Here is a 104868-nt window from a genome sequence, read left to right as displayed (position 1 = left end):
AATTAGGACATTTATTTATTTTATCCTAGAAATTTTATACTGGTTCTACCCCACAGCAGAAAAAGATCATATCCCATCATCCTTTGCAGTATTATATTGAGCTGCATCAAACACTGAACTTTGTTATATACAGAATAGTCATTAAAGATCAAGTAATTTGGCCCTGAGTAACTCTGTCACATTGGCAAAATATTTCGTGTCAATTCCCAAATTTGTTGTCAGCTGAGCCAGCAGAATGAGGCATGCTGGGTAGGGTTTTATCTGCTGTAGGGGTTACCACCCACCTGTGACATTTCACTTTGTTCATTTTGAGCAGTAGAATTTTTTATGATCAATTTGTAAATCTACAAAATTCCAGTTTGCTTTTTTTATCAGTTTGGTTTTTAGAAACAAATTCAATTGAAATGGGTAGGAGTTCAAACATTTGAAAAGGGAAATGATTTTCAGTGACTTGTAAAATGGTAATCAATGTACATTACAAATGCGGGCAATGTATTGAAGGAAAAATTGGTGTTTATTGTTTAAATGGTTCTGAAGTTGCTGTTAAAATTGAAATCAGAAAGTAACACAAATTTGTAAGTAAAAAAAGTTGGGCAATTGAAAAGTTTGTCTCGGTGTTGAAGCAAAAAGATTTTTAAAAAATGTTAAAAAGTAAACGATGTTTGTAATTCTAAACAGTTCAAATGTTTACTCTTGTTTGTTATACATTGGGAGTTGATAGTTGTCGTTAATTTTTTTGTCAATTGAACCAATTTGTCTTGTTTCTTGGTAATTCTTGTTCACTCCAAGCTAGTTTTATATTGATACAAACAAGCAGTTTTTGGTATTTGTTGAAAAGTTTGAATGTACGGCCTTTTTTATCTGATTAAAAAAAAGCATGTGATTTTAGTCTGTTTCCGAAATTTCTGTGGGTAGCTGTATTAATGTTGCTGATATAAATGGTGGGGATGGTGTAAAAGTAACAAGTTCAAAATAATTGCTGTACGAAAGTCAAGTACATCAAGGTGTCTTTACCTTTTGTTGTCGCATTGAGTTTGTTAGTAACCTGAAAATGCGTCTTCTGGATGTGAAAGAACCGCTTTTGCATGCAAGCGTACTAGACTGATTCCAAAAGCGGCTCGTGTGTTACAAGGCTATGCATCCCAGAGCACGCAGTTGTGGTCACTACCAGACTAGATACGACACAAGGTATAGGTGGTGTGATACAAAACTCATCGGGAGCCCAAGGTGGTGTGAAATCAAGTGTCTCTGTCCAATCAATGATAATTTCAAAACGTTAACAGTGAAAGGGACGAGTATGTTCTGTCACCCCTTGGCCCAATGAGACGGCACTTCCATGTTGCAGTGATTCATACTCAGCATGCCATGTGTAAACAAGCCCTTGACAGGGTCAGGAAGACTGACAAATGCCATGTTTTGATTCTTTTCTGAATCAAGTTCAAGTTTGTCATTGAATAGTAATTGTTTTGTGAAGCATTGGGCTATTCCAGTTTAAATCCATACACCCTATGGAAGGCATGACCTTAAATCTCCCACACAGGGAGTGTAAATTTCAAATGGGTTTACCTGAATGGGTGACTCCATTTGTAATTCACACTCCCTGTGTGGAAGATTAAGGTTATGTCTTCCATACAGAGTGTATGGATTTCAACTGAGTAATCCATTATATACCGGAAAAGAATAACCTAGCAGTTAATGTTGCTACCATTTCTATTCTGTATCAGTCCTACTCACACATTTGTAAACTATGTTTTTCATGTCTTAGCTCACAACACATACAGATTTCGACTTGTGAATGCCTGGAGATATGGTTCATACCATCCAGTTGTTAGATGATAAGCACAATTTGTTATACCAATTGCACAGGTTGTGACATAGCCATGGGAAATGCTCGGTGTGACATTATGTACTGCCAGTTATCTTATACCAATGTGCCTGTAATTGTTATTAACCAACATTAACCAGTTTAAGGTGCAGGACTAATCTTGTAATCTATTACTTGGTTGAAATCAAACACTACAAGTCACTAATCCAGGTTAGCAACACAAATAGGACTGACTAATCCTGGTTGAGCACTATTGAAAATAATTGCAGATCTGGGTTTTAGTGCTTAATTTAGTTTAGCAAGAGCTAAAACTATCATATTGTGACCAAGTTGCCTGGAATAGGTAACATTTTTTTTTTGAAATTGTATTTTTTCCTTATGTGATCAATATCAGTTTTATTGATTGATAGCAATTTATTGACAAATCGTATGTATAAAATTACTTGAAAATACTATAAAAATTGTACATAATAGAACCTAATTGAAAACAATTATTGTTTTTACTACTACATTAACAAAGCTGGTCGTCTGACAATGTTTGACAGATGGGCCAGTTTTCTAGTGGTGTTTTTTGATAATCTGGTTATATTGGGGTTGATCTTTCTGCCTCGTCTATTTAGTGTTTGCGTTGCTAAGCATGATGATGTGTAATAAAACGGGGCATTCTGATTGGGATGACTACTTGCTGTGTAATGGGTTTACTTGCTGAAAGCGAAAAAGTAAAATTTAGGTTACAAGAAGTTCTCCAAGCAGGTATCCCCTAAACATTCATTTGTTATGCAGGGGACCATATTCTTTCTGATGCTTTCAAAGCTGAAGATAAAATGTGATCCAAATGCTTCAAGAGCATTTTTTGACATGATCAATGTTTCTAGAGCATTTTTTGTGACATGATCAATGTTTTTAGAGCATTTTTTGTGACATGAGCCATGTTTCTGGAGCATTTCTTGTGACATGAATTTTTGTAATGCAATCAAACAAAATGAGATGGATGACATGACAATCGGGTTTTGAGAATGGCATAAACTAGCATGAGAGTTCCTTAATATTTGTTTTAAGGGCCACTGTTTACTGTACATACCTCATGAAATAACCAGTTCAATTTTGATGAAGTTTTCAATGAAATGTAGCGTTTGAATTTAATTTTGTTGAAACAAAATCTAAATTGAATAGGTTTGACATCCCATCTTAAACGTTGTTTGATTGCATAACATTTGTACTTTTATAGACTAAAAAGGTACCAGTGGTTTGATCCCATTTTGTGTCGTCGGCTGAAATTATCAGCGTCTACACAATTGGAGGACTCCATTTGATGTCTGCCATAACTCTGTGTAAGATTTAAGACAGATCTTCCACAGAGGGAGTATGTTTTTCAAATGGAATTGGCAAAGGTTCATTATTTTGGAACCCACACTCCCACTGGAGATACCTGTACCCATATCTTCCACAAATGGAGCGAGTATTTTGGAAGACTTTTGGCTATTAAAATCGCCCACAGGGGGAGTGTGGATTTCAAATTCAATACCCAAATGGGATCAGTTGAAGGTTAAAAAGATCAATAACTGACAATTAATTGTGGTAAAAATGTGTGAAATTTCTGATGCTGGGATTTTTTTTATTGTGGATTGATGTTCAGCACATTGTGGTTCCTTTTCTCCTGGTGTGTTGACCAAAGTTATACACTATGGACCACAATAGCCTCATCCCAATGGCATACTCCAATAACCTCAATTAAACACTCATAGTGCAAAATTTGACCTAAGTTGCAGAGTGTGAATTTTTGTACCCAAATTTTGAAAGGTCATTCAATGAATGTACAAATGTATTGGGGTTAAAGAACTGTGTCATGGTGAATGAGAATATTGTGGATCCTAGTGATAAGAAAGTTAACCCCCAAGTTTTCTTGTCTTAAATTTGGCTTGGAAACTTTCAAAATATGCTGGTGCTGCTTTGTGCAAGCATTAGCCTGCAACGCATGCAAGGTAATACATAGTATTTGGTGACATTGAGTATGCTGTAACATTTGTACAAGTTCTTCACAACAAATTATTGTTTTATGTATATTTCCATGGCACTATCTGTCATGTATAGCTTGTATACACATTTTGGTCCGACTATCTTGAATGCGTACAATATAGCATTCAATTATTTGTATATATGGTGGTTGTAGTATATGGATGGACACACAATTGTTTGCTGTAAGATGATGATGATGATGATTATGAAACTTTAAAAAAAAACTCAAAAAAATACAAAAAAATTCAATCTTACATGTCACTTTTTTTTTGTATTTGAATTACAACGTAGCATTATTTTATCATTTTTTGTATGTCTCTTCTAACGTTCTTAGCAGACTTGTTTTTTGTTTGTTTTAAAATTTGAATCACACTTAACATGAAATCCGACTTGATCGTCTGGATGAAAATCGCCCTTTTACCAAAGATGTTGTTATAAAGTTTTATCTGTTATTTTTTTGTTTTAATTTTAGCTGTGGATTGTTGTAAACCATGTACCCCAATTCCCATAAGCTTAGCCACATAGGTGAATTTGTTAACCACATAAAAGAATGATATCCCACAAAAAGAAAGACAATTGTATCCCAAGGATCCCCATCGTAAAAGGTCAGGTGCAATTGCTTTATTGTAAGGTATAACACATAAAAGCATAACATTATTTGGGTTAAGAGGATATTTTACTCCAATATATTGTACTTCTGGTTCCAAATAGGGGTTTTAGCATTACAAATTCAAAGAATTATTCAGACGTATGATAGCAGTTATGTGGTAATGCTTGTATTTGTATGAAGCGCAAGCCTCAAATTAAGTCGTTTCCGAGTGCAAGTTATATTTGTAACATGGCGCAACTTGAAATTATCAAAACTTCTATTATACTGCAATCACACAAGATATTCGCATATTTCAGTTTGAGTTTTTGAAGTTTAATGAAACTATATCCAGCAACTAAATTTGAGTCATTTTCTGTCATTGTCTACTCTTGCGTATTCAATGATATGCGGGAAGTTCCATAATAATTGGACTTGGCTTTACTACAAAATATCCCAGTAGAGTTCAGGAAAGAAAAGTTGTGTTTAGGGGAAAAAAAGTTGCAAGTCATTGATGTAAAAAACAATCTAGCTTTTGAACTGGAAGTCCGCTTCAAGTGGAAAATTGTGTTCTGGAGTGCTAGCAGAGAGCAGAGACACCAGAAGCCATTTTGTGTTTCCGTGGGAACCAAACAGCTTCCCATTTAATTTGAGGCTTGTTTATACATATATGATTGAAAGGAAACTAATTTAACCCCCTGAACACTACTGGTCATCTAACAGCATTTCTGATTGGTCGATAACTTGAAATGCTCATTTCAATTACCAATTATGACTAGGGTTTAAACTATTTATGGTCAAACTTGCATTTGCATATGATCTTATTAATATCCTCCTTGATTGGTTCAAAATTTGACACAATATTCATTTTGGCCAATCGGCAGGTAGTTCTCATGGGGTTAATGACCGGTAATCATCAGACATGTCAATGCCACAGACAACCACAAAGAATCTTTATTAACATTAGTATTACTCCTGTTTTAAGGAATCAAGACATTATCAGGTTTTTACAAGACCGAATTGCCCCGCTACTATATGAAGCACTGGTTCTTTTTGTAATTGATTGCAATTGGGTTCAAATTTACTACCAAGTTATAGCACAGATTTAATTTGTAATATGGGAATTAGAGACCGGAAATATTCGCAAACCCTTTGTGATAAAATAACTTGTATTATTATCATCGTAAAAACATGAATGTATTCACAAACATTAATATAATGGTAAACTGGAATTGTACTCGCATAATTTCATAACACCTAAATACCCAATATAATGTATTCTGTAAGAGATAGTTTCATATAATTTTTCATTGTTAAGTTGGAACTTTTTTAACAAACAAAAAGTTTCATTTTCTTTTCATGAATGTTAATGCTGTTGAAAGCAATTGTTGTCAAACTTATTTTTGTTTATTTTTTTTTTCTGTTTAGAAAACAGATTTGTGAACTTTTTGAAATTAAAAAGTGAACAGAATTGTTTAGAATAAAGCATCACTATCACTGGAAACTTATATTTTATTTGTCATTGTGTCTTATTTTCTGTAGAAAGCTTGATAAGGTGTTAAATTTGGTATAAAAAAGGAATTCCCACTGTCCTTATTTGTGAGAAATGGCATGGATGAACCTGGGAGAGGATTAGCCAAGCAGTTCAGTTCAGTCTTTTGCACCACTGCGATTCTAGGTGCGAACCAAAATGACTTGCCCTCTCAGGTGTTTCTGGGTACTCCCCAAATACACTAAATTAAAGAAATTAAAGACTAGTTTGTGTCTGATGTCAGGGCAGATGCGCGCCGTGATTGGTTGCTGACCTGCGCAGTACTGCATTTTCTGTCTAATTGTCAGACTTTCAGATGTGAACTAGTCTTTTTAATGGGCCATACAGACTCTGAATCAACCTGGAATATTTGTTATTCAATTCAATCTACCAATTCTATCTTCTAGCAAATGATGTTGATGAAAATCGAGCATCTTCCCAGCCCATGACGTCCACACTGACAATACTGGTGATATCATGTCTTTGACCACTCTTAAGGGACCCTTTTCCGCTACGTAGCTCATTTGGGAAGAGGGTTATTTCAGTTGAATCCATACACCCCTATGGAAGTCATAACTGACCTTAAATCTGCCACACAAGCAATGTGAATTTCAAATGGGCTACCTAACTGGGTAACTCCTTTTGAAGTTTTATGCTCTCTGTGTGAAAAATTAAGAATGATCTTCCATATGGGGTGTAAGGATTTCAACTGGAATAGCCCAAAGCCCTATCTAGAAAGATCCCTGGTTCAAATCTTGATAAAGCTAAAAAGGTTTTGTTTCCAAGAGGGAGATGGTATTGAGTTTGAGAGAAAACATTTTACTGGATTTTATCGAAAAATCCACACACAAAAAATACATTTCATGCATGAAATGTCAAATGAAATGTCCAAAAAATATATTTTCAATCATATCATTTGTTAACACGCAAGATGAAATCAATAACACAAAAATAATGGATTTCCTAATAGTTTAATTTTCACAATGACATCTAATCTACTTTGCTACTGATTTGAAAATAAATATTCGGGATTTGAAGCATAATTTTGCCATAAATCTGGCAACAAATCTGTCCACAAAAAACAGTCATTTGTTTTTACTGTTAAGGTAGAACGCAGGATCACTGAAAGTGCTAGTTGGATTCCTTGCATCATTTCCTTTCTGAAAATGTATACTTTTATGTACTTATCATCATTACTTTTAAATTGAGAAAACATTGTCTAAAATTTCCCACTTTGAGTGATCCTGCCTGCCACCTTAAACCATAAGGATATTTCTTTTATATTCCCTGCCCAACTTGCAGGAGAGCATACATTACTTGTACTACCATACATAACTTTTAAGGGTAGACGAGGTATTGTTGGTCGAAGCAGCCAAAAAAAATTTGATCTTCATTATCTGAATCAATATATTATTGAAAAATAACACTTTGATGTTTTGCAAAAGTTCATTTTACAAATCATATACTTTGAAAACTTGTTTGATTTATTGTTGTGAATGAGTTGTGTACGTTTTACAAAAGTGTTGTTGTTTCAGCGCTCTTTACAACATAACTCAAGAACCACAGGACCTACAAAAGTATATCTGTGATATCTAAATTCTTCTACACACTCGCTATTAAATGATCAATACAATTTTTGCCAAAGCTCACTACCATTCGCAAGATGCTGTGAACTACCAAATGGCAACAGTTTTAAAAACCTGCTAAACTTAAATACAAAGTAATTCTTAATAATAAGACTTAAACAGAGATAAAGGGCATATCATACTAGGCAATCATCGTAAGGAATGCAGCGTTTTTTGTGCCTTTACTTCTGTCACTTATCGGAAAAGCGATTGCCGATATATGATCAATAAGTCGCTAGCATGCCCAATGCCAAGTTGCAAGCAGTTAACTTGTAGGTAACTTTGTTGATAATCATGACTGGACACTGGTAGCGATTGTAAAAACACTACCAGTGTTTGATAAGCAATTTTAAATTGCTCATTATGGTACACAACTATGCGGCCCTTTGTGTTGGCGGGAACATTAAACTCTCAGTAGGTGCATGAGCGCATCATGTACTTCCAGGCTTTGTGCTTGCGGTTAAATTGGATTGATAAACAAGTATGATTGACAGTGTGTGTTAGGGACTTTGCCCAATCAAAGTCCCATTTAAAATGCAATGTACATAGTCGATTTTTAACTCGGGTTTTCGCGGTTAATAAACTGGTAGATTCTAAAATCAGAATTGTTCAGTATTGAAGTGCCATTATAATTATGCCATTATGATATGTTGCATTCATATAAGCCTACGTATACTTATCACTAATATAATTATATAAACTTTTTCACAACCATTTTACACTAGTATTTTGATGTAATAAATATCAGTATAATTTTGAATGCGTTTATCATGATTAATAACATGTCTTTATTTATCAAAAATCGACTATGGCATAGTCTAGTGGTGACAAGATCTCTTGCAGAATGTTCTAAAAATATGTATTAAAATGTTATTACTTGGACACAAGGTCAGATACAAAATTAACATGTAATTTTCTCAGTGGTCAACCCAGAACATCGGCAAATGACGGTGTCAGTCTAGATTTGACTTACACTAAAAAAATGCAATTCAAACTTTGGCAAGGCTATCAACAGATGATACACTGTTCACAATAGTACTGTCCCATCACAATATCAAAGTCAAAATCAAAATAAAGCAAGGCTTACAATTGGCAAAAACATATACTGCAGCAGTCACACATAATGCAAGCGCAACCAGCGTAGGTGCTGCACCCTCCTGTGAGAATGCCATTCTATATTAGTCCTTTGAGAAGGACCTCGGCTATCGGGGGCTTGGCGAAGATGAGCCGGCTCAGCGAAACTGAGCAGCAAAACCAAAGGCCAAACAGTAAGCCTGAAGGCGCTATATATTTTTTAACCTCAGCGGAGCGTCATTCTTGACCATTCTATATCAATCCACACTACATTTTTTTGCTAATTATAAGTCGAGAATAATAATATATTACAGTGTCAATGTGCACAATTCAACATTATACTACAAACCTATTTAGTTACAAAAATAATTTTCATATAAATTTTTATACTTTATAAAAAATAAAGTTTAATTTGTATAAAACATTTGTATATAGTACAAGATTTGCTTTGTTATTGCAAGTAGTATCTTTAAATACTTTCACCAACTACAAAATATTTCAGTATAAAAGTGACCTGTTCCCACTAAACCCAGAACATATAAAATTTCACTTTTTGAGATTTTAAAGAGGAAGCCCCACCAGAGCAGTTCTTCTGAGGTGAACCAAACCTGCCTGGTTATCAAATCAATCATTGACAATGTTTTCTCTGAATTTGACAGGTGCTACTTGATGTTTTAATGTCATTCCATCAATTAGCATCTGTCAAAATCCGAGATAACCTTGTCACTGATTAATTTGATAACCAGGCAGGTTTGGTTCACCTCAGAAGAACTGCTCTGGTGGGGCTTCCTCTTTAAGGCCTTTATCTCAAAATCAGGTTTGTCAACACGTTTCGGGTTTTGTGGGCACAGGTCACAAATGGCATAACAAATTTAACTACAATATTATTTTAAAAAAAGATTCTAATAGTACTGCTCTTTACAAATATATTACATAGTTCTACATGACATTTAATTTCAAGAAAACATAAGAAAATACTTGGCTACTTGAGTGCCTCTCATAAAAATCACTTACAATCACTTCTGGGGACTATTTGCGTGTCTTTATCAACCAACCGGGGACACCTTGGCAGAACTATGCATGTGTCTAATAATGCAAAGTTCTAGCTGGGAAACCTAGAGGTTTACACACAGCAATTTCAATTGGTTGATAATGTTTATTTCCAAGTTTGTGCAAGTTTTCATGAGACGGCCATTTTGTCACTGCTTGCCCAAGTAAAACACACACAGCACATATGTCTCTGGCAGTGTTGCCAAAACTTTTCAGCTCCAAGGTGCGGCACATAAGCTCGCCAAGCCGCGGTAAATGAGTCTCAAGTAGCCCAATTTTTAAACTTCCTAAAAAAGCGCCCAATACCAGCGGATTTACCCGAATTTAGAACGCAAATCCCCCAATTGGCGGAAAAGCACTTGACTTCAAAACTTCCGGTACTTAATGGGAAGTTAAGGACCGATCAATAAATGGTCACAAAACCCAATGTAATTGGAATTTCGAGCTTCAGAGACTCAAAACCTTTATAAATCGGCTAAATTGAGAGGGAATACTGAGACTGGCAAAAGTAGCCCAATTTTAGGCAAGTAGCGGCATGCTTTTTTGAGTAGCGGCAAGTAATCGCCAAGTAGCCCAATTGTGTGCCTAAGGCACAGCGTTGGCTTTACTGGTCTTCGGTTGACACACTATTTGGGTAGAGGTGATGAAGAAGTGATATGCTGATGTCAGTCATTGTTAACCAGTAACGGTCCATTTAAAGCACTGCTTGCAAGTTAAAAAACATGTTTGAAAGTTGATTGGCAAGTACAAACAGGATTGAACATAGTCAAAAATATTAAAACAAAACAGATCTTGTGAGACGACAAGATGAAAACAGCTGCGTTGATATTTGGGATGAATATAGCAGAGAGGAACAGAAAGCCCAATAATGCGGTTCATCAGTGCCATGGCCTCTATTTTGACAAATCTAGCATTTACTAAGCAAAATATAATAAATTTCCCAAATTAAATGTCCAAAGAACACATGCAAGTAGTTACATGAGTGCTATTATCATCATGTTTGTTGGACTATTTTGAGCAATAAGTTAAGTGGAAATGTTGTTGAATTTGGAAAACTTGTTCAGATTATTGAAAACATCTATGAGGTTTCAGTTGAAACTTGGAAGAGTGGAAGGGGTGGTAAAGTATAATCAAAGACGGAATTAAAAAACTGTGTTGCGTCTGACGTTACTGTCAACCAAACTCCCCTTGATTGATTAGTAGCGCGTAACAGGAAAGTTGATTCATCTGGTGCCGATCGGAGGAAAGGGATTGCAGAAAATGATGAAAAATTACGGTACTTTTACAAGGCTAAAAACAACTTTTCTAGGCATTGTTGACATGGTGCCTTCGGAAAGAAAGTTTCCTATTACTAAGACCTAACTTTTGAGATGGTTCTTACATTTGAATGTGCCATAAGGTACGCTGTGTTACCGCCTTGTTCAGAAACTGAGTCATCATGACATCCAGGGGGGTCACTCCCATTGTGGCCTGTACACCATCCCCGATAATAAAAACGCGTAAAAAGGGTCGTTTTTCGTGGGTTGACACAATACGCGCGTAACTTGTTTAGGGTGTCAAAAGGGTAGCAAAATTGCAATTGCTAAATATGCGGAAATGAAATTTAGGGTATGAAATTTGATGTAAGGAATAAAATCCCTGTTTAGGGTGTGAGCAGGCTCGTGTAACCTGTTTAGGGTATCGTTTTAGCCCAGGGTTAAATCCTTGTTTAGTGTGGTTTTCAAAAGTTGATTATCACAGGCCACAATGGGAGTGACCCCCAGGTCATGACACTTGTTTGATTGACAGAAGATGTCAGACGTAAACTATATCATCTTGGGCCTTTTTACATAGCGGATTAAGGGCTGGGGTATGAGCGTTTGGACAGTATTTATTTTGGGACATCAGAGCACATCAGACATATCGAATTGCATTCTGAATACGAAGAATGTCATTCTGATATCAAATAATTTTGATTTTTGAAATTCGCAATTTAATACACATTTTATGGCAAATCATTAAAATTGATATTTTTGATATTTAACAGTACTTGAAGTAAACTTGATAAATCTGATGATTTATACTTAAAGTGTATGTAGGTGGGATGAAAAGCCGACGATCAATTGAAAATGTTGACCTTTCGTATTGAAGATATGTATTTTTTTCCCAAAACACCAAAAAAAAAAAGGTCTTTTGGGAAAAAATCCATATCTTCAATATGAAAGGTCAAAATTTTCAATTGACCGTCGGCTTTTCCTCCCTGCTACATACACTTTAAGAATATATCATTAGATTTATATAATTTACTTGAGGACTGTTATATATCAAAATTTGAAAAATATCAAATTTTTATAATTTGTCATAAAATTTGTATTATATTGTGATTTTCAAAAATGAAAATTACTTGATATCAGAAAGACATGCTTCATATTCAGAATGCAATTCGATAGGTCTGAGGTGCTCTCATGTCTACAAAAAATACTGTCTAAAAGCATAATAAACGCTCATTTTAGATCCCTTAATGTCAATATATTTTATTTTGAGAATTGTCTTGCGACATCCCACAAGAAGCATCACAAATTAGTAATTCAAGTCCTACACTTTGTCTTCTGTTTTTAACATACAAAACATAGACCAGACAGTCAACCATAAGCACTCAAAATGTGAGTCTACCTTTTGGAGTAGTGGCAAGAGCCTAACAATTTCCGCAGATTACGAGCTGATCAAATTATAGTCTTTTTCTGTCTTTGATTATAATTTAGTTAGTTTGATCCACAAGTTTTGATTAGTATGGCATGGCACACATGAACTACATAAATTATGTAACACCAACCAAATAGGAAGCTTCCTATTTCCCTATGTTATATTCATTTCAGATCATATAAAACATAGCCATCGTTCCACTCAGGCACCAGTCTTTTAGTTGATAACCCGAACAATAAAATCACACACAGTCACTTCTGATCCACTTCTGAATATATATGTGACCAATGTATTACCAAGTTGAAATGTAGAACCAGGGTTTTGGCTACGAGATGAGTATGGTCCTGCCGAGCTTGTAGGATCTGCCCATGATACTGATATACTTTGAGTTCCTGTGGGTACTATTCTAGTTATGTCAGATGGACAGTTGAAGACATTTGGACCATTGGTTGCTAATAAAGGGAAGAAAAAGACAAGAAAATTGGAATTAGTCAAAGATGTTTGGGTAATTTGTGTCACTCATCTTACCTGATGGATTTGCACAAACTGACACACTCATCATTTGTATATGAATAATAACATTGAAAAAGAAATCAAACAAATGCGAGGGCACGGTGGCTCAGTGGTAAGAGCCTTGAACTCATAATCTGAGAGCTTGCTCAGTTGACGTGCATGGGTTCAATTCCCCGTCCCACCACCGTGTTGCACCCTTGGGCAAGGTGCTTTGCCTTGCTTACCTCACCCCACCCAGGTGCAATGGGAAGCTGTTAGGGGTAGTCACAGTCGTTGTACTGATGGACCCTGCGCCACTTGTAGGCTGCAAACGTGGTTCCGACATATTCTAATGAGGGCGGAATAAATTTAAAGCGCTTTGAGGCTGTTTACGGCATAAAGCGCTAAATAAATAGCTACATTTTATTTGGTTTATTTTAAAACCATGTACTGTAATCTATGCCTATGGATCCAGTCATGATCCTACCGGTAAGGCATATGCAAATACCCACGTGGGGTCCTGATTGGTATTTAATTTTAAACTGTTATCATAATAATGTGTAAATATGTGCATAAACTAATCATTCATTTTGGTGCAGTAATGCACCCTTATATTGGTGACTTCACTCAAAAGCTATCAACTTTAGCTATAAAATAAATTTGTTTACAAGCATAAAAGCAAAACAAAAAACCCCACTGCAAAATCTGGGTGGGTCAGGTCCATGTAAAAGGGTGTGTAACTGGCTTTACCATTTGAGGCGAGCGATTGCTCTTGCTCTCCACCGCTCACCTAAACTCATTACTAGCGAGCTATTTTCCCCTCCCCATAGACACTAAATATTGCTCGCTGCGAATCACCATGATTAGCCAAAATTGTATCCAATTCAAGTTTCAGCATTTTCAATGAGTTAATCTGATAAACACATCCAAATTAAAAAGTCTCCACTAGTTCCATCCCCATTTAATCAGAGTCTGATGAGTTTATGGTAAAATAAAATAATTTATATAATAATTTTCTATACACTTTCCTTCGAAGGTTGATACCAAATTTAATATCAAAAGTTTAATCATCGTGAGCATAGGGCCGTTGTTTGGAAATTCGTGCAATTTTTAAAATGACAAATTACGAATTGACCACGCAAAAGCCAATGCATAGTATCAGCTTATCATATGTGGCCTGAAGCAACCCGTACAGGAATCAGTGTACACTTGCCTGCACACAATTGAAAGAGCGGGGTATCTGATTTGCATTTTGACATGCATGGGTAAACCTTTAATTCCCGGCCTATTCAGGCGACGTAATTCGAGGCACTCACGCTACCTCCGCTATGTGATACAATTCCCTATGTCATTTTTGAAATTGCACAAATTTCCAAACAACGGTTCCTGTGCTCACAATGATTAAACTTTTGATATCAAATTTGGTACCAACCTTTGAAGGAAAGTGTATAGAAAATAGTTATATGAATTATTTTGCCATAAACTCATCAGACTCTGATCAAATGGGGATGGAACTAGTGGAGACTTTTTATTTTGGCTGTGTTTATATTGTAATAAATTAGCCTTAATTCCTGAAAATGAAAGAGAATGTATTAACAGTGCAGAAGTATTTCATATTGGTACGAATGATCTTTCAGACCTACAGAGTGATTTCACCACTACATATTATTAGAGAGTGATTCAACCACTCATCTAGTATCATGCTAGCAAGCAATATTATTGACCACTTGCCTTTCAAATCTAGATGGCAAGGCCTGGTGTAAATTGACACCATGCATACTTGTCAAAACAGTGGGTATTTTTTCTCACTTAAACCAAACTTAAAATGTGTTACATATTGGTGAAATGGACAAAATTTTCATCTTGCAAAAACCTTTATGATTGAAAAGCATTTTGATTATGAATTTTGAAATAGAGAAAAAAGTAACTTACTGGAAACACTGACAGAAAAGGCACAATACGCCGTATTGCCAACTGCATCCTCGAAAATGTACTCCACAAGAAAAGAGCTTCCCATGGCAACGGTTCTCTGGGTTTCATAGTTTTGATTGTTTAGAGACGAACGGACACCAGATGGGTCGCTAGCGGTAGGAGTCCTCCATGATATAAACTGATCTGGTGAGCCCAGGGGTACTCTGCGTTCTATGTCTGATGCACAATTTGTGACGGTCGGTGGAGTTGTGTCTACCGGGCGACTGTTAACTATTTGAAGAGAAAATAAGCAAGATGAATTATTATGTGAAAGACATCACTACTGTAACATGCAATGCAGTTAAAAAATAATAATATGTGACCTACTCCCACAAAATGGCCATTAAGTCGCAAATTGGTAGTTTCGAGACCTCCTGACTGCTGAGTTGATGTTCTTTATTTGATGCACAACTGTTACATTTCGTCATTGGCCCCTGAACATGTTTAAAGCAAAACCTCCTATATAACCTCTTGGCAGTTTTGTTTTAAACATGTTCAAGGGCCACAAGTACATTTCCGGCCCAACAACGACTTGCAATATGTCTTTGTGAATGGGGCAGAATTCTACAAGCAAGTAGTACACTGCATATGTCCTTTGTGAAGGGGCCACAACATACACAATGAGGAATTTCCTAGACATACTACTGGCTTATACATGTGTGCATCACATAAAGAACATCAACTCAGCAGCCAGGAGGTCTCAAAACTACCAATTTGAGACTTGAGGCTCATTTTGTTGGAGCAGGCCACATACACTGAAATCAGGACCACTCTTCTTCTTCTTGATTCTAGTTCTGCCAAGTCATACATGTAGCATCCCATAGAAGCTCATATATTAATGGGGTCCATTATTATTATAGCTCAACAGCAGGCAAAGTCTTCAAGCTTTGTATGCAATGGCAGTTTTTGCAAATTCATAAGGGCAGATCTAATAACTCGAAATCTGTATTGCATGCCTTTCTATAAATGCAAAAATATAAAGACGGTGCATTCAAATATAATGCTGTAATGGGCGCCGAGTGGACAAATCTGTTGCACTACAAGGAACAATTGACCCTCATTAACAGGCGTTGCTGGACCTTACCAGTTGGTGTCCCATCTGTTTAATAGTAGTCATATAGCACCTGACATTTGGAAAGTAATTATGGGCAATGGCCAATGTTTTTTCAGGGTATATAATGAAAGACAGAGATACAAAGACTTTATCGCGTCTGACGTCACTGTCAATCAAATTCCCTACGATCCTTGATTGGTTAATAGTGCGTAAAAGGAAGGTCAATTTATCTGGTGGCGATCGGAGAAAAGGAATAGCAGAAAATGGTGAAAAATTACGTACTTTTGCAAGGCAAAAAGCAACTTTTCTGGGCATTGTTGACATGGTGCCTTCAGAAAAGAAAGTTTCCTATTATAAAGACCTAACTTTTGAGATGGTTTGTATGTTTGAAGGTGCAAAATAAACAATATGGCGCCCGAATATACCGCCGTGTTCAGCAAGTCATCATCATGACACTTGTAAACAAACCCTGCTCGAGTTTGATGATGTCAGATGCGATAAAGTCTTTTTATCTCTGTCTTTCAATGGAGTATGTCTAGTCTGAAGTTAAGAGTAACGCCATGTTGGATTTCACATAGGCAGATTCAAATCAGTGCGTTTATACAGTTGCATCACCAATGTAAGGACAAATCACTCTTCTACGCGTGTATATGCCCTGCTGGATTAGGTTAGCATGTGGTGATTCAAATCTGCCACTGCAAAATCCAATGTGGCATTGCTCTCAACTTGAGACGAGACAGATTATATAGTACGGCAAAGTTAAATTCTGAAAACCTAAAATTCACACAAAATGGGAATGTAAGTTCAAGCAGTATTGGGCATAGGCGTAGATCCTGGGGGATAGGGGATTTTGCCAGGGGGGATGGTCCATACAATCATCCCCCAATGTTGATGCATGTTTGTGGGTTTTTGACCAAATTAACCTCATATTTGGCCATTTTGTTAACACCCAGCAACCGTTAACCGTTGTGTTTCCGCTGACAGAAATACCGGGTGTCACACCACATGAGGTGGATCATGGTTGCTGGGTGTCCACACCTTATCACTCTGAACCGATCTGTTTCCACTGAGCACATTAACCGGTAACACTCTAAACTAAACCACATTATCCGCCAATCGCTCCCCAGTAGAAACACGCAGATAGATTCTGTGCTGTCATCTTACCTGGAATCACATTTACTTGAAATGAACACTCCCGACATACGGCCTCATTATTGCAGTAATTGATTCTCACATTATGGATTCTGTTGACCTCAAATAGATCACGCATTGTATTATGTGTTTGAGACTCTAACATGCCGTCACTTGTGATGGGTCCATATTGAACCAGCGCTGCCGTAAATCCAAATGAATCAGCTGGTACGATTAGGGGTGCACCACTGGGACAGTTGCGTATTGTAGGAGGTTCTGCATACGTAAAAATAAACAAACAAACCATCATAAACACAAAACTATACAGCATATCACAATAACAAGTTAGAAGTTGATTGGTTTTTCAACAACTCTTTCTATACTTTTGTAGAGTAGCCAACCTTTGTTAATCCGTGATGAATCCACACTTTTGCAGTAAGCGTATATGCCAACGCCAGCGCACATCCGTGTTACGTGTGAGCGCGTAAAATTTGTCACGTCTAGAATCTGTGTGCGTATCACGCTCACAAGTTGAATTCAGTATTTTGGAAGTCTGATAAAGATTGCCGTTATATTCAGTTTTATTGCTGATATCAACAGAAATCACTGATCTTTTTGTAAGGCGCGTCTACGTGGTTTACTTCACTCGGGCAGCTAGAACTGCCCTCGCGAAGTAAACCACGCAGACGACGCGGACGCATCATTGTTAATCAGTGATGAACAAAGGTGAAACATGATTGAATCCCTAATGCAGCTCCGACGCAATAACTGATCGACTTCAAACTTGGTATAGTGATAGGATATGGTGGCCTGATGTGCTGTATAGTTTTGTGTCATGTCATTTGCATATTTATGAACATTAATGAACTTATTTGCATATTTTGCCTACATTTTCATCAAGCTGCAGAGTGGATTAATGTAAATGTAAGCAAAATATGCAAATAAGTTCATTAATATCTATAAACATGCAAATAATATGACACAAAACTATACAGCACATCAGGCCATCATATCCTATCACTATACCAAATTTGATCAGTTATTGCGTTGGAGCTGCACTGTGGATTAATGAATTTGCTTCCACCAGGCCAGCCAAAGAAATATACAAAAAAACAACCAGGGGGGGCAAAATTTAAAAGTGAAAATAATGAAATATCCTCTGTAAATGTAATTGCCCTGGCTTGAAATTCCCCTGGTCAAGGAACCAGCTGCCCAATTATCTCAGTTTACCTGTATATGTTACCCACGGAGCTAATTCTTGTATTATGTAGGGAGCCTTAAAATCAGGAGATAGGTGAGGTCTGCTTGTTCTCTGTTGACAAGGGGCAGTCAGGGGCGGTGTACATGTCTCATTCTTAGGTACTTTGTCCTGAAGAAGTCAGAGCTACTCCTGACGAAAGCTTGACAGTTCTAAACTTGTCCGACGGCGAACCCGATAAAAACCCACTAATTGTTATGAATTCCCGGTCGTAAAAGCCTATCCCAAAATTTGAGCTGTGTCCTTGATGTTGTGTTGTAAAATGGTTGGCAAGTGGTCTCTTTGGCCACAGTGGTCAGCAAAAATATGTCACATGTGCAGAGGCCTGTGGGTTGGCATCATATGCTATAAATTCCTGAATTTATCAGCTTCTGCACTGTCAAGACCAAAAGAAAATCGCATGAAAATCTTCTGGCTTTCTCCATGTGTCAAAAACCTAATCTATTCATTTGGTCTTGACAAATGAACTCAAAAATAGCCGATTACTGTAAAAAAGGTAATTTTTGTGTGTGTAATTTTTCACGCAACACCAATTTTGAACTACATTGCTTGTTTTTAATTTCACAATTTTGAGTTTTCTTACATAGACCTATACATTAAAAGAACATATTTGTATGTTTTTATTTTCGTGGTAGCTGTGTTGCGCGCAAAAATTAATGTACCACAAAAACTTTCAGTTTTACAGTAATCAACAGACCTGATGAATCTCTTCAACCCCTTTAATTTATTACGACTTGAAATTCTTACTCTGAACTTACCTTCTTGTAAAAAGACGTTAAAGCTACACATCCTATTACAGTTGCCAGTTGAATCACAAAATGTGTAGATAACTTCAGTGTTGCCTAGTTGAAATAGGTCCCCGCTATTATGTGTAGCCATTCGTGTAGGCACCTCATTAGAGTTATCTGTGGCTCTGGGAAGTTCCCAAGTGACGCTTTGCGGTGCTGAGTTAATGTCAATCACCTGAACCACACCAGATGGGCAGGTACCCTGGACTACCACAGGTGCAGTAGTATCAACTGAAATATGCAAATGATCATCAAATGTGTTAACACTGCTGATTGGCTCAAAACCCTGCTAATTTGTTAATTGAGCCAATCAGCAACATGGTAAGAAAGGCAACTCAATTTGGGCAAAAATCTGGCTTTTCAATAATTTTTTTGCAAAATTTGCAACCATCTTTGGTAAATATTTCTCCAATTTGGTAAAAACCAAAAATAATGTTTTCAAGATATGAAAATGTTTTGACGTCATCTGCTTCTAGTGTGACGTCATCAAAGGTTGTCAACAAGCCATAAATCATCAGAGCCATAACATCCGGCTGAGGACGCAGTTGGTACTGTGAAAGCGCTCCCGGTAAGCGATCAAATTTTAAGTAGTGTTGAAGTCAAAAAATTCTTCTAATTTTATTTATATCTGGTCTTTAAAAAAGAATGACATATTTTTTACTAAAGAATACTTTTGTTAATGTTTACTAAAAAATGTGGGTTAAAAAATGTTGGGGGGGATTTGTGTTGTTCTTTTATACATATGATAGGCCTATGTATATGGTCAATTCCAGCGAAAGCAGGACAAAATTCTCTCTATGTTAACTTTCCACTTTAAAATGTCATTAATAAAGGAAATCACGTTATTGATGGAGCATATCATGTCACGTCCAATGTGCTCTCTTTGTGCATATAGGCCTTTACTAGCAAGTCATACCAGGGGACAAGTTATGATGACTTAAATGAATTGGCGTTACCCACTAATTCAAAGATAAAGCACCATATATGTCATTGAAGATCCTTCAATCAAAATGAAATTATTACCGGTAGAAAGACGTTTGCATGATCTCTCATCATATGTAAAACGATTGAATTCCACCAAAGTTTGTGGACTCTAGAGGCCATTAAGTCAATTTGGCTAATAATTTTGTTACCCACGTATCAAAAATAAAATGATCGTTCTGAAAATGTTAAGTGAATATGCCATAAATGACAATATCATGAAACGTAAGTTTCGTTCTATAATTCTGAGGTCCAAGTGATTATTTTATGCAAATACGTTTTACCCATAAAATTCCATAAAATCAAATTTGACGTTACCCACGTATCAACTGTTACCCACGAGTCCAGCAAATATAATTGCCATAACTTAAATTAACATTTAATGACTATGGACACTGAATTTAGTTTGACAAGCGCTTAAAATTGTAAATCGTAAAAATACCTTCACCGCTTTAAAAAAGAATCTCTGACGGTTTAAACTTTTGTTACCCACTTAATCCCGAATAGATGCTAACCTTGAAAACAAGGAGATTGTTTATTTTAAGTTTAAATCAGCACATATTCAAGCCATGGGTATGCTATAATTTTTACAGTACTTACAGTTTATGCACCTAAGAAACATAAACTCCAAACGGTACTATAGTACTTATAGCTTTACCCATTTAATTGGCGTTACCCACTTAATCCAAGGATTTACTCAGTAAATTATATGTTTCTTATGCATCTTAACATTTTGAAAACATGCGAAATAGGTTCCAAAACAGCCCTGTTTAATAGCGTCCTCTTGAAGGTATACTGAAGCTGTATCATGAAGTTTTGATTGATTATCCTAAATTACCATTTTTTGGGTAAATGCAATTGGTTAGAGAAACGGGAATCATTGAAACACAATGGAGGAATAACCGCATGATGGTTTCCAACCTTCTGTAATATTTTCTATTTTGCCGCTTACCAATACATACCTTCAAATATGTGTTACCCACGAAAATTTTGGTTACCCACGAATCCCTACTTAAATTATAGTTAACAATGTATTGATAGTGTTTTAGTTCATAGGAACTGTCAAACACGAGTTAATAGAATATTGCTGCATGAAAATATGGAATGATTTTACTAAAATAATAATATAAAACTGTTTGCTCTGTCTAGTTGAATTTGGCAACTTCATTGTTCTCAAAATGTTTATACCCAAAATGCCATAATGATCCATTCTAAATATTCCATGTAGTTTGTATTTTGATTAAAATTCATTTTAGTGCTATTGCAGCCTGAATTATTGACATACGGAAAAGTATTTTTTATTTTTATAAAAAAAAATAATAGGAATTGCTATTTTCCAGACGCTGTTACCCACTTAATCCATCCGAGATCCTCATCCTCAAGCATTTAGATACAAAATCTAACTTTATATTTATATGAAGTATTTGTTATAATCTTTCAAATAATACAGTAATGTTAAATGACAGCCACTTTGGAAAGAGTTCAAGAATTGACACAATCTTAACTGTACACCTGGTTCTTTCTTAAAATTTGTAATAACCAAAATATTTCTTTGTAGATATATGTAATAAAATTCTATTTTACGTTCAAAGTCTTCACCGATTTCTAGTGTATATGAGTCACACATAAAATATTGAAAGATATTAAAGAAAGTGAAATTGTATGGCGTACAACAGGTGAAAAATGCTTGAATTGTGGGTAACATGCATATGCATTTAACACTTTATTTGGTCTAGCAAGAAAAGTTATTTTTCAATCCGATGGCACTTCCACCTGATGATTCACTAGATATGATCGTCTCATTTGATAAGTCTAGAATTGAAAAGGAAAACATTTTCAAAATGGCCCCCAGAGAGAATTTTGGCCTGCTTTGGCTGGAATTGACCATATAAGCAACCATTTCCCATGCTTAACTCAATTTGGCCAAAGTTTTGACTTGGGTGGGTTTTGTATTCAGGTATGCAATTACTTACTTCCCATGCCAATGGAAACTAAAAAACTGCATCTACCCTGGTTACCAGACATGTCTGCGTATATATACACAACTGACACAGGACTGCCTCCTGCAAACACATCGCCAGATGTGTGTGTTCTGGAGATAAGAATGGTCTGCTGTCCAGAGGTATCGGTTACTGTTGGTTCATCCCATCGAACGACAGTTTCTGTTGTACCAAATGAGATGGACTGGAAGATGTCCGGTGGGCATTGCACATCTGGTGGAGTATCATCCACTGTGGGATCAAAGAAAAAAAAATCAATATAGAAATTTTTTGTACATATGTGACATGATCAAGGGGAATGAGTCGGATGTCGTTAATATTGTTTTTGAGATATTGGCAAAAACGGTGTTCAAATTCTTTTGTTTTATATTGTTTTCAGTCATTGATAAATTGTTCATAACACGGTAACCAGATGTCCGATTTTGATGGGGTTTGCATCAAAATGTAGCATTTGTAAACTGCCAGAAAATTCTGCAAAAAACTTCTAGTTGAAAATGGCCGACATGTGACTCATTCCCCTTGATCATGTCACATATGTGTAATTGTTGTATGTTTACTTGAAAGCATGTGGAGAAATAAATTGGTTGCATTCATCATAATAGGTATTCCAGTTGAAATCCATACATTTCTATGGAAGACATGACCTTAATCTCCCACACAGGGAGTGTGAATTTCAAATGGGGTCACCTGAATGGGTGACTCCATTTGAAATCTTCACCCCCTGTGTGGGAGATTAAAGTCATGCCTTCCATATGGGGTGTATGTTTTTAAACTATAACAGCCCAATGTTTACCTCCAGTGACAGTTAATTCAAATGTGCACGACGCCATGTTGTTTGCAGTATCTGTTGCTGTAACAGTCACTGTTGTCATGCCAACGTTAACATTAGTTGCTAGCACCGTGTTGCCTGTACTTTCAAAGAACATTATTCCAGGTGGAGTACTGGCATATTCCAAGGTAGGGAGTCCGCCATCATCGGTAGCTGAAGGTCGGGGGAACGAGACAGCTGTTGTTGTGCCCGTACTTGACCGCAGTTCTACTGTAGCTGGATCTGACGGACATAGTAGCTGAGGTGGTGAGTTGACTGAAAATGAAATACATAAAATAAGATTTAGTACAAAATGATGACGACAATTAAGATGGATATTCATGAACAGGTGACCCCATTTGAAATTCACACTCCCTGTGTGAGAGATTAAGGTCATGTCTTCCATAGGGGTGTATGGATTTAAACTGGAATAGCCCAATTTGGAGCAGACGACACTGATTAGTTAACATTTGTTTACACAAAATCTTCCCATTTTACACAAAAGATATTCAATTTATTTATTCTATGAGAACAAGCTTCTTCTTTTTAAATTTTGTTACTTGAAAAATGTGAAAAAGTGGCGATATATGGTTTCCCATTTGAAAACCTGTTTCTAAATAAATAATACTTAGCACTCAAAATAATATAGTTTCGCACTTTGAACCTTGGGTGTCCTTTCAGTCCCAAAATTATATCTTTGATTTGTAACACAGATTCGACTCTGTAACCTTCCATTTAAAGCAGGGCCGTAGCAAGTGGCCGGCCGGGGGTGCCATGGCCGCCCCACGTTTTGAGAAATTTGTTATGTTTTTCTTTTTTATCTCTATTTTAATTTGGGCATATCTGTAATTTGGCCACCCTACATTTGTGATGGCCGCCCCACATTTTTCAACCTTGCTACGGCCCTGATTTAAAGATTAGTTAACCTTGCATGCAGATAATTAAATATTCATTACACGAGGAAACAAAAATTACATGCACCTGTAACCGTCACAGTGAATGAGCAAGATGCCATGGTGTTTCCTGCATCTGTGGCCGTAGCAGTCACGGTAGTCCTACCAATACCGACATTAGATGCAAATATATCGCCTGTGTCACTATCAAAAAATGACACTCCAGGTGGAATGCTGGTATATTCAATTGTAGGTGTGACGAAGCTGTCATCCGTAGCCGTTGCACCTGGGAATGTCAAGAAGGCAGTCGTTCCTCCTCGGAGGGTGATGACAGGCTGATCTGGTGGGCAGTTTATCATAGGTGGTGCATCCACTATTGGAGAGAAACAGAATCATAAATTGTTAAATTTCTGGACAAGATTTTAGAAATTACCATCTGTGTGTGGGTAGAAATCCTGTAACCAGTGGGTAGTGTCATATGAGCATGGGGGATGTGTCCCCCCCCCCAATTGATTGCAAAAATTAGAAAATCCCATAGAAAAATTGCTGAAAAACAGCTTGTGCCCCCCCTCAATCAGACCGGGTGCCCCCCTAGTCAGGGTCGGTGCCCCCCCCCCATGTGATGACCCACGCTACGCCACTGCCTGTAACCATGGTAACCATTCAATACATCACACTATTTACAGGAGAATGTGAACAATGGCAGCCTAATCAACACATTATTACCATAATTTTTCCCCATCAAAATTGTTACTGGAATATTCTCCTATTGTTAAAAGAAAAACATAACATTAACAGAGTTGTACATTTTACACACAAAGAAGACTTATTTGCCAAAAAAACATTGCCATTAACTTTAAACCAAGCAAGGTTCTTGTTCTTGTTTTGGTTTGCTCCGCATGCAGAGCTGGGTCATTGCTTTCACTTGACCCCTGGATTGCTAAGTTTTAATTATATTGTTTGCTGGGTAACTTTATTATTTCTTCAGTTGATTTACTGTTGTGAACGTGGTTTGTAAATGGTGAAGTCTTTAGTTCCTGATATTGTCTTAGGGTTTGTGTACTTAGTATGTTGATTGATAGATGTTACTTATCAGTGACATGTTTTTCTGGTTTTAAGTGTTCAAGGAGATTCTGTCAAATTTTACTTGTTCTGGGACATTCGGTGAGATCGTGAATGCATTGGCATGTTATGTCTTGGTTGCAGTAGGCGCATGTGTTGTTCTTATTAATTACTGTTCTGCTGGTGTTGGCTGTAACTCTCAATGAGTTGATAGCGATTTGTGTTCGTCTGGGTAGTGGAGTAGCAGCGGTACCTGATGTATTTGGGATTGAGAATCTCCAGTGGACAGATGTTGACTGGGATGATTGTATTTGGTCTTGCCATCTTTGGTGTGTAATGTCCTTGAATGCCCTTGATTGTCGGCGACTTGGTGGTGTCTGTTTGTAATTTGGCGGTACCAGCTTTCGCTGCGGCATCTGCATCTTCTTTGCCAGGGATACCGGTGTGACTGGGGATCCAGTTACCAGGCACTGCAATTTATATATCACTCACAGAGAGGAAAATACCTATTAATTGATTGATTCCTAATGACCTTGGCCATACAGCTTGTTTGATGTTTGCAATCAGAAAGTTGCAAGCTTTAACAATTGTAGTTTGATTTCAGGCTATCAACAGAAAAGGCTACCCCTACACGTTTTCATCGACAACCGTGCACATTGTGTGTGTGGTTGTTAACAGTGAAACCGTGGGCCCACACAGACACAGACATACATCATGATCCAAACGTGGACTTCTGTGATATATAAACACTAACCGTGGACCTGGTATTTATTCACCAATGATAGAGGACCCTAGCCTATATGCAAAGTTATGCTGTATATCACCCTCTGCCGCTGTCTTACAGGGCTTTGTGGGGTTTGAGAACTCTTGAACTAATTCTTTGAACATATATAGCTCAATAATTATGGACAATAACTATTGCCTTTCTTACAGTGGCTCTAATTGGTTAAGTACATGGTATAATCATCTGAGTAACCAATGAGAATATAGCTTTTAAATTTCTTAGCACTTTTTCAGCCCTACTGGCCATTCTTACCATAAATCTGATTGGTTCAATATGTGATGTAGCCCTCTATGGAACCAATCAAAATAGTTCTTAGAAGACGATAATTTGGATGGTAATGCACATTGGGATAAGTATGGGAATATACTGAAGAGCAAAGCAATTCAAATATCTTTAAATATTTAACCCCCTGAGCACTACCTGCCGATATAAGATTGCCTCTGATTGGTCAATTACATGATATCTTCACTTTAATCACCAATCAGAATGGAGCTTTGCAAATAATTAACACAATTTTTTTTTGTGTGGTAAAATTATTCTAACAATGTTGCTGATTGGGTCAATTGATAATGAAAACTTCTTTTTGGCCAATCGGCAGGCAGTTCTCAAGGGGTTAACTAAGTTTTCAATTACCTGAAACAGTCAATGTGAACGTGCAACGAGCGCTATCAGTAGACGTCGCAGTTATGGTCGTTGTACCGCCCTGGACGTTGAAGGCACGTACAATTCGGCACTGCTATCATCAAATGCTACCCCACCAGGGATACTACGGTAGGTTATCGTGGGTTGAACACCGCTGTTATCTGTTGCCGTGGCTTGAGGAAAGGTGACAAAATTCTGGCCTTGTTGTAGTGTGAAAAATTGATCATCAGGGCAGGTGATTTGATCCACTGTAGAGAATAACAATAAGGTGAGAGAAATGATTACCGTACTAACGCGAGTATAGTCAAGTTATTTATTTTTTCGGTTTTGTAGTGTCCCTGAACCAACAGCTATATGCTAGGATCATTTGTGGTTGACTTACTAAAATTTAAAAAAAAAATTGCATGATTGTTTGTGTTTTTAAAGGAGTATTTCGTGATCCTAGCATCCTCTTTTTATGACATTTTCAGTACATATCCACGAAAAAAGCATATTCCCAAAATTTCAGTTGATTCCGATTTTGCGCTTTGCGAGTTATGCATGATTATGTGTATTACACTGCTCCATAGACAATACGTTGTAATTTCGTTCTGGTGCACCAGAACGAAATTCAAATTTCACGTTATCTTGGCTAAACGAATTAATCTGCAAGAGATATTTTGTACATAAACATTATATAGCCAGAGGTTTCCAGTGATATAAAAATCTCAACTTTTTTTGAGAAAAGTGGGGGGATGAGGCTGTAGATCACGAAATGCCCCTTTAATATGAAAATTGATAATTTGTATTCATGGTCATACTCTATTAATGATATCAAAATGCATACAAATTCAATGTCAACCATGAATGATCCTAGCATATAGCTGTAGGTCCAGGGACACTACAAAACCAAAAATAAAACTACAAAAAAAACATTTTTGGAAATTCGAGTATAGTCCCATCACCCCCCAATTTTGACAAATGTTCACCTAAACACAGGGTGGGACCGTGGGACTATACTCGGGTCAGTACGGTAATACAAATGAAGCCTAATAAATGGAAGTAAAGTAGGGGATACGCATCCTGCACAAGAACAAACAAACACATTGGGGAATGATTGCTCACTACGAGAGGAAACTGAATATATTAAAGAAAAGAATGAACAGTTTACCAACCCAAAGGGGGTGCAATTAAACATGACAACAAATAAATACAAATCCAGACCGGCACACAACCCAACTTGAAAAAAGGGAAAACTGCCCACGCGAAGTAAACCAGGCAGACGCCATGGATGCATCGTTGTTAAACGGTGATGAACAACAGTGAGACATGATTGAATCCCTAATATATCCATTTAGTTTTAATGTGAAATACCCCTCCTCCTTACAACCGCTATCACTAACCAGTTATAGTAAATGAGCAAGACGCCATGTTGTTAGCGCCATCAGTGGCAGTAGCAATCACTGTCGTCGTTCCAATAACAACATTTTGAGCAAATATAAAGTCGCCAAAGCTGTCAAAGAATTGCACTCCTGCTGGATTGCTGACATATTGACGTTTGGTGTGATTCCGCTGTCGTCGCTGTCGTCGCTGGCTACAGCCTTAGAAAAAGTGAGAAATGCTAGACTACTGCCTGGGTCTGGGTTAGCCGATTGGTTTGGTGGGCAGATTATTGTTGGTGGTGGGTTAGCTGTGATAATCAAACAAATAAAACTGTTATGAAAGCTTACATATATTGTTATTGTTAATCTTTGTGCCAAGTTTGTATTTTGATTAATCCATTTAAAGTCCACACTCCCTCTGAGGAAAACTTTGCAAATAGCTTTGAGTATGAATTTGAAATGGAATTAGCACATTAACCAACTCTATTTGAGACTCACCCTCCCTCAATGGAAGATTCAGGGTGAATCTTTCTCAGAGGGTGTATGAAATTCAAATGGAGATGCCAAATGTGTTCATTGCATTTGAAATCCATATTCCACCTGTAGTAGATATTTTTAAAATCTAGAATCTTCCGTAGATAAGTGTGGATTTTCAATGTAAAAGCCAAATTCATACTGTACTCTGATCAACTCGTAATTGGCGGGACTCATAACATTGTGGCTTGACAAAGGATATCGTACAAATAGCTTGGCGCACGACCTTCGCGAACCTCACTTTGCGTATTGGTTGATTGATACACGCTTTTTGTGACTTTATTGACGCGTGCATTAACAATACCAAATAATTCACGCCAACTATGAGCTGATCATAGTATAGTACTGGCCCACTTTGGGATGACAAAGAGGACTATTATGTAAATATTGGCAAACTCACATAAACAATTTACTTCGAATCTCAACCAGGACGACAAAGAAGCCTATATTGAAAATATTGACAACTCACATGCTTTGACTTTGGACAGTGGCGTAGCTAGGGATCGTGGTGACCGGGCCCAAGTATACAGGAAACAAAAGCTTTTAAAACCCATCTTTTTCAAATTTGATCAATTTCTTGTCATTGCTATTTCTTTCTTTGTTTTCTCTTATTGTAATGCACCTAGAGCTAAAATTGTATAGGCGCAATATAAATCGATGTATGTATGTATGTATACATAATGGCGCACAATATAAGTTTGGTGATAATAAAGTTGAATTTTGGTCTTAAATTTATCTTTTAAATGACTATTTGTGCTGAAATGTGCGCAAAGGGTGTGCGACTTTCATCATTAAGAGGGGGCATATAATCAATGCTAAATCCATTTGGCGCCCTCCTTAAGTTCCCAGGTAAAGTGCCTGCTCAAAATCCAATGATTATAGTCAATTTTTTACTCAGATTTTACAGTCAATAAACTTATAGACTCCTAAATCAGAATTGTCCAACAAGCGAGCATATGTATACATGTACTGCACTTTAATTGTGACTAATATACCATATTGTCTCTAATAAATGTCCCTAGGGCATTGCATTTACTCACAGAAGTACAAACATTTCTGCATTATTAAAGCATTTTGGTCAAAAAGTACGAGGGGAGCATTTATTAGAGGGGGAGCGTTTAATAGAGACAATACGGTAAACCGTTTTATGACTACTGAATACTTTACTTGTGATAAACATCTGCATCATTTTGAGTTCAACTGAATGCGTTCATCATGATTAACTCAAAAATCAACTATGGCATATAGTCTAGAGAGGAGATGCAACCAGAGGAAGAAAAAGAAGGATGAAAAGGATGACAGGAAAGAAGAGAACGATTGTACAGCGAAGCTTACATGAAATTGTAATTGTAAAAGTACACATGGCCATGTTGTTAAACCCATCCGTTGCCGTGACTGTTATTATGGTGACCCCTACAGGTACGTTATTCACAAATACACTGCCTACAGCATTATCAAAGATAGACACCCCTGGGTTGGGTGTAGTATAGCCAATGGTAGGGTTGATTCCACTGTTGTCGGTAGCCTGTGCTTGAGAAACTGTGAAACTTCTGGTTGTTCCCCCTGTGCTGATCTGTAACGCTTGATTTTGTGGACATGATGTGATGGTTGGCGGGGTGGTGTCAACTGAAAAGAAATACATAAAGAATAAATAAAGAATGAGAACGATCATTTACAAAACCAGCATTTTATATTTTGATTTGTCACTGTTGATAACAATCCTTAGTGCAGTCGCATGTTTAGTACTGCCTAGCTGTGTGGGACCCCAATGTGATGAATTTGTAGACAAATTTAAATTAATCTAATGCATTATACTTTTGTTTCTTTTTTTCTTCTTTTTTTCCCATCCTTTCTCTCCTTGTTCAGCGCTTTGATAAATTTTTAAAGGCGCTATATAAATACCTTTATGTATGTATGTATGTATTACAACTGGATCAACATTAAGGACCGTAGATGTCAGGATTTTAAGAAATCAATATACCCTGACCTTAATCTCCCACACAGGGAGTGTGAATTTCAAATGAGATTACCTGAATGGCTGACTCTATTTGAAATCTACATCACCTGTGTGGGAGATTAAGGTTTTCTTCCAAAGGGGGTGTATGGATTTCAACTGGAATAGCCCATTTGTGGGATAAAATCATCACAAATTTTAATTTTCCCCCACAGCAGCCAGCGCACATAAACATAACTATAAATTTATATCTTCCGCTTTTCTCCAGCATGCCCCTCTGGCTCAGTTTGCTAGAGCGTCATGCTAGCTTTGAATCCGCCAGATACACTGTTTTGGGGGTTTTTTTTTTCAACATTTATGTACAACACTGCATGGCTACTCTTAAACTACTGGCTACTCTTGGAAATATTAAAAATTTGTTCAACATTTATGTACAACACTGGTTAGACTACTGGCTACTCTTGGGAATATTAAAATTTGTTCATCCTATCAACCCAGAGAACTAAGTATAATAACTTTATACTTAAATTTGTGTATTATAAATATGCAGTTCTGATGCCTTCCAATAGGAATGTGACGAACATCATTTGAACCTAATACCTATAGATTTATATCTATATAAATGAGATTTAAGTCTATACCACTCACCAGCACTGACAGTTATGGTAAATGTACAGGTTACAGTATTCCCCGAGTCGTCCGTTGCAGTGACAAATACTAGTGTTTGTCCTCGTCCAATGTTATCAGCAAGCTGTGTACGTCCATCAGGGTTTTGTAGAAACACGGCAGTGGGTGAATTACTGCTGTATGTCACACTGGGAGCTCTGCCGCTATTATCATTCGCTGTTGCTTCTGGAAATACAACTGACGTAGTTGTGCTTGAGCCAGACTCCATGCTCCCCGTCTGGTCAGGTGGGCAGATTAATGTTGGTGGAACACGGTCACCTTGGTAAAATTATTAACAACAGAATTTATGGTTATTTAAAAATTATATTTGGTATCATGCATGATGAAGCAAACCAATCATAAATCATCTTTTGAAACTTATAAAGTTTTTCCTCATTGTTTAGGTACTGTAAAGGTGGAAATTTATGTGCGTCTAGTTTTTCATTCTTTGCCAACTTTGATCCGTTTCACCTGTTTAAAAATTTGTGATTTTAAACTTCCATACATTGAAATATACAATATTTTTGTATTGAGATCAAGAGTTATAACCTTTTTTATATGGAATACCAATACAGATTCATGTTAATATCTCTCACCTTGAATAACATTAGCTGAAAATTGGCATTCTGCAGTGTTTCCCCCGCTATCTGTAGCTATTGCCGTAAATAAGGTCAATCCCACTGGAACATTTAGTGCTAGAATCTGGCCACCGCTCTGAAATATGCTCACACCAGGACTCCTGGTTCTGTACTGGATATTAGGTATGCCGCTGTTATCTGTGGCAGTGGGCAAGTAATTCCAGGTAACATCAGCGGTTGATCGTTCCAACGGAATGCTTACTTCTTGGTCATTTGTGCAGCTTGTAAACACAGGTGGTTGGGTATCCGCTACAAAAGGTAGAACAAAACATGCATCAAGGGGTTAGCAAAACAAGGAGCTATTTGCAATAGCTGCCTGTTGTCATATGTGAGATGTGTATAATATGTGACACGATCTGGTCCATGGGGGCCAAAGGAGGCATTTTTGAAAATTAAGTTACTGCAAGTATTACATTATACATACAATAGGCTATCATTTACTGAAAACACTGAAGGTCTAGCATACTTGGTTCTTAAGTTATGAAGTTTTGTGATGTGTATTTTCTTATGTATTTTATTGTTTTTTACTCCATATTTTTACCTTTATCTCAGTTTCAAATTTGCCGCCTTTGGCCCCATAGACCAGATTGTGTCACATATAAAATGTAGAACTTGTCAAATGTCTATAAGGCAGCAATATAATGTGTAGCCTTGAAGGGTTTATGACATGCATGGACATATCCAGAGAGTGCCAGACAACCTTATTGGCAATAGCTGCCTGGTGTCATATTTTTAGATGCGTATAATATAAAATGTAGAACTTGTCAAATATTAAGCCTTCTTACACTAATCTCTTATACTGGAAGACAATAGATAAAAAGACTAGTTTGCGTCGAGCACGGTTTGTTTACAAGTGTCGTGATGATGTGAGTTGATGAACGCGGCAATAAAAGCGGGCGCCTTATTGTTAATTTTGCACCTTCAAACATACAAACCATCTCAAAAGTTAGGTCTTTATAGTAGGAAACTTTCTTTCGCGAAGGCACCATGTCAACAATGCGTAGAAAAGTTGCATTTTGCCTTTTAAAAGTATGTAATTTTTTGGCATTTTGTGCCATTCATTTACTCCGATCGGCACCAGATAAATCAACCTTCCTTTGACGCACTACTAACCAATCAAGGATCGTAGGGAATTTGATTGACAGTGACGACAGATGCAAACTAGTCTTTTTATCTCTGTCTTCAATTCTAACATATAGGCTAATTGTTGGGCAGGAAAAACCTCCTGTGTCATTGGCCCCTGAACATGTTTAAAACAAAACCTCCTATGTAACTTCTTTGCAGTTTTGTGTTAAACATATTCAAAAGCCACAAGTTGATAGGAGGGTTTTCCTGCCCAACGACATTACATAAACTTGGCAATGGCCTGGTCAAGTCATAAAACAGAAACCATCCAAATCAGGACCCCAAAGGTTGAGCAACATTTCATTGGTAAATTGTAAAAAAGCAATGTCACATTTCCAAGCTAAATTCTCTTCAACTCTCAAGCAATGCCAAATGCATTGACTAACCATTACCTACCAGCTGCAATCTCAGAAAAAATTATTCAAACACTTACTCTATTGTGCATGTTCTTCTTACCACATTGTGCGTACTACTTCACAAACTAATTCAAGCATTATTTTAAGAATTTAGCATGTATGTCACAGGCATTGATTTTGCCTGCCCCTGGAGTAAACTGCCCGTCCAAAATGACGGGTAGCTTACTAACACCACGACCTCTAGTATAAAGATGCCATTAATAAATAAAAATACCATGCCTGAAATGCAATTGTCATGTATGAGTGTTTATTCTATAATACTTACATGCTTGCATGACAGTAACTGTAAAGCTACACATAGCTCTATTGCCATTATTATCTTGGTAGTTGTAGGTGACAGTAGTTGATGGACCCAGTGTAAATGTATCACCTGGATTGCGTGATCTACTGACAAGAACCACGTTACCAGAGTTGTCACTGGTCACTGGTTCCATCCACGTCACTGATACAGGATTAAAGCTACCAAAAGGTACGGTTTGAGTTACGTCTTGTGGACAGGTAACAGAAGGTGGCTCAGAATCAACTAGATGGAGAAAATAAGATATGAAGGTAGTAAATACAAACTAAGTTGTCTCTATCTGTATGTCTCTCTCCCTCTCTTTATGTATCTGGGGGGGGGACAAGGGGGCAAGTTGTCAACCCCGGACTCGAAATACCGGGACAAAATTAACGAAGTTGAAATGTGCATCTTCCTTTGCTCAAGTATTAAGCCACAATTGTCTTAATTTTGACCCAGTTTGGTGTATGAAGTCATTTTCTTAGCAAGTCAACTGGAAGGTTTGGAAATGTTGGCCCCCCTGGCTTGATGGCCAGGTATGTGTCTGTTATCTCTCTCTCTCTCTCCTCTGGCAGTCTCCAAATTCCTCTTATCTCTCTATCAACTTCTTTGTTTTAAAGCTATCTCAATCTTGCACTGTTAATAAGGCCCCACAAACAAATATATTCGATCTTTGAATCGGCCGCCGCTACTACTTGGATACTTGTTAATAATTACATGCACATTATCGTCACTGGGCGGAAAAACCTCATTATGTACTTTTTGCCCTTGAACATGGATGAAGCAAACCATTCAATATAAAGTCTACACCTACAAGGTTTAATCCATTTTCAAGGGCCAAAAGTAAAGATTAGGTGTTTCCTGCATGTACTTTTGGCCCATGAACATGGATGAAGCAACCTCTTCAATATAAAGTCTACACCTACAAGGCTTTATCCATGTTCAAGGGCCAAAAGTACATATGAGGTTTTTCCCGCCCAGTGACGTTATGTTATCACAACTAACAATAGTCAATTAATTGATTTCATAAGTAAGGATCGGCCAAGCATCAATGATCGATCAATAGATCAATCGAATTTGGTTCTAATGCCTACATGACATAGGCGTGGCTTTGCGTTCCCTTTACAAGCTTTGACCTGCTTTGACACGTAATCATCCCATCAGATTACCAGTCTGTAGTTACATTTGAGTGACAACTTAATTAATAGCCAACCAAAACCCCACTTGTGTGTTTACACTGTGTATATACAATAAAGGGTGAACAGGTGCCATTGTTCTTTGCAAGTGAAATCTTAACAAACAAACAAATAATTCAACATACTTTCTATAACTATGACATCAAACACGCAGCTCTCTATGTTATTAGATGGATCTCTGTATGTGTATGTAACCATGGTGATGCCAACAGGAAAGAAATCATTGGGTGAATGAGTATTTGAAACTAGAAACACTTCACCAGAGTTGTCAGTAGCAGAGGGTGGGTTCCATGAAGCACGACTATTCTGGGCATTGAGTGAAACAACTTTAACAACATCAGCTGGACAGGTCACAACAGGGTTCATGTTATCCACTGAAAGATTAAAGGTCAATTATAATGGTTAACATAAAAATTTGGATGGGGTGTGTGTGTGGGGGGGGGGGAGTAGCAGTTTGCAAAGGGGCTGTAGAGGTTAAGACCTTCCAGATTTTACAAAGAGTATGTGTTTTAAAGTTAAATGGGTACAATTGAATATTATTAAAGCCATAATGTACAATTCCATTAAATTACAGGTGTAGAGTGAGTCTGCCTGCACTTGGATATTAAGAACTTAACTACGCCCACGGTAAGGTGAAAAAACTGTGTCCATATAGTGAAGGTGTGGGGTGAGTGTGCATGTAGAGGAGGGTATGTGTGGGGAATCTGTATGTTGGTATTGTCCTGCAACCACAGACATTAGCCAGGATACCCTTCTCATAAATGCAGTCACATTCCAACCGAGGATGTCCTCAGTTGACGGAAGCCACCACAAGGCATATAAGCACGTAAAAAGTCATTTAAGACCACATTGCCGGTACAGGTGTAGAGTCCTCATTTGTATAGTAGATGCATACGATGAGGCGGACAATTTCAGAACAAGGATGTCCTCGTTTGATGGTGTGTGTATCATATACATCCTCGTTTGAGGGGAATACAAGTAGAAGTGTGGGTGGGGGTGTGTTACTCACCTTGCATAACAGTGACAGTGAATGAGCAACTTGCTACGTTATTAGCAAGATCGCGGAATGTATACATAACCGTTGTTTCACCAACGGGGAACGACTGCCCTGGAAAATGAGAGCTTCCACGATTCACGGCTCCGCCATTGTCAAGTGCCATCGGTGGAGTCCAAAACACTGGTATATTTGATACACCAAGGCCAGCTGTTTCTGTGATGTCTGCAGGACATTCAGCTACAGGAGGTGTATTGTCCACTTCAGGTTGAAATATATATAATGAGACAAAATGTATATGGTAAGAAAAAAAATCATGTTGAAGGTGGCATGACCTAACAGTGTTTGCACTCAAATAAAGCTGACACATAAGAGGAATTGTATAAGGAGATTACATGATTTACAGCATTTTAAAGAATAATTGTACTGAACCATTCCAGCATATTTCTGTTTAGATCACTGCAAATATGAAAAAACGCAGTTTAGCCTTTTCACATATTTTTGAAGAAAAAATAGTCTTAATAAGTAAGCTTATTTGAGATGACAGAGAGGGGGTGGGGATAGAGAGAGAAATAGACAAACCAAAAGAGAGGGGATGGAGAGGGAGAGGAATTGAGAGATAAGGGGGGGGGGGGGTGGGGAGTGAGAGAGAGGGAGAGACAGGAAAAGGAGAATGAAAAGAGTAAGGGAGAGAAATGAAAACAGTGAAGCTGAATGAACATTGGATCAAGGTCAAGGCAGCGCTGAATGGACAATATCCGTAACAGCTCCCTATTTCACCCCTGGGTAGAAAAGGGCAAGAGAGGTAAAGTGCCTTGCCCAAGTACTCAACATGATGGCACCGCCAAGATCTTGTGCCACTGCTTCCACAATTCTATGGAGAAGGGAGCTCTCTGTATGTACGTGAAATTTCCCCAAGGCAAAGGAGCCCATGTGTGCCATCAGGCAAATCTTTATAGTATGCTTGAATACATGCTTTGGAACATGCTCACACCAGATAGAAAGAGAGAGAGAGAGAGTTTATTCTTACCTTGAATAACATTAGCAGAGAATGAACATTCTGCAACATTTCCACTATTATCCATGGCTGTTGCAGTGAATAATGTTACACCCACTGGAACATTAAGTGCAAGAACACTACTGCTACTGCTTTGGTATATGTTCACACTAGGATTCCTGGTTGTGAACTGTATAAATGCTGTGCCGCTATTGTCTGTGGCCATAGGTAGTGATTGCCAGGATACGTCTGTGGTTGACTGTCCCAATGGGATGGTTAACTCTTTGTCATTAGGACAGTTGGAAATGAAAGGAGGCTGGGTATCCGCTGCAAAATGAATGAAATTGAGAATGAAATTATATAAGCACATACTTGTATGCACTCATTAAGGTGGTACTACACCCCTTGATAAATATGGGACCCTTTTGGCATTTGTCTCAAAAAAATAATAACAGACTGGTAACAAAAGTTATGTATATTATAGGGCAAGGAATCCAGTTACTACACTGGAATTTCAGGATTCAAGACAAGCGATGCGTTATTTATGATAAGAAAAGAGGTACTGCTAGAATGTACCTCATTTCTTAACATATATAATGAACCACTTGGTCTTGAATCATTGATATTTCAGTGAAGTAATTGGTTTCCTTGCTCCTATAATATACATAACTTTTGTTACCAGTGTGTAGTTACTTTTGGGAGAAAAATGCAAAATTAATCATAAAATTTATCAGGGGGTATACTCAAATCACTTCCAGAAATTGGGTTGGTCAGTCAACAAAAGGGTTTTTTTATTTTCTCAACCAAAAACACAGTTGTCAAATCCCAAACACTGTCAATGGCTCCAACCTTTTGTTTGTAGCTACGAGGACAAGCAAACGTTTTTATGGGCCTAATGGAAGTGCGAAAAATCAATTGTGAGAAAATTGAAACTTTTACAGTACATATAGTTTCAGATCATGACATGCATGTATTCTTAACCCCATGAGAACTACCTGCCTATTGGTCAAAAAGAAGTTTTTATTATCAATTGGACCAATCGGCAACATTGTTAGAATAATTTCACAACACAAAAACATTGGGGTGAATTATTTGCAAAGCTCCATTCTGATTGGTGATTAAAATGAAGATATCATGTAATTGACCAACCAGAGGCAATGTTAGATCGACAGGTAGTGCTCAGGGGGTTAATTTGTTAATACTTACATGCTTGCATGACGGTAACTGTAAAGCTACACATAGCTCTATTGCCACTATTATCTTGGTAGTTGTAGGTGACAGTAGTTGATGGACCCAGTGTAAATGTATCCCCTGGATTGCGTGATCTACTGACAAGAACCACGTTACCAGAGTTGTCACTGGTCACAGGTTCCATCCACGTCACTGTTACGGGATTAAAGCTACCAAAAGGTACGGTTTGAGTTACATCTTGTGGACAGGAAACAGTGGGTGGCACAGAATCAACTAGAAGAAAAAATTAAACATGTCGGTAGTAAATACAAACTATTTATCCTTTTCGTTCCATTACATTAAATTCAAATGTTCATTATACAAATCATACACTTTGAAAAACTTGTTTGATTTAATGTTGTTACTGAGTTATGTATGTTTACAAAAGTGTTGTTGTTTCAGCCCTCTTTACAACATAGCTTAAGAAGCACAGGACCTACAAAAGTATATCTGTGATATTTGAATTCTTCGACACGCTCTTTCTTTCTAAGATGCCTTGACCAAAGTACTAGTCAGTGATTTTCTTGACATGCAATTGTGTTTGTAATATAGAAATCTGTGGCTTTCTCTTTCAACTCTGTGTCTGTCTGTTTGTCTGTCTGTCACACACTCTCTGTCTCTCTCTTTTACTCTCTCATTCTAATTCCGTCATCTTTCTCCCTGCCAACCTTTCTGGCCTAATCTTAATATACAAACAAATAAGCCAACTAACCTTCTATAATTATGACGTCAAACACACAGCTCCCCATGTTATTAGACGGATCTCTGTATGTGTATGTAACCATGGTGATGCCAACAGTAAACAAATCATTGGGTGAATGAGTATTTGAAACTAGAAACACTTCACCAGAGTTGTCACTAGCAGAGGGTGGGTCCCATGAAGCACGGCTATTCTGGGCATTGAGTGAAACAACTTTAACAACATCAGCTGGACAGGTCACAACAGGGTTTGTGTTATCCACTGAAAGATCAAAGGTCAATTATATTATAAAAATATACACTGTCACTGCCATGAGAGGTTCTGGTTAATAATAATGACTTATTTTTAAAATATTTTATATAGAAGGTAGCAGTTAATCAGTCCCAGAACATTGCTCTCCGTAATAAATAAATGTTGGTGTTTTATATAGTGCCTTTTCCCAGATCTCAGAGGGATCAAAGCGCTGTAATTTCGCTGCCATGGTGAATCATCACAATTAGATCGCATCAACTAGGCTGGTTGCAGCCGAACTTGGCGCAAACCTATCCGCACAATAGATTATAACACCCACAAATTATCTATGCAGCTTCCCAAATCCCATTGGGTGAAGGAACTAATCACAGATTTTTGAAAGCAGGAGGAAACCGGAGATCCCGGAGAAAACCTGCGAGAGCTAGCATGGAATCAGGATAAACCAAGTGCACATGAGTCCTTGGGTCACGCCGGGGCTTGAACCTGGGACCTCAGTGATGCAACTCGCCCTCCCAAGGTCCTGTATTGGATTTGAACATCCAGAGTTTTTACTCGTTTCGAACTGACTGTGAGCTACATGTATATAGATATGGATATCTGTACACAGGACCAATGGTTTAACCCCATGAAAACTGCCTGCCAATTGGCCAAAAAGAAGTTTTCATTATCAATTGGATCAATCAGCAACATTGTTAGAATAACTTCACAACGCAAAAAAATTGGGGTTAATTATTGCAAAGCTCCATTCTGATTGGTGATTAAAATGAAAATATCATGTAATTGACCAATCAGAGGCAATGTTAGATCAGCAGGTAGTGCTCAGGGGATTAATATCCTCTCAGTAGTGTTGTGACCTTTCATGGTTCATTTACCCGATTTATACCATGGGGAGAACTAGAGTCTATATGTAAACTATAAATATTGCCAATTTTTACCCCTAGGCCAATAATCTAGCAACTTGCCACCAGTATGACTTGAACCCAGGACCTCGTGCAATAGATGCAACTGAGCCATGTTCTCACACTACGAGGCAGAGGTGCAGTGAACCACTTTTAACCAATCAATGTACAAGAATCTATTAATGATGTATAGACCTTTTCATATCGAAGTTTTCGAAGTGATGACCCAGTTTTTAAAAACGGGTCATCATATGCAGTTCTTGGGTATGCACTTACGCCAGTTGTGTGTTGCGTCAATGCACGCAGTTGAGGAGCGTTTTTGTGTATTTATGTGTATTTGGGCGTGTAAAGATGCTCACGTCCATGTGATTATTTTGCGGAACATTTCCGATGGCTCCTGAAATTTGGGAAAAACTTCACTACTAGAATTCACAAAAGGTATGTTGAGGATTTATCTTATTTTGACTATCGGCAGCTCGTATGAAAGATCTCTGAACAAATTGAATATCTCTATGGTGTTAATAGATCACAAATAGCATAAAACACTGTTAATCAGTATCTGAAGTTTGGGGCATAGGATTAGTAAGTCCTTATCAGTGGCGGCGCTATGGGGGGGGGGGGCAAGGGGAGGGGTCTTTATATTGGCAAATGCAAAATGGGTGCGTCTATAGACGAATCCAATGAGCCAAGTCATGGTCAGGATTTGGTCGGACATCTTTGGGTAGCCGCTAGCACCAACCTGGTGTTTTGAGCGTCAATTGTGCAAATAAAAGCCGCCTAACACCTAGAGAAGATGCAAGGACGAGGAGGGTTAATAGAATAATAGCTAATAATATATATAATGGAGATGATTCCGCAGGTAATCCCGTCGCATCTATTCATACAGAGTCCTTTTGTTTGCAAGTACATCAATGCATAGATACCGTGTGTAATTAATCCGATTATTATGTCACTTCAACAGCGAATAGACCAGCTGTGTGTTTTGTCGAAGGGAACTGTATTGTGTTTTAAACTTTAACCTTTCTTTTGTATACCTGTGTTTTCGCGGAAGGTGTAAAACGGGTGATGGAATGCAGTTTAAAATTTCCGCCAAGGCCGAATCATTTCACATTTTGAGTGCATTGTAGCCAACGGCTACCCAACTAAAGGCTGCTAGTCAGGTGTAGGAATGCGTGTATTTGGATTCGTCTATACATTAAGCTGCATAAACGGCATGTGTTAGTAGATATTATTACGCCACATAAATATTCATAATCAAATCATGCCACTTTATTGATCAATCACAAACAACACAACCTATTTCACGGTGTGATAGTTTTCCCTATCTACATGACAACCTCATCCCCAAAGCCAAAGTTTGGTGTAATAAAACAAATACTACATGGTTTATATCACGGAAATTGGACAGCTATTTTTATCTCGGTACTGGCCTATCACCCCTCACCCTCCGAGTTTGGGGTGATTGGCCTGTAGTCCTCTGGGAAAGTAGTTTGTCCTATTTCCCCTCTAACCAGGTAGTATTTGTATACCAGTTACCTTGCGTAATAGTGATCGTGAATGTGCAAGTCGCTATATTATTAGCAACATCTGTGAATGTGTACATAACCACTGTGTCACCAATGGGGAAAGACTGCCCTGAAAAATGAGAGCTTTCACGGGTCACATCACCACTGTTGTCAGTTACCACAGGTTCATCCCAAAACACTCGTACAGATGACACACCGAGGCCAGCGGTTCTTGTGATGTAGGCAGGACACTGCGCTGCAGGAGGTATGGTGTCCACTTATTGTAGCCAAGGGAAAAGAATAAAAATTTGAAAAAAATGAAGCAACATTAACCACTCTCATACATTTTTTTACAATGCAATTTTATAGTTTCCACGTATTGTTTATGTGCGATAAAGGTGCAGGACTAAATGTGATCAAGCTACATGAAACTGATGTCGATCAAAATCAAAATTCAGTTTCCAATTGCATCACATGAGCCATTCTTAGTCAGTGAGAGTGGTCTAGTTCGTAGACACATTTTTGATTGGACAATCGCAAGATTTCGGGTGCCGTTTATCAGGCTGTAGACGACCCCACGTCATCATGCGCCTTGATAATGCCTTACACGTGTGTAGAGGTGCACGTATGTATCGCGCTGTATGCATAGACTAGTGCGGAATACGCGACGCGCTAGCAGTACGCGCAACAGAATACGTAAAGTTGTAAACAAGTTTCGTTCATTTTATAATGAGGGGAGTTTTTATGACTGTAACTTAGTTTTTAAAAAAAAAAATTGTTTACAGTTATTAAAATAATATTTAACTTTCTAAGAATGAGAATAAACGATAGTAATTTTTATTTTGCCTATCCTCTACCTATGATAGACGACAGTCATGTCCAATATTTTTATCGTAGTGGATAAAATGCGCCGGCATCCACTACTCAAAATATTGGACCTGCCTGTCGTCTATCACACGGTAGAGGATAGGCAAAATAAAAATTCCTATCGTTTATTCTCTAATTCTCATATATAAGCTCTATTTTGCTGAAAACCCCATCATATTAGCCTCACAGTTCCAGAGAGATATGGCCATTTTAGTGTTGCTCGGAACAATAAAACACAAAGGAAGTTGAATACTATTATTGGCAACATCTCAAAATCAAAAACGACTCATAAAGCTTGATCACACCTTAAATACGATCAGATATTTTAAATTATTATTTATATCAGGCTTTTGAGCGATACAATAAAACTGTATATTGTACAATATTTGCAAAATGCCGGATGCAATACAATATTTCTTGAATATTATGCAGCGTGTCAGCGACGTGTCGCGCATTGCCATGGTGACGGCACCAACACGCGTCATGATACAACAGCACAACAATACACTACAGACATCGTAACAGCTCACAGGAGATTTCGTACTGTATAAACAAGTAAAATCACGAACTTAATTCGCGGCAATTCTGGATGAGGATAACCTGAGGAAATATAATCCACATCTACAAATAAACCTATATATAATTATTCCCGGAAGGTGTTTGGAGAGTAAAGAGCAGAAAACAAGAAGGTCAAAAGGTAAGCTTACATTACAATACACATTGGTTAAACCGGTGGCTAGGTAAGCTTAAATTTTCATTTTACCGCATAGCAAAAGCCTGATAAAAATAATAATAATAATATTGAATGGCTTATTTTCGTGTGATACAAGAATATATTGCACTCGATAGAAAAATATTGCACTCGTCTTTGACTGCGTGCAATATTTTTCTATCTCGTCAATATATTCTGTATCACACTCAAACTCATTCAATATTATATAACTATTATTTTATTATGGTTGGAAATTTTATGTTTACTATATCAATTAAAAAATCAATGAAACAATCCATGAATCAATCTATGAATCAGTAGTTGAATCATTTTCTTACGATCCGTGACCATTCATAGCATACCTTTGTTTCTCTGTGGATTTGACTAGATGGACATATTCTAAGAAAAAATAGCTCCTATGTCCCTCCCAAAAATATTTATAGCTCATTTTTCAAAATGGCCGCCAGTGACATTTTGAAAAACATGAATATCTATATACCATGTTCTGGATAGGCTATAATGACAAATAATATGCCGTTTTCCACTATCTTATGGCATACCCAACCTTTTAAGATAAAATTGAAAGTGTTTGACACATTGTTTGTTATTATAGCCTATCCACTTCATGATATATCGATTTTCATGTTTTTTAATATAGCGCTGGCTGCCATCTTGGATTTAAGGTTCAAGATGACCCCCAAACACTTTGAATATGACAAAAAGATTTGGCATGCCAAAAATAGTGGAAAAGCGACACATTGTTTGTCAGTATAGCCTATCCACTTCATGGTATATAGGTTTTAATGTTTTTTGTCAATATGGCGCTGGCGTATCTTGGGTTTAGGGGTCAATCGACCCCAAACTCTTTGAATATGATCTTAAATGGTTTTGCATGCCAAATATAGTTGAAAACGACACATTGTTTCTTATTATAGCCTATCCACTTCATGATATATCGATTTTCATGTTTTTCAATATGGAACTGGTGGCCATCTTGGATTTAGGGGTCAAGATGACCTCTCAACACTTTGAATTTTATCTTAAAAGGTTTGGCATGCCAAAGATAGTGGAAAACGGCATATTATTTGTCATTATAGCCTATCCAGAACATGGTATATAGATATTCATGTTTTTCAAAATGTCACCGGTGGCCATTTTGAAAAATGGGCTATAAATAGATTTTCCCGCCATTTTTGGGAGGGACATAGGAGCTATTTTTTCTTAGAATATGTCCATCTAGTCAAATCCACAGAGAAACAAAGGTATGCTATGAATGGTCACGGATCGTAAGAAAATGATTCAACTACAGTCAAATCAATCAAAAATCGTCACGCTATGTCAGGCTGTTTTCAATCAATTGAAATTTCCACTATAACTTTATACATACCTTGCCGGACTATAACAGTAAAGGTACACTGCACAGTTTTGCCAGTTTGATCAGCAAAAATATAATTCACTTGAGTGTTGCCCAACTGAAAGAAATCTCCTGAATTGTGAGATGCTGACTGCGTAGTGACCGGTCCCGCATTGTCGATGGCCTGAGGTGTAGGCCATGTGGCAGTGGCTCCCAATGTACCCACCTCAGATGCCAGAGTGAAATCTGATGGACAGAACAGGATCTGGGGAGGTGTGTTATCCACTACACAACAGAAAAAGACAAGGTGATATTAAATGGGCTGTGTCAGTTGAAATCCACACACCCCATATGGAAGACATAGCCTGAATCTTCCACACAGGGAGTGTGTATTTCAAATGGGGCACACCGACATCGCCTGGCTAATAATTACTTGGTACAGCAGAGATACTAAAATCAATACCGGGATCGATACACATGAATGTGCTATGCACGATTTGATATTCAGATGATAAATCTTTGGATACCGGGGTAGAAAATGATGAATATCTCCCGTAATTTATTTATTCTAAAGAAGCTATATTTGTTCCTTGCACTTAAATATATGTGTTGAACGGATATGATAGTCGTTAGCTTGCGTCTTGAGAAAGAACCGTGCGTCTTGAACTCAAAAACTGACAAAAATTATGATTTTATATGTGCCGAACTATAGCGCAGTGTAGGACACTCGTGGAGGCAGTCTAAAAGCGGATGACCTCGTCTGGACCTCATGGCGCATATCATGCTCACTCACACACAGCGAGGTCAGTCACCGGGCTATTGTCAATAGCCTTAGTCGGATGTCCCTCAGCCCATTATGCATCTCAAAACTATTAAACAGGTCGGAACACAATGGCCATGCGTGGCTGTGGATTCAACCTACCATGGCGATTCCTGCCATGAAGATATCGGGGCGATGACACTGTGTGGGGTTGCCTGACAGGATTATTCCATTTAAAATATGCACTCCTATGTGGGAGATTAAGGGCAAGTCTTTCATAGGGGGTGTATGAATTGCACATGGAACAGCCCATTTTGAGCCAGTTGTTCCCTCTAAGGCCAAAAAAAAAATGTTTGTTTGTCCACGTCCGACCGACCGTGTACCATGGTCCCGACCGTGTCTTTTTTTAAAAATTTTTTTTAAATTTTTTATTTTTGGCATCGATGGGACATCTTATAAAACAGTATAAATTTAAAGAAAATGAACAGTATAACATGCAGAACCATCTCAAGAGTTAAACCAGTAAAGTGCTGTGTGTTTTAACTTATTTACCAGTCTTCAAATTGTCAGTTTCAAGTGCAAATCTAAAAAAAAAAAAAAAAAAAAATCCGACCTACCGACCCAACTGTTTCATAAGCCTCTATGGACAAAAAAACAATTTTTTTTTTGCCTAATGGGCTATTCCATTTAAAATTTGTGCTTGATAATTACATTTTTTTGTATGCCACACAATCTGTTCCATGGGGGCAAAGGAGACACACAAGTGTGTTTTTTCCAGTTGATTACGTTTGTGTCTTAATCATATTATGACATTAGTATTATGTTTTCGCTCAATGTCGTTAGCATATATACTACAATCATGTCATCGTTCGCGAGTGATGAAAATTTCCATCACTGGGCCAGTTCGTATCATGATCGTATTGTAATTGCCGATGAAAATTAACTATGTGTATGCATTTTGCCTTTGTATCATATTTACTCAATGGACTTCGTAATTACTGTGGTGTGTGTATAGGCGGACGCGGACATCTGGGTGCTTAGCAACAAATTGAGCTAAATTCCCTAGCAACAAGTGAGTCAAAACAAAAACATTCCATGCACGCACTCAACGTAGGCGTCACACACGCGATGCTTGCAGTAGGCACAATGTGCAGTGGCCTTTATAATTGATTTGCGCATATGTAACATGATCAAGGGGAATGAGTCACATGTCGACCCCAGTCGAAAATGAGTTTTACACATGTTTCTAAAGAGGACATTTAGAGCTTTCAGAAACTGAAAACCCCATGTTGATACAATTTTTCATTGCGAAGTTACGTTCATTTATCAATCGCTGAAAACAATATAAAACAAAAGAATTTTAGCACTTTCTTTGTCAATATCTCAAAATCAATATTAGCGACATCCGACTCATTTCCCTTGATCGTGTCACATATTGTTTTCACCGGGATTTGATTATTTTCACCGGCATGACGTAGCTCCGCCCATGGCTATAACCAGAAGTGATTGCAACATGTAAATGATGACAAGGTACTGAATGCGCTCATCATTCATTTATCATAATCGTGTCATATTTGGGAAATTACAACACAATGAGGACAAAATACCAGTGTGGATTGGGTCTAACTTCTTCCGTTCATGTACTTTTCTTACCTTCAGTTACTGACACTGTGAAACAGCAATCTACCATATTATTCTCTGGATCCCCAAATCTGTAGCAAACTTCAGTTTGGCCGACTCTGAAAAACGCTCCAGGAGAGTGAGTTCTTGACCGAAGGGTGGCGATACCAGAGTTGTCGCTTGCTTGCGGTTCGACAAAGTAGACCATTGTTCCAAAGCTTCCAATATCCACAGTTTGATCCACATCTTGCCTTTGTGAACACATTGGTTGTGCTAGATCCACTAAAATTTATTATAACAAAAATGGATAATTTGAATCAGTATTTCAGTGGTTTCAGAATCATACTCCGAAGTATGAGACATGTTACATCTTTAAAAAATTTCATTCAGGGTTAACAGGAGTCAAAATCATTGCATATGGAGTGAAATCTATAGTTTCTTTATCGGAATCTGTGTTGTATAAGCTTCCATCTTATTGGGAGGGGGATATGAGGCTCCTTGCCCCCTGTTTACACCACTACAGCGAAGTTGGGGGTCAGAAAGCTTCAATTTCCACCCTATTAAGATCCCCTCCCAATAAGATGGAAGCTTATACAACACAGATTCCGATAAAGAAACTATAGATTTCACTCCATATGCAATGATTTTGACTGAATGAAAATTTTTTAAAGATGTAACATGTCTCATACTTCGGAGTATGATTCTGACATGCTTACACTACTACAGTGAAGTTGGCAGGGGGGAGAGAGCTTCTACAATATTGGGAACATGACGCTCCTTGATCCTACCTGTTTACGCCACTATAGTGAGGTAGGAGAAAGGATTTCATAATAACGACATAATTTTGCTCGGGGGGGTCAATCTCACACAAAAGTGCTACCCACCTGCGCACACACCTGCGTCGACGTCTTAACAGAAAAGGGGTACTAAATCACTAAATCCTAAATCAAATATTGATTAATACTCATTTTCCTTCAAGTAATTTTTTAAGAGTTTTATACTATTTAGGGGTGGATTTTGCTTATAAAAAATATGCCGTTTAGGGTCCTTTTCAGAGGTGTGTGTACGCGGGTGGGTAGCACTTTTGTGTGGGAGTGACTCCCCAGAATTTTGCTCAACTACAAAATGAAGGTAAAACAGCTCTCTTCCTCCCTTCATTTATGGAACCCAAACTTGCATTCCTTCTCTCAAAAATCCATATTGCCTTCCTACCTGGATTAACAATGACACTGAAAGAACAGATGCCAGTGTTCTGTGATGAATCCTGATAAACATAGACCACTGTGGTAGGAACGCCAACAGCAAAGAAAGAACCAGATGGCAGAGACCTTGATAGCTGGGTCACTTGACCAGAATCATCTGTTGCTGTAGGTTCTGGCCAGGTGACAGTGGTACCCTGACTTCCTAGTGCTGTTGTTGTGGTGATGTCGCCTGGGCATGTCACTACAGGTGGTTCTGTGTCAACTGCATGGAAATTATTCGGAAAAAAAACAAGAAAATGATATTGATTTATATGGCAATAGAAACAAATTAGTTTGATCTTTCGATCGACCACCGATGCTTGGTCAATCCTTATTAGTTATGAAATCAATTAATTTACTATTGTCAATTGGGATAAAATAGTAATTTGTGCCTGTAGGGATATTGACCAATATGAATTTAACGTTAATTCTGATTAATTAGTTGATAATTTATTAATAACAAGCATCGAAGCAGCATCAACGTTCGATCCAAAGATCGCACACATTTGTTTCTGGTGCATATAGCGCTTTGTCAAACATATGTACTTGTGAAAGTGTACAACACATAATGATGAAACACACATGACATCACCAAGACCAGTGTTTACTCCCTCTGGAAATTGAGTGTGCCAAATGAAGCATTTCAGCCCAAAATGAGCTCAATTTTGGCTCAGTAATTCCACAAATTAACTAATTGTAATACAACATTACAATTTTTTCTGTGCCAAATATAATTTTCACTAGGCCAAAATAGCGACTTACAGCCTCTGAGTAAACACTGACCAAGATCATGATGTCATCATAACCATCAAGATCATTAACTTTAAAACCATAACTTAAAAAGACACCAAATCTTTGTGTCAAAAGCTCTCATAAGTAAACAATTTGATGGTTTTGTGTAATGGTTTAAAGCCATATTATAACATTTGCTGAATAGAATGCCCTCAAAATAATTTTAAATTCAGGTTTTTACACAATTGTAATGTACTTTAGTAAACAAAGATTCTCTGCAAATATCAAGACTTTAGCTGCAGTAGTTTTGTCAAAATCCGTGATTTTGAATAAACCGCCGGAACCGTCGTTTTATTATTACGATAGAAATATTAGTAGAACAGCGTATGTGTTGTTCATAACACACCCCTACATTACACGCGTCGTGCGGGACACACACACGTCAGAGGATCGTACTGTATTACAACCGCCGGAGTAACATGCATTGGCGCTAGTAGTAAATTCTAGTTTTCTTTGCTTTACCTCACTTGTTTGGCTCAAAATTAAAAGGGGACATATCTGACAGTAAAAGCTAACATTTTATGGAAAATAAATACTAATCTATATTTAAAGAAATGTTATAATATGGCTTTAAAGAGGTATGCTTTGATGATTGGCTATTCCATTCAAAATCCATACTACCCCTGTGGAAGATTTTGGAAATATCTACCACAGGGGGAGTATGAATTTCAAATGGAATAAGCACATTAAGCAGCTCCATTTGAATTTCATACACCCTCTGAGAAAGATTCAACGTGAATCTTCCACAGAGGGAGGGTGAGTTTCAAATGGAGCTGCTATCGTGCTCATTCCATTTGAAATTCATACTCCCCTGTGGTAGATATTTCAAAATCTTCAACAGGTGTAGTGTGGATTTTAAATGGAATAGCCCATTGTTGCAACTGCTTACTATGATTAGAAGACAAGGTTGCTACGTCGGCACGCATAGTAGGTGATTTACACTTTACTTGGAAAACCACTTTTATTGCTTACTATATGATGATTGTTTCACCTGCTTATAATATTATTAGTATGATGATCATTGCAAATGCTTAGGCATGAACCAAATTAGTTTGATCTTTTGATCGACCATTGATGTTTGGCGATCCTTACTATTTATGAAATCAATTAACTGATTGTTGTTAATTGTCATTACATATCTTTGCATGTAATGATATTCACCGCTACAAATTTTCCATTAATTCCGAGTAATTAGTTGATAGTTTATTAATAACAAGCATTGAAGCAGCATCAATGTTTGATCCAAGATTTTTAAAAATAGTTCTGGTGCCTTAGTATGATTGTTGCAACTGTTAAATACATTACAACCATTAGGGCTTCAGATTCCATATTAGTGGGTAAACAATCAATGCTTGGTGAATTCTGCTTCACAATGATAGGAAGAGCCGACATCGAAGGATCAAAAAAGCAACATCCCTATTAGGGTTAGGTTTATGTGTGTGCAAGGTATTCTATTGTTATTCTGACAACATTGGATTTGGAAATATTTGTCTTTACCTGCTGAAACGGTGATAATAAATGAACATTCTGCAACGTTTCCTGCCATGTCGCTGTATCTATATGTCACTGTGGTTTCTCCCATCTGGAACGGATTTCCTGGATAATGAGACTGGTCAACCAATAAAACATTGCCGGAATTATCCGAAGTCGTTGGTTCTGACCAGAAGATGGCGAGGGCTGATGAACCAAGGGTTGTGGTACGTCTTATGTCTCTTGGACAACTGACTGTTGGTGGTATGGTATCCACTGCAAGAAATGATAGATGTAACAGTTATATTACCACTCAAATATTGGATTACATTTGAATTGGGTGGGGATGTATGGCTGAAATTTAAAAACTTTTTGAAACATTTCAATTTTTTATGAAAAAAAAAGATCCAAAAATATATTGATTTTTTGAACTTTCAAAATATTTCTTTTCAAAATGCTGGTGATCTTCACAAATTTTGCACAAAAAAAATGACAAATTTGCAATTTTCCAGATTTTTGGAAAACATTTTGAAAGTACTACCTGCATCTGCCACTTGCCTATGCCTACCTTGCCACTAAGAACTCTCCCTAACTCTCTCCACATGGGTTTCAAATATTATTTTATCTAAAAATCAGATGTCATTGCTCTGAAGATTTGTTGTTGTTAGTGATGTTGATACACCGTATATGACTTCACAGGTGTAGATGATGTCAAACAAGAAGATATTGTGACGCCCCCTTGTTTCCAGGGGGTCAGGTCACAAACAAGGTCAAGATCAAGGTCTAAAGCTTTGACAGAATCTATTTTGTTTTTAAATTTAACCTCAAGATTCAAGTGGAGTCACCCATTCAGGTAACCCCATTTGAAATTTACACTCCCTGTGTAGAAGATAAAGTCATGTCAGGTGTGTATGGATTTCAACTGGAATGGCCAATTACCAGTTGATATTACCTTCTGTGACAACAACATTAAAGCTGCAAGTTGCCACATTTCCCACTGTGTCGGTGAATCTGTAGTTTACCCTGGTCATGCCGACAGGGAAGAAACTCCCAGGGTTATGAGATGCGCTGGCTATCATGGCGTTTCCAGATTCATCAGTTGCTGTGGGTTCCTGCCATGACACCGGTGCACCTGCCGTGCCGACGGGAACAACGGAATTGAGGTCCATGGGACAATTCATCGTAATAGGGGGTTGACTATCAACTGTGAGTAAACAAAAATAAAAAGTTTGAAACAGATATTGAGAATAATACATTGGAATATGACAATCAACTTTTATGAAAAAAGCTACAAATAAGAAATAAACATAGAAAAGGCATGCCGAATAATATGAAAATTTGAACATCCCAAAATTAAAGAAGAAAGTGATTAGATTTAAACTTGAAAAGTGTCATATACCTGGTCACAAAAATGCAGAGAACATAAATGTGTCCAGCTCCCACAAAATGAGCATAAAGTTGGTAGTTAGACCTGCTGGTTGCTGAGTTATAATGTTCTCTGTTTGACACACACCTGTACAAGTCCTTTCTGAATGACCTTTTGTGCATGTTGAGCCCCATTGACGTGGATATATAAATATATACTACTGGCTTCAGAATGCCCCATTCACAAATATATAGTACTGTCTTGTATGTGCATCAAGTAAGGAACTCCAGCTGAGCAGCCAAGGGGTCTCGAGCCTACCAACTTGCGACTCTATGCTTATTTTGTGGGAGGTGTTCTGGGTAGGTGTTTTTGAAACAAAAATTTGTTTCTTTCTCTCATGGAAAGAAACATGCTGCATCTTTACACTTGTTTTAAGACTCCACACCTCTAATACATTCCAGTATCAGTACTATGTAAAATGGCAGCTATTCAAATGCAATTTTCTCAGCTATGAAACAACATGGTTGCTTGAAACATACATTTCCTATAAAGGCCAACATCATCTAGGTAGTCATAAAAGATGAAAAAAGTGTTTGACGAAGGGTAAACTTTTGAAATACAACCCAATTTTGATAAATTATAGGTGAGATAGCTTACAACCTACAACAAATGTAAGCTATCTGTACACTTCCAATGATCATTGAAGAAAATTCTCAAATATCACAGGTTACAAATTCAAATAGGGCAGTAGTCTTATATGGCCCAGTACAAAAGTAAATATGACATGATCTGGTCCATGAGGGCAAAGGCAGCAAATTTGAAATTGAGATAACGGTAAAATATGGAGTAAAACACAATGAAATACATAAGAAAATAGACAAAACTTCATAACTTTGAAGTAAGTATGCTAGACCTTTGGTGTTTTCAGTATTTTATAGGCTAATGTTTGTGTAACTATAGTAAGCCAAAACATTTAGGTACCAGTTGTGTTCACCCCTGTATATCCTAAATAAAGACAAATATGTCACAATTAAAGCAAGCAGTCAATACCTGTCCTCTTTAGCTCTGATTTAAGACCTTATTTGTTGAAATTGGTTGAAAATTAAAGGAACAGTGACCTAAAACCTAAAAACCAATTAAAGCACACCGCTAGTTTTAATGTGCTAATCAATGGAAGCACGGTGATAGTTTTTTTGTTCGTGAGCGCTTTGTGTACAAATCAACGGGGCATGCAATGGAGCAAACTGCAACTTTTCAATTGGCATCTTCCTTGGCTTTTTGGATCATCATGTCTTTATTTCTTGAACAATTTCAACGAATGAGGTCTTAAATTTGAGCTAAAAGATGCAGCTATTGGCTGCTGTTTCCAATTATGATATATCTGTCTTTGTTTAGGATATACAAGGGTGAATTTATAACTGGTACCTTAATTCTTAGGCTTACTGTATAACCAATGATAACAAGGTAATAATTGTAGTAATTCAATTTGCAAAAATGCCTCCTCTGGCCTCTATAAATCAGATTATGTCATAAATGACAATAGGGGATGCATTTTCTGCCTTAGACAATTTGTGCTAAATTATTAAAATAACTGTCAACATGCATGCAGACAAAAGAAAAACCTTGAAAATATTTTCTTCAGGAAGCAAGCAATATATACCAACCATTGACCCATAATACAGCAAAATACTGCCTATAGAAAAACTCAATTAAGACGACACACTTCATAGACTAGAATATGCTATAGTTTATAGTAGGAGATTATTGTCACCTACTGACAATTAATTTCTTGCATCGTTGGTCATCCAATGGGTGGTATCAAGTACAAAAGTTCAAACAAACTGACAAACAACAACAATAATCTATAATTTATTCTTACATGGCATTTTTATATTATTGACTCTAAATATTCAGGTAGTATATGGCTGTTACTGGACTATTAGGAATGAAGGTCAAGGACAGTGTATCCAACACTCTTGGGAACAGACTCCTCTGTGAATAATGTTACAGGGGAGGGGGAAAATAAACAATGCAAGCCTAAGAAATTATGATTTAAAGTTTTTCTTTTGATGGGGGGGGGGGCAAGATTGGAATGAGCCCTTCCCTCATATTTTTATTGGGGGGAGGGGAGACTTCAAATATTTGCCTAAAAGTGACCCTCCCCCACAAAGTAGAAATGTGTCTGATTTCTTATTATAAATACATCTTACCTAACTGAATACTAATAGCGAATGAGCATCTGCCTCTGTTTCCAGCCTGATCTGTAAATTCATACGTCACTGTATTTTCACTTGGATTGGTGAAGAAATCTCCCGGCTGCCAATCCCGCGATACCAGTGTTGCCATCCCTGAGTTGTCGGTTGCCGTTGCTTCTGGCCAAAACACAGGAGTTCCTGGTGATTGGGAACCTAACCGGATGGTCACATCTTCTGGACAGTAGACGTCAGGTGGGATAGTGTCAACTGTCAATAAAAAAAAATTTTTAATTAATATATTTCTGAGTGATACCAAAATAGTTTTTGGATCTGAAAAAGAACATTTTCTACAAACAACAAAACATGATAATCTTATATTTAATATGCTGACAAATATATTTTAGTATGGATGTCAATGAACTTCAGGGGTGGGAAAAATCCAATTACAAAATTCTTAAAGAGGTAGTCCCACCAGAGGAGTTTTTCTGGGGTGAACCAAACCTGCCTGGTTATCAAATTAATCAGTGACAAGGTTATCTCTGAATTTGACAGGTGCTAATTGATGTTTTAATGTTATTGCATCAATTAGCATGTGTCACATTCAGAAATAACCAGGCAGGTTTGGTTCATCCCAGAAGAACTGATCTGGTGGAGCTTCCTTGTTAATATGGCTTCACCCTTTGAGTCTGACAGAAACCCTATCACACCTTTCAGGACCTTCTTGTATTTGTGCTACCTCCCCCCCCCCCACATATACACACCCACACACACACCCACATATATAATTTATATCCACAAAGTAGATCTCAAGACACTGTTGTGAAGCACAATATAATGTCGATAATGTAACACAACAAGATGAAACAGATGAATAGGAGAGGAATATGTGATACATTTGTGGTACAATTCTGGTTTACCCTGCGCTCCCTGTGTTTTCAATACAATTCTGGTTTACCCTGCGCACCCTATTTTTTAGGGTTAGTGTTAGGCTTGGGGTTATGGTTAGGGTTAGGAGTAGGATTAGGGCTAGGGTTATACTTGTGCCCAGGGTATACCAGAATTATTCCAATTTGTGTATTAGAATGCAGGAAAAAGCAGGAAAAACCAGAGTAGTCGAAGGAGGGGAACCTGTGAACTATGCTCACTAACGACACTGCGGGGAATCAAATATATAGGCCACAGTGATGAGAGGCAAGTCCTGCATCAACACATCTTCCCCAGAATGAAAATAGATAGAACAAGAGCACCACTGGTGCTGTAGCTCATTTGTTATGGGTTATGGTCAGGAATACCATGCATAGCTATGTATAGCCATGCATAGATATGTATAGCCATGCATAGCTATGTATAGCCATGCATAGTTATGTATAGCCATGCATAGCTATGTATAGTCATGCATAGTATAGCCATGCATAGTATAGCCATGCATAGTTATGTATAGCCATGCATAGCTATGTATAGCCATGTATAGCTATGTATAGCCATGCATAGCTATGTATAGCCATGCATAGCTATGTATAGCCATGCATAGCTATGTATAGCCATGCATAGCTATGTATAGCATGCATAGCTATGTATAGCTATGTATAGCCATGGATATCTATGTATGGCCATGTATAGCCATGCATAGCTATGTATAGCCATATGTAGCCATGTATAGCCATGTATAGCCATGTATAACTATGTATACAGGGCTACCAACTTTGAAAAAACACATTTCAGTATTCTCAAACCTCAAAATCACCATAGTGCTGTGATCAAGCACAAATCAGCATTTTGAAAATATACTTGCGGTTCTCAAGATATTTATTTATTCAAGGCATTTATTTATTTGTACCTTTTGCTTGTCGAGTATAGCCATGCATAGCTATGTATAGCCATGCATAGCTATGTATAGCCATGCATAGCTATGTATAGCCATGCATAGCTATGTATAGCCATGCATAGCTATGTATAGCCATGGGTAGCTATGTATGGCCATGTATAGCCATGCATAGCTATGTATAGCCATATGTAACCATGTCATAGCCATATATAACCATATAAAGCTATGTATAGCCATGTATAACTATGTATACAGGGCTACCAACTTTGAAAAAACACATTTCAGTATTCTCAAACCTCAAAATCACCATAGTGCTGTGATCAAGCACAAATCAGCATTTTGAAAATATACTTGCGGTTCTCAAGATATTTATTCAAGGCATTTATTTATTTGTACCTTTTGCTTGTCGAGTATCCTCCCGGTGTTGTCACTTAACATTGACTATGTGTACTCATGATCGTTCCCAATTTCGCGAAAAAAGGGGTTATTTTAAAACTATGTTCGCGAACATAAAATGTTCGCGAACATAGTTTAAAAATAGGGTTGTTTTTGACGACGGTGTACTCGAAATTAAAAAATAGGGTATATTTTTGTGAATCATGATAATGTTGAAATCCCAAGAAATCTTACCATTTCTCGCTCAATTTACTCCCGGATTTCATTTTTGTGAAACTTTTTTGCCTTCCTAATATCCCGGCCTAAATATTCAGCAACACGACTCGGTTTTATTTGTTTCATGGTTTGTTTACACCGATTACGTCACTGGGGACTTACCCAGTTTGGCCGCTGATTCCATGGGACTTTTTTCATCAGCTTTATTAATGACACGCCCGGCCTCCGGAGCCTTGACAAACTGGGTACCCACAAACCGGGCCACAAACTCTTCGAAATGGCACCTGATCATAAAGGAATTGTTCTTTCTGAACCTTCTGAAGTTGTAGTCAGCAGGGCGAAAACCGCAAATCGTTAACTATTTGGTGACCGGCAAGCTAGAGGTTTTTCTTGAAAATAAATGATGGGGCTGATAATAGTGGTTTGAGTGATTCGTGGCAAATGCCAGAGTTCGTAATTTTTGTCAGTCAGTTTAAAAAAAAAAACGGGAGGAAAGCTTACATTGTTAATATAAACTGTATCATAAAAAACACATGATGCATCCTATTGGGTGTATTTGTATATATTTTTCTGTTATTTTCCTCATTTATATATTAAAAGGACAACAGAGTTCTCCTCAGAAAAGGCAATGAATCAGAACAAGTGTTTTTGTGTGTGTTCTTGAAATGTTAAAAAAGGGGTACTTTTGTAAAAGTGTACTTGAAATGCAAAAAATAGGGGTATTTTTTAAGGCTAATTTGTACCCGTTTTCGTGTAAAATAGGGGTAAAAAATGACGAAAATGTTCTTGAAACCGCGCAAAATAGGGGGGGGTACTTTTGACTTAGGGAACGATCATGCGTTACGCCTTTGAATGTTAAGTGACAACACCGGGAGTATCCTTTGATTTTATTTTGTTTAATACAGTTTTGTTTGTATATTTAATGTCTTGGATGCACCATCGGATAGATGAGTGCCACTGATGTAAAAGCAATTTCCAAATAAAAACTTGAAACTTAAAAACTACAACGCTTTCATGGTAAATGAAATAAATAAATAAATAAAATTTTGCACACACATCTAATTTTCCTGACTTCATATTTCAAACAAGTGCTCCCTTCAATCTTCAGAACAGGGAAAGGCCACTAGCCTAGTGTTTACCCCCAGCACTTCCCTGTTCAGACTTTCTGTTTGTCTGTTTTGTAATGTCAGAGAGGGGTTGTCATGGTCCCATATACTGATATACTAGGCCAGTGCCAGTCAAAAGGACATTTCACCTTGATTAAATGTTTACATAACTAATTGGGTCAAGATGTGTGATATAAAGTGTAAATGAGTGAGATGTTTGTTCATAGACAGGGTTGCCAACCAACAATTTGGTAGCCCAATTAGTTCAGATTTGGGAGAATTTGAGACACTATTTGCTCATGGCTCATGCACAGAAGTAAGGGCCTATAGACAGGACAAGCCCAATTGGTGCTAAAAGCAACACTGAAAAGCAGACAAAATAAACGCAATAAAACAGTAAAGTTCAACAATCTCTTTTACAAATTCGCATGATCAAGGAGTTTGTACAGTGTTTGTAATATGAAAAGCACCACAAACAGTCTACATAGGAGACTATTCCATGAAATTAGGTAAAACTTTTAGAAGAAAATGCTCAAAAATGATACTTTCCGTCCGAATTTTTTAGCTAAATAAGTAAAAATCATGAACCATCATGCAAAGATCGCCGCCTCAAATTACCAGATCCATTGCTCAAACGATGTAGCAAGAGAAAGAAAAAAACATACAGAAATCTGGACTATGCCTATAGTGCATTGCGTTTACGCAATGAGCTAAAAACAAGGGAGGGAGGGGGCTCTTTTCAAATGACTACAGCTATGAATCTGAAATAAAACATTAACCTGTTACCACCAAAGTCATCACCAATTAACAAAATGCACAGATGCCATTCACAATCAAAAATCTCAAACCTCTAATGAAAAACCTGCAAAAGCCTGTAAACTTTGGTTCAAAAGTCACAATCAAACTAAAAATTAATAAAAGCAGAAATATTGACTCGGGAGAAAAAATCAGAAAAAGTGATCATCATAATTTTGTTCACAGAAGAAATCACACTCGGAATGACTTGGAGAAAAAAGTAATGTGCAGTTCGCATGATTTGTTTGAAAAATGCATTCCAAAGTGCAGTTCATTTCAGTTCGGTAATTATTTTCTTTGAATTGGACACATGCAACAGAATAAAGTTTAAACTTAAAATATTGATTTCAAAATCAGTACCTTTCCTGTGTAAGAACTTTTATAGTGCAAGATGAAGGCACTCAAGAAATTTATGGTACACACTAATGACCAATCAAACTAGTCAGGGACTTCCTTTTGAGGAGAGCGAGAGCAATCACATGCTGCTCTCCTTGAATCTGATATAGGAGAGTGATTTTTAGCTTTCCTTAGTTGATCATTCTCTGAGTTCTATTGTAAATGCTCTAAACAGCTCTCCTAGAAGGCTCCAGAAGAGCTTATTAATGCTCTCCTGCAAATTCCAAAAGACAGTCCCTGACTAGTTATAGGGGAATAATCAACATACAAGTTATATAGGGGTGAATTTGCTTTGTTGGTGTGATCCGTGAGGAAATCACATCTTTGTGATCCGACCAGGTGCATCTTGTTCGCACTGAACAGGCGTAACTAGGTTGTTTTATATTCTATAATTTTCCTGGTGTGTTAACTGTGATTACATCTAGACACCAGTTTATTTTTGAATTTAAACGGGACCCTAATTTAATGCGAAAAACGCCAAAAAAGAGATGCACATCAGTCATGACACGAGTGGCTTTTTACGCATCATTATTTGTTTTCAAAACACAGCTTCACAAATCGAAATTGGAAGGGTTTAGGCTATTTTGGACGCCTGTTTGAGAGAGCTTATCGTTTAGGCAATCATTCCTTGTGATGGCTTAGTCTCTGGCCAGACTGTGTGTGGCTATCCAGAACAAACATGTTTGTAATAGGAAGCGGCGGCTTTGTAAGAGACTAGTGCTGGCTCTAAAAGTAAACACAATTAGCACTTGATAAAGTTTATAATGTTTGCGCTGGGAAAGGGTGCATGAATGTTAATGGTTTGTGTATATAATAGCATCGGGAAATATGATAAGGCCGAGTAAAAAATAAAACATGTTTCTCATCCCCTCCCGCTTCCTTTTTAGAGACCGCTTCAAATTTATTTATTATTAAAAAAAAATACCTACCAGAAGAATACAAAAACTGCTTCTTCTTTGAGGCGCTGCAAATTAATTTAATTTTTTAAATACCTAAACAATAAAAAGTCCTTTTGCACCTATTTTTTCGATGAAACATTAAAATCCTCTTTAAAAAAAAAAAATCCAATATGACCAAACTTTGATATGACTCACACCGTTTGTTATTGTAATAGCATTAGTTGATATGATAAGGCCGAATAAAAAAATAAAACTGTTACTGGTCCCCGTCCGCTTCCTTTTTGGAGGCCGCTTCAAATTAATTTTTATTTATAAAATTCAGTTATAACATTATTTCTATTAATGATTTTTTGGTAGGCAAATCCAGTAAAATAGTACTCACTTTCTGAGCTTTCGATGACCGGTTATGTCATCTTGATCACAGATGTCCAGGCTCACTGCACTTCCCGCCGTGGGACTTGGTAGTCTCATTCCCACAGGTTCTTGATTGGTTTAGCAGCGAGTCGTAGAGCGTGATCTAGAGAATACATCCCAATGTCTCGATTCATGGTTTTGTCGCCTCCTCCTGATCCACATGGCTTCTCGGATTTTTCTAGTGAACTGATTCGAGTCTTTGTCTATGATTTTAGCCCCTCCCAGTTGATAACGTGGTTTTCTTGTGCGATATGGTCTGTTATGGCGGATTTGTTTTGTTCTGTAAGGGATTCTTTTTTCTTTTTGCTCTGGTGTAAGTTCTGCTCTTTACTTTCTCGGCGTCTTTCTGATGTTCTTTTAATCTGGTTCCGACTGCTCTTCCTGTTTCACCGATATAAGTTTTGTCACATCCCTTGCAGTCTACACTATAAACAACTTCACAAGTTTTGTTGGATTCAATTTTGTCTTTTGGGTGGACAAGTAAGTTCCGTAGCGTGTTGTGGGGCCTCATAGCGGTGGCAATCACGGTGTTTCAGAAGATGCGTTGCAGTTTTTCTGAGAGACCTTCTATGTATGGTAGTACAACCATACCTTTCGACGGGTCATTGTCCTTTTCTTTTCTTTGGTTTCCTTCTTTGATTTGTTTGACATTTGATGTTTTACTTTGTCAAATGACCATCTGGGATAACCACAGTTTGTTAACGCTTTCTTAATTCTTTCTTCTTCCTCTTTCTTATCTTCCTCTTCAGTTACTACATTTTGCATTCGATCTAGAAGTGTCCGGATTACGCCCAGTTTCTGATGTAATGGATGTTGGGAAGCGAAGTTTAAGTATTGGTCTGTGTGCGTTTTTTTGCGATAAACCAGTAGTTTTGTAGAGCCATCTTGTTTCCTGACAATGAGTGTATCTAAAAGGGTATCTTTCCTTCTACTTCTTCTTCAGTATGTGAATTTTATGTTTCCTGATGGGTCTACCGAGTTGAGGTGGTCGGTTAGCTTTTCAGTTGAGTTTTTCTTGATGATTTCCAATATATCGTCCACATAACGGCGCCATAGCTTTGGCTTGCAGTCCAAGTTATGGCTTGTTCTTCCAACCATTCCATGTAGAGATTGGCGACAATTGCACTCACAGGACTGCCCATTGCTGCACCGAAACGCTGACGATAAATATTTCCACGGAAAGAAAAATATGTTGTAGTCAAAATGAACTCAAGCAGTTCCATAATGTCTTCTGCGGTGAGTTTTGTGCGTGTGGGTAATGAGGTGTCTTTGATGAGCTTAGTTTTGATAACTGCTATGGCTTGGTCTATGGGGGTGTTTGTAAATAATGATACAACATCATGAGAATTAAAAATGTCTCCATCGTCAATGTATATCCCACTGATCTCCTCAGCCAACGATTTTGAGTTGGTAACGTGGTGTTCTGTCTGTCCTACAATTGGTGCAAGAATCTCCGCTAGAGCTTTTGAAGTTTGGTATCCTACACTGCCAATACAGTCAACAATGGGTCTGATTGGGTCACCCTGTTTGTGTATTTTCGTGGTACAATACAACCGGGTGTGTTCTCTGCTGTAGGATATAGTAGGCGGTATTGATTTTCATCGATTTTATTTTCATTCTTGAGTCTTTGTAGAATACTGACAAGCTTGCGTTTGTATATTAACGTGGGGTCCTTTTTCCGCCATAACAGACCATATCGCACAAGAAAACCACGTTATCAACTGGGAGGGGGCTAAAATCATAGACAAAGACTCGAATCAGTTCACTAGAAAAATCCGAGAAGCCATGTGGATCAGGAGGAGGGGCGACAAAACCATGAATCGAGACATTGGGATGTATTCTCTAGATCACGTCTACGACTCGCTGCTAAACCAATCAAGAACCTGTGGGAATGAGACTACCAAGTCCCACGGCGGGAAGTGCAGTGAGCCTGGACATCTGTGATCAAGATGACATAACCGGTCATCGAAAAGCTCAGAAAGTGAGTACTATTTTACTGGATTTGCCTACCAAAAAATCATTAATCGTTTGAAACAATCCTACAAATGAAACTCTTTAATATTATTTCTATTTATTAAAATTTTGAAAAAAGATGTCGAGGAAGCTGAGATATTTTCTATTAATTAATTATTTTGTATTATTTTTAAATTGAGTCATAACTTTATTAATTTCTATTTTTTTTTAAATTTTGAAAACATTTCTTGAAGGTTCTGTGATCATTAGAGGGTATACCAAGAGTTATATCTACCAGAAGAATAGAATTTAAGAAGCTTTTTCAGGTATTTTTATACGCTAAATACAGGGTCTAATAGGACCTATGGGTATTTGCACCTATATATTTTGCGATACAAAGTTTTTAAAAAAATTTAAAAAACCTTATCCTGTTTTCTTTTTCTGTTTTTTTTTAAACCTGGACGAGAAACATGTTTTTATATTAATAATTGGTCCAAGAGTTGTGTTCTTTTAAAATAGGCCTAAGTTGTAAAGGACTGCCGACTCTACGGGGATAAACCTGACTTCAGTTGGTCACTGAACTGACATTGTAATATCCATTTGCTCTAAAAAGTAAAACATTTCTATTAACATGATTAACATTCGGCAAATGTTCGGTTTCATATTCTTAATTTTGTCACAAAAACTTATTGCATGCTAACTTGCTCCATAAGATATTTACTGTTTGTAAATTAGTCTTTATTAATTGAATAATGACAAACAAGAAATGTCTTTAAAAAGACAATGCCACTGATGAATTGGATATGGATTTTGCCACAAAGGAAAAAATCAAGTGGTGTGAGGTCTGGTGGTCGTGCAGGCCACTCCATAGCATGAGCCATCACAACCACTCTGTTTGCTATCCGTGGACAGAGTGAAAACGGATACTTTTATTCAAAAGGGCATATCTTCAAAAGTTGTGAGCCGATTGAAATAATTGTTTTGGTTTATAAAAGCTAACGATTAAAGGTTTCTTTACATACCAAAATATATTTAATCAATCTTTCAGAAATAGGAGAAAAGAGGGCACAATGAGGGGCCTCTTGTTTTTGGGACACCCTGTATATGATGTTTCTTGCATTGGTTAGTCCAATTGCACAGTGTGATAATTTGGTTCGAGGTTTAGGCTTGGAGAGGAGTCAATGAGGTGTCATTATCCAATTACTTAGACAATAAAGAGTCGAGACACATCGTGTAGATTTCCATAATTATCTTCATAGTTCATAAATAATATCAATGCATAAACACTGATCTTAATATTCGATGTGAGTATACGTGAATCTTCAATGTTCACTTCAGCTAATAGCTGTTTATAAACACGTGACTGCTCTCCTTAAACCCGAATCAAAGAATGCTCCTTTTCTTTCACTCAAAACAATTAGAATTTATTCCAGTCGCGTCTCGCTTGTTATACTCACGTAAGCTTAGACACGCTGGACGCTGAAAGACCACGCAACAAATGGCGCGATTAAAAACGCTAGATATGTGGAGCTATTGATCAATTGGATTGATCATGACACACAGGCAGACAAACAGGGCCTATAGATTTAAAACACATCAAATACCACAAAGAAAACAATACACATTCGGATCACACAAGGTTCTGAACAGAAACGACACATACGGGCCAAAACAGCACAAAGACATAAACCAATCAATAAAACACACCATCCAGGATCACACAAGGTTCCCCTACCCTATACCACAAACCCACCGAGAACCGCGAATGCTGAGAACCGCGAAAGCCGAGAACCGCTCTAGTTTGTTTTTAGTTTTCAACTGGACAAATAATGCATTGTGGATTTTGAAGAAAAAAAAGGTATTTGACTTATCATGTTGAACTTGATTAACTGTACTTTTCGATCTACATGCATAAAGGCATAAAGTATGTATTGTTTGTATAACTTAAGTTTTGTTTGGGGTTAAAATTTATAACATTTGCTGGTTGGGTGGAACATGTTTTCAGGGAATTATGAATAGGTTTAGTCATGCATATGCATTCTAGCATACTTGGGTGGCTTCCATGGGTTCAGATTTAGGAGCAAAGTTTTAAACAAGTGTGCAGAGTATAGAAAAGGGCAGGACCGTGTGAACACAATTTCCAGAAAATATTAAGAAATGACAGAAAATAAATTGGGATGACTTAGTACAATGCAATTAAAGGCCTATTCAGTGATTTGCTCATTTAGAAAATCATAAATATCATTCAAATTCAGTTTTTTGCACCTTTGTTAAATATAATAGCATAGATGTGCTACCAAAGCCTGCAAGTCAAGCCAAAAGCTGTGAAAACAATGACACTTTACATGAAAATCAAGAGGCTCAGGCTAATTGATCATGTGACTAATTAATAATTATTAATGTTATAGGAAATGTACCATAAAATCCATAGAGACAATATCAAAACGGAATCTCAAGACCAAAAAGCATCACAGCAGAACAACACCAGTGTTAGAAAACCTCTGTCTGCAGTTGCCTGATATCCGCCTAGTATAGTTTGATTGTATGTAGAAAGAATTTTGTGGTATATTTCTTATAACATTGATTAGTCATGTATCTCCATCAACTAGCCTTAGCCTCTTGGTAAAGTAACACAGTCACTTTATGGATATATTTCATCTGCTTCTCGCATTCTTTTCCGGGGGCACTAGTCATTGACAAGGGGTATCATGCATGGCCACGAAGTCTCAAATAGCACCCTAAACAAGTATTTACGAGGTCTGAAAGTGCACCCCTAAACAAGTATGACAAGTGCAATTTTATACCCTAAATAAGTATTGACATTATTTTTGCCCCCATTAGAAGCAAGAAAATCAGTCATATTTTGACTCTAAAACCCTAAAAACCTTTATTCCATACTACATTTGTCTCAAAGGACCCAAAACACTGTGATTTATTGTGCAAGTTATACCTTTTTCTTAAATTTCCTTGTTTTAGATACCCTATTCACGATACGTAAGTACAGTGCCTGATCATGAAAAAGACCCTTTTTACTTGAATCTTTGGCCACGCATGATACCCCCTGGTCAATGACCAGTGGCCCCCTGGGATTCTTTTACAGCCATTGCTGATACTTTAAGTTTAATCATCAGTTGTATCAAAAAAATATCAAAACGGAATTACAAGACGCATCTCAGGAGATTTGCACCAATGTTAATATCATGTTAGAAAAACTCTTTCCGAGGTTGCCTGACATCCACCTAGTATAATTTAATTAGCTTTAATTGTTGATTCTATGGTATTCTTCTGGTATAACATTAATTAGTCACATGATAACAAAATGTGTCTCCATCAATTAGCCTTAGCCTCTTGATAAGCTGGTCACTATGTATTTCACCGGCTTCTCGTATTCCTTCCATTTTGGATGACATATTGAATTGAAAAGATGCGAATGAAAGAAAATGGGCACATATTTATTTCTGTTGATTAGAAACATTAATTGCGTTGATATTTTTCATCATTAGATCATTTGTATGCTGCTATAGTATGTTTAATGAAAAAATTTGGCAGACATCGCAAAATATGGTTCAGTTTCACATGTTTTCCATCACCAAAAGTGGTTCAATTTAATGTAACTTTTTTATGGGACATCTTGTACTTAGTGTGAAGGTCAGTACTGGGACGTGACTGTGCAAACAAGTATCGGTGTTAAAGGATGAACTACCTCTGTATTACACTATGGCCAATGTGATCCGGGCTATCATGATTACTACTCTTAATTGTGTGCATAAAAGCAATAACAAGTTGAGCTCTTGAGCAATAATACAAGCACGACAGCACATAATTAACCCCTTGTATGCTTCCGCCATATTGGCTACAGCCACAATCTAGTAAGCAACAGATATGAAAGGAAGAATTACTTAACTAAACTTAACCAATCTTATATGACTTATCCCATTCATGTAAACTGCCAGTTTGATCCTCTCTACAAACATGATGACCATGAAAGGAGCAAAGAGGATGAAAAAGTCACCATTTAATTATTTAGAAGTCAAATTATTACTTTCTTTATTACAGGTATATATTTTAAAATCCGAGAGCACATACAACAAGTGCCTGGTCTGGTGAGTTTTTGTCAAGATATTTCATTAAGATTAAGTTTGAAAAAAAAACCACCACAATAACATTTAATTACTTTATTTTACAGCTGATTTGCTACTGGATAAGAAAGGAATGTGCTTCATGGACAAATATTTGTCTAAATTCTGGTCATGCCATTGAACTTGGTATACACACTATATGTGACCATCCACCATGAAGTGGTAGTAAAGTCGGTTCTAGATCACTTTCTGTTTATTGCAGATTTTGAAAGAATGCACTTTCAGCTTTAAAATGACACCTCAACCAGCTTCATTGGATATCTTGAAGTAAAGTTATGGTTCATCAAAGGTCAAATTCCTACTATATTTTACATAGAAATCCAAATACTGTTTTTGATCTCAAAATGGTAAATGCCGACTTTACGACCAGTTTGTGGTGGATGGGCACATATTGGATACACCCCCCAATGGAAGACATGACCTTAAACTCCCACGCAGGGGATGTAGATTTCAAATGGAGTTGCCCATTCAGGTAACCCCACCATTTGAATTACGGTACACACTTTAAGGGATCTGGAATGAGCGTTCGACAGTATTTTTGTGGGACATGAGAGCACATCAGACATATCGAATTGCATTCTGAATACGAAGAATGTCTTTCTGATATCAAATAATTTTTATTTTTTGAAATTCACGATATAATACAAATTTTACGACAAATTATTAAAATTTGATATTTTTGATATATACATGTAACAGTCCTCGAAGTAAATTTTATAAATCTAATGATATATTCTTAAAGTGTATGTAGCTGGGAGGAAAAGCCGAAGATCAATTGAAAATTTTGACCTTTCATATTGAAGATATGGATTTTTTGACTTCTGGATACCTGTTAGACATCGATTAAAGACTAGTCTTTCAATAAAATATTAATTTTAAGTGAAAAACATTGATTTTTTGAACAAATCTGTAAAAATCATCATTCAAAAAAAAAAATGCTGACCCTCATTTTTCAGGATTTAGGGTCGGTCGGTTGACGACTGGCGACATTTGTCCAACACACCGATGGCAGTCCTCATTAAGTGTGTCACATTTCCCATTTGCGACATTTTGTTTTCAGGTTCCATAGCATGCAAACGATAAACCAGTCAAATTGGTCATAGCCCAGGTAAAACTAACAATAATATTGTCAATATGCATATCATAGTATAGAAAATGGGGATTAATTCTATTTTATATCTAGGTATTTAATATTACACAATGAACAAGGGATTTCAAAGGAATTTCAGGGTCAGCATAGAAGTCATTTTGCATAATATACCCTCTTATTTAACTTAAATCGACATGTTTTATGGTTCCAATCCAGCCTGGTGGTATCTAGGTTACAGACAATAAATACCCCTTCTATCATTCATTCATTCATTCATTCAAGAAACTTTTCTTTGACAACTTGAACCCCCTGTCATAGTTCCAACCTACCCGGTCATAATTTAGACAATATTCTGTTATCATCACTCTAGAAATGTTTATTTCAGAACTATAAAGAGGAATACAAAATGCCAAATTATGTAGAATAAATCAAAGAGATAAAGACCGTACCATACTCTATCAGCCAGATTAATTGAACAAAAAAGATTACACAACAAAGCAAACAGGTTTTCAAATAAAAAAAAATAATAGAAAATAAACCCGTCACAAAAAATTGCAAGAAAATATTTGATTTTTTGGGTCAGTCGTGTCTGGGCAATCAAAAGTGTACCATTTTTTTTTAATATTGCAAAATCAAACTTTTTGGGGAGAAAAAATCACACATTTTGGAAAAAAGAGCGTGAATTGCGCAAATCACACATTTTCAAAGCTGGTGCATGCATTTTGCTCTAAAAAATTGAGCATTTTTCCTATGCATAACTACAGCCAACTTAATAATGGAAAATGTCATAAATCGAGTTGCCTGGTACAAAAAGACAATCACATAATGACCAGGCAAACAAAAACAAAGACAAGACAGGACACATATACAAATAGCAAATGACATGAAGACAACAAACCCAACTATAGTGTGTCTTGTCTCAATTTGACAGTTATGCCACATTGGAATTTAATTTCGAATCGGTGCATTTATATGTACCTGGTTGCTTCAACAGCGTACAGATAAATTGCCCTTCTACGAGTGTATACGCTCTTGGGATTAGGTTAGCACATGCGATTTGAATCTGCCACTGCGAAATCCAACATGGCGTCACCCATGGCGTTATTCTCAACTTGAGACGAGACAGACTAATGATAGGCCAATCTGGAAAGAATGATGCTCTCCCTGTGATTCTTAAAAGAATTGAAAAGGAAAGAGCTTCTGGGTTGAAGCAGGAATGGAAACTTTCCATTATATATATACAGTCCAATTTTGCTATGAAAAAGAAAAGAAAATTGTACCCCTGCTGATCCCTACTGATAAGCTGTCAACAAGAGCTTAGAAGTGTGACCACTACGGTAATCATCAATCATCCTTGAGGCAATTAACTGACCAAGCAACGTGAAAGTGCAGTGGCACGTCAGTGCCGTATCTGATCATCATCAATTGGCAAGTGTGGGCTGAGAGTGAAACTAACCATGGGGATAATTAGCAGTATTTGGGGTGACCAAGGGGATAATTACCAGTATTTGGGGTTGATTAATGGCTTTGGTTTTATTCCTTTTTCACAGAGCAACTGTACTATACTTTGATAGCAATGGCAGCAAGAATAATTTTAACAAAACTGTCAGAGCAGAAATACAATCAGGTGGGAACAATGGTCTGCCTTGGTGGTGTCCAGTGACAGATACCTGGCTTGCTATCTATCATTTACTCTAAAGTGTCCAATTTTGATTAAATTGGACATATTGTAGCAATATTATATGTGACATGATCTGGTCCATGGAGGCCAAGGAGGCATTTTGAAAATTGAGTTACTAATTTTATTACCTTAAACAAACATTAGGCATATGTGGTGTAATCAAGCAAAATCAATTTTGATGAAGTTGGACATATTGTAGCAATATTATATGTGACATGATCTGGTCCATGGAGGCCAAGGAGGCATTTTGAAAATTGAGTTACTAATTTTATTACCTTAAACAAACATTAGGCATATGTGGTGTAATCAAGCAAAATCAGTCTGAAGTCGGGCATATACAATTTGCAGTTTTTACATGATTGTATGGAGCATTTGCAAAGCTACATTTTGCAGAAACCACCATTGAAATTGAACATTTATAGTTCCAAAGATTTGAACAGTTGAAGTATTTCCAAAAAAAATATGCAACAAAAGAAATTATTATCTTTGTTTGGCTATATCTAAAAATTAATATATCCAACTTCCGACTGACTTTGCTTGATCACATCACATAGAATCATATTGTTCTACAAACATACCTTCTGATATAAATATCCTAAAAGTGCAAGTTCCTTGATTTTCAAATGAGTCCGCATACACATAAGTCACTGCTGCAGTCCCCGTAGTAAAGAATGAGCCTGGGGCAGAGGTTCTTGAAACCAATCTAACTGCCCCTCCTGAGTTATCACTAGTCACTGGTTCACGCCATGACACTGTGCTTCCTCCAATCCCCACAGGTATGGTTCGGGATATATCCTCTGGACAGGTCACAGTTGGCCCAATGGAGTCAACTAAGAAAAAAAAATAATCAAAGCCTGAAATATTAAAGACACTAGTTCGTGCTAGGTGATCCTGTCAATTAAAATCCCTACTAGCCGTGATTAGTTGATATCGCGTAACTGACAGAATCCTTGGATGCCAAGTATTTTTTCTATTGCCGACTTTTATTATAGTAAAATTTCTGGGCATGGACAAGGATACCAAAACCATTTATTTTCATCATGGTTTTATTTTTATGAATTTTGAAAATCCAGCCACAAACACAAAATTTAAGAAAACAATAATATTTATGCCATGAAGGTGGGAGTTTTGACAAAAAATGTGTGTTCCTCGCTCACGTCCGCTTTAAAATTTCGGATTCCCCCTTTGTTTTCCCCTTTTTCTCCATTTCAAACTTAACATTCCCTCTGATGGTTCAAGTAAAAAATTCACATCCCTCCCTCAAGGTTGCTAAAAAAATTAATGTAAATTTTTATTTTAAACTTATAATCTCAACACAAAATTAGATGTAACTCAAATTTCATGCTGTAACTTTGACCTTCATCAGGAGACTGGCAACCAAAGTTCAGAATCAGTGACCTTTTGAAACTTGACCCCAACATTTTGGCGCATACGCTTGGTAACTGGTATCAGTTCTCGTCATGGTTGAGTGATGGTTGATTCACTCTGATGTTTGGGTTACTCTGATGTTGCCACTGCAGCTTTTTAGACTTAAACAGTGATGGCATAAAATGAATATTGGCTAGAGAATTTGAGCATACCTGTATTAACAATGACATTGAAACTACACTGTCCAATGTTTCCAAATGAATCTTGCGCAACATAACTGACTTCGGTTGTGCCCACAAAGAAATAGTCGCCAGGATTGTGTGTGTTGAAGATGATGCTAACTTGCCCAGAATTGTCCGAGGGTACCGGTGGCTGCCAGTTGACCATCATCCTCCTTGATTGGCCGGAGTCAATATTGATGACCACATCATTTGGACATACAAGCATTGGTCTTTCCTCATCACCTGTTTAGGGAGAAGAAAAAAAAACTACATATTTTCAGAAATCTGTAATTTTTAATTTAATTATTATAACTATGTGAGCTGCTCAATTCAAGCCATTTCGGGCTATTCCATTTGAAATCCACACTACCCCTGTGAAAGATGTTGGAAATATCTTCCACAGGGGGAGTATGTCTTTCATATGTAATTGGGCAGGGTTATTCAATTTGAAAGCCATACTCCTCCTGCAATATGGCCATACCTATATCTTCCACAACTGGAGGGAGTATTTCAAATGGAAGTTTTCCAATTGTCTATTCTATTCACAAGTCATACTCCCTCTGTGGAAGATTTTAGCTAAATCTTCCAGAGAAGATTTTAAATGGAATAGCCCTTTGTAACATTTGCTGAGCTCATATTTTTACATGATTGTAATGTACTTGAATAAACTTACATACCCTGCAAATATCATGGCTTTAGGTGCTGTATTTGCGACACAATTTGAGATTTTTAATAAAACAATGTGTTCCATGTGATTGAAACATTAGATGTTCATAAAACTATATGTGCATGCCATACGTGTATATGGGACACATCAACAGGACCAACCTCACACAAACGATGGAGTGACATGCATTAGCGTCATAATAAGTGCTGGAGTTAAATAGCGAGTGTCTTTGTTTTGCCTCATTTCGTCGGCTCAAAATTAAATGGGGACATTTCTGAGAGAAATACAAAATTGATTATTTCTTATGAAAATGTTACGACATGGCTTGAAATATGTATGACATACATGTAGTTGCCAGTTGTAAGAGTGATCAAACTGAACAACATTTCTCCAACAGATGCAGTCATCTTTAATGTGCTAAAAAAGAATGTTACATCATAGACCGCCTTGCCTGAACACAGAAACAAACCTGCCAACAAATCGATTTGCAGAACAAAAGGTTAATAACTCTACTCTCGTCCACTCAATTGCATTATCAATATCAGTAACAAAGCAATGTTTATTGCTCCCTTTTATGAAAGCAACCGTATGTATGTCACGCTGATGAGCGCATCAATTTTGTTTTGCCGGTTTCTACGCATCCCACTGTACGCAGTGGGAATGAGCGCATTGACGCATAGGATTCTGGGAGGGATTTACCAACAAGGTCAATTTATAGTAATGCCCTTACCTGTGACTATGGCTACTTGAAAACTGCACCTCCCAATGTTCCCTGATGCATCGCTTGCCATATATTCCACTGTGGTTGCTCCTATACCAAAGAAATCGCCTGAATTATGTGTGCTCGTCTGTGATTGGATAGAACCTGAGTTGTCTCTTACACTAGGTGGTTGCCATGTGATGGTAGCGCCCCCGCTGTTCAATGTGACACTTTGTGTAATGTCTCTTGGACAGGTCAGAGTTGGTGGCGACCTATCAACTATCACAAATTACAACAAAAAAAGAACTGAAATGTTTATTGGCAACTTACAGGAAATACTCACATGCCGTCAATATCTACAAAGCAGGTGAGGTTTCATGCGGGTGCAGACTATTCCAATAATGATTCGATCAAGAATGTTCATTACTTTTGCCATGGAAAAAGGCAGGTTGGAGCGGTGGCCAAAATAGCAGTGCTTGTACTCAAATATTGAGAAAAATAAAGCCCACACAAGATTAGTGTATTACTCTGCAGAATAAACTAAATTATATAAGCAAAATAACCAAAACTGGGAAAAATGTTATGACCTGATGGTTACAACATGAATTTTGGAATCAAAGGTCATAAGTAATCAGAGCTAGACCAGGGCCTAGATTTCGTGCCAGTTTGCGAGAATCAAAAACCATCCGAGTCGCTTCACTTACTGCATGATTCAATGAAAGAAATTGATTCTCACATCAAATGTTACAAGAGTCGTTACGAGAATCGATTCAGTGATTCTCGTTGAATCTGAGGCCCTGTAGACATAATTGTGATGACAGCTATCCTAGTGTTATCTGCTAGCATAAAATGTAACAGGCTGGTGGTTGGTTTTTCGTATGGTGTTTTATAGTGGGGTGGCACTTCACTTGTATTCTAAGTTGTATATCAGTCACATATACAGACTTTCAAAGAGTACCCAAAGCGAGTATTTTTCATTAGTGTAAAATGTACCAAAAGCAAGGTTGTTTTCCTACCCTAAGCAAGTATTTTAGTGTCATGAGTCATGATGAACACACCTAAAACCACCAGTAGTGATCAAGAAAGAGGCCTGAAGAAAAACCAACGAGTACAATTTCACCAAGAATTTTACCCTTCATTTCAACTGATTTTTGTAGGCATCCTGATGCCGAGTTAAGCTATCCTTTTTTAGTAATATCTGTGCGATTAAGGTGCCCTTTTTTCCCATTTTTGATGTTTTGATACCTTAAGGTTGGTCTGAACCCTGGAATTATGGAAACTTTCGGGCCTCATAACTGCTAAATTGTTGGTGTAAAGTATATAAAAGTATACATATTTAGAATGGCAAAGACTTGATAAGTTCATCTGTGAGGTCAAATTTGGGCCAAAATGCTCATTTTGGCCCAAAATCAAAAAAACGTTTTTTTGGCCCACTTTTTTTTTCAGTGCAACGTAAAAAAAAATTCTTGGGCCAAATTTTTTTTTTATTAATTTTTAAAAACTAGACAAAAATATCTAGGGACCGTTTTTTTATTTTTTTTTGAATTTTGACCAACTTCACCAAAAATATTTGAAATTTGGGCTAAAATCAGGCTTTTTTATGATTTTTTTGAAAATTCAGCATTTTTGAAAAATTAAAAAAAAAAAAAATTTGGCCCAAGAATTTTTTTTTTATGTTGCACGAAAAAAAAGTGGGCAAAAAAACGTTTTTTAGATTTGGGGCCAAAATGAGCATTTTGGCCCAAATTTGACCTCACAGATGAACTTATCAAGTCTTTGCCATTCTAAATATGTATACTTTTATATACTTTACACCAACAATTTAGCAGTTATGAGGCCCGAAAGTTTCCATAATTCCAGGGTTCAGACCAACCTTAAGCAAAATACTCGCATACTGTACATTGTATTGCACCCGGCAAGACCCTTTTTACTTGTTTTATGTTTTATGATATACTACTAGAAATACAAGAGCCCCCTCCCTCACGACAACTGTATGAGTCACATTTTTATTAAGTAAATGCCTGAGTGGCTTCCCATAAAGGTATTACAACAGATTGCAAACACTACGAAAATGTCTGTTTTTTTCTTTGTCTGCAAGTTACCAATTGTAAATCAAAAACTTGAATCAGACTATTGTATACATGTTTTTCATTTCGACTAACCTGTATCAACATGCACATCAAAACTACAACCCCCTCCATTTCCTCTGTCATCTACATACATGTAGGTAACCGTAGTTGTGCCACGTCCAAAGAAGGCTCCGGACATGTGCGATTGGAACACAGGAATAGCCCGACCCGAATCGTCCACTGCTGTTGGTTCATTCCATTCGACATTGGCTCCGGGAGAGTTCAGGGTTACCATCTCGGTGACATCTTCTGGACATGTCACCACAGGGCCGGAAGTATCAACTGAAAGATGAACAAATGAAAGATATTATGTGCTACTCACAAAATTACACCAATGGGAATTTGAAGCATAGTTAAGGCATGAAATGGAACAAGCTCATAATGGGACTCTAAGCTAAGATATTTTTAGTGCTGAGTGGCATTTGAAGAAAATTTTGCATATTTGGCAATTTGCCAAAATGGACCAAATTCTTGACTAATTCAATGAAATGGTGCAATTTTGGTCTCTGAGTGATGGGCTCCAGTGTTAAAATTGCAGCGGAGTGGTGGGCTCCAAAACTGAGTGGTGGGCTCTGCCACCAACCACCCTCCTGGCCGGTGACATCATCAGTACATTGATGCAGATGCTTTGAGCAAGTACCGATGTACTGCCTTTGATCATCCATTTGAGCCAACACATACTATGGGCTATTCCAGTTGAAATCCACACTACCCCTGTGGAAGATTTTGGAAATATCTTCCACAGAGGGAGTATGATTTTTCAAATATAATTGGTCAGAGTTTATCATTTTGAAACCCATACTCCCCCTGTATTATGGCTTTACTATAATCTTTCACAAATGGAGTGAGTATTTCAAATGGAGGTTACCCGATTGTCTATTCTATTTGAAACTCATACTCCCTCTGTGGCAGGCATTAGCTAAATCTTCCACAGGGGTAGTGTGGATTTTAGATGGAATAGCCCAATTTAATACTATGCCCAATAGAGCATGGACTGCCTGACATCAATGCCTCGAAGAAGCCAAATGGACTCCGGTATAGTGTGACCTCTTTGACATAGGGGGCGGACACCATGAGAACAGATAAGTCACCCACTTGCACTTACCATTAGTAACAAACACAATAAAATCACAACTGGCTCTGTTTCCTGCTCCATCTATGTACCTGTATGTAACCTGTGTTCGTCCCACTAGAAAGAAATCTCCTGCATTATGGGATTGCGTTTCTAGTATGACTGATCCGGATTCGTCGTTCACCCTGGGTTCCAACCAAGTGGCAACAGATCCAGTTTCTCCAAAGGGAATCACCAGCGCTAGATCTGGAGGACATTGTACTACGGGTGACATGGAATCAACTGCAACAGAAGGAAATGATAAAATAGATTGTATTTTCATCCTGGGGATTCCATAACAGTTAAGTGCAATAGCTGCCATGTGTAGATGAGTACAAGTAAATTACCAAATGTTCTTGGGGCAGCTATTGCACTTACCCACCCACTTCTGGCACTGAGCAGTCAATATAATTATATGTTTAGGACATTAGTAAAAGAAAAGAGGTACTTTTCGAAGTTTTCCTCAAAATCTTTCATGACTGCTTATTGCACTTTCATGAATATGTGGTTTAGATTCTAGGGGCTTGATTGTTGCCTTTGGAGATCTTGGCAGATGGCCTGTATGTTGGAGTCTGTTCACCATTGTTGACCTCGTATATGGGTTATTCAGACCCTTCTTATTTTCAAGAAGTTGTAAATAAAATAACTGTAATTATATTGTCATCTGATAAGTCATTTTGGCTTATAACAAGCAAAAATTATTCAGTTTTTGTTACTGAGTGCATCAATAAAGACCCAACTCACGCTCACGTCAACTCGCATAAGTGTGCACCAGTCATGCATTACACAACACACAACTAGTATAAGTTCTGCACCCAACGGTGTGCACACCATTCTATATCAATACAAGGATGTCATGAGTTTTATTTTTTTTGCCTATTATAAGCCGAACAAACTTTAAGAAAATCATCTTTAGTTTAAGAGAAACATCTATTTGATTATGTTGCTATTCTATGCCTAAGTAATGCCATTGAGTGTGCGAGTTTGTCGTGGGTGTGTGACATTTGTTCAAAACGTTTTGCTGCTAAGGTGGTGCAACAGTCATCAGGCATTCTGTTTTCAATTGTACCTCCTCCATCCTTTGTACATCCTTTTTTGTAGTCACTTTGATGTTTATGTTTTTAATTGGAAAACAAAATGTATATTCATCGTAGAAGTAGTGAGTAACATGATTAATTACCATAACAATAGGTCATAGCAGGGGTAGCGCTAGGTTTTTAAACAAGGGGTCAAAAATTTTAAATTTTATGGCACTATGGATCTAAAACAATAGAAATAAAGGGTTAAAATGACCCTTTAGCAACCTCTATATGGTAATTTTGTGCGCCAAAAGCTAAAAGAATGCGCCTATGACCCCATGGCGCAAGTTAGCGCTACCCCTGGGTCATAGGTGAATACAATTTTTGAATGTATAGTCCTGCACTATATGTAACTCCAGACAGTAACTCTGCATTGCACCATTGATTATCAAAGAATAGGCAAAAGACCTGGATCGTAATTTTATAGAAATTTCCCATAATGATGACATCACTCATACCTGTACGATTAGTGTCTTTGAAAAGAGCAGTATTGTATTTAATCTATGACTGCACACATACACAGACATGACAGGTTATGATTGAATGCAGCCTACTTGTAGTGCAGGGCAATACATTCATAAATTGTATTCACCTATTGCTATGGTAATTAATCCTGTTACATCACCACTTCTACGGCCTATTATATGATATACACAAACATACCAAATTCTACAGTGATAGTGAATGAGCATCCTGCAACATTATTAGATGAGTCCCTGTATTGATACATCACCATAGTTGTCCCCAACTGGAATATATTGCCCGACACATGACTTCTAGAGATCCTAGTAACAAGCCCAGAGTTGTCCGTAGCAACAGGCTCTGTCCAGGTGACCACCGTACCGGAAAATGGATTAGGACAGCATGGGACAGGTTTGATGATGTCTGCTGGACACCGGACATTTGGTGGTACGTTGTCCACTATAAAAGTATAAAATGAAATGATAATCAATTTGAATGAATGAATAAATAAATAAATAAATGATTAAATATAAAATAAATGATTAAATATAAAATAATTAAATAAGTTTATTAACACATCATAGCCACTATTCCGAGATTCATGCTATGTAAATGATTAAATAAATACAGGAACATGAACAAATATTTAACGAAGTGATGAAATACAAAATATAAATAAATAACTTCTGTAAATATAGAAAGAGCCAAACTGATGAAATATATATTCAACAACTCTTCCTATACTTTTGTACAGGAACCAACCGTTGTTAATCCGTGATGAATCCACAGTTTACAGTATAGAATATACAGAGGTGTAAGTCAGGTCACGATCCACTCCCTGAAAAATATGCGAGCCAAAGGCGAGCACCTCGCCAAATTTCCAGGGGAATAGGTTGCAGGATATCACCCCCCTCAAAAAAGTTTTTTTGGCTCTTTTAATGACAAATTATCATCATCATCCAATCCTGAAAATGTAAAAGAAAATTTTTTTTACATTTCGGATTTTTTTTTTTTTTGTGCCACATTTCCGGAATTTCCAGAAGACTTACACCTCTGCATATATACGCGAATGCAAGCGCGCATATGTGTTATGCGAGAGCGCGTAAAATTCGTCATGCTTGGAACCTGTGTGCGTATACACGCTTACAAGTTGAATTCAGTATTTTGAGATAGCGGCTAAACTGTGCCGTTTTATTCTGTAGTTTATTCATAAGTATTTTATCCATCACTGATCTTTTTGTAAGGCTGAGTGGCAATGATTAAGGGTAGATGCGGTATTGTTGGTCGAAGCAGCCAAATAAATCAATTTTTATTGTCTAAATCAATATATTATTGAAAAATAACACTTTGATGTTTTGCAAAAGTTCATTCTACAAATCATATACTTTGAAAACTTGCTTAATTTATTGTTGTTAATGAGTTATGTACATTTTACAAAAGTGTTGTTGTTTCAGCCCTCATTACAACACAACTCAAGAACCACAGGACCTACAAAAGTATTTCTGTGAAATTTGAATTCTTCTACACGCTCGCAAGGAAATGAGTAATGCAATTTTTGCCAAAGCTCACTACCATTCGCAAGATGTTGTGAACTACCAAATCACAACACTTTAAAATAGTGTATTACCTTAACTGACATTCCTCATGAAATAATAATGTGAATTATACGATATTTAGCTTGTTTTTGTTGTTGAAAGGATTCAATTTTGTTTCGCCATTGTTCATCACCGTTTAACAACTTGCGTCCCGCGCGCTTGCAAAGTAAACCACGCAGACGTCACGGACGCAGCGTTGTTAAACGATGATGAACAACGGTGAAACATGATTGAATACCGAAATGAATATAAAAGAAATAAAGAAAGAAGCCAACATACAAACAAATCAAGCATTTAGTGCAACAAAGGGCTATCTGCATTTTGAATGATATTGAGATTTTGGTACCAATATAATCCGGAGAACACTGAGAATATATTGGACACAAAGGGCTACAATGTATCTGCATTGAAATTTGTACATAATTACATGGATTTCAAAATCAAACTTCCTGAGCAAAAGTGCCATTTTGTTAGTACAACAAAATGTGCAATCTTCCATAGAGTTTGTGTATGCAGCACAGGGATCCATTGTGTTTAGAATGACAAAGGGCTATCTGCATGCAAAAATTTTTGCTCATATCTTTAAATACCCAATTTGGAGACAGCCCTTTATTGCACTAACCCCTCAAAATGTTCTGTATAGACAAATCCAACGAGCCAAGTCATGGTCAGTATTTGGTCGGCCATTATTTGTTCCACGCATGCACCAAACAGGTGTTGTGAGTGCCCAATTGGTTGGATTAAACCCGCTTAAAATTTGATGTTAGATTCTTTTGTGTTGTAAACTGTCATCATTCTTTTGTCTACGTGTAACACGGGTGATAGAATGCAGTTTAAAATACCCTTCAAGGCCGCATCATTTCACATTTTAGGTGAGATAGCTGGATCCCGTCGCGGCTATGGCTGCCATTGAGGTGTAGGAATGCGTGAAATTGGATTTGTCTATATGAAGAGCTTATTTCCAAACAATGTTAAGTCCACAAACCCATGTTTCTGATTTGCCTGTGCAATGTTGCAGTGGGTTGTGATGCTCATAGGTATTATAATTTCAGTTGGATGCACCTTTACAAAGCAAACAGTAGATGGATGCACAGTAACAATACTGGGTGAGGCCTTTGTTTCCCAAATGAGAACAAAAGTCTGCATATTGTTATGTAGCATTGTTATGGTAATGCAAACTTGTCAAAGTAATTGTGATTGTATCACACAAATAAATGAGACATGTGGGATTGTACACGGTTTGGAAATAAGCTCTTCATACACTAGGCTTGAGTCATAGAGATGAATTCCTTTTCTTCTTCTTTCTTTCTTTTTTTGGGGGGTGGAGGAGGGAGGTGAGGGGCAAAGTTTTGGCACATCAAGACTGTAAGGATTTGACATGCTAAGGGACAGAGAGCAAGCAATAAGGCTATTTCCCACACAGGTAACCCCATTCAAAATTCACACTCCCTATGTGGAAGATTAAGGTCATGTCCCAGGGTCATGTCATCCATAGGGGTTCATGGATTTTGACTGAAATTGCCTGTTTTATGGTTTATGCGGATAAGACCCTGCGTAGGTGTCAGACAGCAAAATAATCATGCTCCACCAATACATGCAAACAGACAGTACTCGTAGGTCAATGGAGATTGATAAAAGGATATTATTTGAACTATTTTCATCAAAAAGAATTGCATTTTTATGATCAAATTGACCTTTTATGCTTATTGATCAATTTTTGAAGCAGTTCAGGCAAATATTTTATACAAGAATATAATAACTGCTAATTCCGCTTGTAATTTTAATGGACCGTATCATTTTGAAAAACTTGTAAATTTTAAGAACCCACTAGCTTTAAGGCAGTCGGACGGGAGCATATTTAACCTAGTAGTGTTTATATTTAATTTTTGAGACAAATAAAGCTGATACACAAGAGGATTGGTATGGATCTATAAAGGAGATCTCAAGGTTTAAATCGATACAGGGGGTGCCATTTTCTTAAGAGGGGGAAACACTCAAAACTTTGTTTTGATATATTATTGGTCTGAACTCAAGAACCGCAAGACATTTGGAAATAAAAATGTAATTCTTGGCTTCCTTGACTCATTTCCTATGCAACCAGCTAGTGTATATATTTTAAGAGAGTACCGGTACACATTTTTAGTTAAATAGCTAGACTTATATGGATTAGGTCAAATAAAAAAAATAGTTTGCTTGCCTCAAATAAAAAAAAGATAGTTTGCTTGCCTCCACAACTTTTTCAGAATTAGATAGGTCGGTTAATTGAATTTTTTTAAAGGTCATAGCCAAAACATGACTATGCGTTTTTAATTAGCTTAATAAATAGCCCAAATAGTTGTGAATTGGGACATTTCTCTAATGTATACCACATCATTCATGTTTTTAAAACAGCTTAGAAGTGGTGCACATAGAAACTGTAAAAAAAACTTTTCAGGATGTCAAAAATGTTGAAAGAAAAAATACTTTTCTCTGGAATTTCCAAAAATTAGGGTCGGTATTCATTTTTAAAGTAAAAAAAAAAAAACATTTTCCAGATTAGAGTCGGTTGGTGGAGTAAAGCAAACAATCTTTTATTTTGGCCTTATCAAGAATTACTTGGTGTATAAAGGTGTCTCCTGTCAAACAAAATAACTAAATATTTAGGGCAGGTTTAATTGGGAAAATTGATCACTCAATCATACTTGACCTCATCCTCCTAACACCAATTCAATGTTTGTAGTGGTGAGCATACTGCTGAAGGTAGGACTTACTCCCAATTCAAGAAAAATACAGCACTATTTTTTTTGGGATTAAAAAAATATTATCCAGGATAACGATTTAGCTATGTTTCATTTGGCAAAACAGGATTATATTTTTTGAATCCCCCAAAATTAGTGCTCTATTTTTCTGGTATAGGGGTATAGTCCATGGGGATCAATGATAAGTGTGGTAATGTGAACTGAAGTATTGCAAGCATAGTGAGAATGCAGGAAAGTAAGCATGTACATCTGCAAATAAGTTCATCAGGATTGTCAATGAAATATTAAGTTCAAAATTCTTAGAGCAAATCCAATTTTTATGGTACATACCTCAATCAATGACAGTTTCGTGCTAACACTTATTGGATTGACAAATCAGAAATCAAAGACAGAGAACAGAACAAAAAGAAGAGATATATCAAAGAAGCCATCTGGATAAGGAAGAGGGGGGCCAAAACACTCAACAGAGACGAAGGGAACTACTTTCTTCCTAAAACCAACAGCGCCACCAACGTCAGCTCCAGCAGGCAGCAGCCGTCTAGGTGCAGGGATTGGTCATTCAATTTGAGAAAGTGCTAAGTCTTAGCATGAAACTGTCATTGATCAAGGTATGAATTGAACCCCGGCCACAGTGGTGAGAAGCGAGTGAGAAGACCACTACACTAACCCGCCCTCTGCACACCCTGACAGGTGGTTGATATACTTACCTTGTACAATACTAACAGTGAATGTACAAGATGCCCTATTCCCAGCCATATCAGCATACGTATAGACAACTATAGTAGGGATTCCTGCATTGAAGATCGATATGTCTGGAACATGAGACCTACTGACTAAGATGGGCTGCACGTTGGAATCGTCCGTAGCAACAGGCTCTTGCCAGGAGACGGCCTTACCGGGTTGTCCGGGGCTAACATCTGTGATGACATCTGTGATGTCACCCGGACATTGCACAGAGGGAGGTGTGTCATCTGGTGTTGGATTTGAAAAGAAAAAGAAAAATATTTAGTTGGGGAGGAAATAGACATGAGATAAGTGACTGAAATAGGGATGAAGAATCCATGCTCCCTATACTGCCATAAATTGGCGCTGTCAGCTATGGGGGAATAATTTGGGGTATTCTGAAAACGACAATACCGTACACAGTTAAACAAAAATGTGTTGGTGTTGCTCCAATTATTATGTTGCACCATGATCTACAATCTCTACAATCTGAGAGAGTCAGCGATTAGTTGCCTATGTACTCCAAACAAAACATGAATACTTTTTTTCCCATGCTGCATAAAGATGGCAGCCAAGTCATAATGCTCCTCTATTTCGGTGAGGTGAGCGCTGAAGTTGAAAGGCTGTTAACCAAAGCATTTTCCACCCTGATGTGGCAGTGACGTCAGTGCACATTTAATTGGGCGCAGCTACGAAATATCACATAGTTGGCAGTGGTGATACAAACCCACCCTTTTTATTTCAAACCCACCCTTTTTATTTTATACCCTTTATACCAATACTCCGAAACCTACCCTTTCTAAGCGTGGTTACTACTTACTAATCATAGATAAGTGGTTATGGTGGTCCAGGAGGTGCAGATTTGCATCCAAAGAGAATTACATATTGAAGTTTTAGATGACTAAACAATACAGAATGGGATTTCAATGTTTTTTGTGTTTCATTTAGTGTCATTCAATCGGAAATTACAGTAATCTTTGAGATTGCAATTGTTGACTTCTAAACCCACCCTCTCTATCAGTGACCACCCTTTATATTTGGACACACATTTTAACCAGAAATTTTTCAAACCCACCCTTTTAAGCATTTTGTGGACCTCTCAAACCCACCCTTTCTAAAGCGTGGGTTACCAACAGTGTATCAAGTGTTAAAACCGCTGGCGTACACACGCAAGCGCCTAAAAACACTGCATAGATCCGCACTCGAAACAGCTGAGTCAACACTTTGGCGCCACTGCCACGTCAAGTGGCAGAATGCTTTAGGTGTTAATTTCACCCACCCTTACATTCTGTTTGAAAACTATACTCCATATGTGGAAGACTTTTATCTAAATCTTCCACAGGGGGAGTGCGGATTTCAAACGGAATACTCACCAATAACATTCCATCGTAGCCTGAATCCAACTTGCTCTATATTCTTATCGGTGAGAAAATACAACCACACTGCATCTGTTTGCATTGAGAATGGACCAGGCCGCTGATTGCCTTCAAAAAAATACTTTTCCGGTGGGTCATTTCTGTCATTTATCTGATTAAAATTAAATTGCAAACCCCTACCGACATAAAGTGCATCTTTTCCAGTTTCTATATGAAATGGCGAGTCGAAAGAAAATTGGATTTGTGCGTCTTCAGGTAGTCCGGGTATATATAGAAGGTAAAGGCGTGTGTCGCGATCATCATACAGGTTGGGATAATTGGGTGACTCAAAATATCCTGAGCGACAGTTTGTACCGTAGCAAGTTTCCAGAAATTGATTACCTGAAACAGATGTGGAAAACATAAGATTATTTTGTAGTCAACAGAAATAATTCTGTTAAAAAAAGAATAGAGTATAAACAAACAGAGAACAATGTTTTCTTCTTCTTCTTCCTTATTATAATGCCTCCCTCATATGTACGAGTATCATCGCACTGCGTACAGACAAGCTGTACTTATTTTTTACTCTGGAACCTAGAGTAGATGAGTGTATTTTGACAGGATTTGCTAGGATTTGACAAGTGCCCGTCATTTTCACCAAAACTACCTGTCCAAAATTTTGACCGTGGAAACATAAACCAAACTTCTACCCTCTCTAGGGGTTCATTCAGTTAAAAAAAGCTATTGCTATGACCTTCATTTATGGGTTTGGTTTTGTTTTGAGTTCACAGAACTTATTCAAGCATTATTTTTAGAATTTAGCATGTCACACAGCCATTAATTTGCCAGTCCAAGGAGCACACTCCCCATCCAAAATGATGGGTGGATAACTAAGTGATTAGGAAGAATGTAATACCACACCCTTTTGCAAAGATCCTTTGCAGTTTTTATCTGACCTCAGATACTCGCATGAAATCACGCCTGTGTCATGGGATGCTACACAGATTGATCTGCAAATCAGATGCTGATGTGATCAGTGGCGGTGCCACAGGGAGGGCATGGGATAAAATGCCCCCAGTCAGATCTCTTACCCCCCCCCACCCCCAGTAAAATCCAAAATTACGAAAATATGCGCAAAATTAATTGATTTTGCCCCCCAGGAAAAAATTCGTGGAACCGCCACTGGATGTGATAATGACTGATGACATGATTCAATTACTAGCCGACTTTGTGTCTACGAATTTGAGTCTAGGCCATAAACTGTGCCAAATCAAGGCCATGCAGATAAAAACTGCAAAGGAATTTTGCAAAAAATAATAATACTGATATATTTCTATAGCATGGATACAAGCCTTCAGATCATGGTAGGTATTATAGAAGGAGGTTCCACAGAAAAATCCTAATCCACTCAATAGGGTTAAGCCGATTACACTATTCAACGCGAGTCATCACTTGAATGGATTTAATCAGTGCAGTCCCTCAAACACGACCTTTGATGTTTATGATCGTTATGCGACAATATCGATCATCTATTTTAAAATTTAATTTAAACAGACCCCCCCAGGTGACCCGTACCGGAAATGGATGGTATTAGTGCCCTTTTGCATCGGTCACATGATCTTCTATTGCGTCATAGTGTGTCCGAGTTCAAGTTGATTTACTAGCGAAAACCTGATTGAATTCCCTCATTTCCTTTCAAAGTTACGGTGAATTTATGTATTTTTTCTGATCATGATTAGTAATACTGGCGGGTGTCTGCGGGACTTTTAAACCAGTGGAAATGATTTGGAAAGGTTTTCCAAGACTGGCAATGTTGTTTCTATGATCCGCCAAGCTTGGCCATAAGAAATATTGGCGTTATAAAATTACCGGAAGTAAATTGTTTTCCTTTGTTTATGGTCACGGCCACAATGCTTTGTGGGTAAAAATGACGTCATTCTGCTTAGAAGTCGCGATAACGGTGGTTCATAACCGGCCAAGCTCAATAGATAAGAAGCTTAGCAAATCGATAGTACACCATTCATACCTGATTGCTCAGTATCGACTCATAACGATCATAGTACAAAGGGAACTGGGTTCGTGAATTCTCCTTCTATAATACCTACCATGTTCAGATCAAGTTAGTTGATGAATTAACATATATTTATTTATTTGCTAAAGTATTCTCTCTATTTGTTGACCTAATTTGTTGACCTAAGCAGTGAATCTTTCGATTAAATCTCTTTTCAATAGAAATTTTACCTATATATCTCTAATCAGTTATAATCAGATGAATATAGGGTGTTTTCAATAAATCTTATTAAAAAGTAAACTCTATAATAATTTGTTTACAGTTATGCACTATTGGGGTGAACTTTCCTATTTATCTATTTACTAACAAAACAATTAAGTAAAGTTGATTTATTTCTACAGATGACTGGCCACACAAACCAGACAATACAATGATCTGACATTGACCCACCATTCAAGGCTATATATTCAACTATTACCCACTCTTCAAATTTTTAAAGTGCACATAGAAAGAACTGAAAGGGTGGTTTAATGCAACATAATAGGAAAGGTTTGACTGTGCTTTTCTGTTGTTATGATTGTATAACACCTGTGCTGTGCTCACAAAATGAGCGGAGAGTTGCTAGAAAAGGAGATATGATTGATGCAGTAGTGACTGGTATTGGCAACCAACGCTATAATGAAATACAGATAAAAAAGACTTTATCGTGTCTGACGTCATCTGTCTCGAGCACGGTTTGTTTACAAGTGTTGTGTTGATGACTTGTGCCTTATGGTGAATTTTGCACTTTCAAACATACAAACCATCTCAAAAGTTACGTCTTTATAGTAGGAAAATTTCCTTCCCGAAGGCACCATGTCAACAATGCCTAGAAAAGTTGCTTTTTGCCTAATTTGTCACCATTTTCTGCTAATCCTTTTCTCTAATCGGCACCAGATAAATCGGCCTTCCTTTTATGTGCTATTAACCAATCAAGGATCGTAGGGAATTTGATTGACAGTGACATCAGACACGGCAAAGTCGTTTTATCTCCGTCTTTCATTATAGAAGTAGTTCCAGCATTGATCTTGGGGTTGCCAGTTGGTTTTCCTTCAAGGGATTTTCTTGATCCCTCTTTCAGAAACTCACCAAATATGTGAGATAATTGGTACTGTCCTTCGTCTCAGTTCATGGTGGTGCCCCTCCTCTTCCTTATTTCTATATAGCCTCTCACATATTTGCTGAGTTTCTGAAACAGGGATCAAGAAAATCCCTTGAAGGAAAACTAAATGGCAACCCCAAGATCAAGCTGGAACACAGAATTAAAACCAGAACACCAGGACTCGACCGCCATCTTGATACAGGCATGGAGCAAAAATTGGGGGTATTCGGTTTCCCTCGGAATGCGCTCGACGCATTCGTTGTCATGCAAGCGCGACATGGACGGGCGCATTTGAGAGACGACTTGATGCGACCTGCACTTGAGTACCAAGACGCTTCAGATGAGACGCAGAATTGTTTTCGTTCGTCTCCGCGCACCGTCGGCAAGGACCCGAATACCCCCAATTTTCTCCCCATGGCTGACGGCGCGATTGTACGTGGCAGTATAGGGAGTCCCGGTTCTCCTTCTCTAATTCTGTGAGCTGGAACTACTTCTAGCATCAGTTGCCAATAGCAGTCACTACCCATCAAGTGTTGATAAAGACAACAGGCATTGTTGAAACGTACACAAGTAAGTGAACATTCTGGATCAGATGCAAAGAACCTTATCTACTGAGTTTACTCTACCGATCCTGATGAATCTGTTCAAAAGAAGATGATTCATCGAACATACCAACAAACAATAAAAAAAACAAAGAAATTCTTTGTTTGACTTTTAAAGACTTATGATCCAAAGATTATATATAGATCTGCACATAACTCAAAAAATAAAGTTGCAAAGTTTCTTCTCATTTTGTGGGAACAGGTCTCATAATTCCTCTTGAATTGATTTGATCAAAATATGTGATGCAATCAAGCAAAATCAGTCGGAAGTCGCAAATATTGATTTTAAGATACAGCCTAACAAAGGAAATATTTCCTTTTGTTTCCTATTGTTTTGGAAACTCTTTAACTGCTCATATCTTTTGAACTGCATGGTTATCCAATTTCAAAGGGCTTTGCAAATGCTTGTACCAAGCCAATAAGAAACTGAAAATTGTATATGACCGACTTCAGACTGATTTTGCTAGATCACACCACATATGTGCCCATCCACCACAAACTTGTCGTAAAGTCGGCATTTTCTATTTTGAGATACAATCAAAAACAGTATATGGATTTCTATGTAAAATATATTAGGAATTTGACCTTTGATGAACCATAACTTCACTTCCAGATGTCCGATGAAGCTGGTCGAGGTGTCATTTTGAAGCTGAAAGTGCATTCTTTCAACATCTGCAATAAACAGAAAATGATCTAGAGCCGACTTTACTACCACTTCATGGTGGATGGTCACATATGTTATTTGTTCAACTCAATGATGCATAACTCCATTGTCTATTAAATCTCATATATGCCAGAAAGATTGGCGGTAAAGCACCACTAATTGATCATGTGTAGCGTGTCTTTTGTGCTAATAATGTGGTTCTACTCCATGATGCATAACTCTATTGTCTCTTAAATTTCTCATATGCCAACTAGAGTGGTGGTAGAGCATCACTAATTGATCATGTGTAGCGTGTCTGTTGTGTATATAATGTGATGTAATGGTATGTTAACCCCAACTAGTTAACCTTAGCTTCGGTCCTGTTCAAAAGAGAATGCCTTACAAGCCTCAAAATACAGATCTTGACCAGGAGTCATAAATTTGGGAAAAATAGCTCCTGGTCCTGTGATTATCTAGTGAACCAGGAGCCATTTTTAAAGAGCTTAGAGTCATTTAAATTTTAATTGTACACATTAAATACAAAACCGGCATGTATCCCGATCACACAGCTACAGAAAATCAGTAATAAATAATCTAAAATCACTGAAGGGCCAATTTAATGCTGCGAAGGATGCTGACCAAAGTGGAGCAGGACGCGACTGTTTGCTAAAGAAATGCAAATTTTATTACGAATTGAAACCAATATTAGGGGAGAGGGACATAGCTGGGTCACATGACGTCATTCAGCTTAAACGGTATGAACACGCCAACGGCAAAAACCTGTCTGTGGAAACAGCAGCTTAAACGGTAGGATAATGGTAAGATACCGTTATCCATTTAGCCGTAACTTAGCGGAGCGCCAGTAGAAACATGCTCAATGTGAGGTGACGTTAACCCTGCTGATCTAACATCGCCTCTGATTGGTCAATTACATGATATCTTCACTTTAACCACCAATCAGAATGGAGCTTTGCAAATAATTCACCCCAATTTTTTTGTGTGGTGAAATTATTCTAACAATGCTGCTGATTGGTCCAACTGATAATGAAAACTTCTTTTTGGCCAATCGGCAGGTAGATCTCATGGGGTTAAACAGGAAACCTAATGGTCCAGTGTACATGTATGCACAGATGGGCACCCTATATGGCCCATCGCGAATTTTTGTGCAGCCCGCAAGACCATCAATTTTTGTGTCAAAGTTTCCTGGTAGCAAGTTTAATCAAATATAAATACCGTATTTCCTCGAATACTCGCCCCCCTCAAATAAATGCCCCCACCACTTTTTTCAACCAAGATGTTTCAAAAATGCCGATATTTCCATGCAATAAAATTGGCGAAAATCTGCATCAGAAACCCGGAAGTGAACCAAAAGTCAGTGTTTCTAGTTCATAGTTCGTCATTTTAGCGTGAGTTTTAAGCTTACCTAATGGTTTTAACCGGAATTATAAATGCTAAAAATGACCTCTAATAAACGCCCCCCCATAGACTACCCCGTAGTCCACTTGCTCATTGTGCATACTCTGGATATTGTATTTAAGGGGTTGTTTGGAATGACAGGTGAGTCAGGGTCAAAAACAAAATTTTTACCTTTTGACCTCAGCACATGTGTATGTATGATCTGCCATACAAAAATTAAAAAAAACAATACCTCAAAGTATCATTTTTAATGTTTTTGTCATAATCACGCTTTTCTACAAATTTCATCTGTTTGTACCGGGGCGTGTCTGTTGCCAGGTAGGCCTACATGACAGCATAGACACACGTTACAACCTTGAATAATAATACAGAATTGTGACGTTATATTCTTCTTAACCTATCTTAGAACTGCCTATTATTCCAATTGTTATACTGTTCTGGTTGGTTTATTGCATATACTGTATAGAAATTATGCAATATGACGACGAGCATGACAGAGTCACCTTCATTCAAATAAAATTCAGGTACCCGTAAGGTACCACGGAGCAATTCGCACGATAATACAATAAAACAGATGAAAGGTATAAATGGTTGTGGAATCGAATTGCAGACCTGTCCCTCTGTCACCTTAGAACTGCATCTCGTAGGCAATGGTAGGTAATAAACCAACCGAACGGTATAACAATTGAAATAACAGCATGTCTTGGTCTCAATTCAAGATGTGCAATTTGGACACACCTACTCGTTGGCTGATTTATACTTCAACAGTTCCTCAAAGCTATATCAGAAAAGCCACTATCTCATTGTTCATTGGCCCGCAGTATGCATCGCCTGGGCACTCAACTTTAGAATTGATGGGTAGGCCTATATGTGCCTACAAGCGTCTGGTCATCGGGTATAGTCGGCTTCAAAAGAGGGGCATATATTGACAGGCACATACCGTCACCTCTAAAGTTGATGCCCCCTGGGTGCTCGTGATTATATTTTGTTCATGGCTCGGATTTTAAAACTCCCACACATCACAATAAGGCTATTGAAAAGTGTATAGAATAGCTAATGATAGACCGGTCCCTGCGATTAGTCGCGGACCCGAGCGACAATATAGTAAACACATCGAGTTTATAACACAAGTGACAGTAGTCGTGAATTATGGAGGGTTTCATTGAACTTTTACCAGCAAAATATGGAATAATACTAACACAAGACACCAATCGAGATGATGATACCAGCCATAATGGAAGGCTTGTATTTGACCTTCTTATGAATCCAATTTCGTGGCGAGAAGTTAAAAAGGTAATGTATATTTCAAGAAATTTGGGTTCAAAAATTCCGTATCAGCCCGTATCATCAATTCCGTAAATATGGCGTATAGAGGCACAACTTGACAATAAACTGAACTATTTAAACGTAAAGGACGCACTGGATACACATAAATTTGTGTTTCCTTGCTGGCGGAATAGTTGCAAAACTCTTTTTTGTCAAAAAAGTTGGACAATTTATGAATTATGATTGGCAAAATAGCGAAAGGAAATAGATTTTTCCAACCATGTAAAACTACACTGGGTTGTTGACATGGTCGACATACATTAAGGCATATTCATGTTCCTAAAGTAGGAGGTAAGTACTATAATTAATTGTTTAAAGTGCTCAACATACCAGCAAAAAGTCATAGGGTCATCAGAGTACAGGGACTTTGTGAAATACTGGGTACAAAAAAAAGTGCGTGAGCCGATATGCAACATCAAATATAAAAGCCGATTTACATAATTTCCCATGACCTTACAGAAGTGATCGTGCTCAAATATAAAACTATAGAGTTTGGTCCTTGATATGCACCATCAATTGTGTACTTGTGATCAATATTGCTAGGCAAACAATCACAGCAAACATGCCAAAATCCTCCCATTTCTCCTCCATTTACACACATATAAACCCATCCCTTAAGCTTAAAACTCTGATTTAATTAATGTGTGCACAATTGATAGATTTTCACATCTGATCAGTCACCCTACTCCCTCTGTTTGTTAGCTTCCCAAGTGGACTACTGACATTGCCTTGGGGTTAAGATTTTTAACACGGGACTCTATGGAGAGTTAGGCCAATTTCTGGCCTAACTAAAATTGGCCATGATGTAATGCATCTTTAAATGGATCTGCCTTATGATTGGTCGCCCATACCTCGCTATGGTTTAAATCGTCTGGGCCCGCGCCATTACCATTAACTACACCGTAAACAACTGTCTGTGGTATTTGCGGCGCTTTTGTGTTGACGCGAAAGTTAATCTCGCATCAAACATCTAGCGCGTACTTGTGGTTAATGAACTGATAAACAAGTATGCTTGACAGTGTGTTTTTAAAGAGCAAAGTCCAGGGGGTAAAGTTCTGCTTACAATTCAAAGTTCATAGTCATATTTTCGGGGTTCGCTATCAATAAACTGGTAGATTCCAAAATCAGAATTGTTCAGTATTAAAGTGAGCCGTTATAATTATGCAAGATAATGTTGCATTCAATTACTTTTATTGTCACTAATCGTCTGATATTTTTAACTCTTTATGACCATTTTACTATTGAATACTTTAATTTTAATAAACATCAGTATAATTTTCAGTTCAACAAAATGGGTTCATCATGACTAATAATAACATATTTTTAATAAAATTCGACTATGGCATAGTCTACCCCCCCCCCCCGTATGGAAAATGCAATGCCCCCAGGGGCGTTTATTCGAGGAAATACGGTATGTATACCTACCACTGGGAACAGTACATGTATATCCCATAAAAAATGGCTGAGTGCATTCACAAACAAAGTTGGTTTCACCCAGACGGCTTCTTGTGTAACAAGGATTCCTATCACATACAAAAGTTCCTGTTGACCCGGCTGGACATGTCAGCTCTGTATCTGTAACAACACAAAATATAAAGTATAGAAAATTAAAAATTCAGTTCTTCTGGACTTGCTACTTTTGATATGATACAGGGTGTCCCATAAAAAATTACAGAGTGACTAAAAATGAACGTAAGTCGAGAAATAGACATCAGAATCAAACATTTTAAAATGTAGCGCATAGCCTATTTTATTGTGCATACTTACTTTTGGTGCAAATTTATGTCAATTCACACCGTGGCAGGTGAAAAACAGGTGAGGCCCGACTTAAGTCCGGACCAAAGTGTCGGCCGACATGCAAAGCGCAAATCTAATGGTCAGGGGTCATGTGGCAATGTTCCAGATGGGGGCCCAGGGGGCGAAGCCCCCGGAAGCTTCAGGATTTTTGAGATGCAAAACCATCTGACCCCCCCTTTCAATTTTGCCTGACAAAAACCATCTGACCCCCCATGTATTCTCCCGGCCCCCCCTCTGGTGGAAATAATGAACGGTCCCTAACATATGAAAATTTTCAGTTGACTGGTTGCGAAGAAATTAACGATTACATAATGCGCGCATCAATGCAGTTCATTCCAAGTTTGATCAACAGGCGCTTTTTTTCATACTCGCTCACCGCTTCTTAAAGTTTGTATATATCTCATTAAATTTAGTCCACATTATCTATTTTATAATCCGACGGTGTTATGGTATTTATGCTTTCACTGATGATTAATAACAGTTTGTCTGAGAAAACTTAAATTTCTGCAATTGGAAGCTTTCCAATTCTTTAGGTTGTGCAATATGTTATATTTTAACTTTCCAAAGAACATTTGAGCCAAGAATGAAAATGACCAAGCATCATCTTACATGCAAACTTTCATTTTCAATCATGCAGGTTTTCAAATTTGAACAAAACCTAATTAAATGTTTTGCAAGAAACATTGTTTAAAAAGAACGAAAAGAATTGTACAGAATAAAATATGAAGTCCATTGACAGTTAACCACTAGTGTGCATTGTGTTGAATGATCTTTCTGTCAAACTTGGAATGAAGTGAATTGACGCATACGTTATGTAATGCCTCATTTCTTCGCAATCAGTCAACCAATCCCAGTAAAATTCTCGTATAAGATGCAGAATAAGATGGGCTACATGCTGATGTTTAGATTTTTGGATTCTGATGTCTATTTCTCGACTTACGTCCAAATTCATTCGCCCGGTAATTTTTTATGGGACACCCTCTATAGGGTCCACAACTTATAGTTCCCCCCTAAATACTTTTTAAAATAAATCGAAATTTTTTTGACGAAATGCAAATGTGTAAAAAGATATAAGTAGCCTTATTTGTTTGACACATATGGACCAAATTATGGTGTCACACGTCAATCATAGCGTTCAGTCAGAATGGTTCAGTATGTAAAAAAAAAGAGACCGTTTTAAACAGTGTTAAAAGTGGCATCTGAGTCCATAGGAGTCAGATCTCAAACAATACAGTATGCCAGGCCAATTCATGTGTTTCTTAAAGAAAACCTGATGACTGCTATGGACTCAGGTGCAACTTTTAAAACGGCCTCTTTTCTTACACAATTAACCATTGTGACTGAACGCAATGATATATGACGCTATAAATTGGTCTGTCGGGGTAAAGCAAATAGGACTATATCTTTTTACATTTTTATATTTCGTAAAATATTTTTTGACTTATTTTAAAAAGTATTAGGGGGAACTTATGACCGTATAGCTACGGCATAATGTAGCTAACAGTATCTTGTCTCATCTCTCTTTTATATATTTGGGGATTTACCATGTACAATGCCAACCCACAGGACGCGATCTGCAGTTTCTGCACACTTTACAGATTTTAAGTTCAATCATCCAATCATATTTTGCTATTTGTAAAAAGGTAAACGCAAGTGGAGGTCATTAATATCTCACAATTGATCGCAAAATGCGTAATTGTTCCAATGTCACACACAATTGACCCGTGTTTGCGTGTTTTTTTAACGCGCATACAAACACGGGTAATCACTGCAAGTAAGCTTGCGTACTTGATGATTGTATTCTAACTGCAAATTAAAACAGTGAGCGGATCGAAGATACATTTTCAGTCGTATTTTAAGCAAAAATTTTGTTATTTTCATCTCATCAAAATAACTTTCATAAGATAACCTCCGGTGCAAAGAATTGCACCGCTGTCTGACCGAAAAACCATAGCAAAGTACTCTAGCATCGAATGCGTAACTATTGTGTGCAAATTCGAAGCTAGAGTTCTCGAGTAACAATTTGGCTGACCAGGCCTCGAAATAAGAAGAAAATTCCAGGGTCCTCTGGACCCTTGCCTTTGAAATTTTAAGGGTCCTCACCGATATTCAAGGGTCCGACGCCAGACCCATGCCTTTGAAATTTCAAGAGAGAGAGAGAGTTATGCGATCACGGTATGTAGATGGTAGAAACTTGAAAACCTGGGTTGAAAACTTGATGATGGGAAACTAAAATGAACGTGTACTCAGGGAGCTTGACCTATTAATGTGAACCATATTTTCCACTGGAACTACCCTGAGTAAAGATAAACACTTGTGCTGAGCATCAAATTGGTCACTTATCGCTCACTGTTCAAAATGTGACATCTACACCAATTACAGTCCCGAAACTGTCTACTTTTTAGCCGACCGCAATTCGAAACATTTAGTGATAGTTAAAATGCGATCCCCAACCCTTTGGTTACCTTTGGACGAATTTGCAGAAATCTCCGCGAGAGTCTCCGTGTCTGAAATTCCCGGTACAAACATCAAAATGTCGCATTTCTCAGTCCCGTGATGATACTATATCCGCGATCGCTGTTTTCATACATGAATATGCATATCTCTGACCCCTGTAAGTGTAAGGTCAAAAATGTGGCGTTGATTTCAACCAATCCGATCCACCGATTGTGACCTTTTCATGAATATTTAATAAGCAGCTTGATACTGACATAATATCTAAGGACGCGCCTTATTTCGAGCGCTGTGGCTGACTAGCAAATGTGGGTAAAACTAGACTCGCCGAGTCTCATGGACGCCGTTCCTATGTCCATCAGACTCGTATTTCCCATTTTGGATGTCAATGGGAAATACACACTTAACGATTTGCGCCGGTTACCCTTACCATAAGTCGAGGCTAAATAAGCCTTACCTTAGCCTCAACTTGGCCTCGATATCTTTTGAGGCTAAAAATTAACCTCAACTTAGCCATCGAGGCTAAGAAATTAACCTTATCGGTGACAAGGCTAAGAAATTAACCTCGTCTTAGCCTGAAATGTTTTTGAGGCTAAAAAATTAACCTCGTCTTGGCCTGCTTTAATTTTGAGGCTAAAATTAACCTCAACTTTTTTGAGGCTATTATTAGCCTCAAAAATATGGTCACATGATAGGTCAGAGGTCAGGAGCAGACTAATGTATGCTGCTCAGAATTGCCAATAATTTTGAAAAATTAACAGTTTAAAGGGTATTTTAGGCTTTTTTACTGGTGCCTAGTTCATGGGGAGCATGGCAACCATGTCTCTGGAAGAAAAATCAGCTTTGCGTAAGTTTCAAAGTATGTATTTTATTGCTTCTTTTTCATCAGGAAATATGGCCTTTTTGAGGTTGTCGAATTCAGCAGACATGCTTGTATTGTAGTCTGCAGACATGTATACTGCAGTTTGATGCTGGCTGACCCTGGTGAAAACGTGTTACTGCACTGATGTTGTTAGGGTGTTATGTTAATTGATGTTTGGGGATGTTTGTACTTTAAATTGGGGTGGGTTATTTAGAGAGTTCAAATATGGTGAGTTAATGTTGTTGGGAAAGTTCAAATAATGAAATATGATAGGTTGTCATATATTGGAAGTGTTATGTTAAGATGGGATGAAGTGGTGTGCATGCAATATATGTCAATGTATTGGAGATGTTTCTACTTTGAAGTGGGGAGGGTCATCTGGAGAGTTCAAGTGTGGTGAGTTTTCACCTACACCCGATTTGAAAGAGTTATATGCTTGGGAGTTCTATTTGGTAAAAGTTGAGATGTGGACATGTGGTATATGGGGATGTTTGTACTTTTAAGTGGGGGATGGTCATTTTGAGAGTTCTTATGGTGAGTTGTCACCTTCAGCATATTAAAAGAGTTGTTTGGTGACATTGGGATATGGTGTACGTGTCATAAAGATAAACTCTTCCAATACGCTAAAGGTGACAACCCTACAAATTACCCCCTCCCCACTTCAAAATACAACTCTCCCGTAACATTGACAGCACACCATATCCCAACTTTACAAATAAAACTTTCCAATACTAGTATGCTCAAGGTGACAACTTGCACCATATTGGAACTCTTACCAAATGACAACTCACCATAGTTGGATTTTCCAATTGACAACTCACCATATTGGAACTCTCCAAATGCAACTCACCAAATAACCCTACCCCCACTTCATAACACCCCAAAAATATCAGTAACACTTATCACCTAGCTGGATCAATAAATAGCCCAACCGTCCCTGCATGCATGTAATGTTTAGCCTCGTAAAATAGCCTCAAATTATTAGCCTTGTCTTAGCTTAGCCTCTAAATATTGCGAGGCTTAACTAATTTAAATAATTAGGCTAATTTTCAGGCTAAGACGAGGCTAAGATAAGGCTAAGACGAGGCTAGTTATTTACGAGGCTAATATTACGAGGCTAATTATTTGAGGCTAATTATTTGAGGCTTATCTAATTTGCATAATTAGGCTAATTTTCAGGCTAAGGTGAGGCTAAGGTAAGGCTAAGACGAGGCTAGTTATTTACGAGGCTAATATTACGAGGCTAATAATGCGAGGCTAATGATTTGAGGCTAATGATTTGAGGCTAATTATTTGAGGCTAATTATTTGAGGCTTATCTAATTTGCATAATTAGGCTAATTTTCAGGCTAAGGTGAGGCTAAGGTAAGGCTAAGACGAGGCTAAGGATATGAGGCTATTCATGAGGCTTATTTTCTGAGGCTAAGTCGAGGCTTAGATAAGGCCTCGACCTTTGGTAAGGGTAGAAACTTGAAAAAAAATCTTTAAAATTTCATCAATGTATATAAAAGTGGTACCAACCGTATTGTGCTTGCTAATTTAAGACTCGGTTGAAACAAAATTGAGGATCGAAAGCATTTTAGTGTCCAAAAAGGCAAAATTATCGTCAAAGTTCTGCGAAATCGGCACCCTTGCGAAGGGTTCAGAATTGAATCGGGAACGAAAATATCCGATCTTTGCGATCAAAAACACAAAATTACAACTTTAAACATACTATTGGCAAAAGACATTATTACCAAACAATACAGAATAGAAAATTTGACATCATTTTCACAAAATATTGAAAAAATTTGCTCACTAGACATCGAAAAAGTATGCAATCCAATTCCCGTTCAAACGCGTGGGAAACTGAAAGTGCGATAATCGTGACTAGGTAAAACCAAGGAAGGTTTGCCTCTCATACCTATATCATGACATCGGGAATTGACGCAAATTTTACGGTTACAATCAGTCATACCTACAGAGGATAAAATTCAAATTGAGAAAATGTTCTAGGTATAATTTTTTCCAAGCAAGGTTCCTTTGACAGCATGATTAACCATCGCGTGAACATATGTGCGCGACGTCAAGTGTGTGCATTAGTTAGACCTTGTGCAAAATAATACGCACTGGACGGCTAGCAGTATGCTTTATTGTAAAAGGAAATCTGAATAACAGAATATCACTTGTTGTACTACGTCCGCCATGTCCGCTATCTACATGTAGAGTCTAGAGATATTATTATAATTGTAAGCTTTAAACCATTAAAGTTTAAAACAAAGCGTTATGAGCGTTATCCATCATTTTATATTGTACTTTTACAGTCACATTCATTCTGATACTATACCAATAATTACTTTGCTGTAGTTGTTGTAGTTGTAGGAGGTTCCATGCTGAAAATTAACGGTAACAATACTGCAGGAAAGGAAAATATTGGCAAAATAAAAAACCTAAAATCTGTAAAACTTCGTTTTTGAAATTGTATACAACAACTATAACCAGCTCGTCTCCCAATTAGCGAATTTTTCCAGCCGTTTTATTTTATCTGGATGTAGGCCTATGGCAGCAGAGTTTTCTTACGGTAGCAGAGAGCAGCAGAGCCCGGGCAGCAGAGCTCTTTATTTTATTTATTTATAAGATATTATTATTATTTTCTTTTTTTCTAATTTTTTTTAATTCTTATAAATTACTACAGTAAAATTGCTGAAGCTGAAGACCAGGCCGAACCAGCCTGGGGGGGGGGGGCTGAGAGCGGACGCCCCCACCCCGCGAAAAAATGGGGTTTTATGCCTTTTTGGTCAAAAAAGGTCCAAATTTTGGTGAAAAAGTCCACTTTTTCAAAATCAGCCCCCCCCCCCCAAAAAAACAACAATCCTGGTAGTACGGGCCTGCTGAAGACTGAGCACCTCCGAGCGGGGCCCCGAGCAGGGAATTTCCATAACCTGACCACCTTTTCTGACCACCTTTTCTGACTACCTTTTCTGACCAGTTTTTACACCATAAGTGCTGGGTGATAATTTGCAAGCTTTTCTCTGGGACTTGTTAATAGATAAACAACATTTTTAAGGGTACATGGTTGTTATATCTTTCTCACTTTCGATTATTTATTTGTACCTTTTGCTTGTCACCCTAAGTGTTAAATGCTCACGGAATTGCTGCCCGGGGCAGCGGCTAGCGTTACCCGTGTAGCTACCGGTATACCGGTCCGTGATCGTGTACTTGGCATGCGGGGGGTCTAAGGTTCGAATCCCGGGGGTGCCAAGTGACTTCATTGTTCATCTTCTCTCCTTGAACGTATCTTCTATAACTTACGATATCAAAAAGCAGGGTTGGGTGTTAGGGTTAATACAATTTTGTTTGTATATATATTTAATGTCTTGGATGCACCATCGGATAGATGAGTGCCACTGATGTAAAAGCAATTTCCAAATAAAAACTTATTATTTAAAACAAATAAATAAACACATCCAATTTTCCTGACTTCATATTTCGAACGAGTGCTCCCTTCAATCTTCAGAACAGGGAAATGCCGCTAGCCTAGTGTTACCCCCAGCACTTCCCTGTACAGACTTTCTGTTTGTCTGTCTGATAGACAATTAAACCCATATCACATTCATGCTGCACCCTTAATATACCAGGGCATGTATGACAAATATCCTGAATATGACCTTGTGAAGTTGTAATTGTGTTTACTTTATTGATTATTGACCCATCACCTGAAATGACAATTGCCTCCTCTCTAAACTGAGAAATTAACTGCCCTGTGAAAAACAAAACAAATTAAACTTGATAATTTCAATTTTATATCACTTAACATCCAGAATGGTACAACATTATTGTGCAAAGTGTAAAGATAATAAAAATGAAGCAAACATCAAAATAATGTCAAAAAAGATGGTCAGAAAAGGTGGTCAGAAAAGGTAGTCAGAAAAGGTGGTCAGGTTATGGAAACACCCCCCAAGCACCTCACTTACCGAAAACCTGCAAATCTGCCTAAACCCTGAGAAATCTATATTCGTCTCAGGTAAACTTTAACCTGTATCTGTGAGATTAATAATAAATAACTAATATTTCGCGATCATAGGAGCCTCCTTAAAACACTAAAGAGAAAGGGATTCTTAATAATAACCGGATAGTTTTTGATTGTTCGTATACCATGGTTTTGTAATTCTTCTATACGCTCGGTATGAAATGAGCAATGCAGTTTTTGCCAAAGCTCACTACCATTTGCAAGATGCTGTGAACTACCAAATCACAACAGTTTGAAATAGTTAATAACCTTAAAATATCGAAATTGACGAAAATTGCGTATTTGTGTTCTAGAGACACAAAACTAGAAGGTGTTTTCTCAAATTTTTGAATTTTTTCCTCGTTTTAAAAAATACCTTAAAATATCCAAAATTTTGGCAGTCAAAATGTCAAAAACGCTTATTTTTTACATTGTTTAAGCCGACAATACGCAAAGGTACAAAATATTCATCCATCATCATCAGTGTGTCATATGTTTCAGACCATGATTCAGATTTATTTACTGCCCATGCAAATCTAAATAATGTTCTGAACACACTAATGATGATAGATGAATATTTTGTACCTTTTTGCGTATTGTCGGCTTAATGTAAAAAATAAGCGCCCACCCAAAATGACTTTGTTAAGCGCCGTGAGCGGTTAATGGAATACGGTACATTGTGTAGGTCTCATTATGCAGTCATGTCTACAGCAGAATTCACCACGACCTTTGCAGGACTTAAACCCCATTAAACCAAGATAAACCTCATTGAAAACACCTTTAACTATGTTAAATCGGGGATGTGTCTCATAGCCCTGGTTAAATCCATAAACATATGTTTCTGATTTACCTGTGCGATATTTCAATGTGCTGTGATGAAATAGGTATTATAATTTCAGTTGGATGCACCATTACAAAGCAAACGCACACTACAATACTGAGCGTGGCCTTTGTATCCGAAATGAGAACAATAGTCTGCTTATTGTTATCCAGTCATGTTGATGGTACAACTCATGTTAAACTTGTCACAGTTATTGTGATCGTATCACACAAGTAAATGAGAAACATGTGATTTTGGACTTAACACGGTTTGGAAAAAGTTTTTCCATTTTTTAGCTCCCTATCGGGCAGTCAGAACTTCATATTTGGGAGGCCTCGACAACAATCTTCCCAAAATCGCATTTTAATCATTTTTAGATGACCATAGAGGGAAAGAATTGAAGATTTTTTACAGCTTCTATGGCGAAAATTGATCAAACCGATCACACGATGGTGCTCGTTCGAAGTTGGAGCTATCGCGAGTCAGCTGTTGAGCACAATTTGCCATTGAAATTACACGTCCGACTGTTATGAAATTTTGGAAGACTCTCTACGGGAAAACAGCTCGACAACAGCTTTCCCGTGACATTTTTTACTTCAAATGGTAGTATGTTAAGGACGAACATTATAATTCACATGTGAGCTTCTATGGCTATTATTGGGTGAAGGGTTTTCCCACCAGCCCGCTAACTAGTTCATTGTCTATACCTACAGTACAGTAAGTGAGCTAGAGGTCAATCATCAATTGGAGCGCTGTGTGTGCACAGAATAGGAAAAACGGACAGTAACTGCATAATGTACTGTACTTAATTGACAAAATAGAGCATTATTTGCTTACGCCTATACTGTAGGTCAGTATCGGTCTTTGTATCTTTCGGCAAAATGACCCATTTTTTTTGTTCTTGCCCTGACTATCGAATCCAATCAGATCAAATTAAATCAAACCAAATCTGTGCATTCACACAGATTTTTTTATGTTTGGGGGCATTCATACTTGCTATAAATTATGCAGGCCTACCTCTATTGGTATTCAAAATTTTGCGAGAATTAAAAACAAGAAGAGTCTTTCAAAAAGACACAGTTCACGGATCAGGTGTATAGAAATTTGTTCTTCCATTTTCATATCTAACCTACTCTGCACTGATCTTACAATGAATTAGTGATTTGAGGCATAATGACTCCTACATCCTGACTCTGGCTTATAACTCTCCATCCAGCAAGAAACTCATTATCACTATCATAGGCTTATTGAAATTCAATTAATATACCATGCAGATAATAACCTTGGCCCAATAATTATTTGGAATCCAATTAAGATAAGCAAACATTACTGGGTAGATAACAGGAATTAAGTTTTATCAGTTGGAAGGAATTGAGTAAATCGCCTGTATCAAAATAGCAGTGTATTTTTCATATATGCAGTAATATGCTCAGCCTTATCACAAAATAAACAATAGCATTGACCTTACCCACCAATCAGTAAAGCCTATTATAATCATGTGATGGCTCAATCCAATAGTAAACATGCTTAGAAAAAAGGCAAAAAAATAGTCCTGGCTGCCATTGTCTCAATACAAGATAAGATGTGCTAAAAAGTCCTTCTCATGTGGGGCCGGATTAGATAAAGGGATGCAAACCTGGGTATGAGGCATTAGGAATTATTTCCTAGCCTCATAATCACAGGTTGATGGGCTACAATAGTTATTCAAGACACAGTGTATGTAAGGGATAAACTGTGCATATGAGATATGGGTTCAAGTGGGGGAAATGTTCACTGCCGTGAACAAAAATGTTTTCTAGCATATCTGTCACCACGTGCAAGGGTAATAGAAGATAATAATAAAGATAATAATAAATCTATCTAGAAATATTGTTGTTCGGTAAGCAGACTTGAAAGTGCTGTCACCCGGGCTGGTTACCACTGCTATCAGCAAGTTTTGAAATTGATAACGATCTTTGATGACATTATGTTGTTGTTACTTAATTTGCCGAGTTAATTTGCAACCTTGGTACATATTGTGAATATTCGATTTGAATGCTATCAAATTATCTTCTTTTTTCCCTATTCAACACTATTAAGTTCTTGGGGTTCTACATACATGTACAGGACAGCCAGCTAAAATTCTAGGCATGCCATGGATTCTAGCAAAAGTTAAGAACCCTATAAAAATGGTTCTTTTTGGCCTTTATATAAACCTTTTTCTTGGACTGTCTAAAATGGTTCTTTATTTGCAGATCAGGTTTTACATACAGGACAGCTTAAGAACCTTTTTAAGTTCTACTCAGTCATGCCAGTTGGAACCTTTTTGTCCAAGAGTGAATAAGTGCAAACAAATAAAGATCCAACAGGTGTTTTAATTATATCTCCGAAAGAGCTGAGAATCACTCCACCAAACATGCCAAAGCTAAAAGAGTGAATACCCGATACCTTGAAATAGGGGTTTCCACTGTTTTAGGAGTGAACAAATTTTAATCTTTACCTAGAGCAGCCAGCGCACATGAACATTAAAAAACAACGGATTCGAACCGGCGACCCGTGTTGGCGTATTACTAACACGGCGCTCTAGCCAATTGAGCCACAGAGGGACACTGGAGAAGAGCGGAAGAATGGAAGATTTAGGAGTGGTTGAATTAATGGAGGGTGTCGGTCCAGTTATTTGCAAACCCCGCAGAGTAGCAATGGGGAGGGGTATCCCTCTAAAGTAAAACATCAGGGAGGGGTGTCTCACTCAAGTTTATATGGTAAAGCTGGGGGGGGGGGGGTCTAGAGCCAGTGGTATTTGGTGACAGTGAAATCGGTTACTCGGTTGGTTTGCTCTCATAAACTAAATAAAAAAGGTCTTTGAGTGAGAAAATGTATTTGAAGATCGAAGAGTTGCGTCCCAACCCCATTTTGTAAGTTGTAAGATTGTTACGGTTGCCAAAATCAATTCGGGCTGCCGGCTGTTGCATTTTGAAAAGCCTTTGATCATATTGATTGCATATTATGTTAGTGACATGCATACCAGTGAAAAGGCAAATTTCTTTGCTTGTCCTCAAGTGAAATTTTTGAGGCGGGGTCGGTATTACATTGTTAAATGTGTACTTGCCATATAATTCTTATAGTAGTCGGTTTCTATATTTTCGTACCAAACACATTCTAGTTGTCATGGTTGTCATTATACGGACGACTAGACCTATGGAGTAGATAGGAAACTTTTGTTGTCCAATCATCCATGAATAATAGATATCAGATTTGGGAAAAAGGTGCATTCGCGGTATTTTAAGGAGGCTGTAATTTTCTTCCGAATAGGGTGTGGGTTAATATACGGGGTGGGGGGGGGGGGGGGGGGTCATTAGAAATTTATACTATAGATAACGATAACGATTACACACCCACTTTCCAAATCCAACAAATAGTGTATAGTAAAAGGAGCATGGATACAGGGATACTAGTACAGCACTCACGGTGGTCAGGCTTCTTAAGCCATCGGGCTTAACTTGAGATCAATTAGTCCTATATACCAGTGCTTATAATTTCACATCGTACATCATTTAGAAAGAGATAGCAATAAAATGGATCCACATTGGTTGGGCTAGCATGCAGGCTTAGTAAGCCTGATCACTATCCAAGCGTCGAGAAATCGGACCATACAGGCTTACATACTAGTGCCTATTATAGACACAAGCATCTCATGATAGTAAGTCCTTTTAAAATTACACTTAGATAATAAAATTAGTATTATCAGATCAGATAATAATTTGGCCTAAGGTCTAGTATTAGTTTTAGTAACACGTTGTCTTGTGTATGTATGAGATTGTACATGCATCAAGGTCATTGTCAAATTCACACTATTATGAACAGAATTTTAACAATTGTTCCATTTTATAAAAGAAATTTGTTCAATTGCAACGAACCGTAATAAAGGCAAGTAGCCAAATTGTACCACGTTCAACGCACAAGGACTATAACAGTTTTAGCGCGGTTAACCCTCTTCACACGGATGTCAACTGCAGACCCCGCTGCAGACGACACCTCACAAATTTGCTGATTAAGCATTTATTGGGCTATTCCAGTCGAAATTCAAACCCCTACACCCCCCTCCTATATAAAGTCATGTAACGTGGTGTTTTCTCTCACGGTCCGCTTGAAATTACCGGGAGTGTACGAGATGACAAGCCAAACTTGGACATCATGTTTTTGCAGAATTGACAGAGGCTGCAGCATCCTCTTAGCCCGGGGGACACATCAAACAAATTTGGTGGGTATGCTCCCCCGGAATTTTGAGGTGGTGGGTCTTTGGGAGCTGACGGCGCACCGGTAAAAGGGGGTCTTTTGGAGCTGCGAACAAGTAAAATAGGGACTTTTGGAGCTGCGAACAGTCAAAATCAAGGGTCTTTCTTGGCTTTTTGGTTGAAAATCGCCTGAAAAACAAGATTTTTTTTTCTAATTTCATAAATGGCTGTATTTCCAGTGAAGATGATAAAAGGTAGCAACAAAAACCTGCTCACCTGTGGTGCATAATGAATCGGTCTATGTTCTAAATAAGAGAGATGATCGATTGGTTTTTGGATATACCAACATTTCTTAATGAGGACTTGCGTTTTGGGAACTTCTAAATGTATAATAGCTTTATCACGTATACATCAACTGCGCATCAAAAATGAGAAAAATTGTCAAAATACCGGGGGTGTCCTACAAGCTGAACTTTGGGTTGAATATTTGACATGTTTTTTGCAGAATTGAAGGAGGCTGCAGCACCTCCATCTGGATCCCCCACTTCCGTTTGCACTGCACTCTATAGCTGTAGAGGCTAAAACGATAAACATGTAACTTAATGCTAACCCTACACTCTTATCCCTATATCCCTAATATGCAACCATGACGGCAACGAGGGTAGGCCTACACTTATAAATTATTGATCGAGGATTCAAAAGATGAACCTACCTTGCTGAGCTAATGAACCACTCGTTGTCATAACAATAATCAGCACCACATACAACCAGGTCAAATCCATGATTGATAATAAATTGCACCAACCCGTATCTTGTCGTTAAATGGCCACTTTGCACAGCTTTCTAATACATTATATGATAACAACAACTGTAAACTTGTATTAAATCCACGCCATCGTCCGTATGACAGAAAATTATGTCCCAAAAAATAGCTCCTAATTTTCGGCCTTTTCGGCAAATTAACCGATATTGACAACCTGCTGTGGGTGGAGCGTTATAGTACTTTTGTTTGTACAATGCTTGATGAATTTATGGCTTTACACCGTAACAGAGGGTTAAAAAAATAACAAAAAAATAGTTGTCTACGTGAAAAAAATAGAACCAATAGCTGCCTTGAGTAAACATTAGGTATTTCTTTATACAGCGCAAAAATACTAAATACA

General features: G+C 37.6%; 2 protein-coding genes across 2 annotated transcripts; both read right to left on the bottom strand.

The window, feature by feature from the left end:
- Positions 1-12231: 12231 nt before the first annotated feature.
- On the bottom strand, positions 12232-27815 carry LOC140135941 (hyalin-like). The gene is made up of 9 exons (XM_072157636.1): positions 27636-27815; positions 26245-26501; positions 23854-24138; positions 22858-23148; positions 22038-22295; positions 19054-19314; positions 17071-17313; positions 14814-15083; positions 12232-12841 (listed from the first exon to the last, which is right to left on the bottom strand). The coding sequence occupies exons 3-9, from the start codon at positions 24122-24124 to the stop codon at positions 12606-12608; spliced, it is 1830 nt and encodes a 609-aa protein (XP_072013737.1). The 5' UTR covers positions 24125-24138; positions 26245-26501; positions 27636-27815; the 3' UTR covers positions 12232-12605.
- LOC140172614 (hyalin-like) lies at positions 27693-104487 on the bottom strand. Its single transcript, XM_072195751.1, has 27 exons — positions 104418-104487; positions 90997-91146; positions 82451-82834; positions 81062-81325; positions 76223-76480; positions 74475-74723; positions 73403-73651; positions 71271-71519; positions 69865-70116; positions 68863-69114; positions 53390-53641; positions 50766-51017; positions 49841-50089; positions 47523-47774; positions 46344-46592; positions 43964-44215; positions 41029-41274; positions 38354-38602; positions 37618-37875; positions 36445-36738; positions 35430-35675; positions 34546-34794; positions 33213-33470; positions 31365-31655; positions 30751-31047; positions 29484-29774; positions 27693-27922 (listed from the first exon to the last, which is right to left on the bottom strand). The coding sequence occupies exons 1-27, from the start codon at positions 104485-104487 to the stop codon at positions 27693-27695; spliced, it is 6792 nt and encodes a 2263-aa protein (XP_072051852.1).
- Between the last annotated feature and the right edge of the window lie 381 nt (positions 104488-104868).

The sequence above is a fragment of the Amphiura filiformis genome, chromosome 16 (assembly GCF_039555335.1).
Source record: "Amphiura filiformis chromosome 16, Afil_fr2py, whole genome shotgun sequence".
NCBI lineage: Eukaryota > Metazoa > Echinodermata > Ophiuroidea > Amphilepidida > Amphiuridae > Amphiura > Amphiura filiformis.
This window is presented reverse-complemented; position numbering and strand designations above follow the sequence as displayed.

Excerpts from the sequence above, each read along its gene's own strand:
- LOC140172614 (XM_072195751.1), bottom strand. The coding sequence starts at position 104,487 with ATGGATTTGACCTGGTTGTATGTGGTGCTGATTATTGTTATGACAACG. Across the intron at positions 91,147-104,417 it reads TGGTTCATTAGCTCAGCAAG|ATACAGAGCTGACATGTCCA; the intron begins GTAGGTTCATCT and ends GTGTTGTTACAG. Across the intron at positions 41,275-43,963 it reads TACTGTTATAGTCCGGCAAG|TGGACACCATACCTCCTGCA; the intron begins GTATGTATAAAG and ends GGCTACAATAAG.
- LOC140135941 (XM_072157636.1), bottom strand. The coding sequence starts at position 24,124 with ATGATAAACTGCCCACCAGATCAGCCTGTCATCACCCTCCGAGGAGGA. Across the intron at positions 22,296-22,857 it reads TGAATTAACTGTCACTGGAG|TGGATGATACTCCACCAGAT; the intron begins GTAAACATTGGG and ends TTGATCCCACAG. Across the intron at positions 15,084-17,070 it reads TCAAGTAAATGTGATTCCAG|TTAACAGTCGCCCGGTAGAC; the intron begins GTAAGATGACAG and ends CTCTTCAAATAG.